Here is a 128,390-nt window from a genome sequence, read left to right as displayed (position 1 = left end):
CCCACCCCTTATGTAATGCTGCCTTTGGGCCGTTGAGGTACAGATAAACTGATAAACAACAAAAAGTAGTTTCTGTTCAAACAGTATAATTTGCAGCTTTGGTGGAGGATTTTCTGTGGCCCCTTCAGGGAGTGTTTACCCAGAAATTGTAGTTATTCCTTAATGCCTCTTGGTCCGAAGAACCAAACAGTAATCAATTGCCCTCATGCCTCTTGATGAGGGAATCTGTGAGGTTGAAATGATAATTTACCATAGCTGTAAATAGTAATGGCTGGGTGTATTGCCGGAGAGAACCGAAGTCATCTACTGGACTGAGTGGTAAGAATTTCGGGTTGGTTAAAGCACAGATGGCTTAACATCATATCGCCAGATCTTGCACTGTTGGCGTGTGTGATTGTTGCGGTATATGTGGCTGGAGAGCTGTCAACTTGGGTGTGACAAAAGTTGTAAGCTCAGCCAGACATGCCTGTGCTGTTTGAGCTCTGGGCAAGAGCTTTGAGCGAGGCCACTGCATTGTGTCCCTGTTGTACATTCGGCTTTTGTGGTGCTCCAACTTCCTCCTTCCCCCACCTTTGCTCGGAATGTCGCCATGGGAGTGAGAGAAATTGGTGTGATGTAAATAGAGCAGTGGCATGGCCATAAGATCCATCCGCACAGTACCACTTATAGGTTGTTTGCTGGTTTGGCACCGCGTTCAGAATTGAGGTGAGTTGTGAGTGGGCCACTGTGGAAAATGACATTAGACCAGCAGCAAACATGGCACCAATGGTGGAGAGAAAACTTTGATCTCTGTGTTGCCATTGTTGTCAAAGTTATCTGTGAGGCCATCAAGGGCAGCACCTGTTCTGAATGCATCGCATAGCAGTAGATCAGAACTTCACTTTTACACTTGGGTCATGGGCCTCACTGCAGGAGGTGTATCAGTAAGTTCAGATTTCACATTGAAATGCATCAAATTCAGCAACCTTACTAGTCATAAGTACAGTGAAACCTCATTAAGGTGTACCTCGTAGCACTGCAGAAAAACTATGTGCAAAGCGGCAATATGCCCAAACTGAAAGCGGCCTGAATATATCTACTTACCTGATAAAAAATTATTCCTGATCAATTTTTTAAAATGTGCACACGAAACCTTTTAACTGCATAGCTACCGTTCAGCCTCGAATGTGGCTTGAGCAGGGTATGTAATCCTAAGGCAAAATAGCCGCTGGTCCTTAAAGGTCCTTAAAGAAGGCAAGCATAGCAGGGGGCGGCAGAAAGGTACGTGGGCGGATAAGATTAAGCAGTTTGCCGGGATACGGCCACAGCTGGCAAAGGACAGGGTTAATTGGAGAGACATGGGAGAGGCCTTTGCCCTGCAGTGGGCGTAGGCAGGCTGATGATGATGATGACACTGCCATCCTGCTGCAGAACATCTGCAAAGAGCCCTTCACAGGCAGCGTGGCTGTCAATACTGAGAGCTTCGCCCTGATGTGACACACTGCAGCTTATTTAATTTGGGAAGCACGCTATCCATGACAGCGTTGGTAATATGAGAACGCAATGAGAAGGGGCTGGACCACAGTTGCACAGTGGCGCAGATCAGCCGGCAACGCAGCAATGATAGGTGCAGCGCATGGAGGAAAACTGAAATCTGCTGCAGAAAGCCCAAGTCATGTGACAGCGATTAGCAGTAGCTATAGCAGTGGCACATCTGCATGGCTAGGGTCGTGGCTGCTCGTACACCAGCACCTGCAAACAGGTTATTGACGAGCCTCGGGTGTGGTGGGGACAGGCTGGCACCCCCCTTTCCTTACAGTGGGAGGGAAGAGTTCTCTCTTTCCAGATGCGTCAAGCAGCTGCAAGTAGGCTAGGCATGTCAGCAACATGTCTTATTATGTCAGTGTGGCGTATGCATTAAAGCACTCATGAACTTTCCTTTTAAATAATATGCATTTTAAAAAACTGTGCAGCCAGTAGTTTTTTAAACTTTGGCATATCCGTATCTTTACCTTCTCTCAGTATTGGTCACTGGCTACAAAACTGGAAAACTGCTCCTATGGAATTTTGGCTTGCGACAAAGACTGCTCCAAAATGCTCGTGGCCATTCCCTCCTATGCACATGCTGTGTGGTGTGTAATATTCATTTTTCCCATGGGCATTGTCACATATGGCAAGCTGGGTGGTGTGTATCGTTTGCGTAAGGACTTAAGGGCACTGAGAAATTCCCTAGGGAGCCGCTTGGCCACCCACTGATTTCAAGGTGATTGCACTCTGCTTTTCAATGAATGCTAAATCCTGACGTGATGGTGTCTGCAAATTTTTTTTCCACCTTCCCCCTCTCCCCCCCCCTTTTTTGTCTCCTTTTATTATTTTTTTCTTGGATGTTGCAAGTGCTGTTTCATGCAAGAAGCTTGAATTAGGAGCTTCGAAAAATTTGATTGCTGGTCTGCACGTGATTGTCTCCATGTCCAGGTTTTGCGCCATTTCCTAATCCCTGGCATTTATTGGCACTTTCACTTCATTAAAAGTTTTGTGTGTGTGTGTGTGTGCTGGCACAAATTTTGGAAAGCTCTTTTTCTAGCGCTTGCAAGTTCTTTCCATATTTTCGTTTTTCATGGGGCTGGAGCTTCATGGCACATCCAGTCCATCAACTATTCCTTTGCATTTTCAGATACTTTGTCCCATTGCATTTGTGTAGTGTGGAGGAGCCGCCGCTGCTCTTAGGATGCTTTGTCTCCTTGCTTTTTTTCATAGCCTTCTCCGCAGTACTCAGGTGCATTTGGGCAAAGTATCGAGAAATGATGACTAGCTTGGCTGGCATTTCCTCTTAGTCAATGAATGCACCATGCCGTCAGAATTTGACGAAATTATGGACATGTACACCGGGGAATCGTTTCAGAAAGTTATCCAGGATTTATATTGTGAAGAAATATAGTGTAACTTGCATAATTTTTGGGTTTGTTATACGGCAGATTACACGAACCAAGAACAGAATAGCAAGGTTCTACTATATTTCTCTGAAGGGCTGTGATGGCATTACAGGGTGTGTAGCAACCTTGAACCATCAGGGGAATTTTCTTTACCTGTAAAAATGAGTGAATTGGGAGGAATACGATCAAGAAAGTGGCCAAGTTGGAAAAAAGGACTGACTGAAATTAACGCAGTGGTCTGCCGCAAGTTTCAACGGTACTGTGAGTGCCCAGCACACGGTCTGTTCACATTGGCGTGGCATATTTTTGCTTCTAACATGTATGAGGCATGGCAGCCTGTCTGTTTTGGGTGCCTTTTTCTTGTCATCCATGATGTGAGCATTGTATATACTGGTTCATTCTGTACAGGTTCCCGGACTCGAGAGTAAATTTGGGCTGGTGCATATGGATAGACATAGCTGCATTCAAAAGTATTTTCTGTGGAATGAGCCGTAGTCGTAGTAATGTGCAGAGTTCATGCACTTTCAGTGTACTCATGCGAGGAGCCACGCCACCCTAGCGTGGCATCAAAATCAATCTGAAAAATCTTGCTCTCAGGCCTCATCAATCTTGTGGGCCATTGCAGAAACAAACAAATAGAGGCTAGTTTCTCTGCAGTTCGAGCTGTGATACGGTCATAGGACGCTGATATTTTTTATGGAAATCTCTTGGTGCTTGTCCCATGGCATTGCTGCTGTCGAAAGGGATGCCAGTGTGAGCACAGGGTGCCTTCATTGGAAAGGCAGGAAACGGCAGTACTTTTCACTGATTTAAAAACCAACCTTTGAAAGCCTGAAATAATCTCTGGCAGTACAATGAGAAGTTTATGAATCCCCTGAAAGCATGCGGAGTGTTTCGTTTAGATAATTTTCCAGCATTTTCTCAAAGTGGTGCTCTTTGTTTCTTCTGTGAAAGCACATATGGCCACCACTCTTATGAACCATTAAAAGAGAGCAGAAACTTGTGAGCATAATTTTAAGAAACTTCCAAATCTAAGAGCCCAGATCACTGAGGCACTTTTCGTCAGGTGAGAAGGAAAACAGCTGCCAAAATTGCTGTACAGATTCCAAATTGAAATCTGCCAGCATCTGTGGGCCCGTTATGGCTAGGGATTCAAGTGTGGTGAAACCCATACACAAAAGTTAAGCGGGCCATGTCCCGTCAAGAATGGTGCATCTGGGACAGCATTTCACGGTTGGATCTGTTTCTAGGTGTCACGAGGCAGCATGGAAGACGTAGTCTTGTTAAAGCTCTCAATCGCGTTGTGGCTTGAGCTGCTGTTCATTGATTTTTCGTGGAATCTTTTGTTTCTCAGCAGTGTGCCACATCACGTCATGCGCCTTTTCAGTGTGAACTGTGACAAGAGCATCTCCACTTGCCACCTTACAAATTCAAGCTGTCAGGTTTTTCCCTGCACACAGTTATGCTTTAGGCAAATTTTACCATTCTACATGATTTCCTCTCATTCACTGAGATGCTTAGTAAGCATTAGGATGTGATAAATTATGAGAAGTAAAATATTGGTGTAGAATATTCCGTTTCATTGCTGCATTTTGAGGAAACATGTTTTTATTGTAATTTTAACTATCTGTATTGATATCTGAACTACTCTAGAATATTCAGTTGCATTTGCTGTGAATTTTATTGCTGTTATCTGCTTCAAAATGAAAAAAATGATGTTGCCACGCACTTGGTAGAGAACATCAAATGCTGGGAAGAATAAAGAAAAGGGTAGCCACCTATAATAAAGAGATGGACTTCGTAAAAGGAGCTTTCTCGAACAGGGGAAGCAAATCTCTCTTCAATGCAGCTTTTGCAGCTTCATTAATTTTTTTCTGTCAATTGATCATGTATACTGTCCATTATTATCGCCACTATGTTTCTCGCTTCGGCCGTCGGGAATTCATAATGAGTAGCTTGCTGGACACCCAGTTTTAATTTTCTTTCTTGAATCCTTCAGCTCGCCTAGATAACATATTTAACTCAGGAATGCATTTAACGGCTACATTTTAGTCTTTTTGTCCGCAGATTTTTGTTATTCTGTGCACACCGCAAGAAAACTAGACTATGTAAACCATGCGCAAAGATATTTGTTTGAGTGGGATTAGATTCTTATTTTTTGTGCAATGTGGATAGCAGCAATGCACTGCACTGGGTGCATTTCATCCAATGCAAGCAGATGCTGCTTTCAGTTGGCATCTAGATCACAAGGGCTTATCCAAGCTGCAACGGGATCAGGAGCATTGCTGAGAACTAGGTCTAATTTCATACATAGCAAAGCGCAAGGAAAGCAAATATTTATTTTAAAAATGCATTGTACAAAACAAATTTTATCTGCTTGTGAATGCGCAATATACTCGCAAGATCACCAAAAAGACTCCCAGAAATTGTTGCACCCTTTTATCCTTTTGGAATGGGCAGAGTGTTCCAAAGCGGCCGCCGCGGTGGCTCAGTGGCTATGGTGCTCGGCTGCTGGCCCGAAAGAGGCGGGTTCGATCCCGGCCGCGGCGGCTGAATTTCTTTGGAGGAGAAATTCGAGGCCCGTGTACTGTGCGATGTCAGTGCACGTTAAAGAACCCCAGGTGGTCGAAATTTCCGGAGCCCTCCACTACGGCGTCTCTCATAGCCTTAGTCGCTTTGGGACGTTAAATCGCATAAACCAAACCAGAGTTTTCCAAAGCTAAATACAATGCTGAAATCACGTATTCGGACTGAGATCGTCCCAAGTGAGCTGCTTGGTTTCAGAACTCGACGTTGCTCCTCACCCGCTTGGCTTTGCTAAGCATATTGTAGTACCGGCCGGCAATTAGAAAAGCCCTGCTATGCACAGCATGTGTACGAGAGCAGACGACGCAGCAGTCCCTTTGTCTACTTTTGGAGCCCGCGTGACCAGGGTTGATGCTCTTGGGAGTGATGTCATAACACACCCCGGCACTCAGAAAGCGAAACCGCTCAGTATAAGTAGCACGGTAATAAATTATTTATAGTGCATATATGAATCGTGCAGCATGTGTCATGTATATGTGCCCTGGGGCAATGCAATATTTGAAACAAAGACGCCAACCAAAAATTTGTTGTCCCCCATTTTAAGATTTTGGGTTTAGTATATGGAGCTTTTCACCTCCTGTGTGCCAGCGTCGGAAGCTGCAAAGGAAATGCGGCAGTGTTGTGGGTTGGCCAAGCTTAACTGCCAAGACTTGAAACCTGATAATTTCATTCTCTTAATTAGTACTGGTCTGACCCAGTGAAAACCTTCCGTTGTTTGTCTTGACTATTTTCATTCTCTCTTGGGCTCTGTGCACACTTCTTTTTGTGTGTGGTTCTTCCAGCACATCTTCAACTATGTTGCTTTTATCCTTTTTTTTTAAGGTCTTTCAAATGTCCATGCACAAGGCCACTACAGGAGTGCGTAGGCTGCTGCGATAGTCTGTTGGGCGATGTTTAACAGTACCTTTTCCTGGGGCTAGTTGGTGTGACATTGTGTTCACGAAAGTAAAAACAGCGCTAAATTCTACACAAACCACGCAGACTGCAGCGCCCGTCTTGTCCGTCTCTCTGCGTGGTTTGTGTAGAATTTAGCACTGTTTTTACTTTCCTGAACACAATTGGGAGATGTTCTTATCTTTTTCTCTCTTGCATGCATTCCATTTTTTGTGTGTGTGCATTTGTTTGTGGGTTTCTCCTGGTGGTTTATTAGTTGCATTTTATTTTTCTGAGCTTGCCCACTTTTGTTTTCTCTTTTCATGGCATCCAACCCTGCATATGGCTGACACTAGGGGAGGGACTGCAGCAACCGACCTTGCATGACGCAGCATTCTCTGGTCCAAGGCACCTATTCATCGTTCCAGGCTACTGGCTCAAGAACATGCTCACAAGTCTGCACCTTGGCCTACAAGCAGAATGACAATATACCCATTGCTGCCAGAACTGCTGTGCCAAATAAAGTATTCCTACCAACGTGCCTTGTCGGTGATTAATGAAGCATATGAATAGATTACTAACAACTTGGTTGGCCCTATAGAAAAATCATGTTACAAAACAGTCGGTTGAGACCGTACCCAGCCTCCACATTGTTTCCTCTGCAGAGCCGCATATTGCCTTTCTGTTTATGCCCCTGCAGCAGAAAATGCTGCACAAAGTTAATGAGGAAAAGAAATTTCACTGACAAGCTGCTCTGAGACTACTGCTAGAAGGGTACTGAAGCCCCGTGAAAATGTAGATCAGGTAATGAATGTTCGTGGGTGCTGCACGTGTACTTTCGATGCATAGGAGGGGCCAGTTTCAACTTTCTTTTACAGGTAGGTAGCACCTTTTCTGATTGCACCATCCCTTGATGTGGGATGCTTCTGCCTATACCACCACCTCATTCAGCACTGACAGTGCTAGGAAAGCTCTTGCTGAATATTGTAATCTGGGTGCTTTTAACTGAATGGTCTTTGTAGGTATTTCAAAAAGGCTAGGCAACCGTCCTAGCACTACTGGGGTTCCAACCCACTGCAAACTAGGCAGATTCTGTAGCGCTTGGCTCTCGCTGGCAGTTAGTGAAATTGGTATCTCCCTAAACTGCACTCTGAAAGAGCATAAAGAAAACTCTTCCACGGTAATTCATGCCATGCAACATGACATGGAAAACATCACGTGGCTAGTTCATCCATTGTTTTCAGGTTCAAGACATCTGCCAATTTCTATACGGTAGCTTCAGTCTGTTGCAAACTACATTTCTCTTGAAGGCAATTTTTGAGCAGGAATTGGGTTTCACCCAGTTTTCATGGTGATGCTTTGGGTGCACAAACTGGGTAATGTTGGTCTTTACCTGTTAACAACGGGCCCTAAAAGTTTAAAATGATATTTGGTAAATTTGATTTACAGTCTTCTCTTACCGTTTCTGACCTATCTTTCCTCAAACAGAACAGTGGCTGATTGAATTCGCATCACTTGTTAATGTCAGATTTAATTTTTTTCTTGCTCTAACCCTTCTTAGCTGCTAAGGGCCATTATTGCCCGAGAGGTATGTAGGGTGTGTACTGTACACACACGGAAATCGCTTCATTCAAATCTGCGGTATTTACGAAAAGGTACTTCGGTCCCGTCAAAATCTCGCATTTCAGTGCGACAAAACTGCCGGCAGTACACGCTTATTCAACGGCCGTCCAGTTTACCTGTCCTGGCCGATGATGAAGCATGGCAGTGCAGCGTGCTGCACGCGGCCATCGTGTTTTCGACAACCCCCGGACCGATAGTCCATGAAAGGCCATTACATGCACTATGCGCGCGTTGCTTGGTGTGGGTTGTGGTCTTTGCGACTGCTTCACTGCAGTTCTTTTTTTTTTCCCTGCGCTCCTGTCACGACGTGGGACCAGTTTATTTTAGAACGTGCGAGGCCGATCGAGTGGCATCTATGAGGCGGCGCTAATGCTGCCAGTGCTGATGAGCGGTCGCGTAAGAATGACAAGACCAGTGAATGAATTAAACTCTCTGGTCGGGCTTTCTTTCTTCCGAACTCTGTGTGAAGAACTATTTTCGGTCCCCTTACCCTTAATTTCAAATCGGCATGATTTGAACAAATTTTCAGACCCTTAACAGTTTATGCCCGACCATTGGCGCTTGGCGTTGCAACGATATATATCATTTTCATGGCGCGCACACAATTTGGCTCTAAACGTGATGGTCCTTGCCTTCATCTTCAAAAGTCATGGCGCAAATCTCAAAAGTTTACTCGCAACAAACATAAATATAAGACTGCTCAAAGAGAGCAGCACGCGGCTACAAAACCACCGTGCCGCACACACGTGTCCACTCTTGGCACCATAGAGTTTCTTACTATTACCTAGAGGGAAAGCTGGCGGCGCTGCACTTCAGCCACCATGGACACTCAAAGCATCATGGGGCGGTGAGCTACTTGTGGCGGAACAGTCGTAGTTTTTTGGGAACATGGAGTGTCATTACTAAGACGTTTCATTCCAAAAACGCTGTTCGTGTGTGCGCAGACGACTTTCGCGCGAACGCAGTGTGCAAAACCCATAGTAGTGAAAACGCGACGACACACGACGCCAATAAAAGGTTTCACTTTTCTGAAATGCCATTAAAAACCTCTTATAGTGTTTAAGCAACAACATTTTTTTTAAACACATATTTACTTTTAAAAGTGCGCCTGTTAATTACGACATATTAGTTTTTATAGTGTACTTTACTTGGCCAATAGGAGAGCGAGTCGTCTCTTATTTTGGGCAAACTTTGCACTTAAATGCTTTTCTGCTCGTTTGTTGCAATCATTAGAAAAGATATTGAATGTTAGGACGTTTGTAGTTATCAAACAGCTTTATTTTTCTATTATTTTTTGGCCAAAAGTTGCAGTTCCGCAACAAGTAGCTCACCGCCCCATGATGCTTTGAGCGCCCATGGTGGCTGAAGTGGTCTCGAGGGGTCGCCATGCAAACTCCCATAGACGGGCTGCCAGCTTTCCCTCTAGGTAATAGTAAGAAACTCTATGCTTGGCACCCTCAGTTCGAATAGAATTTGACCAAAAGTTTGAGCTAAGAAAGCGAGCACGAAACAACGAGAGTTCACCGTGTGCGTGTGTTTGAGGAAAGGTCGAGCACAATAGGTTTTGCCACTAAAAGCACTGATCGTGGTGCTTGCGTGCGGTACAGAGAAACGGTGATATCGATACGAGATGGAAGTACGCGTGATATGTTGTTCCGCAGCTGGTGCTTCTATAGTCCTCACAATGAAAAGTGGAAGGATTGATTTTTTTTCTGCAAAACAAACCTCGAGTAGAACCCCGCTGTTACGTTCGCGGTTGCTGAATTTTACCAGTGCTACATTTTCATGAGCCAGTCCAGCTGCCATAGATCGAAACCCATGTATACGTAATTGAAACTCGATCGCCTGTATCCGTTACATAATGCAATTGTTGCATCATTTCCGCATCGCATGCCGCGGAAGTCGCCTCGCGGTGATAGTTTACACCGTTCCGGCATCGACTTCGGCTTAATGCTGCATATACAAACGGTTTACGATACCGTTTTAGACAAATGGACAGTCCGCACTGTGACAACTGTGCCGCGATAGAAACTGTGGAGCATATCTTGCTTGAGTGCCCTGCATATGCTAACGGGCGTGCGTACTATGAACATTGCATGCAGAAGCTCTGCTCAGTGCCCCTTACAATGGACAAAGTTTTAGGTCCCTTAGCCTGCCTTAGGCAACAGAGGCTTGCAATGACTTTTCTATTCACATATTTAAAAGACATTGGACATCTCGATAAGCTTTAAATTCACTAGCACGTCACCTTCATGCATTCTTCATGCAGTGAACTTCGTCAGCCCATTTGACGGACTATGCACTCCATCACTCCATAGGTTACATCAAAACTCGCCATTGCATCCTTAGTACCCATTTCATGGCCGCATTTTATCTTCGTTTTTTTTTTTACCTCTTCCACTCTGCTCTCCTTCTGTCTTTATCTCCCAAATTCCCCTCCCTATGCAGAGTAGCATGCCAGCGATTTTTAAACGCCGGCTAAATTCTCTGCTCTTCATTAAAGAGTCTCTCTCTCTCTCTCCGGGTAGAAAAAGCGAAACTATACACTCTATCGGCGCTTGTCCGCCGCTGTGTTAGGCGACTTCTAGCGGGAAGCCCCCACGCCAAAGTGAGCGCGCTTACTGAATAGGTGATTTTTGGTGCGGCTGTTGGCACAGTTACATCGCCGCTGTGAGGCCAGCGCGAACGACCCTAACGCGCGAAAACGAAACTATGCCGCGGCAGACGGCACACGAGATGCAGTTGCGCGCGTTGGCTCCGGCGGTTTTGTTTCTGCCATCCGCTTTATTCTTGTCACCTGCACCTTAAGATACACAATTTCGAGATTTCAATAGGCGATGATCCTATGGGATTAATGTGGCCACCGCGATAACAGCGAAGAGGAGCGCGTGTACCGCACCTTCGAACGCTCCAGGCATGCTCCCTCTTAGCTGCTAAAACCCTTCCACAGACAGCTGCTCAGAAGCGGAATCAAAATTTGAGCTATATATATAGTTGGCACAGCATCATGGAAAAAATGGCACACTCATCACTTGTGTTGTTTGGTCTTCATTGCTCATCCAGAACGATCCTGAGAACCACACAGCCTTGCTAATTCCAGAAAAGGATATGGCGCACAATTCATAATAATAAAAAAAACTGCAGGCAACAGTGCACAATTTTTTTTCACTCAAAACATTCATCTGCGACGTTTCCTGGCTGTTACTTTTTTTTGCGGTCCTATGAAAAACTCTGCAGCAATGTGTTTTGTTGCATTTGATGCTCTGGTGCATTTAACAACTATATGTGGACACTTGAGTGCACTCTCAACTCTCACTTTAGGTCGTACACACATGTGTGTAGCCCCAAAAAATTTAGCTTCATATTGTCTCTCCAAGATGCACACAAATCACGTACATCACCACCTGGACAACATGACCACAGATGTCATGCATATTCAAGAATGCTGATTCCATGGCTGCAATTGAGGTTTTCGGCCAGAAGCATGGGTAGCGGGGCGAGCTGGCACAGGTTGATCGCTTGCAACAGAGAAGTAATCACTAGCGAAATGCGTCGTAGTATGTGCACCGACATTTGCAGCTGAACTGGTTTTAACTGAAATGTGAAGTTTTTAGTAGTCACTGAAGAAGAAAATAAGTAAAGCGTGTATTGCAGAAACAAAAAAATTAAAATAAAATAAAATAAATTCACTCGGTGAATGTGAGAGTTTTCAATTGCAAAGTATATACGCCAATCCTAATTTATCTTCGAGAAAGTACTCTACAAGCTATAATTAGTCCAAAAAGTGATGGCCTACAGAGTGTTTCACTGAATGTGGCAATTTTTTAAATAGATTAAATACAGCTACGATATTTATTTAACCCGCAGGCTTGTAAATTAATATATAATATTTAACTTTTTACCAGTTACAGTAATGCCTCTTATTATAGCTGACCATAATATCCGCATCAGTTTTTAGATTCCTCAAATTGTGATTCTCTCGGCTGCAGTGCACTGAGTTTGGGGTGCCCAAATGGGCGAAACTGCACGGGCCAGGAGCGCTCGCAGCCACGCCTACGAGTGCATACCCAGCTCTTTCCTCGAGCAGTTCCCACTGCGGTCACTAAAGTATATACACACTTCATTCCGCCCCGCCGCGGTGGCTGAATGGTTACGGCGCTCGACTGCTGGCCCGAAAGACGCGGGTTCGATCCCGGCCGCGGCGGCTGAATTTCGATGGAGGCGAAATTCTAGAGGCCCGTGTACTGTGCGATGTCAGTGCACGTTAAAGAACCCCAGGTGGTCCAAATTTCCGGAGACCTTCACTACGGCGTCCCTCATAGCCTAAGTTGCTTTGGGACGTTAAACCCCAATAAACCAAACCAAACCAAACACTTCATTCCCTACTACTGTTTTTCAAGCTCAGCCAGTGTAAAAGCAGATCCCTTTAAGAGCTGTTAATTCCTTATAAAAGAACTAATCCTAGCTGGGACACACCTTGCACAGAAAGATTACAGCAGAAGCCTTAACACAGCTGCAATACCTGCAGTTTTTTGGCTGGTATCAACTGAAAATGTAGACAGTTTAGTCTGGCAAATCCCAACTGACCCCTGCTGAGATCACACACAACCCTGTGGTTTCCATAGCTGGTGACCACTCGAAATCTACCATTCTTGTGAAGTTGACCTGCTATTGACTAGGACAAACATTTGGCTTTTATTATGTCATTAACTAGAACAATTTGCAATGATATTTCAGCCACACTTCAGTTTTGATTACACAGTTGCACTTGGTTCCAGCTCGAACAGTGAAGCTGCTTTGCAAGAGAAGGTGTGGCATCATATATTAGCAAACAGCTATGATTCTTAATTTGAAACTGTGGCCAACAGATTTCTGCTTGAGACTGAGTGATATTAGTTCATATCAGCTGCAACTAAGTCAAATTCTCAGTTTAGGATGTTTCCCTTGCACGTATGTAAATCCAGATAGCAATTGCCCAGTGAAAGCAAATTATATTCACCTGAACTATAGCTAATCTACTGCCTTCATGACTGTAGCAAAAAAAGGTTTAAAGCTCCTTCAAGTAAGTGCAATATTAGTACAAGACGCACTTAATTTTCATTGAAAGGTATGATGGCATTTTCATCAAGCAGAGAGATACAGTAGGGATTAGAACTTCAATGTGGGACATGGGTCATATGGTTACTTGGTCATCACAAAGCTGAACTTTTCTTATTAAATAGCAGTAGAAATAATTTGCTTATTGCTAAGATGTCAGGTTGAAAGCTCTTGACTTTAGTTGTTATCAAAGCTGCTGAGGCAAGAAAATTGTGTAAAGCACACATTTTACCCCATTAAAGGTGAAGCATAGAAGAACATACCATCAGATGAACCTGTGCTCACTGAAAAAATAATGCAGACAGTACAATAAGAGCCAACAGCCCCTGTAAAAGAATTTAAAGGCCCAGATTGCAGTATAAATCACTCAATCATTCATAAATCAATATGTTCAGAATAATCCTTGCAAAGTTTCAAATCAGGTTATTTACTGAGCAGAACAAATAAAATGTACTGCACTCATTCTGCCCACACATTTTTGAAAAGGCATGAATGAATGCCTGACAGTGTAACAGACCTCTTAGCTGTTTTTCTTCCATTCACACAATATTAAATTAAAGATTACAAACAGCCTGACAATTGTAGATACATAAGGGCAAACTGTGCAATTACTCCTACCGGAAGCAAAATAATCAAAACAAGCAAAAGCTACAAGAAACAATTATTACAGGTACAACAAATACAGATTAATTTTTTCCTTTTTGAAATGTTAGTCATACTGATCCTAGTGTATCAATAATGAGGGTGTGATTTTGCAAGAAGTGTGCTATAAAGTAGAATTGCTTTTCATGACATAGGTTCTATTGTGCCGTGATTATACATTGTCAGCCTCACCTTATTTATGTTCTTTCCCAAGATGCCATCTTGGAAAGGCACTTTCATTTAACTTGCACGCACACACACACACATCTTTTTCACTGCCAGAAAACTGCGCATGGTAATGTAGCAAAACACTGAAGAATAATACAGCAGCTTCAGCTGCCCCTTAGGTTGTGCACAGATGGTACAGTAAAGAGCTCTTTGTGTGATCCACCAAAGCTGTCATATATGCCAGTGTGCTGCCTTCCTGTACCTAGCAAAAATTTTGTGGTTCCGCAACTTTCGATGGGAAGTGAATTTTGTTGAAAAGTTTCATATCTAAAAATGGTGATGAGTAATGTCTGTTTGTAAAAAAGACTGGAAAGACCTAGGAACAGGAATATGCGAACACTTGGTGACATAAGACAGCTATTCAAAACACATTTGAAACATTCTTCAAGCTATATTGCCCACATGGAAAACATGTATCATATCTGAGTTCTAATATCGTTTTTTTTCTCATGGATACTAGAGTCAAGGATTTCACATTAAAGAGCAACCACAGAATCTTCCGTAATGTGACACAAACATACCATAATAAGCTAAGCTACCACTATAGTATAAGAGAATATGCTAGAATATTTGATTCAGTACACATATTCCATTGAATTTCAGCTGCAGGAGAGAGAACCACGGTTAAGTAAAATACCACTCTATATGTTGACCTTTGAAATATTCCCGAAAAAGATCATTTTTTTGTGCGTTAACTGAAATTCCATTGTCAGAAAATGATTTAAGCATATAATTTGTTTTCCTGCAACTAATGCATTGCTGACTCAAAGTGTACTTGATCTGTGAGCAAAACTGTGCTGTCCATGCACTGGAAGACCAAGCACCTGAAGTTATCGAGCTGAAGCCATTAGTGATTAAATTTTTTTAAAGAGTATGGAAGATAAAATACAATCCAGCAGTTTACCAGCCTCTATATATTGGCAGTTTACCACCAGGTTCAATTTGGTTATTTAATTTAATAATGAACGACTATACAAAAAATTCTTAAGGATAGCGAAAAAGGGAGCTCAAAAGCCAAGCAGTTTCACACATTCGACCCTCTTAACCTCGTTGATTTCTAAAACCTATGCAGTTTCCATTTAAAGAGCAGCGGTTATCTTGCCTTCGCATACATGCCCTGCCCAGGCCCATTTCTTCCTCTTGATTTCGACTAGGATGTCATTAACCCATGTTTGTAACCTCACCCACTCTGCCCTCTTCCGATTCCTTCATGTTACATCTATCATTTTTTTCCATAGCTCGCTGCGCTGCCCTTAACTTAAGCTGAACCCCATTGACTTTCAATTACAGCATTACCCATAGCATCGGACAAGCTGATATGGACCAGATGGCTTTGGTGACCCTGGCACAAGATATCCACGGCGCTTCATGTTGCATCATAATAAATCTGTTTCTATCTCAGACACACATACAGCTGCTGCAGCATCCATGTATGCGTGTGTTCCTTAATTTGAATGTGGGTGTTTGCGCTGCAGTTACATCTGAAGTGTCAAACTTGCCTGAAACCTCGTTTTCCTCTTAATATATTTTCTTTACTGGTGATCATGTTGGAGTGCCTGTATATCCTTTAGCTTGGTGGGTGCCATATATCAACTTTCTTCCTTTTGTGCAAATTAAATGGATGATTTGTTGCTTCACCCCACGTCTTTAAATAATGCTGCTCATTCACCTACTTCTTTTTGTATCGTATATAGGACATTTGATCACATGCTTTTGTTCTGCTGTTCAGTATGCTGTAATGAGTATGTGTGTGCAGTTTATGACCACGCAGAGTGAGCCCATGCTTGTCTATGGTTTGGTTTTATGCGGTTTATTGTACGTCCCAAAGTGACTCAGACTATGAGGGACGCCGTAGTGGTGGGCTGTGGATAATTTCGACCACCTGGGGTTCTTTAACGTGCACCGCCATCGCACAGTACAAAAGGCCTCTAGCATTGCGCCTTCATTGAAATGAGGCCAACAAGACCGGGACCAGGCCCGCATCTTTCAGGTCAGCAGCTGAGCACCACAACTACTAAGCCACCATGGCGGCTTGCCCATGCCTTTCATTCAGTGTTTCGGTATATACACTGCATTTGTCATCACCTGTTGGGTCACTTTGTCAAGCCACTGACAGCATCAGCTTTTTGTGGCTGCTCCCTCTTTGCACGAAAAGAAAATTCAATTTGAATTTAAAGAAATTATGCGTTAAAATATTTATTCCATCACCTTACTATTCACTCTCAAGGCTCAAGGGCATTATTTAGAGAAATGGGTGAACAGAACAAATCAGTTGCAGCTTTCTTGAAGGCGATGTTATTGGCGATCACAGTGACAAAGGTAAAAAAGTAGTTCCAGTCGTTATTGGTGTGTGGATAAAATGAACATATGACATGCGAGAACACAGGCTTTAAACATGTGGTCATTAAGTGATGAAATATAGGGCTCATTGTAGTTCTCGTGAAAAGCTGAAAATCAGTGCACCAGAGGAAAGAAATAGAAGTTGTAAAACAGAAAACAAGACTGTCTGTAGTGTTGAAACTGAATGATAAAAAGAAAGAAAAATTTATAGTAAAGCAAAAGAAATATCAAAATTGTTTTGACAAATTTGGCGTCAAAAAAAGGGCATTTGAAATGTTAAAAACATCTTGGCATCCTAACATCACTCCCAAATTTTAACAAGAATTGCAGACAATTTTAGAATGTGTGGTAAAATAACTATTTTGATTCAAACTTAATACCCGCCTTTGCTGCTCTGCCAATGCCAAAACTGGTAAAAAATTTTCTCGAAACATGTAATACCTAGGAGCACAATTTGAAACACTTTTTGTATAACGTGTCCATACCTCTGGATTGTAAATTTGAGATTTCGGGGCATGGTCAAAGGTGTCTACCACTCATATTAATAAGACAGCAAGAGCAGAATTACAACTATCCAACATTAAAATGATCATTACACTGCAAGATCAAATAGCCCCAGTTGAAGGACTCATTGTGCTTCTGCAAGTTCCAGTGGTTCTCGCTAAGCTGATCCCAACAATACATGATCGCAGCTCTTTGAAGAACACTTCAAAAAACCTTGCTAGCAGAAGCACGAAGTTGGCAGTGCACAAAGTGCCATGAAATTGCGGCCGACCATGCTCACGTCGAGAACCTCATTTCAACAGCAACTAACATACACAAATATCTACACAGTAGCAAGATTTATTACAATGAAAGAAAGGTTTTCCTTGCTGTTAACCAATACCAAGTTACTAATTTTGAGTATTTGTGACACTTACGGACAAGTGAAATGTGCCTTGTGAATTACTTCTGCTTATATGCATTGCTTACAAGGTGAGTTATTATTGAGAAAGTTGGCTTAGAATTGAAGAAAGCATATCATATCAGTTTGAGTAGTTTAAGCACATAAACAAGGAATGAAAACATGGGAAATGAGCTGCAACCAATCAATTTATTTCCTGGCTGAAGCACTGTACACAGGAAGAAATGAATCATTATTAGTATGGCTTCAATGGAAAGCAATACTGCAGTTAAATAAAAAATTCAAAAGACAAGCCAGTTATGAAAGCTGTTCATGTGCCATCATGTCTATGCTATTATAACCAGTACCCTAATCTCTTAAAAGACGTTCAATCTCATAGGTAAATGAATGTTTTAAAGGGGGGGTACACTCCATTACCACGCCATCTAGCATGACCTACTGACAGAATTAAGTATTCCCACAGAACACCAATGCAGAATACCAATTGTTTTAATGTCTTTTTTTGCCACCCATGCTTTCTAACACAAAATGTGCGTGGATTCAGACAAGAAGTGGTACAAAACAATTAAAGGGTCCCTGAAACGGTGTCCATGTAGGCAAAGAGAAGTCGAAGTATTGATAGACATTGAACGATCCATCATCCTACCGCAAAAATTTTTGATCTACCTTGTGCGGAACCAGAGATAATGGCTATTAAAGATGACCACCAGCCTTTTCCCTCTCAACTCGTACACCGGAGCGAACCATAAAAAAATAAAGATTACAGGCCGGGACCATGCTCCGCCCACAAATACGTCATCGACGAGATCGGTTTGTTTACTTCCGGTTGACGCGCTCTTTCGCTCGATCGCTCGCTCGCTCGCTTTGCCGCTGTCTGCTATGTTCACCTGTGTCTCCCAACCGTCGTTGCGGCTTCTCTCGTACTATAGACCCCGAGCTGAAGGAACGACTTTTGCGGATGAGTGCCGAAATGGGATTTCAGCCTTAAGGCGGGGACACATGTGCGAAAAGTGTGTGCGATTCGCTGCGGCGCGCCGTTGTGAACGACGTCGTAACAACCGATCGCAGCTCGTCGCCTGCGTCCAACCTGCTGGATGTCTACGACAAGCCGCGCGCGGAAAACGCAACGACGGGAAGCGGGAGCCAATACGAGTGCGGAGAGCGGCAGCGTCATGATGCCGTACAGCGCGCTGCTCAGGGCGCTCGGGGCCGAGCCACGCCGGACCGGCCTGCCAGCCTTGATGCCGGCCACCGGCGACTGAAAAACGCGCTAGTATTGTTTGTTCTCGTCCATAGCAAGCCCTTGGATAGATGCATGTCAAAAATGCATAATTTCTGACGATCGTTGGCCAATACCGAGTTGCTGGTAAAAGTGATGACTGCGATACAAGCAAATTTCATCCAACAGCCGATTTGGTGCTGCTGCTACTTGGTGCGGTTCGCCTACCGTCTGCTAGCTCCGTTGCTGAAGGCATCGTGGAAATCGAACATATCTTTTATTATGGGACGAGTTCGCAGTAAAGCGATGTGAATAGTAGGCCTTTTATTATAGCGCAGGCAACTTCCGAAGCGCCGTCAGCTGCGGTTTCAGTGCGAAACCAGATAGGCCTAGCGACGACTAGGGCAGCCTGGGACCAGCGCGCAGTTCGTCGCGCGGCGTTGCCGCAGGCGGTGTCGTTGCCGAAAGATCCACTTTTGCACAGACATATTTTCGTTGCTCGAATCTAGGAAGCATCCTCGCTGGTATCATGGCTGTTTTGCATTTTCTTGTGCGAACGTGATGTACGCCGAGCATGCCGGCCGGCCGGCCAGCCTGGATCCCGTCTGCCGGCGACATAAAAACGAGCTAAAGTATGTTCTTGACGTAAATAATAAACCCTGGGATAAGAAATGTGAAAAATGTGTCATTTTTGAGGATCGCTGACCAATACTGAGCTGCTGGTAAAGGTAACGACTGTGATACGAGCAAATTTCTTGCCACAACCATCTCGCAGCTGCCGCTGGCCCGACGTGGGGTCCGGCTCGCCTGGCGCCCGCTCGCTTCGCTGCAGAAGGAGTCGCGGAAAGTGACCATACTATTATTTTATTGTGAGATGATGCTGTTGACTGCAAAGCGATGTGTAGAGTAAGCCTTGTATTATAGCTCAGGCGACTTCCGAAGCGCCGGCCGCTGCAGCTTCGATGCCAAAGAGGCAATAGGCCTAGCGACGACCACGGCAGCCAGGCAGCAGCAGAGCTCGTCGCCCTGAGCGCCCGCGAGCGGTGCCGTTGCCGAAAGCTCGCAACATAAGCAGGCGTGCTTTGTCGCTGCTCGAGAAGTATTTCTGATAACAAGGCGATCTTGCCTTGTGATATTTGCACACCATCCCAAGCAGCGCTCAGGCATTGCTGCACGGCGGCGAAGTGCGACACCGGTTGTGAGCGGAGCTTGGGTAGGGCGGCGCAGCGATGCTCACCGCTCCGTGTCTCCCTGCTTGTAGTGGGGCGGCAGTTCGCAAGCGACGATCGGTGCAGTGCGTCGGCCAAGCTTTTAAGGACACGCCGTTCAGAAATCGAGCGCTGAATCCTGACGACGACGACGGCTCGCTCACTTTCATCTTTCGGCAGACAGTGCCGAAGGGCAACACCTTGCCGAACCCTGGCTTTGCAACCAACGACACAGCACGGCCGGTCCATTTGGATTGCGCATGCGACGGAGGTCGCGACAGAAATCAGTAGTGCGGTGACTCCAAATCGCACCTCGATTCTCGATTCGGTTCGACGGCGGCGCCGGCGGAGTGACACAAGCGGCACGAGCAGACGAAAACATTGTAAACCGGAAGTGCAGTACTAATTTCTGACACCGAACACACAATAACTGCGTAAACATGCATATAAACGACAACTCTGCTTGTTGAAATGCGAAATGTTTCCGAAAAGAGTAAGAGTGTGAAGTATCTAGAGCTTCTAGTTTGTTAAATGCGTGATTTCACGTTGGCACCGCGAACCAATCATAGCCCAGCACTTGTGACGTAAAGAGTACAAACTGACGTAATGAGTACGGATTCGGGCGGAAGTTAACCGCCGCTGGTCGCCGCGAGGCTCGGGAGAGGTAGTTTTTGAAAATGTATTGTAAATTATCTACTCGCCTTTGATGTATTGTACGCGGCATGAACGTTCAGTGGCCTACGCTCTACATAATGCAAGTATTTGTTTGCCAACCTCAGACACCCCTTTCAGATTCTGAGCCTGCTGGCCACCTTTTTGATGTTAATTGTGAAATATATTGTGGGCTTAGGGCACAACTGCTGTTAGCTTCGGTGCATAGGGCACACTTTGTCGTGAAGTTTCCATTTTGCCTTAATAGTAGAATGAAACGTTGGTCACTGACCATGTTGAACACACTGACATTTCAGAACCTAACAGGTTGCTCGTTCAAAATGAAGGACCGGTCATGAAAAAGCAGCTCCTTAACTAATCAGGGCAATGACTTTGCATAAGCCTGGTGAAGGTTTCCCTTTGTTCTGATGACTGTCTTCAGCATCATTTATATTATAAAGGATTCCAGGTGCAGCCACACTTACAAATTTCTTTCAGTGGCAAAGATTTCCACATTCTCCCAAGCAATTTCACGCCCTGGTTGTGCATGTTCTGCCACAGCAGCTGTTCGATTCCAGCCGACATCACTGCGATGCTCTTTCAGCCGCCTGGGTACGTTTCTAGCTGTCTCCCCCTATGTAGACCGAATTAATCGTCGCAAAGTAAACGATTCCAGGGAACTTCGAACGAGGCAGAGCATCTTCAACATTTGAGAAATCCCCGCGCAATTTACTATAGTTAGCACGTGGGCAATATTCACCTGGTGCGTTTTGAAAACTCCTGCCCTTCGTCTAGAATGTACAGGGTCGTCCACTCTTAGTACGAACACGCTAGTGTGTGGCCTCACTCTGGAGGGCCACTGCGCACGACACGGCCGCGCATCGAAGCGAAGTGGTCGATCACGTGAAACACCACGTCCAGGTCCAACTTCTCCTGCGCCACTTGACTGCGATGAGCGGCCGTGCCGGACGCAGTGGCCCTCCAGAGTGAGGCCACGCACTCGCGTGTTAAGGGTGGACGACCTTGTACATACGGAACCACTGCTCGCTTCAAGTGACGAATGCCTCGGAGACTGCAAAACCACGGTGCCTGGATCGTATTTATGACCCTGGCCCCACGTTGTAATGAATTCACATTATTAACTTGCATATCCTCCGCGCAAATCAGGTTGAATGCTCGAAACGAATGAGCGCACATATTCATGTCGAACAAGATTTTCCGGAGAAAGCTGGAGCGTCTTCGAAGGCACTGCACAAGCGCGAGCACCCAAACAACGCAAGCACACAAGAGTCCTTTCACAACGAATCAAGCGATCACAACGCGTCACGCAAAAGCCAAGGGCACATATACACGGTGAGAATGATGCAAAACGCCTGCATGACCATAGGAAGCTTTACCACACCGCCTAAAATCGAAGTGCGACCCCGCAATCACAAGCAAACGATGCAAAAACGGCGGCTCAAATCCCGTCCGACAACAATAAACGAAGCCAAGGCAATCCATGGGTGAAAATAACGCTTTGGGCCGGCTTTTCGTTATTTCCACCGGGTCGCAATAACGCTTTGGCTTGGATTTCCGTTATTCTCACCCGGTCGCAATAACGCCGGCCGCCGCGGCCCCTGGTAGGAGTTTATTCGGGTTTGTTTTCATGGAAGGCAGCATGCATGGCTACATGCCTTGGTTACCTCGAAGGAGTGCTGAAGGATAAAAGGGCGTTAATTATGAGCACTGGCGCCAGAAAGCCAAGCAATTAGTTCAAGTCTCGTCCTTTTACCTCAACACCATAGTTTAGTGATCTTAATCAATCTGAATATTAAACTAGTTGATGGTAGAAATGTGATTGTGTGAATTTTGTCATTTGCAAAATAGAATTTGTGTTAAAATCTTTGAGGGAAAACAAAATATATATGCCATGTAAGATCACATCCCAAGAGGGATGTTTACGGATACTCCTCGGACATCCGCCGGCGGATGTCTGCCAGCCATCCGATAACGAACGTCCCTTGGACATACACAGAATCTCCGATGCGTATATCCGAATATGGACATACGTAGGCATGCCCTACGGACATCCCAGCCTGGCACTGGAGATTCGGACCTTACTCAGACCTACCACGGATATCCGTGGTTGACTGGTAGGTGCATCAACAAACACCTTGGGGAACATGACAAAAAGGTAGTGAATAATAAAGATAAATACGCCAATTTCGTTAGCCATGATAAGACATGCAAGTGTGCACCTCGATTGAAAAAGGCGAGGATTCTACGCAGAAGCAGGATAAAATAGGCGAGGCTCTTATTGGAAGCCTTCACAAAAGAAAACAGCTGCCTTGTGCGTGAGTGATACGTTAAGCTGTATGCGGCGGAGTACGACTTTCTGTGCAATAATGCTTGTGCGAAGCGATAAGTCACGGCTGCAATAAGGCACTTGGTGTGAAAATGTGGGCGTTGCCTGAGGCTATAAATGTGTATTTTTCTAGCAATGAACAGTTGGGAGTTGGCGCCTGTCCGTTGCCTCGTCCCTTTTGTCCCTGTGAAATTATTTGCGCCTAGGTGGTTTTTATTTGAAGTCTCAAGAAACAACACTGCCTCCCATTCATGGAGGAAGGAAAAAAAGAGGAGAGGCCCTTTCCACACAACACCCTGGGAGAAAAGTGTAGAGGAAATCACTTGGTTTTTCCACGATCGGGAGGTCATCTTGTCAATTGACCTTGGTTTTCAATTGACCTTGGTTCGGGTGCCGCGAGCGACGTAGCCATGGCTATGGCTCCGTTGCCCTAGCCGTGTTTTCATGTGCAGTTTGCGCAGTTTGGATGGCAGTGTCTATGACGACGTAGCCATGAAGTAGTGTCTTTAAACAAGGCGCTTCGAATTTCTCAGTTAATTGGTCGACCACCCGTACAAGCTCCTGATGAAACTAACCGCTTCGAGACAAAAACGGAAACCAAGCAAGCCAAGCAGCGCAGCAGCGCTGTGCAGGAAAAAGAGAGGAGAGGCCCTTTCCACACAACACCATGGGAGAAAAGTGTGGAGGAAATCACGTGGTTTTTTCGCGATTGGGAGGCCACCTAGTCCGGGCAGCTTAGCAACGGCGTCGTAGTTGCTGCTTGCAAACTGGGTGGTAGCAGACGACCGCGGCGTAGGCGTACTTTTCTCAACTGCTCGAGTTTATTTTTGATCGTGCTCACAAGCTGACGTTGGCGCCGTTCACTCATATCTCAGGTGGAATTCGCAGCAAAACTCTCGTTGTTGCGTGCAAATTGATTTCAACGTTCTCGGCAACCACGATCGCACTGGCATTTCGTCTACTGCGTCACTGCTCGGAGCCGTCGGGAGACCACTGCTGCTCACTGAGGAGCACTCGCGCTGTTCGTTCATCAGTGATTCAATACGCCGTGCGCTAGAGAGGTCGTCGGCATATTGTGCGGACGTTTCGCGCCTGTGCGCGCAGTGTGCATGTGCCATTCGCGCTCCCATTTCCATCGGCAGTGAAACCTCGTTAATGGAGGGCATATGCATGTTTAACTGTACCACCTAGGGATACCTCACGACAGCATGCCAGCTGCCTTCAGTATGGTAAAAACTGACTATAGCAATAGAGTTCCCCACTGTTAACTTGAGAAACCCTGATTTTATTTTCTTGGTCTGATTTCGAACCTAATTCTGTTTTGATCTAAAGAAATCACATGACTGTGCAAGATGGAGACACTGCAAGAGAAAAGACATCTCGCATTCTGCGAAGTATTCTAACATCTGAACTGGCTCTGGTATGGCGCCAAGGGAAGAACAGGCTCTGTGAGCTGAATATATGCAAAATCATGTGCAGTAAGTATTATATGGAGGAAGCTATTTCAAATCTTAAAGGAGCTCAGATATAAAATTTTAAACTCAAGTAAGTGACCCGATCTGTGTCCTGGGCACAAAGGGTTTTACTATTCCAAATTCTCTGATTTCACTGATTTCACATGCCAAAAATCATTGACAGAGCAGCTGTTAGCCAATGCTGACATCGATCATCTATATATGGACTGGTTGGCAGAGTCACTAGCAAAACATGGGGCAAGTCTTAACCTCTTAACCATGCCATTACATGATGCCATAATGGATTCCAGCACTGGCACTGACCTGACAGAGACCAAAAAGTACTCATATAAAACAGTTTAACTGTTCACGCTGTGGACTAGATATTTAAGCTCATTTCCATGATTAATAGGCTTTTACGTCTCATAAAAGCAGAAAAATGAACACCCCAAAACACTGTGTCTGTATCCCTTTAAGACTTCGAATATAAATCAGATCACAGAATCAATATCTACATTAAGTGTTTATAATTGAATTTGTAGGTCTTGGTAGGATTGCGTCAAGACCAGCGATACTGCTTCGAAAAAAAATTGCCAAATTTTCATTGTTCATTTTCAGTTTGCACATTCACGCAATTCACAACTAGCCACGTGGATTTTTGTTGTCATCTGGTTCATTGGCTCATTGCTGCAGTGCCATGAATGTTACCACAGGTTAGAACAAGCTAGAATTACAGCTTTCATAGTGTGCATTTGGGATTGTTTTCATACTGCCTGCACAGAAGGCATGGTCCAGCAATGGAATTGGTAATAAGATGTGTTGAAATATGCCATCCTTTGTTGCTCAAGCCGATGCCCTTTGCCTGCTGGTTCAAAATTAAGGAAATGCAGTAAAGTTTGGCTACAAAAATTTTTAGAGGTGAGATATATTTTTTTATAAAAAATACATAACATATACCCTCTCATTTGTATATAGGTTGCCTAACCGACCAGCAGACCTCAACTTGGGCACAGCAAACTGCGCTGAAAGAAATTGAAAAGGTAGCCATGTCACGGTTCCGGCATGCAACTGAACGGGTAATGCGCAAGAAAACTGGCGAACAAAGCTGTGCTCCTGGACAAAACTGAATAGTGAGTGTGTTGCTAGTGTGCTACATTTTTTTGTTGATATTAACATCTTGGGTCGAGGATTTTTCATTCGAAACTGTTGATATTTTTCCTGTGACACTGTGCTGAGAGGTGATTGATTTTGAGAGAGCACAGAATTCAGTAGATTATTTCAATAGATACTGTGAAAACTTCTGCATATCAGCCTGTGTGGTTAGGTAGAATCATGAAATGTATCTTTAAGTTAACTTGGGTATTCTTAGCCTGCCAAGTCCTCACGCACCTCTCTTTACTTGGCTGTCTGTTTGTGGTGGTTTTACTCCTGGAATTATGTACATTTACTTGTGCAAGGATTAATTCCTTGCCGCAAGTACCATTTGGTGCCAACACCATGTGAAGCTGCTGCAATTTGTATATTGTGCTGCAAGTTTTTTTTTTCAAATGCGGTTAGTGATTGAAAAAAAAGGTGAACTGTAAGAAGTGTCTATATGTATTGGGTCTTTTTTTGTCTTCCTTCCAGCAAGGTAGCCTATTTCAGCACTGGCCCAGGTGGCAGGATTTCTGCTTTACATGTATACATGACTCTTCTTTTCGATGACACTATAACAGAACCGAAAAGAAGACTGCCTAGAATGAGAAGCCAAGCAATATCTTGAAAACGTGTCACTTTATTGATACCTAGCAGTTGTAGTATACTTCAGTGTCTAGAAATGCGATGCTTTGTGCATGATCATTTTTTTTTTACTCTGACCAAGCTGGGCATTTTGTTGCCCATCTGAAATTTGCTTGTATCGAGCTATACTTGCTGTTTTGGTCTCTAGTCCCACTATGCTTGTGTAAATTTGTTCCTGACTGCTACTACTAGAGTTATTTTTCACCCCCATACACTCTTAGAACTAAAGGAGTGCAGAGGAGTGCCCAGAACACACTTTGAAGGAGTATTCGCTTGTCCCATATTCCACTCCTTTTTCCAGAATAAAATTACTCCCTCTGGACAAAGAGTGATCCAACACCTACTCAAGGAGTACTGTACTACTCCTGCAATAGAGTACAGGCACTCCTCCGAGGGAGTAAAGCTACCACATTGAAACAGCATCCTACTACTCTTTCAGGTAGAGTTCCAGGACTCCGTTTGTTAGAGTGACTATAAACCTTCAAGGAGTATCAGCCCAGATCTTATTTTACTCCTTCAAAAGGAGTTTCACGTGTTTTCAATGTATCATACTAATTTTCTTATTTCACATATTCTTCAGAGCAAGTTGGTCATATGTTTTGCAGGATCCACCTGCGCTACATCTACAAAAGAGTAATGAGCAAAAGGGATTATAATCTTTGAGTAGAATAATTTTTGCTCATACAACTACTTTATGGCTACACTACAGTTTGCACATTAGTATGGTGCTCTGTCTGCGTTGGGAATAACAATGGTTCAAGAAATAATGACACAAATGTACAACACTGATAACTTTTATTTCTCAAGTCATTGCTGTGATTGCTGTGGCTGCCCAAAACACGCTCGGGAGGCGCTCGCTAGGATCAAGCCCCATTAGTGTCTCAAGCAGCAGACAAGCCCGCTTTGTTTTTGGGGTGTACTTGACATTAAATGCCAAGAACACTGCCAAAAGCAAAGTAAACCCATCTACCAAATCCACCGCAGTGAGCTGTAAGCGCTCAAAAGAAACTAAGATGCTGGATGATGCCGTAGCTTGCTCGGCTGAGTGAAGGAGCTTTGGCTATGAGTGCATTTCACCGGGTGCCTGCAAACATGAATGAAAATAATGCAAGTAAGAGTCAATTCCAATGCCCTTTTCATACTATCCTGCATATAACCCCATGAAAAAAAAGAAAGAATACAACTAGAATGTACTGATCGTGTGTGTCACGTCGCCACTAGTGTGTACCTATATTGTGACCAAGTGCAGACACCTTTCATTGCAAACCTTCATTCAGAGCTACAATTTTATGAAGCCCAATACAATTATCACTATGCTAGTCCTTTCAAAAGCTGTGTGCATGTAAAACAAGCACATATTTACCAAATGAAAATTTTAACATGAGCAAGCTCTTCTGCAAGTATCATGATCAGCCTGACTACGCCCACTGCAAGGCAAAGGCCTCTCCCATGTTCTCCAATTAACCCTGTCCTTCGCCAGCTATGTCCACCGTGTTCCTGCAAACCTTCGCCCATGGAACATTTTGCTGCTTCCTGCTACGCCTGCCTTCTCTTGGAATCCACTCCGTTAGCCTTAAGGACCAGCGATTATCTTGCCTTCGTCTTACATGCCCTGCCCAAGCACCCTTCTTTCTCCTGATTTCGACTAGGATGTCTTCAACCCGCGTTTGTTCCCTCACCCACTCCGCCCGCTTCCGATCTCTTAACGTTACGCCTATCATTTCTATTTCCATAGCTCGTTGCGTTGTCCTTAACTTAAGCTGAACCCTCTTCGTTAGCCTCCACGTTTCTGCCCCATAGGTGAATACCGGTAGGATACAGCTGTCGTATACTTTTCTCTTGAGGGGTATTGAAAAACTGCCATTCATGATCTGAGAGAACCTGCCATATGCACTCCACCCCATTCATATTCCTCTAGTTATTATTCTTCATGATCCGGATCAGCGGTCACTACCTGCTCTAAGTAAATGTATTCCCTTATCACTTGCAGTCATTTCTAAAACCACACCTATTGTGTTTGACGATTTCTTGTCACATAATACATTGTGCAGTTTAAAATATAGGGTAACCTTGAATCGGGAAAACACTTAAACCAATGACAGTTTTCTTGCTGAAGAGAAATGGCTGTTGCAATTCCTGTTTCTCAGATACCATTAACTGAATTTCATGCTCTAAAATAGTGAAGGAAAAATTCAAAATTTTTCATCTCAAAGAGGCAGACAACAAATTTCAGTTTGGTTTGGGTTGGTTTTTGGGGTTTAACGTCCCAAAGCGACCCAGGCTATGAGAGACGCCGTAGTGAAGGGCTCCGGAAATTTCGACCACCTGGGGTTCTTTAACGTGCACTGACATCGCACAGTACACGGGCCTCTAGAATTTCTCCTCCAAAGAAATTCCAGCCGCCGCGGCCAGGATCGAACCCGCGTCTTTTGGGTCAGCAGCCGAGCAAATTTCAGTTGCACATTTTTTTTTTGTTTTTAATGATGCATAAGGCATTACTATGCACGGATAACCACACAGTATTCGCCTATGACTGCTAAATAATTTGTAATTAAATATCTTCTCTCTCCTGCTTCACTTTTAAAAACTGAGCAATGGCAATGGCATCAAAGGTCAGTATAAGCCAGGGGAGGCATGAGGAAAACTGCAATATAATTGCGGCTTCGTCATTCATTGTGATTCCGACTCTTAAGGCAGGCTGGCTTTAGCATTGTAACTAATTAAAACGATGAAGTAGCGATATCGTAGCTTTTTTGTGCCTTCCATAACCTATACTGAACATTGATGTCATAGCAATTGCTATGCTATTGAAACAGGGAAGAAAAGAAATCTGGTTGTAATTATTTAGCGATTGGAGACGAATACTATGCAACAATTCTATGTATACGAATGCCCAGCACGTCACTACAAAGAACACACATAACCAAAAATTTGGTGTTTACACTCATTTAAGGTAATACTACTTCCCACGCAAGAACACGACAGCCATGTGTAAACTTTTTGCTTTCATAGTAATAAAATCTATCCAACGACAAGTTAGGCGCAGCATGCCTGCTCTTTATAAATATGCAATACTGACAATGTTTGACACTAGCATTTGGCATGAACGAGATAACTGTGATTACTTCGCACATTACGTGCCAGTCCATACTATTATGCACAATTTAGATTTGCAAATGTAATGTGTAATTCTCTATGACTGCCACGTTAGTGCACTGCAAACCAATGAAGTTGTCTTGCATTTGCAATGTTCTCACTACTTTTATGCAACACTGATCACTTCAGTATATCTGCATCGTTCTGTTAGACGGCCACGGGATAGCTAGAATTAAGGCTATTTTATGTGATGGAAACCATTGACTAGACAACAAAGAAGAAAAGCCTCAACTACTGTCCTGATGCTGGGACGTCTAATAAGAGCTCAGAAAGACTCGGTTTCGATACGCCAAACCCTCCGCATAACATTACCCTGTGCGAAAATACCCCACCCCACCCTAGCTTAATTTCTGTCCACATGCACCAAGGCTCACTGCACCTGTTATAAATATTGCCCTAAATATTGCAATCAAGCTGCCCGTGTATGCATAGGCTATCTGTGCATCGAGAAAGAAAGAAGTTGTTAGGAATGTTTCACACCAAAAACAGAAAAAAAGGCAGCCTGTTTCTCAGAAACAGCTAAGAGCATGAAATGGTGTGTCCAAAAAGATTAGGCTGCTTTGTACTTATTTATGACAACGAGAACTGTCAGAGCTGCGCTTTCAAAAATTCAGGAGCTTTGTGCACAAACGTAGCTTCCGTATGCACGTCTTGCAGCACCAACGCTTCCGAATTGAAACGACCGATGAATATGCACAGGAAAAAGCAAATAGAGAGCGCTTGAATTTAAAAGAAAAGCTACCTTGCACAATCAGAAATTTCACGACAGAACCTTCCAAACAGTGACGTGTACTGGTTGCGGTATACCGAATATATACCTAGCAAATAAGTGTGCGCTTTGTTAACGAGCGGGATTCTGTGGCGGCAATGCTACAGCTCCAATTCCGAAAACCTAATGCTGCAAAAATTGAGTTTTCAAAATACGTGCGAATGCACGATACACTTTTGCACGCATTTAGAACTTTCAGTTGTGAAACACAGACAACAAATCTTGTGTATGCGTCTTCCTTGGCTGGTAAAAAAATTCTATAAGTCTCCAGTTTGCCTGTGTACTCCACAAATTCTAGGATCCCTGTCCGCTACATGTCAAATTTCACTGAAGCGAAAGTAATACATCCGACAGCTGATGATCTGCTAGGGCAACAGGATTTCAAAAGTTTGAGAAGGGCAGTGGGAGTCCAATCCAGGTGGAGTAGTGAAATTTGACTAGTAACAGACAGGGATCCTCCAATCTGTGGAGGACACCGGCAAATTGGAGACTTACGGAGAAATTTTTTTACCCGCCAAGGAACACGCATACACAAGAGAACTACAGAGGACTACGGCTTTTACCAGCCCTTCTCCTGTGCGGTTCTCTCTTGTGTATGCGTCTTTTTTGGCTGGTAAAAAAATTCTTCCATAAGTCTCCAATTTGCCTGTGTACTCAACAAACCGCAGGATCCCTGTCCACTACAAGTCAAATATTTCAACTCCACCTGGCTTGGACTCCCACCGCCCTTCTCTGTGGAGAAAGGGTGACAGCAGCTGGCAAAGGTCAAGGTTAACTGCAGATCAACTGGGGAAGCATTATCCTGCACTGATTTTGACGGCAGGTTCACAAGACAAACAAAATCAACTCGAGGAGCGGGGTGCACATCATGCGACTGAATGTCAATGGCCAGTGAAAATGGCACCAGCACTGTGGAATGCACATGCAGAAAACGAGACGCATTTTTTTGTCAACTTTGAGTAGCAGTCTACTGCAATTTTAAAGAGCAAAGCTCTCAAGTATGGCAACACTGGCACTTTTTGTTTTACTGAAAATAGGAAATCAGGAAAATAGGAAAGGCAGGAGTCCAGTGGATGATGGAGGTAAATAAGAAAGATAGGAATGCTGCAAAGAGGTTTTGGGAGCACATAAGGCTACAAGGGAAGAGAACAGAGGGCATCCAACACACTCTGACCACACAGGATGGAAAAAGGGTAGAGGGAGAGGAAGCACAGGAATTTATCAGACAAACAATTGAAGCAGCATTTGCAGAGCCTGTGGCGGATGGTCTAGGGGAGAGCAGGGACAGCAATGGGGCAGAGGAGGAAGAGCCTCAGAAGAGAACAGCAGGGGACTGGGACAGAATAGAAGGCAAGGTTCCCATCGGAACAGCGACAGGACCAGACGGCATACCTATGAGATTAATTACCATACTAGGCAAAAAAAGCTAACTGAAATTACGACAGATCATTGAAAAAGTGGTAGAGGGAGGAGACGTTCCAAAAGACTGGAAAGTGAGCAGGATGAGACTAATATACAAAGGCAAGGGAAACAGGGACAACATTAAATCCTACCGGCCAATTACGGTCACATCAGTTATTTACAGGCTAGCAATGCAGATGGTGAAAATGAGAATGGAAGAATGGGCAGAGCGTGAGGAGATCTTGGGAGAGTTGCAGAACGGTTTCCGAAGGGACAGACGGTTGGAGGACAATCTATTTGTCATAACGCAGTGTATAGAGATAGCTGAGGCAAGTCGGAGGCCTCTATGGATGGCATTTTTAGACATTAAGGGGGCATATGACAATGTGAATCAGGAAAAACTTTGGGACCAATTGAAGGGATATGGCGCTGATAGAAATCTGGTTGAATATCTACAACGTATATATTCAGACAATGAGGTCGTGGTAACCTGGGAGGGAGAAACCACAAAACCAGCTAAAATTAAGAGAGGGTTAAGGCAGGGCTGCCCACTGTCACCTCTACGTTTCATGGTATATGTGAGCCAAATGGAAAAGATGTTGGAAGAGTGTAGGGTAGGAGTTGACGTGAGTTATATGCAGGATGGTCAGAGGGTAAACCAAGTGTTGGCTGGACTAATGTATGCGGATGACATTGTTCTACTAGCAGACAAGCGAGATAAGCTGCAGGAACTAGTTAAAATCTGTGGTGAGGAGGGCAACAAGCTAGGACTCCAGTTCAGTAGAGAGAAGTCAGGGATAATGGTCTATAATGATGAGAAGGGAGACCCACTAGAAATACAAGACACTATGATAGACCATGTGAGTACGTATAAGTATCTAGGTGTATGGCTAAGTGAAGGAAAAAAATATCTGGAAGAGCATGAGAGGATTCTGAAGGATAAAGGAAAAAGGAATTCAGACATTATGAAGCATAGAGCACTATGGAACTATAATAGGTATGAGGTGGTTAGAGGGGTATGGAAGGGAATCATGGTACCGGGCCTCACATTTGGAAATGCAGTCCTGTGCATGAAATCAGAAGTACAGTCAGGGCTAGAGGTCAGACAAAGAAGTGTAGGAAGGCTAGCCTTGGGAGCCCATGGGAACACTCCGAATGAGGGAGTCCAGGGAGATATGGGTTGGGCGTCGTTCGAGGTTCGGGAGGCCATCAGCAAACTGAAATATGATCAGAGACTAACTCAAATGGAGGAAACAAGGTGGGCAAAAAAGGTGTACAAGTATCTGTACATGAAAAGTATTAACACGAAATGGACTAATAGAACCCGAAAGCTAAGAACGAAGTATTTACGGGTGAGGGATGGGACGCAACAAAAGACTAACGTGAAAGTGGAGGTAAAGGAGTCGGAAAGAAAGATGTGGAAAGACAGAATGCAGGAAAAATCGGCGCTAGGCATATATAGAACACGAAAACAGGACATCAAAAAAGAGCAATTATTCGATAATTCGCGGGGCAGTTCACTGCTTTTTGAGGCTAGGACAGGGACTCTGAGAACAAAAACGTATAGGTCCAAATTTGAAGAAGTGGATATTTTGTGCTCTGCATGTAAAACGGAAACGGAGACCATAGAACACTTGGTTCTGAGGTGCGCAGAACTCCGCCCAGCCCTCCCAGAGGGGACAGCAACGACCATAGAGATAGCGCTAGGATTTACTGGGGAGGACGGGCGAGTGGATGGGAAAAGCGTGACATTGACGAAGGGGAGGTTGGAGGATTGGTGGCGGAAATGAAGGGAGGCGTGAATTTCGAGGGTAAAAGGATAGACAGATTAGATATTGTAAGAGCAAAAGGGAAAAGAAAATTAAATTAACAATGGGGGAAGTATAGGCTAGGTGGCGAAAGCTACCGCCCGGTACAAAGGGTAAAGCCATTATCATCCATCCACTGGGGTGAGGGTCGTCGTGAGGGTTGAAGTCCATATTTCTTTTCCATCCACTGTGTTAATTGCGAGCTATGTTTACCTAATAGGGGCTGGGCATCTAACATCACCGTTATTTCTTTGCAGCAGTTAAAACAATGCAGCATACATTTTATAACATGCTTAACGAATTTTTGGGAGCAGCATGCTTTTACCCTTCTACTATTTGTTGCTACTGAATCAGTTTGGCGTTGACAAAAGATCTGTAATAAGGAGTAATTACTCATTGACATCCACTCGAGCACAGCCAAATGGCTACAAAGGAAAGCTATACAGCTTTCACAGAAACTTCGTAGTTAAAGAAAGATTCGTCCTGGTCCGGTGTTCGAACTCAGAACCACCACTTCACTGGAGCAGTCGCTCGATCAATTTGTCCAACCTGGACGGCAAGCTTATGGTAGGGCGAGAGCGAAGTGATCAATAACTCGAGTGGGAACTGTGTTGGTCCAATGTTTTAGGACCCCTAAAACATTGGACAAACTGAGTTCCCGCTTCATGTTACAATACTGAGTGACATTTTGGTCTATACACCAGAAATACCGGTAAAGCATCATGATAGAACACAATGTTTTTTAAAGGGATAAAGGAATATGTTCGCCCTTTCAGAGGGCACATATGCATAAGAGGCAACATGTGTGAAATAGTCTCTGCACCTGAAGCAGTGTAAATTCCATTATGTTAACAGCAGCAGTCAAAAGCTTCATGAGCGACTATTTCATACAGATCATGTAATTACATTCATGTAATTCAGGGTCAGATTCATGTGATTATACAGGGAGGTACTGCTGCTAAGTGCACGTAGAGCTCTGCATGCATTTCTAAACCCGGCTGTGAGCCTATGTCTACAAAATTTTTCTAATTAGGCAGGTAAGGTATGCATCACTGGAAAACAATACCTACCACAAACAGCTGAGGAGAGATAGCACAGCCAAAAGCTGGAAGCACGAATGGCCCAGTAGATACTGGCAGCTGGCAACTGCAAATAAATATGTCAGAGCAACTGTTGTCAGTGGCCGTAACAATGTCATGAATGACAAGAGAAGAAATTGTCTACTGCTTCATAAATTAGAATAAGGTAGTAACATAGGAACACAAAAAGGAATGAGAGGGCCCATGACAAAAGAAATGAACAGATTGTATGTGATGCACCGATATACATTTTTTCAGTAGATTTACATGACTGTCACACCCGCATAGAAAGATGAGCAGGCTGGAATACCACTATTTTTATGCATGATGAAAAGAGTGTAACTATTCGAATATAGCATGCACAGGATTTTATTACTACTAGGGTGCTTTGCAGCAGCACCGAAGGTATTTTTAAATTGAACGTAGCGACCAGTAGACCCGTCTGCTTTGCACAAATGATGAGAGGATGGAAAAGGCATGCATTCATTAGCAAGAAGCACGATATCTCACATCACAGCATGAAACGAAAATTGGTATTGCATTTAATAAATCTGCACAGAAATAAGAACTGCCTAGTGGCAATGCAAGTAAGAGCAAGGGAAAAAAATACCGAAGAAAACTGGTGAGTGTGGTGCAGGGAGGTCTGTGGGTAGGGTCTCGTGCCTGGGAATAGTTCCGAGCGCGGAGAATCGCCGGCAGCACAGCTGGTGGCAGTCAACCAAGAATAAATAAGAGAAAGTGAAAATCAATAACAAACCATCACCGATATAGCGAACGACTTGAAAGCGGGCCGCAGAAACGAGGGATATAGCAAAAAGCTTGAAATCCTAAATAAGTGCGCAGCTGCATCCCAAACAGTTCTCAAAATCTGAAGGCGAGGAAGCATCGACACCTACACCTCAGGGCAGACGCAAGAACGATCTAACTTTGACATAATACTGTGTCAAATTCTGTTCCATGGGGAAGCACAGATAAAAATTTACAAATGACTAGGCAAGGGATATGCCCCAGCCTTTTACACGCGATCATTGTCCCCGAAAAAATTGTATGACAAATATTAAGGCGTAAGCACTAATCCCACGAGTACACACACTGAGCACTGTCTGTTGGCAGCTGGCCTAGCGCGAGTGCTCTGTCGCGCGGCACTGCCGCTAATCGTCATCTTCTAAGTAGCACAAATCAATCCGACGGGCACCAGCCGCGAGGCAACTCGACCGTTGTCAGTTCCCTTGTCTGTCCGCAGCTGGCCTAGCAAGAGCGCTCTCTAACGTGGCACTGCACGCTCATCATCCTCTCCTATGTAGCACAAATCTATGCTATTCGAATGTAGTAAACATTGTCTGTTGTTTTTCGCAGCGCTAGCAAGCGACCGCATAACTCTGTTGTGATAACTGGTGGCATTTTTATTTACCGCGGCACCCGAGTACTAAACGCAGATAGAGACTATGGAGCAACAGTTGTCATGCGGCCTATACGCCCGTTCTTTTCTGGTAAAGGCCGATTCACACGATTTTCCGTTCGCCCGCTGCCGCGGCCGACAGCGCGCCTCTCAATGTGGTGACGCATGAATACGTAGTGCGCGGGCCGCGGGCGAACGGACCGTCGTGTGAATCGGCGTTAACGCATTATAGCTGAGGCAACCGCACGCAGACTGCCTGCACTGCCATCCCTATATAGGCGCACACTAATAACGCGTGCGAATAGAGATCAGAAGTAAAGAAACGTACACGGGACTCACCGTTCAGACGGCTCATCAAGGCTTAGCAAAACCGCACATTCTTCTTCGTTGCCTCTCCAGATGACAAGAAGTCGTAGCGCTACCTTTCTTCAGGGCTTTACCCGTTCAAAATCACCAGTGTTGACAGGGCGTAATTCTCGTCGTTGGTTTCCAAAACACACTTGTGTTCTTCATACACGTCCACCGCACGAGCACTCAAACAATGCTACGAAAACTCAAATAACACAAAACGTGACGACGGCTGCAGTTTTGCTTCGTTGAAAAAACCTACAAATGCGCTTTTTTTATTACTAATATTTGAATTGTGTTCGCAACAAAAACAAATTATATTTTTTCATTTTATTTCTTTATTAAATGCGAATACCAAAGCGCTTTTAGATACTTTTGCTGACATGTCGTTTGTAGAAGCTGCGATCCTGTGATCCCATCCCCGGGTGTCCTAGCAGACGACGGCGCAGACGACGCTGTTGACGGAATGCAATTTCGATTGACGGCAGCGAAAATCCCTTAAATGCGACAAAAAAGGCAAAGAAACGCACCGTATCGCAAACTGGTCCATATCAAGGATATGTTCGACGCGAGCGGTAGGACAAAGAGCAGCTGCGATGCATTACTCTACGCGACACTGGCATGGTCGACGGAGATCTACATGAAACAGAGCTTAAATGTGACCCGTACAAGCGGATTACTGTGATATCAACTGCGTTACGGAACTACGACGATACTTGCTTCACACTTTAGCTTATATGCTACAGCGGCCCGCACTCGCCGCATCCTGTTCGAGTGTACTTTCACTAGCAAGAGCCCACATGCATGGAAGCCGACAGAAGCAACTGTCTTTTCGAGTTCAGATTGTTCCGAGAAATACGAGCAGCTTACTTTAGCACGTACTCGAATTCAAGTTATCAGCCTGTGTGTCACGTACGGTGACGATGGCGTCGAGGACGAGCTTAAGAATCGCCTTAACGTGGCCGCAACGCAGCCGGTATCCCAAGCATTCGTGCGCTAATTGTTGTTCACCTGTACTGCGAACGTGCGCTCAGTCGCAGGCCAGCCGCTAGCTGCTCGATTTGCCAGCCTTGCGAGTACAATTCGCAAGTTTCTGAGCCAATCTTTGAGCGAGCCGAGCTTTCAGCTATGACGCTGCTCGCGAGCGCGCCGCGCGACGAGCTTCGGCCTGCTCCCTGGCTGCCGTATTCGTAGCTAAGCCTAGGAGGTTTCACTTCGATGCCAGAGCTGAGAGCGCTTTGAAACTGGCTAGCGCTGAGGTGCTACTCTTTGCATTGTAAGTACATTTTATTGTGAACTATGTCTCGTAGTGAAATAAAGATATGTTCGGGTCCACCCGAACGGTGATGATGGCGTCGAGGACGAGCTTAAGAATCGCCGCAACGCCGCCGATATTCCATGCATACATGTGTGCTAAATTTGTTCACCTGCATGTGCTGCAAACGTGGGCATAAAGGCTCGCTCAATCGCAGGCCAGTCGCTGCTCGATTTTCCAGCCTTGCGTGCGCGATTCGCAAGCTACGGAGCGAATCATTGAGCGAGCCGAGCTTTCGGCAACGACGGCGATCGCGCCGGGCGACGAACTGTGCGCTGCTCGCTGGCTGCCCTTGTCGTCGCTAAACCTAGCCGATTTCACATAGATGCTGTAGCTGAATGCGCTTCGAAACTGGCCAGCACTTAGGTGCTACCCTCGGCACCGTTTTACTCTGAACCCCGCGTCATAGGGAAATAAATATATGCTCGGTTTCCGCGACCCCTTCAGGAGCGGAGCTATAGCAGAGGCCAGGCGAACTCCAGAGCAGCAGCAAAGCGGCTATGGGAGGAAATTTGTATGGCTGTTATCGCTTCTACCAACAACTCGACATTGGCTAATGATACTCTATCCCAGAGCTTTGGTCGTGAACAAACAATACCAGTGCATTTTTCTGACGCCGGCATCCAGGCTGGCAGGCCGGCCCCGAGAAGCTAGCGCGCCCTTACGATTGTATGGCCGTAAGGGCGGAGGAGTAAAACAAGCACTGAACTCCCTTAAGGTATGCAGGAGTGGAAATGCCATTTTACTCTTTTGTCAAGAGGAGTGAACAGGACCTTTCACTCTTTCTCGTTTGTAGAGAGAGTAGATTGAGACCTGCAGGAGTAGCGAGGCTCTTTTACTCTTAATGCAGGAGTAGCAGTTCTTAGAGTGTAGTGCGTTTGTATTGCTGTTCCAGCAAAAAAAAAAAGAGGATATGTGGATTTTAATGACTTTTATTGTCTATGTAAGAGACGACCATAGTTCCTGTGGCTTGTAGCAGTCTTATAACTTGTTAATGTTAATATCATACTATATGCAGCGTGTTTTAGATTTTTTTTCTTCTGGCCGTGCTAGTTGCATCTACTCCTTATGCACACTTATACGTGCTTTTTATTTCTAGTCCTGTGCTTGCTGTAATGTGATTCTGAATGGTAGTGCTTGTGTCAATATTTTAACCTCTGATCTTGTGCATGTATTGCTGTTATAGCAAAAAAAAGGGCTCATTTGTGATTTAATAATCTTTATTGTTTTCAGTGAGACAAGCATAGTTCCTGTACCTTGTAGCAGTCAGACAACCTGTCTTATTTTAGTCATTCCACATGCAGCTGGACTGAAATGTTTATCTTCTGATTATGCTAATTGCCTTGAAGGCCACCTACTACTTATGCGCAGCTATATACCTGTTTTTATCTCTAGTTGCATGCTTGCTGAAATTTGATCCTGACATATAGTGCTTATGTTATTATTTTAATCTCTAATCTGTGTAGTTGGGTTGTATTACTGTTATAGCAAGAAAGGGTCATTTGTGTTTTAAGAACATTGATTATTATAAATAAGACAATAGTTCCTATGCCTTATTGCAGTCACATAATTTGCCTCATTTTAGCTATGCTACGTGTGTAGTTGGGTGTATTACTGTTATAGCAAGAAAGGGTCATTTGTGTTTTAAGAACATTGATTATTATAAATAAGACAATAGTTCCTATGCCTTATTGCAGTCACATAATTTGCCTCATTTTAGCTATGCTACGTGTGTAGTTGGGTGTATTACTGTTATAGCAAGAAAGGGTCATTTGTGTTTTAAGAACATTGATTATTATAAATAAGACAATAGTTCCTATGCCTTATTGCAGTCACATAATTTGCCTCATTTTAGCTATGCTACGTGCAGTGTGATCGAGATTTTTTCACCTCTGCTGCGTATGCTTGTATTGTTGTTTCAGTAAAAAAAAGTTGCATTTGTGTTTTTAGGTTGGTTTTTGGTGTTTTACATCCCAAAGCGACCCAGGCTATAAGGGATGCCATAGTGGAGGGCTCCAGATAATTTCGACTACCTGGGGTCCTCTAGCGTGCACTGACATCGCACAGTACACTGGCCTCTCAACTTCTCGCCTCCTTCGAAATGGGACTGCCATGGCTGGGATAGAACCCGCGTCTTTTGGGTCAGCAGCCGAGCACCATATGACCAATGAGGCACAGAGTGGCATATTTGTGTTTTGTTGCGTTCATTATTTATAAGACAGTCATATAATATTTATGCCTTACAGTATGCCGCTACTGTTTATTTTAATGTCATGCCCTTTGCAGTGCAATTAATATTTTTTGTTCTGACCAAGATAATCATCCCGAAGCCTGTTTAGATGTTACATGACTTATATACCTGCTGTTTTAGCCGTATAGTTATTTTGCATCTCTCTATTTTGCAAGTCTGCAACTGGGGTTGGTTTGGCTACTTATTGTATTGAAATCCTACTGCTTCAAGTTTGAAAACGTGATAATTTTGGCTCATACTAACCAGACAAGCTAAACAAAATTAATGAAGCCTATTACACTCATTGCGAAGGAAGGTCTATGTGCACACCATCCATGACCTTGCCCTCAATAACGAGAAATGCCTGAGAGGAGCTGTTAAAGCTGTGTTAGTGCTTCCTTCATGTGAGTTGTTCTGTTTCATGTGCTGTTATTAAAAAATAAAATTCAGCTGTGAATCAGCATTCGGCCTGATCATCAGCATGCCCCATATATTTGAATAAAACTATTTTAGCCAAAGCTTTGTGTTTTAAATCACTGTGCTGCATAATCCAGGCTTGTGTTCTAACTTTGTGTCGTTTTTACTATAGCATCGCTCTTGGCCATATGCAATTGGCCGAAATGCCAGAAGCGGAAGCTGGTTCTGTAGCGGCTATGAGGCACTGCTTCTGCTTCTGGTATTTAGGTCAGTCATGTGTGACCAGTAGCGACACTTTTGAAAAGGACACGAGGTTATATTGGGTCCTGGCCAAGGAAAAAATCAAAATAGTAACGCCCTATTGTAGTCCTGTGAAGGTCCTAAAAATGTACTCGTCAGACATCCGAAGGACTTCTTTCGGCGTTTCACTTCGGATGTTTTCAGGATTTTTTCGGGACATCCGCGGGATGTGCGTAAAGTCCTGCCGCGGACTTCCCAAGGAAGTCCTTAGGATGTAGGTGTGTTGTCTGGGTTAGCCCTCCTTTATCGACAGTAGATTCGACCTGCAGGGTGACAAGCAACGCGCACTGTCGACGGATCGCAGTGATACCGGCTTGTAGCTTCGCTGAGAGGTGCGGCCGGACGATAGGAGTCAAAACCCTTTCCGAAAATCCGCCCGGAATGACAGTCAGGTCCCTCGACCACTGCAAATTTTCCGCCTGTCAACGGATCGCCGTAATACCGGCTTGTAGCTTCGCTGAGAGGTGCGGCCGGACAATAGGAGTCCAAAAGCCTTTCCGAAAATCCGCCCGGGATGACAGTCAGGTCCCTCGACCACTGCAAATTTTCCGCCATCGATTTCACAAACGCAACCAGACATGCCACAAGGTGGAAACTAGTGCAAAGGCTGTGCAGAGCGCTATAGCTGCGCGTCTTCCAGCCAAAGGTGCCCAAAATATGGCGCCCGGCGCCGACGAAAGTTGCTGATGATGATGCCTGCCGAGTTGCCAGACTGAATTTTCTAAAGGGTCTATTGTCCAGCTTTTATTCTTGAATAAGGTGTGTACCGGCCAACCAACCAGAAACGTCCTACATCTAGTGCCAATAAAATGGTGCAAAGAGTGCGAAGGAAACAAACAAGCACTACTGGCAGCACCATGTCCTGTTGCGTTCATCCGTTTTACCTAATGATTAAAATTAATATTCAATATCATTAAGATTACTTTGAAGGCTCAAAGACACTTCACCTTTGAAAGTTAGAATGTCAAAAGAGAGTCCCAATGGTGTAATTTCTCAGCACTGGTGCTGACATTGCATGTAGCTGAACTAGTTGGTAAACTTGTTCCATTGCAGACTAATGTGCTGAATACTGGGGGTACAATCGATGAAAGAAGCGAACAGGACACAGAAGTTTGGGAACAGGAAGTGGAGTGAACAATAAATGTACCTCTGGCTTCTGGATTATAATTTCAAACTCCTGGGTACTTTTAACATGCTCTGAAATAAATAAAAACTTTTTCGCATTCCACCTCCCATAAAATGTGGCTGCTTGCATAGTCTGTCAAAACCAGTGAGCCACTTCATAAAATTAAGCGCTAAGTTCATATAAAGAATATATTCTGTGGCTTGAGAGATATACACAAAAGGACAGAGTGGACAGTCTGCATGTTGCAGATCCCAGCTTCTTCATTCGCCATGACAGGTGCTTTGCGCAAAAAAAAGACGACACATAGACAAGATGACAGGATGAGCACAAATCCTTCAAAAGAGAAGTTTCACTACATTTGAAGAGCAAAGAGGTTGCATGCATTACATTGTCTCAGCATGTTAATGTAAACATTTGTGGTTGTTCACTGCAAATACTTAAAACAAAAGCAGCTCAAAGACAGCAGGATGACAAAATAAATGCATGGTACTGTACAGTATAATGCTTCTATTTTCTAACCAACCTTAGTTTTCTTTTCTCTTGCAGCTACTTTCACCTTAAATTTCAAATAAACAGTTCATTATAAGCAGATAGAGTACAGTCCTCCCTTACATCAGCTCATAACTACCAAAAGTGTCCGCGGTTATGTCCCCCAAAAAATGCATGTTTTCTGTTTTAACTTGGCACCATTGGCGAGTCACAAAGAGCATGCAGATACACAATGTCACACATAATGACTGATGAAATCTGTCTCTGCTTCATGAAGTGAGGTGTCTAAGGCTAATAAAAATGATTAGATGCTTCACAGTGTTTCATTCTGGGTGGCAATTTCTTCTTCCTGTGAGCTGTTTTTAGAGTCCCAGAACTTCTTGAGCTTGTGAGGTGGTGGTTCACGGTCACCTCCAGTGGCTAACATCTGTTTGCTGACCTTGGCGATTGTCGTGTAGCTGCACCCAGTCACCTGCACCAAATGAGGGAGGAAAGAGGTCCTTATACCACCTGAAAAAATCAATTACCGTATCAGTGCATCAAAATATACAACATGTTAAGCCAACTGCACCAAATGATTTGCAGTGCAAGGTATTCAAAATTTTCAAGAAACTTACAAAACAAAGCAGTGCCCTTAAAGAAAAAAACAAACAAAACTACTTAAACGTGTACCAGGACTACACATAGCCACATACTTGAAAAAACAGCTAAGTACATACAAAGTTACACACCTTTCAAACAACTTTACATTGCTGGCAATGTTTGCTGCTGCAAAGCTGATGTAAACAAGAAGTAAAATAATTCACCTGTACTTTCATGCAATGGTACTGCTGGGTGAGGAATCTAATACTCAGTGACAGCATTTTTTGGCAATGAAGCAAAAGATACAGAGGCAGAGTGTCTTTATCTGTGCCCATCCACCAATAGGTCACCCGCAAAACGATCTGACAAGTTGATCGATGCGCAGTTGCTTTACTCCATTGCAATAAAAAAAGTGTTTTTGCCATGACTCTGTAATGTTGAAAATGTCCATTTATGAGAATGTGCCTTAAGTAATGAGTGTTACCAGTAGACTACATTTTAAAAGGACACTCTTGACTGCAACCAGGGACTATATATTCAGCAGTGTAGAATGAAAGAGTGTGCGCTGGCTCTCTAGCCTTCGCCCCATTTGCAAGAAACGTCACGGAGTACAGTGGAAACATGTACAAGTTATAAACCCAAGCAACTTATGAAAATAAGTAAGAACTGCATTGTAACCAAAACAAACAAGATGTAATTCAATCAAATTATGCTAATGTTTAATTGGCAGCAGCACAGTTAAGGTACAGTCTTTAGGGAGAGCATATCCAATTACCAACAGAAAATTCAGGCCTACTATTAGAAATTAGCAGTAACTTGTCTTCGTTACCTTATTACAGCGGTACCCCTTATCGGGCAGCAGTTAAGTTTGATTTCTGACGTCAAATTTTTCCGCAACTACATAGAAAATATGAAAGCCTACACAGCTTACAAATTCTCCAATAGGGTAGTGCTCTAGTAGACATTTATTATGAATACTTTTCATTAGTACACCGATATACAACTAGCATGGGAACAATCTAAGTGCAATCGGCTCTCAAGACTGGAGAAAGCAACCAGCACAAACTGAACACCCTTGAAGTCTATGAAGACAGAAAGTGGATGCTGTGCAGTAGCACATATAGCCAAAAGTTTCTTGAATGCAATATTAGTGGAAAAATTTCGTTTCATTGCTGTCGCTCCTTCCACCCTACAATAAAATTATATATAGAGACTAAACATGAGAGTTCAAATAACATAGTGCTTCTTTAAAACTTAAACAATGCATCCTAAGAGCAAATAAGTTAAATTTATTCGCCATAGCTGTGTTTTGTAAACTTATCATAGCAGCTGTACATGTCTGTGGGGTGAACAGAGTACGACGTCATCTGATTCTAGGCTACAGGTGAAATCAAAGAGAGGATTTAGTTACTTTTTTCCCCTTAATGGCTCCTACGCTCTGCACCTTCACAGCTCATTGTCCCCATTCATGGACACACACCCAGGAGATGAATTTGTAGCAGTTTGTTGAATTTGGTCCACTGGGGTGAGCATCTCGGCAGTACACGGCGGTTCTCGGTCTGGCCCAGCTATGACCGCTCCCGCCACTGGCTGACGAGTGTAGCGTAGCGCCGCGCCAGTCCTGCACACCTCTGCTGGCAGCACCTATCCTCGGCCAGTTCATCCAGGCTCCTCAGCTTCCCCAGTGCAGCCTTTCCCTTGGTCCGTTGAATGCGTCGCCCTTTCTGCAGTGTACATGTACATCTTCATCATCATCAGCCGTATGTCGTCCATTGCACGTCAAAGGCCTCTCCCATGTCTCTCTACTTAATCCTCTCCTGCGCCAGATGCGGCCACCTTATCCCCACAAACTTCTTAATCCCATCCATCCACCTGACTCTGACATACCTCGCTGTGCTTGCTATCTCCTGGAATCCACTCCGTTACCCTCAAGGATCATCGTTTACCCTGACTTCGCATTACACGCCCTGTCCATTTCTTCTTCTTGATTCAGATTAGGATATAAACTCGCATTTGTTCCCTAACCCACTCTGCTCTATTCCTATCTCTTAACACTACACTCATCGTTTTCCTAACTTTATACCATTATTAGTATATATTAAGTAGATATAATTTTTAAGGCGGAAGCCTTTAATGCCTCATCGTTGTAAGCAGGAGCTGTCGACAAGAAATGTCACGCTTTTCAGTTGGTCGAAACGGTCGTAACGTCACAGTGCGCGAATTTCAAACGGGGCCAATTGTACTTTGGCTACTAACCATGCAACCAATTAAAGGGATCGTATAGTGATGCTCCAAGTATGTTTGAGTTTAGTTAATTGCTTACTATACGATCCTTTCCTTACTTTCCTTACGATTTACTTTCCTTAAAAGGCGTTGCGTTCAAAGGGCAAGGCATCGCGCCGAACGGGTGGTAGCGTTCAATGGACTCCGTGGCAGCGCTACAACACGCTGTCGCGTTCTATTCCTGAAGGCGAAGCTTAAGCGTCATAATTGGCAGTAAATTAATGCAGCAACAAAATGTGCAGTGAACAATCGCGTAGCAAAATGCAGCACTCAGGCTTTCGCCTTTCACCACTTTAGCCACTAAAGTTCCTCGTAATTTTTGGTGCATATATTACACCCACAGAGAAAATGCGATCAGCAGATGTGCCATCAACAGTGACAACTGTGGAAGCTGCCCATACTCTGCCAAGAGCCCCAAACATATCTAAAGTGCTACCTATCATCACACCACACGCTCACTATAAAATCGAGCTCTGTGGGTTCCTGGTACCTAAAAGGTAACAAAACAAGGTCATGAACCCCCTCAGTGGAGCACCTTTCCCATTATACAAATGCAGCAGCTTTTGCATCTAAACAAAGCAATACAAAGCAAATTTTTGAGAAACTTACAACTTTTAAACTTTACTGACAAGTCAATTCTAGATACTGCATATTACAAAGCACCAAGAGAGTCTCGTCTGTTGGTTTTCCTTTTTAGTATGTTGCTTTATCACCGCACAAAATATAGTTTGACTTGAAAAATTTACAGCTGCTATTGCTTTGTGAGGATCTGCTCTTGCTTGTCTCTAAACTTTAGCACAATACACATGCATTTTGTGCAACATTGTTGACACACTAAAATTTATGCTTTCACGTGCATCATCTATTGCAGTTATGTTAATAGCAGGTCAATACTGACCAAGCACACACACTGAAGGTGTGGGTGGATATTACACGTGCTCTTGATGAGAAATAAACACCAATCCAATAAATGCGAGTTAAGCAGAGCCCACAAATAATTAGCTTAGCAGATAAATCGATGAATAACAGAAATCATTCCTGATGAGCTGAATAAAGCACATCGTGCAAGTTTTCTTATCTTTTAAAGGTTCAAAATCCTCCGTCTCTTACGCTTGGCTCCGTCTTGAGGTACCGGTGCAGAAAGTTGTTGGAGTAGAAGAGAATCTTCTGCGTTGCTCGCTCACACATCTTCAACTCTCTCAAGCGAGGCCGATGCTCGTTCACAAACTGCTCGAAAGATTCGCTGTGCTTCTGGCCGTTGCCCATGTCCACAGCGTGGCTTTTGCCACCACGTTTGACCTGCAAAGCACGTGGATACGCATATCACCTCATCATGCATGTGTGGTCCTGGTTTTGGTGGCTGCACGACAACCGAAGCAAAATTTTAGTGCTGGTATAGTGGTGAACTGATTTTCCACAAGAATATATTTAAGAAAGGCACAACGCATAGCAAAACCAGCGAACTTTCGAGCTCCTTCATGAGCCCACACATTCTGGCAAAACATTTATAAAATACAATGAGACAATTTGCCACACTCGAACAAAAAGCGAGAATCACACAGAGTAACAAGGCGGACATATTCGTTGCCTTGAACCACTGTTTAAATTAAATTTAATTGCTAATGAAAACATAAATATAAATGGTAGGGTTTAACGTATGAAAGCAACACATGGTCTATGAAGGATGCAGTAGTATAGAGCTCTGGATTTATTTAGATCGCCTCAGGTTCTTTAACATGCAATGACATCTCGCAACAGACGGGTGTTTTTGTATTTCGTCTCCATCAAAATACGGCCACCAGGATTGACCCCACAACCTTGGGGACCATCAGCCCAATGCCAAAGCCACTGAGCCACCTCATAGGCCCTCTGTTAACGTTAACAGTAAGGTCTTTCTCTAGAGCGACTGCTGGCACACACTAGCAGTTGTTTAAGCAACGCGCAGAAGGTGGGATCGAAAATGTGAGGTAAGCTCTACTGTTAATTCTATACGGACTTAGACCAATTTTTTTGTGCACTATCTCCCGAAGCATTCACACCAAACTGCCATTCGGAAAAATGTTCACACGAACACCTATTTACCTCATGAGTTTGCAATACGATAGCATTAAAAGCTGCTGATGCCTTCACCGGAATAGATGTCACTTCCCTCTAGCCAAGGGGTGAAGTTTATGACCAATGATACATCTTTTCCCGACGAGGCTAGTAACACTGTGGCATTAAGGAAACAAAAAAAGAAGGAAAAAAGAAATGTGGCATCACGCTCACTTCCTCCCAGTTGTAGCATTTTTGCTGCGACAGTTTCTTGGCTTCCTGGAGCAGCTGCAGCAAACTGCGTACTTTCTGATCCGAGCCATCACCTGCAGCAAGCAGCATTTAGTTCATACTTCTGTCAATGCAAAACCCTCAGAGAAAACGCGGCAACATATACAATTGAATCTCGTTATAACGAGGTTGAAGGGGTCCGGACCAGCTTCCAAGGAGAATCGGCATTCCTACGTTATATCCATTATTTCGTTATAATGGGGTTCGACGACGAGGTACTCACCGGTAAGATACTTTTGGATACATTCACAAGGTCCACGCGGCAGTCGGAACTCCGGGCAATAAAGGCGTTCGGCGTTGGGGTCGTCGTACCCGTTGGCTAGGTTCGCAGCGAATGCCTTCGCGTCGTCCAGGTATTTAGCCTTCTCCTCCTCAAACGCTTGGTTGTTTTGCTGTAGAAAAAGCAGGAAACTGATCACGGCTGTCGTAACCTTGACTACATCAAGCTGATCAGGGGTGGAGAAGCTGGGAAATGCTGTTAAAAATTTGGCGGTCACGCAAAAATACCGCGCAAGGGCTTTACTGACCGCACAGGGCCATCGTACCTGGATTAACTTACCGCCTCCTTGTACCCGACGTCTAGAGCGCAAAGAAGTCTACTCGCACCCCTGGGTGACAGACGTGAGGGATGTTCTACAAACGAGTGACAGTGGATCGGAGAGTTGAAAATGCGGAGAGAGCACGAGAAAGCGTAGCATGTCAAGGAGTTACTTGCCTAATGGGAATGCCGCATTTCTTACAAGTGTTTGGCTCTTTGCGAGCCGCTTTCTTCTTCGTTCTCGCGGGCAATCTCACGTCTGGGGAAAATGAGATCGTAGCCCGAACCGTTCTACCGGTTCTACTTTTCACCTCTAAAGGGCTTGCAGCATGCTTTGCCGGTTCGGGCAAGGTAGATGTACTATGGTAGCGTAGGCTCCATAGAAGCCCATACGTTCAAAACATGGCGGCTTGTGGTGCGCAGCCAGCGCCGTCTTCGAAATGCGTGGACAACTAAAAAGTGACGTCATAATTAAAACAAAAACGCGACGTCAAAGTCACGTGTTTTAGTGACGTCATATTTGTGACGTCGGCGTCACGTGCTGCTTGGCGGGAAAAATAAACTGCTGAACGCCGTGGCTTCAGCGCGACACCCGACACGAGAACGAAGAAAGAAGACACGACGAGTGCCGACCACCAACGCTATCTTTAGGTAGTCAGTTCTCGTTGTACCTTTTTCCTTCGTCCTCGCCTCAGGTGTCGCGCTCACGTCCTTGGGAAAGCGATGGAATGTGACGCCGCCAGACAGGTTATACATAGCTTGCACCGACGTCACATCCGGTGGCCGTCGATAGCGAGTCGGCCATGCTGCCGAACCACTGCCAGACCGCCTCTAGCTTTCCGCTGCCTATGTTAGCTCGCAACGTGTCGGTTCTCGTCCATCCGTAGATTCGGTATGGCCTTGTGTGCCACCCTTGGCTGCTACGACCGTAGCGGCAGCTCCAGGCGAAAGAAGAAGCCGTTTAACACGAACTTCATTTGCATTCGTAAGATAATCGTAGGCATGCAAGTGCGAGCGCTCCATGACTCAGTACGAATCTGCGCGAGCTGTGGCTGGCTCGCATTAAGCGCGATGATTTGGACCCCGACAACCGAAATTTAATTGTGTGCGGAGTGCACTTTGTGACAGGTAAGAGGCTTGTGTCGTCAACTTAATGTTTACGATGTAGCGAACCACGACGGCCGCGCCTGACGCCGCCTAGGCCGATCGCTGCCGGAGCGCCGACGAAGCGTCGCTGAAAGACGAAGTGGCGCCGCTCTGCACGAGATCGCTTGGGTTGGACTGGCCGTCTACTGCGCTGCCCGCCGTTCTGCTCGCCGTTTTGTGTCGCCCGCTGTCAGCACCACGCCTTGTACCATTTGTGCAGAAACCCCCTTTCAACGAAAACGTGGGAAGCAATGGCTACACTCTTGAATGTTGCTGTTTTGATTAACGCCATCCAATTTGTCTGAAAACACAAACCCAGACTGGGTCCCGTGTCGCTGTATCCTAGCTACAGCACTAGGCAAGCCTTTTCGGATCGCGACGACCGCAGCGAGCAATGACTGCAGAGAAAGCGGCGTGCCGACCGAGGCCGAGCTTTTCGTCTCGTTGCTTGCGCATCGCAGACAGGCTTCACACCCACCTGCTGTAGAAATCATTGTGTGGCCCCATTGATTCGAAGGCTTTCATTTCTTCCAACTTCACAAAGCTGGAAGGAGTACACGATATCCCCCGTGGGCCACTTCGAGGAACACATCAACGCCCATCGTCGCGTCGACTCCCGGTCGCAGCGTGTACGGATCTGTATCGTCGCAAATTTTCACTTTGTCTGCGTAGCGTACACGCGCCGATCGAATAAATTCAGACCAGTAGCCTGCACTGAATGGTTCATTCGTCTCTGGAGTAGGCATCGCACTCTAAAGATAAGAAAATAATCCAAAGTGTCCGAGGAGTGGTCCGGCATCGCGGGGCAGACGGGCGGGGACGGCCGAATGGTTCGGCAGCATGGCCGCAAGCGTTTGATGGAGGCGGAAGTGACGACACGTGCAACCTATGCTCGCACATCGTGCAACCGCACACCTCTTTTTTGCGTACGGGGCCCCATGGCCACAGACGATGCCCTTTTGGGGCAAACGCGACAGAACCGCACCCAACCGAACGAAACTACAAAGAAGCGCTGGCAAAAGGGAAAAGGGAAACTGTACACGAACGATGCACACCAAGAACTCGGGCAACAAGCAACGAGGAAAAAGTAGGGCTAGCAGAATCGAGTTTCAAACAAAAGCAAGTAGAATGGTCAGAAGATATGACAAGGGTATGACATCAGAGCACCGTCAACCTTTTGCATCGTCCTGCTGCCATTGCCGCTGCTCTGAGCGAACGCTGTCATAAAATTTTTACAAAGCAAGCGCTATACTTTCTAACAAAACGCACACAACTAAAACATTTTAAAAAGGAATCACTGCAATTGTTTTTGAATGCTTTTGAAACACAAAATATGTCCTAATTATTTTCCTCTTCTAGTCGTGTTTGTCCACTCATTTCATTTTGGCGCTTTAGTTCCACCCCTAATTTGATGTCGCTAGCATTTAGTTCTGGACCGCATTCGAGCTCCGGCTTCGCAACCTATTTCAATTGACCTTGGTTCGGGTGCCGCGAGCGACGTAGCCATGGCTATGGCTCCGTTGCCCCAGCCATGTTTTCATGTGCAGTTTGCGCAGTTTGGATGGCAGTGTCTATGACGACGTAGCCATGAAGTAGTGCCTTTAAACAAGGCGCTTCGAATTTCTCAGTCAATTGGTCGACCACCCGTACAAGCTCCTGATGAAACTAACCGCTTCGAGACAAAAACGGAAACCAAGCAAGCCAAGCAGCGCAGCAGCGCTGTGCACATGGAGGAAGGAAAAAGAGAGGAGAGGCCCTTTCCACACAACACCAAGGGAGAAAAGTGTGGAGGAAATCACGTGGTTTTTTCGCTATCGGGAGGCCATCTAGTCCGGGCCGCTTAGCAACGGCGTCGTAGTTGCTGCTTGCAAACCGGGCGGTAGCAGACGGCCGCGGCGTAGCATTTGCGGTGCGGCGTAGGCGTACTTTTCTCAACTGCTCGAGTTTATTTTTGATCGTGCTCACAAGCTGACGTTGGCGCCGTTCACTCATATCTCAGGTGGAATTCACTGCAAAACTCTCGTTGTTGCGTGCAAATTGATTTCAACGTGCTCGGCGACCACGATCGCACGGGCATTTCGTCTACTGCGTCACTGCTCGGAGCCGTCGGGAGACCACTGCTGCTCACTGAGGAGCACTCGCGCTGTTCGTTCATCAGTGATTCAATACGCCGTGCGCTAGAGAGGTCGTCGGCATATTGTGCGGACGTTTCACGTCCTGTGCGTGCAGTGTGCGTGTACCATTCGCGCTCCCGTTTTCATCGGCAGTGAATCCTCGTTGCTATTAGGCGTGTTCTTGCAACGCTCCAGTGCGTTTTTCGCGATTGCGCTTGTGTGAGCGGCGGGGGCCATGATATGGGCGGAGGGCGATATTTGAAAGGAAGCAGCTGCGCTCAATTTGCCCTTAGTATACTGCAGAAACTTTATTACCCGCCCGTTTCAAGCGTGTAACGTTTGAAGCGTCTAGCGAGCTCTAGCTTCTGGGACGTGCCGGGCTGAAGTGTATTCGTTCATATCGTGGCCAAGTCTGTGTTTCTGGTCGCGCGCTATGCTTAGACCGGTTTCCTGTTGCAGGTTTGCAATTGCTTTTCTATCTGATGTCATAGTCAAGAAGTGCGAAAAAGGCGAAGCTCTAACTGAATTAGGAGGCCTTTTCTCACGTGTTTATTGTGCCCATGTCCTGTGATTGTGTTTTTTGGGGTAAAAAGTACTTAGTGAAATGAGGACCCACATGTGCGCTGAATTTCATTGATGTCTGTGGTTATGTTGAAGAAAAATAATTTGATGCATTCAATCATTACGTACAATAGATCAACTTTCATTTTAAGGCGGAAGCCTTTAATGTCTCATCGTTGTAAGCAGCAGTTGTCGACAGAAAATGTCACGCTTTTCAATTGGTGGAAACGGTCGTGACGTCACAGTGCGCGAATTTCAAACGGGGCCAATTGGTTGGTTTGGTTTATGGGGTTTAACGTCCCAAAGCGACTAAGGCTATGAGAGACGCCGTAGTGGAGGGCTCCGGAAATTTCGACCACCTGGGGTTCTTTAACGTGCACTGACATCGCACAGTACACGGGCCTCTAGAATTTCTCCTCCAAAGAAATTCTAGCCGCCGCGGCCGGGATCGAACCCGCGTCTTTTGGGTCAGCAGCCGAGCACCATAACCGCTGAGCCACCGCGGCGGCAAACGGGGCCAATTGCACTTTGGCTAGTAACCATGCAACCAAATGAAGGGATCGTATAGTGATGCTCCAAGTAAGTGGGACTGACCTTAGTTAATTGCTTAATTACCCAATTAGCCTAATTAGCTTTACTAGTCAGGCCATATAAATAAATAAAACCGATTAAGAAATTGGTCGAGCTCAGGAATCGAACCCCGGTCTTCGGCGTGAGAGACGAGCATGCTATCCACTCCGCCATGCCAGCTTTTTTTTTTTTCCTTATTGCCTGTTTTTGGCTCATGACATTGCACAACAAAAATACACACAACGCTATATACATACGACACTGTCGTGGTCAGCCAGCACGAGACTGGCTTCGTCAGCTTAAAATTCCCGCAACATACACAACGGCTCTAGTCTTGAGAGCCATTCGGGAGGCTCCGCAGCTGCTTTTTGGATTGCAAGAAACCAGTCCACGCTTTCCCGAAAATAAATTCGGGCCGGTCGTGCGTCTTTGTCACAATGGTAGCCTGCCATTCTGGAGCGCCATATACAGTGGAGGCCCAAGAGCATTATGAGATCAAAAGGTGCCCCATCCTCATTATCAGTGCTTAAATAGCGAATTCCGTGCGCGTCAAGTGGTAGCTCTTTCTTTATGGTCCTTTGTAACACGTCCCAAAAATAAACCCTTTCCCAGCAATGCAAAAAAACATGGTCTATTGTTTCAGGCTGTTTACAAATTAAGCAGTTCGATCCCCACGGTAAAAAGAAATCCTTTCCCTCTAGAAACTTTTTAACTGGTAACGTCCCGGTGTGTAACTTAAAAAAGAAAGTCTTTACTCCTGGTGGCACCTGCATTTTCTTCACCCTTTTTAAAACATCCCCTCCCAGGCCTCCACTGTACAAGGCCCTATACATGGGCTCTGGGAAAACAATATCACAAAGATCATTGTACAACTTTTTCCTTTTGCTTTTCCACAAATAATCGGTGGAAAAACGTGCCGAAAGAAACCGAACGCTTGCTACAATCTCTTTGTAGTAACCAAAAGTTCCACCAGAGAGCTCTTCTGTGGATACCACAAACTCCGGCAGCAATCGCCGCAGCTTCACTGGGCACACGGTGCGCAAGAACGGGTTTGTGACGTCGCGAAAAAACAAAAAACGGTTCACCAGCTGCCTTAAAAAGAGGTGCCCTAGCCCTAGCCCCCCGTCTTTTACCCGCCGGAACAGGTTCGTTCTGCTACAACGTTCCCATTCGGACGCCCATATGAAAACTGCAAAAATCCTGTGTAGCTTCTGAACGTTCACACGCGAGCAATGCAAAACCTGCATCACATACCAGAGTTTGCTAATAAAAAAAAAGATTGCAGACTGTAGCTCTGGCGAAAATTGAAAGGTTGGTGCCTTTCCATTTCCCAGCTCGGTCACGTGCGTCTTTAGTTTGCTCTTTCCAATAGTCCTCGCTATCGCGATAAGCATCGAGCGGAATGCCCAAATACTTGCCCGGGGTCGTCGCCCACGGTACGTTGGCGAAATGGTCCGGGTGGGATGGCCACCATCCATGCCAGAGCCCAAGGCACTTGGACCAGTTAACCCCGCTACCTGTGACTTCGCTGAACGCGCGTACACACCCGACAGCTTCACTTATGCTCCCCTGATCAACCGTAAATACTGCAACGTCATCTGCATAGGCCAGCAGCTTAACTTCAGCTGCTTGTAACCTAAAGCCATTAATACTATTGTTTTCTATGATTTTCATGCACAGCGTTTCGATGTAAATACAAAACAAGAGAGGGCTGAGGGGGCAGCCCTGACGCACCGAACGCTGCACGCTAATGGGGGCCCCCAGACTCTTGTTAACAATCAGCCTCGTCGTGCAGTTTCGATACGCCAGGGCTACACCCTTACGGATAACTGAACCGACGTTCACATGGTCTAAAACGGCAAACAAAATTTCATGAGAAACACAATCAAATGCCTTTTCAAGATCAATCTGAAGCATCGCTACTCGCCCATTGATGTCATCACAGCTTTCAAGCCTACTGCGCGCTTTGTGAATGTTGGAAAAAATTGAGCGCCCTTTGATTCCACATGTCTGGTGGGGTCCAACAATATCCGATATCACTGTCTGCAGTCTACGCGCCAATACCTTCATAAAAATTTTGTAGTCCACATTAGTGAGTGCTATGGGTCGATACGCTGTAACCAATTGTAATTTCTCTATATCATCCGTTTTAGGTATGAGCACTGTATGGGAGGTCCCAAAACACGGAGGCAATACGTTTATTTTATAGGCTTCGTTGAAAATTGTACACAGCACTGGGGCAATTTCGTGCTTAAATTCTTTATAAAATGCCGCACTGAATCCATCTGGTCCTGGTGATTTTCCTAGGTTTAACTGATCTATCGCGTGCTCTACCTCGCTGTGAGTTATTGTTAGTTCCATTTTCTTTTTGCTTTCTTCGTCAAGCCGTGGCATTGCACCAAGAAACTGATGCGTAAAGGCTACTGCGTCTACAGGAGTCGATGAAAAAAGCCTCTGGTAGTATTCATTAAAGGCTTCTTTGATGTGGTCAGTGTCTGCCGATAAGATACCCCCCCATTCTATTTTATCGATGTGATTTCTTTCAGCGCGCGCTTTTTCTAGACCAAGAGCCATGCCAAGCTCGATGGTTTGGAATGAACAAAGGCGCGTCTAGTGAATACGGTGTCTTCACTCACTCTCATCCTCATCCATTCCCTTCCGGTGAGGTTTAGGTGTCCACCGACAAATGAGAGACAGATACATTTCCTTTCCTCAAAAACCAATTTACCGACGAGCGAGGCGTAGAGCCGAATGCGCGATGGCGTTCTATGGATTCCTTCGCAGCGTTGCAAGACGCTGTCGCGTTCCACTCTTAGGGGCGAAGCTTAACATCTTAACCACACATCAGGGACCACACTTTAGGTCAAAAAAGTGCCCCCCTGAATTTTTACGGGTGCCCACCGAGATATGTGAGACAGTTACTGCGTAATTTCCTTTCCTCAAATACAATTTTCATTTTCTTCATTACGGCTCCTCTTTATCTATCTTCTTTCACTCCCACTTCCTCCCTTCCTCTACGGTGCGGTTCAGGTGTCCAGCGAGATGATAGAGAATTACTGCGCCATTTCCTTTCCTCAAAAAGCGTTGCGTTCAAAGGGCAAGGCATCGCGCCGAACGGGTGGTGGCGTTCCGTGGACTCCCTGGCAGCGCTACAACTCGCTGTCGCGTTCCACTCCTAAAGGCGGAGCTTATAAGCGTCATTAATTAGCAGTTAATTAGTATTCAGGCATTAATCAGTAATTAACAATTAATTAGTGATTTGCCATCACTTAGTAATTAGTACTCAATTATATGTGACGCCACCAGTGCCACAGAAACAGCGAAGGTGGTGCGGAAAACGCTTCCGCCTCTACCCACTTTAGACAGTCAGAGTGCCGCCTGAATTTTTGTGTTGTCATCACGAGTAAAGTGTGCTACTATGCAGTGACATTAGAAGCTAGTATTTCATCAAGTAGCGAAAAGCGGTGCGTACAGCTGCAGCTCTGCACATTAAACATGAAACACGGCATTGAAATGATGCACAACACCGGGAAACTTATACTGCAGCCACTGGGTACTCATAAACTTCTCGAAGTCTGAAAAGCTACGGTAATATATATTATGAACAATACTAGATCTGTGGATATGTGAAACATGCTATGTTGCCATGCTACAAAGGATGGATTTATGGAGAGGGGCAGTCACATTTTAAACATTTATTTCTTGGACTTTTTTCATTGAGAAAAAGATGTTCAGAATGGTTATCCTGTGTAAAATTTCAGATAAACCCTCCCCTGCTGTCTACTATATGCACTTTGGCCCTCTCCGTTTCTGTCACCTGCGTGAGTGGCTCTTGGAGTTGTGAATCAAAAGTCATTGCTGGCACGGCCACCAATACAACACGTTATGATATTACATTTTACATGATTATTACACTACCTTAGAGATTTTTCTTCTTTAATAAAGGCGAAGGGTTAGTTTTGTTCACTGCAATATCTATATAAAGATACGTATGCACACAGGATCCCGAGAACTTCATTCATAAAACTCATTTATTTTCTCACAAAAAAAAACAACTCATACGGAAAAACGTGGCTATTTACAATATTTTCACATCATATACAACAACACAAAAGCTTCTGCTCTACAACAAAGTCATCAGCTGCAAACAAATGGCATTTGTCCAAACTTCTACCCCGTACATGCAAACCTGCGGGGGCCTGTGCCCATGCGGTAGCACGCTCCTTCGTTGGCTTTGAAACGCGCGCGCAATCGGCGCGGCGGCGAAACGTCAGCATGACGTCAGCCCGGACAAGATGGCGCCGAGCTTGTTTCCGGCTTCACAAAATGTCACGTGACGGCCTCTCTAATTTTTCTTCCTCCATGTACAGTGAACTATATATATTCTAGGTCACTCTACTCCAAGGCTGTGCAGTATCCTCGAGCAGCTGAATCAGCCACGAGACACTTTCGTATTTCAGCGCTTAAAAAATAGTGCTGATTCACCTACAATGGCTACAGCCCACTGATCTCCACTAGGGGAGCTGGATGCCGCATCGGGCGCCCGAAAGTGGGCTTCTTCGATTAACCGCGCTCGGGCAGCCCGCTGGCGGCCCGCAAGTTCGTCTCTGACAGGAAAACGCATCATGGTCACGTGGGCTGGCGCCCACCGGAACCAGCCCGCCGGCAATCACGGCGGCAAGCAAGTCGCGGATCCATGGAGTTTCTTACTATTACCTAGAGGGAAAGCTGGCGGCGCTGCACTTCAGCCACCATGGACGCCCAAAGCATCATGGGGCGGTGAGCTACTTGTTGCGGCACAGTCATAATTTTTCGGAAACATGGAGTGGCACTACTAAAACGTTTCATTCCGAAAACTCTGTTCGTGTGTGCGCAGACGACTTTCCCGCGAACGCAGTGGGCAAAACCCATAGTAGTGAAAACGCTACGACACACGACGCCAATAAAAGGTTTCACTTTTCCGAAATGCCATTAAAAAATCTTATAGTATTTAAGCAACAACATCTTTTTTGAAAACATATTTACTTTTAAAAGTGCGCCTGTTAATTACGAAATATTAGTTTTGATAGTGTTCACTACTTGGCCAATAGGAGAGCGAGTCGCATCTTATTTTGGGCAAACTTTGCACTTAAATGCTTTTCTGCTCGTTTGTTGCAATCATTAGACAAGATATTGAATGTTAGGACGTTTGTAGTTATCAAACAGCTTTATTTTTCTATTATTTTTTGGCCAAAAGTTGCAGTTCCGCAACAAGTAGCTCACCGCCCCATGATGCTTTGAGCGCCCATGGTGGCTGAAGTGATCTCGAGGGGTCGCCATGCAAACTCCCATAGACGGGCTGCCAGCTTTCCCTTTAGGTAATAGTGAGAAACTCTAAGCGCGGATCACGGAGGGCAGATGCTCTCTCTAGCTTCGCGTTCTGCGTCTCATTGCTACGCACGCGTACGGTAGAAATAGGCTGCTTGGTATCGAAAACAACGACTTGCAGTTATTGAGGGCTGCGTGCCGCAGACTGCAGAACATGCAGCTGATCAAGCTCGCACTCGTATACATCGGCAACGACAACGCGAGCGTGTGCCTTCGGTGCACTGTGTAAGCTTCAAAAAATCCTCAAAAGCATGCGATGAGCAATCGCAATCTAACGTGTTTCAGTCGACACCACATAGGACGGAAAAACTGCCCGTGCGTTGTTTATCAAAAGACATGCTGTACTCTCGGATTATTGCGTGTTTGCTTACTACGCAGTAAGTATATGACCGCCGACGATCGACCCTGGTGGACTCTGCTGCGGTCGTTGCGATTTCTACGCTCGTAACCTGCTTCCTGTAAGCTGTAAGCAGAAAAGAATCTGGGTACGTTCGTGCAACTGTAGTCTGTCGGCCGCCGGCTTTTGCTGCGGGCAAGGAACGCATAATCTCGGCAAAAGCGCATATCAGCTTGTTGAACGTCCACCTAGAACAAGCGGGTGCACTGTATAAAGTTAGCTGCGTATCGTTTCTGTAATAATACAGCTTTATAGCAGAGAACTGGCACTGGAATGAAAGGCGCTACAATAAAGCCCTCACAATAAAACCCTGCGTGTCGGCGCCTCACGTTCCGCGTGTGTTTGCATGACGATCAGCGCTAGAGCTCATTTTTATCTATTTTTTTAAATGAGCCAAACGCGAGGAGGTGCATGCCTGCGGTACTTCTCAGATATTTTGAGTGTACGTGGCAGAAGGCCCGAGCATGAAGCTGTACAACAGTTGGCGACGACAGAATCAGCAGTCGGCGCGACAATTCTGTGTGGCCACATATATGCCCGCAGAGATGTCTCGAGCAATGTGCTCGTGAGGGCTTTTAATAAAGGACATGTTTCAGTCAAGCGTTTTTCAAAGCGTATCCACTTTTGCACTGCGCCAAACGCAATGAAGACCATACGCTCTCGTATCGCGCTCAACCAACACTTCGTAAAACACGTTCAGCACATGCATATATGCGCGCGTCTGAACGTGTACTCGGAACTGGAATCCGGCTGCTCTCGTGAAAGGCCTCGAACACAATCGCAATATCCGCCGGGCGCACGAAATTAACAGCCGAAATATTTTGTGAATCAGAAGTATGCGATCGTAATATGAAGCGAGCAATTGGGCTTGCGAGGTGGTGAGACGATCGAAATATGATCGCGCATACGCACGCAAAACATATCAATAAACAGCGAGAACTACAGCAAAAGGTGCCATTGCAGGCGACACAGTCGATATGCACCGTGGCCTAACGAAACAAGCGCCTGCATCGCGCAAAACATCGCATGAAGAACCACGGTCCTTCTAGTCCTTATAACCCAGGTGAAAATATTTCCCAGCTCAACTGGTTTATGGAACAATTTCCAGTTGGTTCCAGTTAGAACCAAGTGGGACCCTTTGGTTCCAACTGGAACCAACTGGAAATTGTTCCATAAACTATTTTGGCTGGGAAAGATTTTCGCCAGGGAAAAATGGCCGCGCAAGCTTCCCGCTACCATACACCTCTCTGTCGTCTGCTAGCTGCCCGAGCGCTGCCAGCACAAAATCGTCCTGGCGAGTCTGGCCGCCGGCTGGCAGCCCGAAACCGCCCAGCCAGAGAAAAACGAACGCGTTCCGGGCAGCCACCGGAAGTGGGCGGAACAACCCGAGAAAATCGAGCGCGCTCGGGCAGCCCGCAAGCAACCCGAGGGCTGCCAGACATGGAGGAAAAAAACTGAGGAGGGAGCGTCCGGCGACAACCTTGAAGCCTCGTCTTAACAAGTAAAGATATAGCAAAAAAAAAAGAGAGTGTGTCCCCCCCGTGCATAGAGTTTCTTACTATTACCTAGAGGGAAAGCTGGCGGCGCTGCCCTTCAGCCACTATGGACGCTCAAAGCATCATGGGGCGGTAAGCTACTTGTTGCGAGACAGTCGTAGTTTTTCGGGAACACGGAGTGGCACTACTGAGATGTTTCATTCCGAAAACGCTGTTCTTGTGTGCGCAGACGACTTTCGCGCGAGCGCAGTGTGCAAAAACCATAGTAGTAAAAACGCATAGGCACACGACGCCAATAAAAGGTTTTACTTTTCCGAAATGCCATTAAAAAACTTCTTAAAGTATCTAAGCAACAAAATATTTTTAAAAACATATTTACTTTCAAAAATGCGCCAGTTAATTACGAAATATTAGTTTTTATAGTGTTCTTTACTTGGCCAATAGGAGAGCGAGTCGCTTCTTTTTTTGGGCAAACTTTGCACTTAAAGGCTTTTCTGCTCGTCTGTTGCAATCATTAGACAAAATATTGAATGTTAGGACGTTTGTAGTTATCAAACAGCTTAATTTTTCTATTATTTTTTGGCCAAAAGTTGCAGTTCCGCAACAAGTAGCTCACCGCCCCATGATGCTTTGAGCGCCCATGGTGGCTGAAGGGGTCTCGAGGGGTCGCCATGCAAACTCCCATAGACGGGCTGCCAGCTTTCCCTCTAGGTAATAGTAAGAAACTCTATGCCCCCGTGATCGCACCACGTGATAGCGTGCGGTAAAGTCTAGCCCCGCTGCGCGCGCGCATGCGCCGATTAGCGCGGCAGACTAACTGTAGATCAACTTCCTTGCTGTAGACGCCCGCGCCGCGGGTCGCGCATACGCGCGCACTGAATTATACCGGAATCAAAACATAAAGGACCGGCTCGGAGAGCGAAAAACTGAGGGAGAAAACGACTTCAAAACACTCGGCTTGCGAACGCTGGCCGCGTGACGTCATGCTCCCTCCTTAGTTTTTTTTCCTCCATGCTGCCAGAGGTGGATAATCGAAGAAGCCCAGTGAAGCCACCGGAAGTAAGCGGCCTTGTCCCGGAAGTAAGCCTTTGGCAGTGCATGAAATCGGACCTCAGCACGGTTTTTCAGTTCCAGTTTTGTTTTCCCACTTAGCATTTCGTCTTTCCGCTGTTCTCGTCTTTTTCCATGACAATGCCTACCTTTTGCGCCGCCAACTGAGCGAGGAGACCAGCGAAGTCTTCGGGAAGGACGTTTCAAAAATAAGGGCCCATTACATTTCAATGGGGCGACACTAGCAGACGACAGGACGTCGCTACACACAGCAAGTATGGAGCCTCGTCTACTCGGCTCGGTGTCGTCTCGTTTGCCTAGCTTCACCACCTCTGCTCTTTATTGCGATGCTCAAGCCCAAGTTATGCTATCAATGGGGGATAAATATAAGAAAGAATAGGTTGAAACATTCACCAGGCAGCTTACTTTGCAGCGACCATTTTACCGAATTATATTTAGACCGAACCGGAGCGAGGGCTAGGTGTCGACGGTGTTCGGTTGGTTCACATTAGCGCCTCCAAAAGGTATGGTACTGCTTCTTCGACGGAGCATGTTTCGTGTTGTTGCAAGTTAAGCCTGAATGGTTTTTAATTCGTGGTGCTTGGTGCAGTTGACTTCTAACAGCGCTTCTCACGCGCACTGCACCATTCGCCTTTCTTGTCAGTCGTTCCTCTCGCGCTGTGCCTTTTCTTTACTGCACGAAAATTCGGTTTTAAGGTGACCTAGCCTCATCGTCATTCCACTACTTCTCCTTTACGCTCGGAATACAAGAACCAGTCAAGAACATAGTGTTTAATGCACGTACCCCTTTGCCGAGGCAGGGTGAGACCTGCATGCCTGTTTTCTTCGCTTTCGCTGAAATTACAGCGTTCTGCACACAATGCTCACATTTCTCGCGTTCAGCTTGCTTGTTCCTTTCATATAACAGCAGACATCACACGAAAACAGCGCAAAAAACTGAGAACGAAAGGGCGAAAGACATGACTGTTTGCATTGAAATACACAGCAGACACCCGACTTCCGGGACAAGCGGTCCAACTTCCGGTGGCTTCACTCGCGCTCGTCTCGGAAAGCGGGAATGCGGCATCCAGCCACCTAGTGGAGATCAGTGCTACAGCCGCGGCAAGGGAGTGACACTCTCATAGAACCATAGAGTTTCTTACTATTACCTAGAGGGAAAGCTGGCGGCGCTGCACTTCAGCCACCATGGACGCCCAAAGCATCATGGGGCGGTGAGCTACTTGTTGCGGCACAGTCGTAATTTTTTGGGAGCTTGGAGTGGCACTACTATGATGTTTCATTCCGAAAACGCTGTTCGTGTGTGCGCAGACGACTTTCGCGCGAGCGCAGTGTGCAAAAACCATAGTAGTAAAAACGCATAGGCACACGACGCCAATAAAAGGTTTTACTTTTCCGAAATGCCATTAAAAAACTTCTTAAAGTATCTAAGCAACAAAATATTTTTAAAAACATATTTACTTTCAAAAATGCGCCAGTTAATTACGAAATATTAGTTTTTATAGTGTTCTTTACTTGGCCAATAGGAGAGCGAGTCGCCTCTTTTTTTGGGCAAACTTTGCACTTAAAGGCTTTTCTGCTCGTCTGTTGCAATCATTAGACAAAATATTGAATGTTAGGACGTTTGTAGTTATCAAACAGCTTAATTTTTCTATTATTTTTTGGCCAAAAGTTGCAGTTCCGCAACAAGTAGCTCACCGCCCCATGATGCTTTGAGCGCCCATGGTGGCTGAAGGGGTCTCGAGGGGTCGCCATGCAAACTCCCATAGACGGGCTGCCAGCTTTCCCTCTAGGTAATAGCATAGTCCTTCAATGCTTTTATGGTCATGAAACTTCTCCGTAACGCTATGGGCGAGCTTCATATGTTGACCGCGCCTTCCACGAGGCGGCGCTGAGAGTCCTGTGGGGGCAACGACGCGAGGAAGCGAGCGTCTCTACGGCCGCGAGTCTGTGGGCGGAATGGGACGCCGGCGGTGCGGCTGCAACTATTTTCTTTTTCACTTTGCCTTCGTTTGCAAAATAAGTACAGTGCACGTTTGCAAAATAAGTACAGTGCCGAACACTTGCTGCGTGACGGGTTGCCGCTCCGCCTACGGAGGTACGCAGGAAAAGGCCTCGCTGTTCTGTCTGCCGAGCGACGCCGAGCACCGTAAAATATGGAAGCGGGCGATACCCTGACAGGAAAGCGGTGGATTTAGCTTCGACTCCAAGCATGTCCGTGTCTGCGAGAGGTATTTTGCTCCACGGATTCGGTCTCATGAGTTTGTGATTAACGGCGAAGCAGTGTCGCTGCAATGAGAGAAGCTGAAACTCAGGCCCGTGGGACGGCGCCGTCCCACGGATATTCGAAGGCCTACCAGCGTACTTGGGCACGAATCTGTGACGATGTTGCATTTCAGACAGCTGTGCTCTTCAATGTGCTGATGGCTTTTGGTGCGAAAGCACTACTTTATGGGATCAAACCCGACCAAGAATCTTGTGGCGTCCCTGAATTTAAGGGTGCAGAAATAAAATGAATATTGCCGCGACTGGAAATTTCGAACCCCCGGCGGCGCGAACAGATCAGCTCTGCTGGCCTGTGCACGAGAGCAGTGTGCTATCGCAGCAGCCGATCACGCCTCGTGTTGTTGTTGCCTCAAAAACGATGGCATATACCCAAGGTGGGAGATTGGCCGGGGTTTCGTGCAGACCCAAACAGGGAAAAACTAAACTGCAACACACTCTCGCGCTGCGCGCATTGTACACCGTCGTCTTCATCAACGTCCACCTTCGGAACCGGCTTAAGCTTAACTTCAGTCTAATATCGTCGCCAGACGTGCCAACAACGCAGCAAAGCAAAACCATGAGCCAAACAGGCTAAACGCATGCGTTCGCACGTCTGCTCAGTTTAACCACGTTGAATCCCTAGCGGTTTTTATTTTTTGTACATGTTTCTCCGCGATTTCTATAAGTGCTCATTTTTGGTTTATTGCGTGGCCGCTCACACCTTGTCTCTCATTTTTGTAGCGCGAAGCCAGCACATGAGCAATGAACAACAAATATTCACAATTTCCTTGCACTCGTCAGCGCCTCCGTAGTCACAGCGCGACAAAGTGTAAACAATGGCTTATGTAGCAAGAGTCTTCAGCAGCTGGCTTTGCCACCTTCGAAAGTGTCAGCAAAAAAAAAAAAAAAACTTGAGATAGCACCATCAAACTACTGGTCCATTCGTCATGTGATCGCTTTTGTAGCGCGCACTCCAGTTCTTAAAATGCCGCCATAACGTCTTGCTTACAGCATTATTGAGATTGCAGTATTTCTCACAAGGTAAACGCCAGCCTTAAAGGGGCCCTGCACCATAATCTGAGTGCATTGTTTTGCTTCCTTGTTGTAATTGTTGAGTTATGGCGACGCTATTACCACCGGTCATAACACGCATATTTCTGTATTTAATATTTTAAGTTGCTCGAGAATCAAAATCATGGCACTGACGGCGTCGGCACACTGCGGTGATATTTTGCATTTTTGCAGCGGATATGACTTCAGCTGGCGGGCGATTATGATTGGATGAACAACTAATAACAAGCTGTGTTCGTGAGCAAAAATATGTTATGTTTTGTTGTGTCCTTTTATATTAAATTGAAAAAACTAGCATCTTTTCTTACGCAAAAGCATTTCAAAGCTTGTTAGAAAAAAAAGCCCCAGCAGAGGCGCTGGCTATTACTTTGCAGCAAAGAACTACGTGGCCTCCTGCTGCGCCGCTCTGCCCAAGCTCCGCCCACCATAGAGTTAAAAGAAACTCTATGCCGCCCACAACCGGTGTCGCACTTCGCCGCCGTGCAGCAGTGCCCGAGCGCTGCTTGGCTTGGTATACAAATATCGCAAGGAAAGACAAGATCGCCTTGTTATCAGAAAGACTGCCAGCTATACTCGAGCAGCGACAAAGCATGCCTGCTTATGTTGCGAGCTTACGGCAACGGCACCGCTCGCGGGCGCTCCGGGCGACGAGCTCTGCTGCTGCATGGCTGCCGTGGTCGTCGCTAGGCCTATAGCTCGTTTGCGTCGAAGTCGCAGCGGCCGGCACTTCGGAAGGCGCCTGCGCTATAATAAAAGGCCTACTCTTCACACCGCTTTTCTGTGAACAGCATTATCTCGCAATAAAATAATAGCGTGGTCAATTTCCGCTACGCCCTCAGCAGCGGAGCTAGCGGGCGGCAGTCGAGCCGGACCCCGTCGGGCCAGAGGCAGCTGCGAGGCGGTTCTCGCAACAAATTCGCTCGTGCCACAGTTGTCCCTTTTACCAGCAACTCGGTATTGGCCAGTGACCCAGAAAAATTATATATTTCTCATTTTCCTATCCCAGGCTTTATTACTTACGTCAAGAACACTCTTTAGCTCGTTTTTATGACGCCGGCAGACGGGATCCCGTCTGCCGGCATCCAGGCTGGCCGGCCGGCAGGCTCGGCTTACTTCACGTTCGCACAAGAAAATGCAAAAACAGCCATGCTACCTGAAAGGATGCTTTCTAGATTCGAGCAACGACAGCATGCCTGTGCTAGAGTGGAGCTTTCGGCTCCTTCGCTCCGTCTGTCTAGCGCCCACGTGCTTGTAACCATGGAAACGACGCCGTCAGCGTCAGCGGAAACGTGCGACCAGGAAACCATGAGAAGCTATCTTCCGGGACGTTGTGGTGACGTGCTCGTGCACGCTGTTTCGATTGGTCTCGCCGCGTATCGTCATTGGGTGAGTGAAACGGCAAAGAGAAGACCGGGAAAATTTGAGTAGAGGGCAATTTTTTGTTTGCTTCTATTTTGAAAATTCATTCCTTAATAACTCCCGTTCTAGTGCACCGATTCCAGTAATTCTTTTTGATTCGGTATCTGCGTGTCATGAAGAAATCATCTAAAGCATATGAAAAAAGCGTTGCTGGGCCCCTTTAAGCAGCCTTGTGCACTTAGATGAAAGCGAGGACTTGGCCGAAACAGGCGCAGCCCAGACACATATCGATAAGTTACTGACCACTACGCTAGATATTCCAGAGTGATATTGCAGGCAAGTTGCGGTAAAAATGAATGCGAAGGATGGGCCAATGTAAAAATATCGCTTTTTTGTAAAAAGCAACGAGAGAAAGTAAGCGCTTTAATTGTTTGCCAGGAAACAGCCGCCAACAAGGTTTACTAGCGGCCGTCGTCGATCGCACAGGCTTTTTAGTGTCTCGATGTTGCAGCCAAGCTTTCAGGTGATAACCAGTAAAGTAGCGTCCATCCTAAGCCTAAATACCGATCCCCAGAAAGCACAACTATCAAGCGAATATAAGCCTGTTGGACCGAAAACAACCGCTGCGAGCAGGGCTCGCGCAGCGACTCGTGCCCTCTCGCCGACAGCCGCGCCACCAGCGGCGCGCGCTGTCCCTATATGAAACTTTGGCCGGAGTTTCATGACCAGAAAAAACATTGAAGGACTATGGTAATAGTAAGAAACTCTATGCATAGAACCAATGGGGACGTTTTTTTTTTCGAAGACGATGGTGGCGGCACCTGGGAGAGGCGGTAAACGCATAAAAAATCCAATATGGCGGCGCGTTTAGGCGGCTGGTGCTGGCGGCCGCTAGCTTGATCCAAGCTTTGTAAATACTGGTGATTAACTGATCCCGCGCTGCATTCACGCTTGATTTCCTAAGTACTTACGGAATATGCTCACTCGCTTTTGTATTTAGATGTGTCTGTTGATGTAGCATGGTGCATGGTGGCGAGCGGCGCGACTGCTTAGCAGCTGCGCTCACTCGAGAACGAAAAGCGTAAATGGTTTTGTACAAAGAACAATTTATTAAAACAACATCAGCAGAGACAAACTATGTTCAAAAAGTGATTTTAGGCATCAGTGGCACTGCAGTATCAGTAACAGGCATCCTAAAAATCAAAATAAAAAAACGCCATTATGTAAACTTAGAAGACATGAACGCACAGAGAATATATAGGGGATAAAAAAAAGGTATCAAGGTAGGTACAGTGTACATAATAAAATGATACATGAGTGAATATAGGTTTGTACGCGACTTTGTGAGAAATTTAGGTAGATAGCAAGGAAGTAAAACATCTGACATGTATTGAAACGCATCAGTCTGTGACTATGAATAAACACACGCAGAGAAAGGCAGCGAAAAATTTCAACCTTTGACTCGTGTAGACGAAATCACAGTGCGTTGGGCTAGGGACAACATAATATGCTGCAGTGCTAGTTCTTAGTATAAAGACTCCAAGAAAAGCTCACTGTGTGACTCGACATGACGCCAATGCCGCTGCTGCAGGGCGAATGCCGCCGACGTCGCCGTTTTCGCCTGCGCGGCTGACCGGGCGTCGTCTGCTTGCCGTCTGCTGCCGCGTTACCCGCGTCGTCATCTTCGCAACTAATTTCTTTGATATCTTATTTTTAACACCTATGGCTGGTTATAAATTAGTTCATAAGAATGTTTTTATTATCGATAGTGGTCGATTGATTGATTGTAAAACATTTTATTCGCCGGGAAGAGCTTGGCAAGAGGTCGCGTTAAGTGGTCGAAAAATTTCACTTTTATTAGGCTTAACTGCAGCCGCGTTTACCGCCAATACCAGGATCGCTGCAATCGTTTAGACCACGGCGCCACCCTCGGCGCAGACGCGCAACTTGCTACATGCTACAGCCCTGGCCGCGGTCTCGCACAACATAACGGCGGCTTTGTTTTTGGCTGACGCGCCTCGTTCGAAAGTTCACGTTTGCGTTGTTAAAAAGTGAGATGAAGCTTGCCACCTATGAGGCGATCGTGCGAAAGCTGGCATGCCTGAACTTACGCAATTGTTTAGACGAAGTGCGGTACTGTTTTCCTGACGTGGACGTAGTCACTCTTCGCAGCATCATCTCATCCGAAGCCCAGCGAAACATCAAAAAGACGTACCACGTTTTAACGTCTCCGCCAGCCGCGGACGAGCATTACTACTACTTCAAGGCGTGCGTCAAGGCACGCGAACCGCCCGGTTTTCTTTTGGGCTACGCCGACAAGATCCGTATTTCGCCAGCCCTCATGGCGCGCCTGATCGTCGAGAAGCACTACGAGCGAGAAGAGGAACCCCCATCAAAACAGGACATTAGTCAGATGCTCAGAAACAGCGCCATCATCGAGGACGGCCCGCTGGCGGCCGAGGTGTTCATATGCGTCGTGAACGACAACACCTACGGTCCTCTGTGCGACGCGATGAAAAATTCCATTGGCCTGGAGTACGAAATTCACCTGAAAACACAGCTCAGACTCCTGGGACTGACCTTTGTGGACGAGGACGCGCTCAGAGAACGCGGCTACGACAAGACTCCCGACACCAAATTGGAACTGCCGATCATGGTGGACGGAACCATCGTGAATTGGATAGAGAGCAAAGCGCAGTTTGGCGATCCCGACTTGCACAGGACTTACTCGCGCGACCAGTACCAAAGCTACTGGAATCGCTTCGGGCGCGGCCTGGTCATCTACTGGTTCGGTTTTGTCGAGGAGATCGTCGGGAGCCGTGACGGATTTATAATCCGTGACTACATGCCTAGGAACGTTGTGCGAATGGAAGATGTTATGGGCATATAGCTTGAAGCTGATCCTGTGAACAATGGCGCGCCTAACATAACACTGCATGTATTGGCTTGCGGTCATCGAGCAGTTTTGTTCACGTGGTTTTGTTCATGGGCTTGCACGTGAATCCACGGGCGCCATTATGGCGTACAGCATGCAGCTTGAAGCAATGCTTCATTGGTGCAGAATAAACATGCGCTGCCTAAACGATCACTGTGCCTGTGCATTCTTGCTAAAAGAGACATTACGGTTTACCGGCCGCCGGCTGCGCTTGGCCCCGCCCCTACTACTGCGCATGCGCTACGGAGGCGCCCGGTAATCCGGCATAGTCTACGCTATGCTGGATGCTTCTATTGACTGTTATTATAGGTCAAGTGTGCGGTTCTATCGTTCTTAGACGTTCAGAAAGTTGTCAGGTTCGCGAATTTCGCTGGTGCTGTAATCCGCTCATTCTACGAGTTGTTTGCATTTTTGCAAACAAAGCATAGGCCATTAATGGCGAAGTGCTAGAAGAAGCTAGAACTTCAAATAATTTTTAGGTGCCGTGCAAATATTTGTGATCAGCAGCAGGGTTACAGTTCTGCTCTTTCAAATGTTGTTCTGAAATTGAAGAGGATGAATTGGCAGTGTAGTTAAATTCATGCCACACAAATTTAATGCCAGTAAGTTCTTACTGCCTTGAGTTTTAATGGCATTCGCTCAATGCCACATGTATAAATCTAATGGCATTAGCTTTACTGCCATTCGCGACCTAATGAGTTCACCATATCTCATTTGCCTGAGCAATGGGTACTGTCGACCCTGTTCCACATGCAAAAAAGCATGCAGTTTTGCTCGGAGCAACTTCCTATCCAGATAAGGCATTTCTTCTGTACTTTCGGTGCAAAAGGCACCATTTTTACTAGCACTTTTGACAAATACTCTCAGCTTGTATGCTGACATGAGAGTTTATGGTTACTTTTTCAACTTGTCAAGCAATAACAGCAGCCTTTTCTGCAAAATGACTTTTATGTTACATGTAAAAGACTCAGCCAAAATATTGTGCTCATTAGCACTGTTTATATTCAGGCAAAATTTTTGACTGCCTTGCAGGCATTATTGTGACTTTTGTACAATGACATTCAACATGGACGTGTAGCACTGAATTTAAAAATAATGGCGTTAACATAAGGCCTTCAGCATTTACTGCTATTTCTTATGCGCATGTGGCACAGGTATGCAGTTAGTCTTGTTTGTTAGAAGGCAAATTTTTTTACTTACTGCTTTACACACACTGCTAAGAAAAATTAGCACACAGACGATAAAATGATTGGACATGTGCTACTTGCAACTCTCCTCATAGTTTTCTCATCTGTGTGCCATGCAGTCCCAAAGCTATTAACCTACTTGCCCCACAGCACTTATTTTACCCATTTTCATCTTTTTACCTGTTTCTAGACTCTTTTAACAGTGTATATATATGTACTGCTTTCAAAAAACATTTTGTCAACAGTAGCAGTGCGTTTTCTTGCTCTTATTGCTGACCTAGTGAATTTACAACATGTATGGCCGGTACCAACCCTTAAAATTTTTCTGAAATAAGCTTGGTCTTAAGCAGCATAGTGAAAGTCTCGAAGAACTGACCTTACTTTGATAAGATGCAGATTAGTGATGGTGCTCTGCATCACTAGGCTCTTCCTAGCAGGCAACCAGAGTCCAAGATCAGGCCAAAAATAAAAAAGGGGAAGGGGGTACTCTTTATCACAGGCCACATCATCTCGAGGTGATCAACACTCTTGAAAGTGCTACCAGTGGTAGAGCTGCCATTCCATTATTACGGTAGTGAGTAGACTACTGCCCAGTGGCAGTAGTATGAGGCCTGAACGGGTTGAAATGCAGGGTTGTCAGCCCAAGCAAGGCTACAAACCCATGGTGCAGGCTATTCAAACTCCACACACCACACAAACATGCATATGGCTTTTATTTAAAAGGTATACATATCTACATAAAATGCAAGGGAATGTTAAAAGAATCAACTTCAACACGAAACGCAGCTGTCCCACCGCGTGGATCACAATGGGAACAAGAAGAGAGATAACATAGCACCAGGCCAATCAACAGACACACGGAGAGCGTACTCTCTTCTCAAGCGCGCCATCACGGATGAATATGTTGTCAAGCTGGCAAGAATTGGCCTTGACATTCGAGACAAGTGCTACAGCTGCTGAAGGAAATACGACCGTGACTTAGCTCTGAGGCGAGAGAAGTGCTCACACTACTTTTTAACCATTTACTTCAATTCAAACACAGACGTGCACATAGGCCTACACCACAACTTGCTTTCAAGAACACTGGATCCACTTGTCTAAAGGTGCGCAACACATGTATGCTTATTACTACTCACTACGGTTCACGGGCAGTTTTGCAAGTATTGTGAAGGCAGCTATTGCCCGTGCACTCATCACATATATATGGCTGTGCAGAGTCTCAAAACAAGTGCCACTTGCAATACGCAGAAATACACAATGCATTTCGTGGTGGCGCATGGCCATGCGAGTTGTCCCAAGACTGCTCTCCCGCGAGGTGCTGGTGGCAAGCAGAAACAATGTGTCCCCACCAACTGTTGAAAGCAGACAGCAGTAACCAAAGGCCTGCGGTGCTTAAGTCTCAGAAAAACACAAACAAGCTAAGTAGACTAGGCAAAGACATGACCTGCACTTGTTACCTGGGAAGACATCTTGATGTGTAACAGCCATAAGCTGAAAGTTGCGTCACAGTTATGTACACAAGATCGTGAGATGTGTTCACGCACATCTTAAAGGAGTATAGACACCTAACTTTTTGGGCGAGTTTTTTTAGTTCTTTGAAATGATGCATAAGGCATCATACAAGGGTTACCGCATAGTATTATCCTATGACCGCTAAATAATTTATATTCAATTTCTATCTCGTGCTGCTTCGGTTTCAACAGCCGAACGTCGGAGACGGTATACGTCGTGAGCCATGAAAAAACAGATATAATTGCTGCTTTGTTGTTTAATACATAACAATGCTAAAGACAGCCTGCCTCAACAGATAGAATGAAAATGAATGTAGAAGCAGCAATATCGCAGTTTTTTCATGCCCCACGTGACCTATAAGCACATGTTGACGTCAGTCATAGTTCCGCTGTTGAAACCGAAACCTAAGCCGAAACAGCATGGCAGAAAAATTCTATTATAAATTATTTGGTGTTCATAGGTGAATACCATGTGATGAGTTATGCACAGTAGTGTCTTCTGCATCATTGTAGAGAATAAAAGATGACACCAAAATTAGGTGTCTGCACTCCTTTAATAATGCAACTTAAGTAATAATAATGATGAAAAAACAAAACAATGAAGTGAGCTCCAAAAACATCTTTACCTCTATGTACACCCGTCCTTCACTGTTACACATCCTAACCAAACACTCAAAAATTGTACAGACTAGCCAAACTATTCAACAACGCACCACACCCGTGAAAGGAATGAATAATTTACATGGCTGACCACCTTGTGCAGGGCTGCTGACCCAGTGACATGTCTGTTCCCAGCATTCCGAAACTATCAGTGCCATCATCATAGATGGAACCACATGACTGACCAAAGTGCTGGCTACTCCTCAGACTACGATATCAATTGCCGACACTGAACCGTGTCGGTTGTGTAGCTCATGTGGATGAGCTGAACACAGTAAGTCTAAAGTCCCCACAGCCACGTGATGTGCAGTCTCCTGGCTAAAACAGCGCTTCCGCCAGTCAAGCGGATCCATCTCGTGAAGTTAGCCGAGGCAAGTACGGTACACTCCCTAGTGGCAAGAACATCGAGAGGCAAGCTTGCATACAGATGTCTTTAGCTAACATGCATGTGTTCCTACTGCTGCTACAAACACGGATGCTGCAATGTCAAGACAGGCAGCTAGCAAATGTGCACTTCGAACCAGCATTAGCCGTCAGCAGCCAAACAAGGACCGCCAACAGTAGAAAGCATACTTAAAGCCACAACACTTAGCAAGTCTTCAGTAGCATGACAGGTGGCCAAATGCAGGAACTGATGAGCTAGCAACAAGAGTGCTATCAACAGGCTGTACAAGAAGAAAAATGCTCTTCAACAGTGTCAAAAGACTATTGCAGCCCATGATCCACTACTGTAAGATTGCTCTGGAAGGCATTCACACAAGCACATGTGCTGGAAAGCTATATAAAGTGACAAAAAGTTGAGTCGGTATGGCACGCAGAAAAACAAAATTATGAATTGGCTGCACTGTATTGAACACATAAACAGCAGCTTTACCCCCCCTCTCTGAAGCTTTACAAGTGGTGTATAGTTGAACAGGCATTCTCTGCACGAAAAGTTCACTCAAATGTACCACCAAATGGGCCAGAGAGATTATCCAGAGAAAAATTATCCAATAATACTTGCATTGCGCCCGATTTTAATTATATTACTCACGCAGCAAGCCGACTCTGCAAATTGCACAGCCCTTGGGTCAATTGGCAATCCCTGCAGTGATGTTTCTCGAGGATTGTGAATTTTAAATGTGCGCTGAAAATCGCAGCTTATGTGGTACTCCTGCTCATGAAAGCACAGCTTGATGTCCACTGCTGCAAGCCAGCCCATGCACTTGATACCATTCAGTCCATGAAGCACACATCAGCACAAGAGTGGTGCCATAATAGACAGTGGCCCGTGCAGAAGTGCAAAGCATTAGCTCGAGTGGTTAACAAGATATGCAAACCCATGTTTATGTCCTCCCAGAAGAAGCATTAGAGCTCCCAGGTTTACTTATGCAAAAATTTGGCAGTAGCCCCACCTATCCCGATGTTGAAGCTTTGGTAGTGTCAGCTCTCCTCCTGATGTTTCTAAACACAAAAGTGAAACAAGCCAAGCTCATAACAACCCGCCAGGAACCTGGCTAACAGAGGATGGCTACCAATTTTGTTCACACGTAACGCACTGCTTATGGCTGTGTCCACTTGCGGAGTGCGAGAGATTCAATACTACACCTTCGTTCCACAAAAAAGTCACACTTGAGCTGCGGAGAACAAGCGAACAGAAAGCAGCAGTCAGCAGTCAATGATACTGCACTCAAACATCCTGCACTGTAGGCATGGCTATAGATGAATTCTCTGAACCAACATTTCAACTTTTACTGCTCAGCAGGCCGCACGAAGGCAGTGGACTGCCGCTGCTGCCGTCCGATGTCACGAATGAACCGCATTCCAGATATTCGGGGACCAGCCGTCAATACCGCACATTCAGCTCGGCGCTTTCAATGCAATTTAGGACACCTTGAAAGTACAAATATAAATCGAGATGCAGGCAGTCTCCACCCGTAAGACCGCATAACTCCCCAAAAGAACAAACCTCAACAGCCAGCTAGTCCAATCCGCAGCCCAAGCTGAAAGACAGAACGGCAACACATAAATAGTGCAGCAACGCGTGCGGCAAGAGTGGCGGAGGGTAGAAAATAAAGGTGTGTGTGTGAACGGCCGTAAAAGAGGCATGGTATCGTGACCCGTAGACTCTCTGTGCGCATCTTCTCAGCAGTTCCCAAAGTCCGCAAAGTTCGCAAACGACTCCGTGGTGGAACCACCTGCCGTGCTGGCGAAAGGGTCGTCGTCCGGCAGCACGGGCGGAGCGGGAGTAGCGCGTGTGGGTCCGCTCGCAGACGATGAACCGCCTCCCCGCGAGCTCGCGAGGTGCTTGGGGGGTGCTGGTCTTGGCGGCGGTTGTTTGCCCTTTTTCGGCGGCAATGCAGGTGTCGGACTCTCGGCGCGTGCGGGCTGCACCGGCGCGAATGGGTCGGTACCAAATGGGTCTGCACTGGCAGCGGCAGGAGCGGCCTGCAATAATTGTGTTCCCAGTAAAAATGTGTGAATGGTACAGCTGGTACAGTGCATGCCACGAGTATGGTCAATATAAACAAGACGGTGCCACTGCTTAACATCCGTATGTACGTGCATTTCTGCCAGAATTAAGATCAGATTAGCACTGGGCTCGGAACATCTTCATACACTCGTCTACAATAATTGCACTGATGGCCCAATAGGGGATATTCAAAATTCCGCAAGTGCGCTTTCCCACATAACTGTGTTGCCGCAAACAAGATGGCCGACTTCGCTATAAAGGAACCACACGGGCTACAGGACAGGCGCTAAAAGTGTATCCAGGATAGAATGTAAGAAACGTATTTTGGAAGAATCAAACAAAATACCAGTCTTTCTTGCTTTGTTTCAGCTGCAACCGCATTGTCAGCCATCTTGTTTTGGGCAATATTGTTATGCGGGAAAGCGCACTTGCGGAATTTTGAATATCCCCTATAGGAGCGGTAAATGGGAAGAACTGCAGAATGCATCAAGGCTCAGGGCCATTGAGTGAAACTCTACTAGGACCAAAGTACAACAAGAAATATAAGACACAGACATCACCCCCATATCTCCACATCACAAAACAAGAAAATCACTGAACCTTTTTTTATCGGATAAGAAGCACAAAGCCCAGAACACAGTAGAATCTGGACGATAAGATTACGGTTGACATGAGTTTGGTGATATGAATTTCATAAATGTCTCCGAAACCCGAACTGCATACAATAAGCTGCTGTTCTGGATGATAAGAACGATTTCTTAGCCATGGCAGATAATATGAACAAGCAAACCACTGGACGCTTTCCAGCGGGCGCCCAGTGACGGTGATGCTGCTGAAAAGAGACCATTTGGCGACAGCAAGAGAAAATAGGTGCAAATGAACATTACAGACTTTTTCAGCTGAAAATTAACAGAGCCAAACAATGGATATATCAAACCACCCAGCGCCAGGTGGTACCCGCTCCGATTGCAGCTGGCAGGCTTCACCGCACTACATGTGTGGTTGGCGGTGGTGCAGCAAGCATTTACGCTTTCATGTTGCATTAAAGTATCACTGCTATTTGGCCAGGAAGGCCCTTTCTTTAAACGGTGTGAAAGACCTAGGTCTAGCACTGTCACTGCTCTGTACTGGCAGTGGGACAGAGTCATGCAAAATGCACCATTTTGTGTGGTTTGTTGCACTTTATTTGGAGACATGAGGGAAAAAATTGGTCCAAATGCCCAATAAGGCCTTTTCTGGTTTAATATAAATGCGCCAAATAAGGGAGGAGGCACTATCTTGCAGTGGCTTAGGTCAGTTTCAATTTGGACGCTATTTCACTACGCTGGCTTGACCTCGCGATGCCCAGGACGATTGCACCTCCCATGGTATCGGGACCACAAAAACAGTACACGGCTGCTTTTAAAAAGAAAGTTGCTGGAAACATTGGTACCACGTCAAGCACTGCTACATGATTTGGATGAGATGTGGAGAACCTGCAGTTACTGTCACCAGACATGGGCCTCTCCAGCCACGCTGTGCATCTGGATTACGGAAGCTTGGGCCAGCATTCCCAAGAAGCTTGCCGGTTGTGATTTCAAGAAGCGCAAAATATCGAATGCATTTGATGGTACTGAAGACGTGTTTCTATGGAAAGATCTCTGACAAGAGCCTCTTGGGAGACAGTGCATCCAACAACGATGATCGACAAAGCTCCGACTACAGACACTTGCCAAGCGTGCGCGCCCATGCAAACGCCGGAACTGGTCTGCAAATGCTCGTGGTGTAGGACATGAGTAGGTGCGAGCACCTACTCATGTCCTACCAGATATTTGGCGCTTGTGCTACACGCACCGCGTGCTAGCGTACACAAATAATCTAAGGACGCTTGGCTTCTGTGACTTCCGAAATGTCGAGCGGACTGCTTTTCTTTACTTTTATCATACAAAGGTTTTTACGGTAGATATAAAGCTGCCTAAACTGCCTTTCAATCACATCAACATGGTTCACAGTCCACAATGATAAGGAAATAAAAATAAGACACACAACTGAGGAAAGTTGTGCAACGCCCCTAACAAGCAACACTGTGTATCCTACTCACCTCATCGGGCCCAGGATTGGCTGCACCAAAAGCTGCTTTCCCTGTTCCGAATGGATCGAAAGGGTCTTTTGTGTCAGCTGCACAGCAAAAACAAATCCAAAGTTTCACTCAGCGCACCAATTCAAAAAGTGAAACGACAACTCTCACAGTTAAAATAAAAGCGGCTCAGCAAAGACAAACTTTGCCATAACGAAAGGAAACAAGTTCCTGCTATCAACTGATGACGAATTACACATTCTACTGGTTTTCTCATCAACCTTCGTGCAAGTCACAGCTTTCATTCGTTTGTTTGATAAGCAATTTATATGAAGTAATCATTTTATCGGCTAATGCAATAGGAAAGTAACCTCCAATGCTTACACTGACCCAATCACTTCGCAGTAAGGAATTGCAGCTTACCGACAGGAACCTCTGGGGCATCCTGAAAGCTGGCAGCAAAATAGTCCTCGTCCTGCAAAAGAACATTCCTTGGGTTGCAGACCTTTTCAAAAAGAGGTTTATGTGCTCCGAACACAAAAAAGCAGGAAAAAGTTAAAAATTAAGCTCCCCCATTCTTTCCCCACAGCCCAAAAAAACCGGTTGATCCAAAGGTAAGGACTGCTTGTGAAAAAAAATTAGTTGTTACAATGCTTCTCTCTGTACTTGCTAGCTAAACTAAAGGCTGTGAGCTAAAAGTATGTCCCTCCATACAAATACCACGTGTTGGTGCCCATAATGGTACAAGGTTAAGGTACAGCTGTAGAAAGCCAAACTTACGAAAAAATTGTCATTTCAAGCACTGTTCACCATAATTACTAAACTGGTCAAAGAGAACTGCCTGCCTTGGTAGAAACTTTACCCAAGTAGACACATTCTTGAAGTAGATGAAAAGCAGTGATAAGTCCAGGACAATATCAAAACAAATAATTTTACAGGATTAGAAATGAATGCCTTTTGATTTAGTACTGCTTTAGAGGAATTGAGAGAAAAAGAAACAGAATTCCACTTTACTGAATCGACAGCCCCGGACAGTAACCTGCACTTCCAATTGAGCTATGATGAACACACTTAGTGGTATTTCACAACTTAGGCGCAGAAAGGGGATAAGGTATGTCTGGAGCATAAGGCCTACGGACTCCACCCTTATGACATGTCATCTATACCGCGTGTTCCATATTTATCTGTCCCTGTTACGAAAAATTCTCCTGCGCAATCTACTGAACTATATGGGCTCCAACGCTGACTACAAGACAGCATATGAAGGTCTTCGTCTTTCGATAAGTAATTTAACATCTAAACTTGCCTGCATTTTCAGGAATCGGCGAAAAACTCCATTCGGCTGCGGCAGAACTTTTTGTCCACACGAGCAAAGAAGCCAGTCTGACAGGCTGCGCCGTCTGGCGAGCTTATTAATTTCAAGGAGCAGCCGACACGCACCTCTCGCATTCAGCATTGCTGTGGGGAATGGAGAGGATGCCCAGCATAACCACTGAAATTCTGTTCAATCTGAGCAACCCGTCGATATCTTTAACATTTCCCAATTGTGACCACTGCATGTCGCACCTTGGCTCATTCAATATGTCTGCTGGAACCTTGTATGCCTGCAAGTTGGCAAACTCCACTTCAAGTGCGTCGACTGCCTCTTCTCTTGATTCGCCACTCCGCTGGGGCAGAATAGCAGGGAACGTCATAATAAAATGACGTACGCTACTGAATGAAGCAGTTTCTAGACTCTGCACTTGAGCAACTTCAGCCATTTTGAGGTTGACGTCTTCTAGAGGAAACTTGTGGCGAATATAATCACATGCTACTGTGAAGTAGAGACGTACGGCAGAGAAGAACTGCTCTCTCTCATTTGTGCTCAGCGTCTCAACTACAGAGTAGGTTGTGCTGCCAATGACTATGTCTTCATCATCTTTTTGGTTCTCCTCAGCTCCATAGGCAACTTCCAGCAATGAATGACATCCCTGGGTGCACAAATCTAGTCAGGAGGCCCTCGAAAAGGTGGTTTAAGAGGGCCCTCAGTACATGAATCTGAGGAGCCTGTGCCTGAAGAAGGCAGTTTGTCTTCTCAAAAAGTGGTATTACAGTTTGGAGAAAAAGACAGCATGCCCTGCTTAGCTCCGATGACAAAAAAAGAAACAGGCGCTCTTCACGGGTCACGTGGGTGGCTTCTCCAGATTCCTCGGCATCAAGTTTCAGTTTCTTTGCTCGAGGTCCAGAGTGAGCTCCTTTTCTCTTTAGAGAGAGTCCATCACCGTCGGCATGTTTCTTTCCCGAGGTCTGCAGCAGTCTTGGGAAGGTGTGCAGCAAGACTTTGGTGTTGGTGCAGAGTTCTTGGGGGTTTGTGAAAAAGTCTTTGGAATCTGGTAAGACTCTAAATACAAGCTCTGCTTGTTGCACTGCTTTGTTTCTGATAAAAAAAAGCTAAGAAGTGGTTTCCACTGGTCGAGCAGCCTCTTCAAACACTTCCCCAAAGACAGCCAACGTGTCGGCGAATGCTTCAAAACCTTCCTGATCTCGACATCATGCATCTTTTGGAACTCTAAGTCGATCTTTCCTTTTCGAGCTTTTCTCCAGATAAAAAAAAATATCAAAGCCTCATCAACCTTTACAGGAAGACATGAAGCTCCTTTTTGGGCGGCCAAGTTGATGAGATGGCACGGGCAACCAACCCCAATCAAAGCTGGTTGAGCCTCTCTCAATACTGTAGAGACGCTGTTTTTTTTGCCAACCATGACAATGGCATTGTCCGAAGACGGAGCCAGCAGGTTTTCAAGAGGCAAATTCCGGGACTTGATCTCGGCCAGAATCAGCTTTCCAATCTTGTGGCTGGTCGCTTCCCCTTGGATTGTCCCGAGGCAAAGAAGGCGGCTTTCAATTCTCCTAGTCTCTTTAACGAAATATGTCGCAACAATAGGGTAAAGCTGTGTATCCCTATTGTTACTGCCATCCACAGCGATCGAAAATACCTCTTCTTTTAAGGCATCCAGAAAAGGAGTCTCCGCGCTGGCAGCCATTTCCCGAACAATTGCAGTTGTCTTTGTTCGTCCACAGGCGTAGCGTTTGGCTTCTTCGCACTTCGGGAACATCTTCCGGAAAAGCGGTCCAGCATGATCGCTGACACTCAGCGGGATGTTGTGCTCTACTAAAAACGCCGTGAAGAGGCATTCTGCGCAAATCACACCGAGGTCGCTGTCGCTGCGTACAAAACTTGTCAGGCTTGGCTGGCTGTCCGCGGCTCGCACGTATCCCTGGTGCTTTTTCGAAGCGATGTGGACCCTGATGTCAGACTTGCCACCATGTGAAATGTTCACGTCACACGCACACGTGGTGCAAAATCCAAATTTCTGACCTTTCTTCGACGGCACGAAGCACGGAAATTCCGAAGTGTACGACTTCAAAAACACTTGAAAGTACTGTCGCGGCTTCGAGCCCGCCATTGTAATGCGACGCCGCTACAGAAAACACAGGAGTCGCACTGTGTCGGACGCGATAGCTGATGGCACGAAAGGCGAGGCCAACACAAGAAGTCCAAACCGCTCTGCACGCGTGCACAAAGGCAACAGGTCGGCGAAGGCCTAACAGAGGCGCTACCGAGTTTTGGATATTCAATTCAATTCAATTCTTTTTATTATCATTTCTTCAGCACAGTACATAACATCACTGTCTGGATCCTTAGCCAAAGGCTAGTTATGGATCCATGCAATAAAAGCAAAGATATTAGTGAGGACAAATGCTTTCTACATGCATGCCAAAATAATACACATAAGAATGGTGGAAAAATGCAAAGCGTACAAGCAAGAGGGTTCAAATTACAGAAATACAAGAGGGCTCACTACAAAAAAAATAGAAGAGTGTGCAAAAAAACATGAAGGCAGGAACAGCATTCTTTATACAAAATAAACGCAGTTGCCTTAGAAGTGATTATTCAATGACATATAAATGACAAACCCAACATAGACACTAGAGAGAGTAATAAGAAACAATCACAAAGCGATTTGCATTGTAAATGAGGTAATTATTTATGACAGAAAAAAGGTCTTCAGTGAAATATAAGGATTAGACGTTGCAACGACTGCACAGGGGATTTTATTCCAAGTTTTTACCCCTTGATACTCGAAGCGGCGCTGGCCATAGTCATTGCGATATGTAGGAACCAGAAATCTTCCCTGTGCTGCTGAACGGCTGTTAGTTGGGGCTCTATGGAATGTGTTCAAAGGAAAGGGGGAGGTGCCGGAGAGGACTCTTAGTACGAGTAGTGCAACGCAAAAATCTCTAAGCTGCAATGCCGGCATTATTTGGAGTCTAAAAAACAAAGGGCGAGAAGGCGTATACGGTGTTGTGCAAGTCATTATTCTCAGTGCCCGCTTCTGCAGGCGTAAAACAGGTTCAATGTAAGTGATGTAAGTGAACCCCCATGATTCTATACAGTAAGTTAATTGGGATTGGAAAAAGTAAAAGTATATTGTTTTTAGTGTGTGTATTTCGAAATGTCGCCGAGCTTTGGCCAGAACGAAACATGCATAAGATAGTTTGCTGCGCAATTTTTCGATATGCGGTTTCCAGTTTAATGCAGCGTCTAAGGTTACACCCAAGTACTGAATAGTTTTAACTTCTTCGATTTCATTATCTCCTATCGATATTGCGGAGCAGGTATTCTGGTATTTTTTATAAGGGGATGCAAATATACCATATTTAGTCTTGCCTATGTTTAAAGTGAGTCTATTTGTTAAAACCATTTATTGACTCTCTGAAGTTCTGAGTTTAAAATATGCTTGGCTGTTTCAACGGAGTTAGCGGTCACCAACAATGAGGTATCGTCGGCGTACATAATGGCACGGGTATTTATTAGGCAATCGGGTAAGTTGTTTGTGTAGAGTGTAGAAAGTATAGGCCCCAGTACTGAGCCCTGCGGAACACCTACGGAAATAGAACGCGAACTTGACGCGTGTTCGTCAATAATAACACACTGCCGTCGCCCAGTTAAATAGCTTCTAAAGAAATCGAGTGATACACCTCTGAACCCATATCGTTCTAGTTTCTTGCATAAAATATCGAGATCCACAGTGTCGAATGCCTTCTTAATATCCAGGAATACACCAACAGAAATATTGTTATTATTGAGTGCTTTATTGATTGAGTCAGTTATAGAAAGCACAGCCGTGGTGGTCGATCTAAATTTCTGAAAACCATGTTGGGACATTGACAGAATTGCATTTTTAGTCAGGAATTGCGTAATTCTTTTAGCCAATAGTTTTTCGAAGAGTGCTGATACAGCTAAGGATTGAGATCGGCCTATAGTTTCCGAGTTCATTAGGATTGCCACTTTTGTAGATAGGGACTACCTTGGCGAGCTTCAAAATATCAGGATAGATGCCGGACAGAAACGCTGTATTAAATAAAGAGGCTAAGGTGGCAGCTAGGACGCCACTGCTGTTTTTAATTATGGAAACCGGAATACCATCGAGACCCGTGGCCTTAGTGGCATCCATTGAATTAAGGGCCCTCATTACTTCGTCACTGCTTACTTCTATAAAACCGAAGGTCTTTTCAAGATACTCAGGTAGAGAAGGTTCGTCTGTGAGACCCATACTTAAATGTAAATCAGCACCCACTGAGCAGAAATGATCGTTAAACTGATCTGATAGCAGGCGTTTATCTGCGGAAAGGGCCAGGTCAGGAAGGATTCGGTTTGATGAAGTAGGCTGAATTATCGAGTTCACTGTAGCCCAGAGTTTCTTAGAATTGCCGGCGCATGCGTTTATTTGGTTACTAAAATATACCTTCTTCTGTACACGCATGGTAGCAACAGCTTTATTTCTATGAATCTTATACTGAGCACTATAATATGCGTTCCCTCTGTTTTGTTTCATTTTGGTGTGCCAGTGATCGCGCGTTTTTATCATGTTTAGCACAGCTGCTGTCATCCAAGGGCACACTGGATGTGTATAGTACGTTTTTTTCTGCGTAAAACTACAATCATTGATCATAGCTTTAATTCTATCGACAAGGCTGCAGCAGTGTTCATTGGCATTCATATCGGCGAGGTCTGCGAAGCTCATTTCAGAGAGCCTGAGTGCGCATTTTTGATAGTCAATTTTCTTCCTATGTTCGCACGTGCTGTCAGAAGTTCTACGGCTATCTCTATCGTCTACGCGGTATAAGAAGGCAATCGCGAAGTGATCTGCCACTGCTGTATCATATGCCCCAGCCAAATAACTAGGTGGCACGAAATTGCATAGAACATGGTCGAGGCATGTCGAGCTGGAACCTGCGATTCGGGTCAGAGTAGAGATAAGATTCGTAAATCCATATGAAAATAACAGGTCAGTGTATTCACTCTGGTTGGCACCTAAAGTATCAATATTAGTATCGCCGACGATGATTGCTTTTTTGTTCATATCGGTTACGTGTATAAAAACAGATTCAAGATCATTCACAAACTTACTGTGATCTGCGTAGGGGGCTCTATAAACAACACCAACCATGACACCTTCAAGTTCAACAAATAGAAATTCCGAACTGCTACTGACGGATGCGTTAAGAAACGGACATTCGCAGTGTACAAGAGCCTTTTTAATGTACAAACCTACCCCTCCTCCTCGATTGTTCGAAATGCAGGGACGGGATAGAAATACATAATTGGGAATGTTATAGCTTTCACCGGGCATCAGCCAGGTTTCCGTAATGGCTATAACATCGTAAAGAAAGCTGTGCTCTGCTAGAAACGTACAAAGGCCGTCAAAATTTCTAGCTATGCTCCTTACATTGCAATGCAGTATGGTGCGTGATTCATTTGACGTGAAAAATTTATGAGTGGTTCGTACAGTCAGCATTTTGATGGTTGGTTGGTTTATGGGGTTTAACGTCCCAAAGCGACTAAGGCTATGAGAGACGCCGTAGTGGAGGGCTCCGGAAATTTCGACCACCTGGGGTTCTTTAACGTGCACTGACATCGCACAGTACACGGGCCTCGAATTTCTCCTCCAAAGAAATTCAGCCGCCGCGGCTGGAATCGAACCCGCGTCTTTCGGGCCAGCAGCCGAGCACCATAGCCACTGAGCCACCGCGGCGGCTCAGCATTTTGAGTGAACTAGACTATAAGGCCGAGGTCGGCCTCTGTAGAAATTCGGATCACGTCCGAGTTGTCTGCTTTTCGCGCCAAGATCTGGCCACGAGATACCCATGCATACTTCCAGTTGCGAAGTTTCTTCGCCGCTATAGCCCTAGCAAGCAACACTTTATACTCTGGGCAAAGATGTTCGTTTACGAACACGGATGTTGATCCAGAAATGCCAAGGTCCGATGTGATTAAGCGAGTTTTTTTTGCCGATTCGAGCAGTTTATCACGGGCATCACTTGACCTGAACTTAACGATGATATTCGATTTGTTCCTGTCTTTTGTTGGCACTCGATGGACGAGGTCAATATCGTTCACCGTTATTTCTGCTCCAACCTTCGTGGCAAGAGCGGAGACAATGCCTGTCAGTGACTCGCTGTCAGTAGTAGGGATGCTTTTTAACTCAAGGTTATTTCTCCGACTGTACTGCTGAAGTTCAGTTAGCTCTGCTCTAGTACGCTGCAGCTGTTTCGAAAGTTCACTGTTTTCATGCTTTAGATAATTCTGCTCTTCCTTAAGCTCGCTTATCTCCCGACGAGACTCGGCCAGTTCTTTCTAAAATTCTTCAAAACTTTCATTCATAAATTCGACTGATCCCCGCAGGGTGCCAAGCTCATGGTTCAGGTTCTTTCCCAAGGCTTCTAACTTGCTATTAAGCTTCACAAGAAAACTTCCAACTTCTTTCACAGTAGTTGGAGCCTTGTCGAATAGCTTTTCACTCTTTTCTTTTGTGTTAGACGGGGTACCGGACCCTTCATCATCACTCATTGCTTTAGGACGACCCAGGCACAAACTACAAAATGTGTGTACAAGTAAAGAGTATTACAGACCTGTAATACGAAAAGTAGGATGAGCGTCGGGCCGATGCATTCGTGCCTGAATCGTCCTCAGCAATGGTTCGTCCAGGGCCAAGAGTTCAGCTTTTATAAGCCCCGCTGCATCAGTGCGCACACAGTCGGAGAGCTGGAGTATGCACACATGCGCCGACGCAGTAACCACTGGGCCCGGTGTGACGAAGTTAGTAGAAGCCAGCAAGTTGCGTTGGCAATCGTTGGCACGTGTTGGCGAACCGGGAAGCCGCGACGGTGATCCAGACAGCCGGGCCAACTGTAATACGAAAAGTAGGATGAGCGTCGGGCCGATGCGTTCGTGCCTGAATCGTCCTCAGCTTATTTGCTTTCTTCGTACGGATTCGTGGCCCCAATAGTAGACGATAGAAGTCACTACAACGTTCCAGCTGCTGATGGTGATGATGATCGCGCGAGGGCAAACAAACACGTATTGCCCTCCAGTGGCAGCGCACGGTACCAGAGTGTAGTTTTAATACATTGTCACGTTTTTTTCTTTCGCAAATAATATATTTTTCGTAAAATTTCAAGTAAGATTCGTAAAAATCAAAAGACTGGTCGAAATTCGTACATTTTACGGGAAATTCAGAAGAGTTGGCAGGTATGCATATAGCGCTCCGAAGCAACACGTGGGCAATGAAGCCGTGGTGAAGGGATCTGGATTAACATAGGTTATGTGGGGGATATTTATTGCGCTGGCAACGCACGTAACAGGATATTTTTGCACTTCACCTCCATCAAAACACAGCCGCAGCAGCCGGAATTTGATTCTGTGATCCTGGGATTAACAGCCGAATGTCACAGCAACCTAGCCACCAAAATGGGCAACTACGAGTAGTCTAGGTGTGACCACACCAGTGCCGAATAGCACTTGACTAGTATACTGACCGGAAAGCAAGACAGGCTGGCTTCAAGCCAAGCAGTACACTATATGCAAGCCAACAGGCCCCTATTAGCTTCCACGAACTGATCAAAAAATTATGAAAGCCACAAAGGCACACAGAACACTCCAAGCTTTCGTTTACGCTGTATATTATGTATCTTTTTCGCCTTCAGATACACAATCCACAGAGCCCAGACAGCAACAAAAAAAGAAATCACTTCCTGTACTGATATCAACAGCCTGCCACAATGAACCACTGCATGACCAAGACTAAACTCGCCCCTATCCGCCAACTGCAGATAAGCAAGCAAAGAGGAAATAAAATGAAAAAAAAAACGCCCCGAAAAGGTTTTGACAAATAAGATATGTCGTATGCAGTACGTGAAAACTTGACATTGGCCGCAGTCAGAAGGACCGTATGCGAGCGCATCTCAAGTCGGCGTGTTTTGCGCCGTCATTCAACGATGCATTCAATTCAGAACTTTCAAGCCTCTGCAAGAGCGCACGCAAGCGTGTCAAGTAAGCTGAACAAAATTTTCGAAATCACTGTGACGCCACGAATCGAACGGTCCCCGACAGCGACTGCTCAGAAAGACGCAAACAGCTCAATTTTACTTCAGTGCAAAAACCTCGTGTGGACGCTTACCGTCGAGCCGGCGCAAAAGAATCCCCAACTTCTCACTCGTAAGAATGGACCGAAGAATGGTCCCCACTTCTTCATTGAGGGAATCATTCCCCATTGGCGCCGTGCATGCTGCCAAAAGATAAGAACACAAAAACCAAGACGGTATTAAAGACGAGGAAAAGCAGTAAGAGAATATAAAAGCAATTAGAACACTATTCGAACACACGTGCAAATTAGTTACCCAGCACACTACCCGAGACAATACATCAGCTTTCCGGTGCCCACAAAAATGGTGACACTAGGCCGCAAAAGCCATACTTTACCCATAAAAAACAACTTTTGAACCAACGCAGTGGCTCAGTGGTTACGGCGCTCAGCTGCTGACATGAAACATGTGGGTTATTCTGCAGGGCCGTGTACTGTGCGATGTCAGTGCACATTAACAGCCCCAGATATTCGAAATTGCCAGAGGCCTTCACTACGGCATCCCTCATAGCCTGCATCGCTTTGGGACATTAAACCAGCATAAACAATCAATTATTTTTGAAAAGTTTTAGAAGTCTTCCCTGAAACTCTTAGCATATAACTATGGATGCGTACAAATGCAGTTTGAATTAAATGTCACCTGCAGCCTTCTAAAAAAATGCTTTGATGGATACTCACCCCTGAAGTTCAGACCGAGCACGTCGACAAATCCTCAATTTCAGGGGAGCTGAAAAGGAAGAAACCCAGACGTGCAAGTTTGAACGCAGCTTTTAATCTATCTTTTATCTGAGGACCATGGTAGAGAGAGGGTGCGGTAGATGGTCCTTGGCGATCACAAAATGAACAAGGGAGGGGAAAACCTCAGTTTGCTAGAGCCAACGTTTCGACAAGGGGACTTGTCTTCGTCTGGGCAAAGCGTTCATCATCGGCAGGGATTATATAGGGCCTTCGCTCCGAGGAGGAAGGCCCCGGGGGTGGGGAAGGAAAGTGGTGTGGGAGGGGATGCGTGTCAGGAAGGGGAGGGAGGTGAATCATCATTCGCTAGGCTACAATAGTGCAACAACCTATATCCGGGTGGTATGCAATGAACAAAAGGCTTTGAAGGGGCTGCGACGGGAGGGGGGGGGGAAGCGCTGGGTGAACCTGCAAAACTCAGATAAAAGGATTAGTCAGTGTGGTACAGGGACATGATAACAAGGGAAAAAAAAAAAAAAAAAAAGGGGGGGGGGGGCTGGCACTGGAAGGAGAAAGGAAGGGGGGCATTTCCCAGGAAGGACTAGGCAGGGAGGGGGGGGGGAATGGCTCGTGTTCAGAGAAAGCCAAAAAGTGGGGGCAGAGGGGGTAACAGGAGTGTCTTGGTTTCCGAGAACTGGTAGCAGGGGATTAGGAGAAAAAAAAAAAAAAGGTGAACAAAGGAAGAGGGTGACAAGGCCGGAAATGGGGTGGAAGATATGACTTGGGAAGGGTGCAAGGAGCGACAATATACTTATGTGAGGTTCTAGGAAATAGTCTGACCACGTGCAAGACATTTGTTAATTTAAAATTATGCTGAACCTGGAATGTACCTGAGAGATTCCAGGTTTCCTCTGGACATGTTGATCCCTGTTGGTTGCAGTGTTTTAAATTTGTGGATTAGGAATGCTTCTCTGTATTTTCTGTCCCTAGTCGATTTGAAGCCTGACTGAAGAATGAACAATTTGAGTTCGTCGAATTTGTGATGGCGTTGATTAAAATGGGTCGACACTGCCTTCTGTTCATTCCGTGTTGTGTCAGCCCGGTGCCCGTTTAATCTGGCACTCATTGTTTGTCCGGTTTCTCCGATATATTGTTTCTGGCAGTAGGAGCACTGGAGCATGTAGATAATATTGGACGATGTGCAGTCAAAACTGGTCTTTATATCGAAACTGAAATCGCTTGCCGTACTTTTAATCGTAGTGTCCCTTTGTAAATGTTTGCATGTCTTGCATCTGGGTCGAGAGCATGAAGTTACTGTCGGTTGCTTAGAATGTGCTTAGAATGTAAAAAAATCTAGTTAATAAAGAATTAAACCATAAAAAGCCATTAAGCCAGTGAAGAGGGCCATTTCTGAAACTGTGAAGTTGTAACATACTCGACGATATACTGATAGGCCAGGAGAAAATAACCATGAATTAGCTTCTCTGCACGGTCAAGCAAAAAATATGATTTCTGTGTGATTATGGCAATGAAAAGACATTACTTATCAAGTCAGGCACAGATATCCTATAAAAGTTTTAAACAATGAATAGGCACAGCCTTTCCTTGACCTTTTTGGCTGTTTTCATCTTTAGTACTGGCAGTGAACTTAAATATATGCAGCACAGGTTCCCATGTCTTCCTCATCACATCTAATATCACTTGTAGGCACTCACATCGGTGGGCATTGTGCCTCTTCCGGTCTCCCCTGGACGCGACGATGGCATTTCACACGAGGCCTGCGCAAAATTTAGAACACGACCCTTAATTTTTGGCTCAACAGACTGTGACACACAGATGCACAACAGTCATCCCCCTAGAACAAAATTTCTAAAAAGACTACATACAATTCTTTTGAGTCTCCACACATACCGTTTACTAGAGATCAAATTTGAGCGCACACATATCGAGGGCCACTATTAGCAAAGAAGCTGGACATTTCGCATGAGCTATGGCCCATATATCACTAATGGCAGGAGATTTATTTAATATCTGGCAGCTGTAAGGCATGCTAACAGGAATGCACCCTTAAGAAAAATGTCATGTAGTCTGTTCGGCTAGTGCAAGAGCTCCGTCCCGTGGCACTGCCCGATCATCGTCGTCTTCTACGTGGCACAAATTTGTGCTGTCTCCCTGATTCGAATCTAGTAAGCATTCGCTGTAGTTTTATTGCAAGAGCAGTAGAGCTAGCAGTGATTGCTTTGTTACAGGTGAATTTTGCACCATCCATATCACAAATATATAGCGTCCTTTTATTGTGAAAAACCAGCAAACGCAGTAAATGACATTTCCCCAAAGACAGCATGAAGTGACACAAAATGTGCTGCCATGCTCTGACAGATTTTGCCACCGTAATAACATCAGTATTTTTTCTCAGTTTCTAGACTAACACTCACCATCGAGATGGCAATTCAACCCCTATCTCTCAGGTGTTTAATAAATGCTGGTATTTTAATGTTACAAATTTCAAGCCCTTTTCCAATGCAAAAGAGCAACAGTGAACTTTTGACAGATGGAGCACGTTGTCTAGCATATAGCCGTTTGGCTCTGCTAGCTTGCCTGTGAGTGTCCACAGCCACATGCAGGCTGTTTCTGCTCCAACTGGTGCATTTCAGCAAGGTAAGAGCTAGGTATGCACAATATTAAATTAAATAAATTGATTAAATATTAGGCCAGAGGACAGCTCATTCCATTGAGAATTTCATCGACGCTGCATAGTGCATGAAATTTCCACGAGCGAGTATGCATGCAATCAGCTAGCTATACTACTTGTTCAAACGGTGCTGGATTCGTAAGCCCAGTGCTAGACGACAGTGTAAATTTTGTTCCATATTTTCCAGTCTACAAGTCGCACCCTCCTGCAAATGACAGTTTTTCTGAACAAAAAAAGTGGCATACAAGCCAAGCTGGTGTACAAGACACCTTTTCAATCAGTATCCACTGTAATGACAAGGTGAGGATGCTTTTTCCAGAAAGTGCAAGAAAATTTGAGGAACCTTTAACCTACGCCTTTTTAAGGATATGATGCCATAGCGTTAATGGGTACCGCCAGACTCTACTTGATCTCATTAGCATATCATCCAATCACGTGCTGTGCTAATACTACCAGATCACATGAAACACTTTGTCATGCGACACAAGCATAGAGTCTATCGCGTACTCGTTCCTCAGCGCCATGCACTTTGCTTCTCATTTAATCATTGCTCCCCTTAAGGAGTGCCCCTCTTATCTCAATACACGCAGTTGTAAGCTACCACAATATGTGGAAGACTACACAAAACACATATAAAAGCCTGCTTTAACCAAGCTGTAAAAAATAAAAAAATGTGTCTGCATGCCTAGGGGTGCCATGTCTGACTCGCAATCCAAGGGTCAAGGGTTCGATTCCCCACTAATTAGTACTCCAATTTTCTTTTCAGTACAGGTCATTTACTTTATACACTCACATTATGTTATGACATTTCCGTCATGGTACCACCTTCTAATCACCAGTTTTCTTATATATAATAACTTTTCAAATCCGCCTCAAGTATGAGGTGGCTTGCTCTGTCAGCCGCCTGTTGGCTGACCTGCAATCACATGGGCAGTCTAAATGCGGTTATGCATAATCGCAGATACCAAACTTACCTGCAAAACGAACTACAAAAAGTTAATTTTTTCAACATGCCATTTCTCACTGGGACAAGCTGCTGGTTGAAGTTGTGGTGCTCATCGAGATGTATTTTTATAGCTAATCAATGATTTCTGATTTAACTGTTCTTTCAGACCATAGTTTGACCAAATGCACTGCTTGAGCCACCTTTGTGAATCGGGACTACGTTGGCTACTTTCCACTCATCAGGAACAACGCTGGTCTTTAGTGATTTATTAAACAAAATAACCAAATAGCGGGCAGTCATATCGAAGCATGCCCGCAGGACATAGGAAGAAATACATTAATAATAATTCATTAGCAGTAACAGCCCCTACCAGGACAGTGTAGATGGCGTTGATGATGATGCTGCGATTGGACTTGGCCGTGGGTTTGACAGAGAGCTTGGGCCTCGCATAGTCTGCCGGCGGCAGCAGCAGCGAGTGGGTGGAGGCACCGTCGCTTGCCGAGGCATGCCACTCCATCCCAGAGGTGGGTGGCAGGCTGGCTGCACGCTGCCGCCCACGCTCTGCACAGCAAAAATGATGGCCACGCTCAAGAAAAAAAATTCTGACCCTGGAGCAGGCAATCTCCATTAGGTGGCTGAATGCTGCATTCCCACTTTCAGAGGCGAGCGTGAGTGAAGCCATTGCAAGCTGAACAGCTTGTCCTAGAAGTGGGGTGTCTGTTGTGTATTTCAATGCAAAAAAAATCGTTTTTTCTCTTTTCATTCAGTTTTTTGCGCACTTATCATGTAATTGCTGCTGTTAAAGCAAAGGGATAAGCAAGCTGAACGCGATAAATGTGAACACCATTTGGAAAACCCTGTAATTTCTGAGAAACTGAGGTTAAAACAGGCATGCAGCTTTCACTCTGCTATGAAGAGCATGCAGTGATGGTCCCAGTGATTGGTTCTGGGGGGGGGGACTTCCGTATATCAAAAAAGAAAAAAATATAAACGATTTTTTATTTACACTATTTGTGCAACAATTTTTGGTTTGGTTTATGCGGTTTAACGTCCCAAAGCGACTAAGGCTATGAGAGACGCCGTAGTGGAGGGATCCGGAAATTTCGACCACCTGGGGTTCTTTAACGCGCACTGACATCGCACAGCACACGGGCCTCTAGAATCTCCTCCAAAGAAATTCAACGTCACGGCCGGGATCGAACCCGCGTCTTGCGGGTCAGCAGCCGAGCACCATAACCACTGAGCCACTGCGGCAGCGCAACAATTTTTGTGCAATTTGTTGCTGAAAAATAAATGGCGATTGATAAGATGACAGTTACGTCAATAATATTCATATGTGCCCCGCCGCAGTGGCTCAGTGGTTACGGCGCTCGGCTGCTGACCCGAAGGACGTGGGTTCGATCCCGGCCACGGCGGCTGAATTTCGATGGAGGCGAAATTCTAGAGGCAGGTGTGCTGTGCGACGTCAGTGCCCTGCATGGAGATATTATATATATAAGTATCGTGTGCTGAGGTTGTCCACACGACTTCGCACCTACTACTAACCACAAAAGGCCATCATGCAAATTTAGCGTGTCCAGTTATAGCCTTTATTCGTAGAGAGTCGGTCGGTGAGTGGGAGCTCAATACACCACTTTAGCAGCGGTCCAGGAGCACTGAATTTGTCCTCCCTTACCCTTGAGACAAGCGGATTCAGTACATGCTGATGCGATGTGTCATACCTTGACATGCACAAAGAACTCATTAATTTATACTTTACTTGCCGCTTTTTCAGCCTTTCGCGCTCGAGGAGCTCTCTGTAATAACGTTGTCTTTCTTGTTTCGTCGTCCCGACCAGACTTCGAAAGTATGCCATCACGGAAGGGACATAACCGGGGCAGCCAGGGGTGATGTCTGCATAGAAACCATAAAAAGTGCTTTTTGCAGCGCCAAAAAGCGAAACCTTAAGCACATTTAAAAGGTGTCATTCTGACTTTAAGCGGCGATTTTTTGCGCCCCAAATGAAGTGCTTATCTACAAAGTGTTGGAAATTCAAATTTTATTTGGATTAACTTATGGAGTTCCGACGTCATTCTGGCTGCCTTTTTTTTTTCGCGGCAGTGAATATTTCTGAAGTGTGCTCTATACTCTCCCAAGTCCACTCTCCATGCATTTCCTAACTTTTTTCTTTTTAAAATTTAGCGAGGGGCTAGATTCTTCTCCTCCAAGTAGTCAAGCTATAACAGAGGTTAGGCACCTGAAATGAATTGTACCTCACTATTGTCCCCACTCTGGTTCAGATGCTTTCCACACCAAGTGATCCTGGTCACTTTGCATGCTTCCGAAAATCCACCCCCTCCCGCCCCGCATTCTTATCCAACCCTTATTCCTTTCCCTACTCGTACTGCAACTGGCACCTGGAGCAACCTTGCACTTCCCTCTGCTAAATAACAAGCACAGGATGTCTGCCGGATCTTAGCTACTAACATCTGCCAACGACGTGCCCAGAACCACTGCATTTTTTAAGAATGCTCGAATCAATTACTGTGTATTGTATCCGGGAGCACCCTTTCATTCATGAGAGAGCATTTCTCATAACATTTTCATTAATTTTTCTGGCCGGCGTCACAGTCAGTTACTCCACGATTTGTGCATAGGCTTACATACTTGTATATCTCGCGTCTAAATACCTTCCAATCCCGATATATAATCATTGGGGCCACCATTAAAAACAGTATGAAATGATGTCTGCAAGCATGGTTAGAGTCCTAAAACCTCCGCCTTCATTGAACGCATCTTCGCCAATGTCACCTCTTTTCACCATTATGCTTCCTCCCACCCTTAGAGAGTGTGGAGATAGTGGTCTCAGTCTCAATGGCATACCTGCCAGCCTGACCATTTGGAAGTTAGTAAAACCGTCGCGGCGGCGGGGGGCGGGGGGGGGGGGGTGCAGCACGTTTTTTTTTGAAGTTTCTAGCATTTAGTTTTTGGGGCAAGCTTACTCACATTTCACATCCGCAAGTGAAATCAGTGTTTTGGAGAGAGAGTAATGAGCGAAAACTCCATCGGACCATTGGATTACAATTTATTTTTGCAATGATTTTGCTGTTGCAGACTTTGCCTGCTTGAGAAACTTCTCTGTGTAAGTTTGCTCAAAGCATGTTCCACTCTGGTGCCCTTTCACCATCAGCAGGCTTTCGAGTGTTTTCTCACACACAGATGAGCGAAACTCCGTTCGAGTTTTCTTGACAGTGCTGAATATCCTCTTGCATTCAGCATTGCTGTGGGGAATGGAGAGGATGCCCAGCATAACAACTGAAATTCTGTTGAATCTGAGCGATCCGTCGATATCTTTAACATTTCCCAATTGTGACCACTGCACTTCGCACCTTGGCTCATTCAATATGTCTGCTGGAACCTTGTTGCTTGCAAGTTGGCAAACTCCACTTCAAGTGCGTCGACTGCCTCTTCTCTTGATTTGCCACTCCACTGGGGCAGAATAGCAGGGAACATCATAATAAAATGACGTACGCTACTGAATGAAGCAGTTTCTAGACTCTGCACTTGAGCAACATAGCCATTTTGAGGTTGACGTCTTCTAGAGGAAACTTGTGGCGAATATAATCACATGCTACTGTGAAGTAGAGACGTACGGCAGAGAAGAACTGCTCTCTCTCATTTGTGCTCAGCGTCTCAACTACAGAGTAGGTTGTGCTGCCAATGACTATGTCTTCATCATGTTTTTGGTTCTCAGCTCCATAGGCAACTTCCTGCAATGAATGACATCCCTGGGTGCACAAATCTAGTCAGGAGGTCCTCGAAAAGGTGGTTTAAGAGGGCCCTCAGTACATGAATCTGAGGAGCCTGTGCCTGAAGAAGGCAGTTTGTCTTCTCAAAAAGTGGTATTACAGTTTGGAGAAAAAGACAGCATGCCCTGCTTAGCTCCGATGACAAAAAAAGAAACAGGCGCTCTTCACGGGTCACGTGGGTGGCTTCTCCAGATTCCTCGGCATCAAGTTTCAGTTTCTTTGCTTGAGGTCCAGAGTGAGCTCCTTTTCTCTTTAGAGAGAGTCCATCACCGTCGGCATGTTTCTTTCCCGAGGTCTGCAGCAGTCTTGGGAAGGTGTGCAGCAAAACTTTGGTGTTGGTGCAGAATTCTTGGGGGTTTGTGAAAGTCTTTGGAATCTGGTAAGACTCTAAAAACAAGCTCTGCTTGTTGCACTGCTTTGTTTCTGATAAAAAAAAGCTAAGAAGTGGTTTCCACTGGTCGAGCAGCCTCTTCAAACACTTCCCCAAAGACAGCCAACGTGTCGGCGAATGCTTCAAAACCTTCCTGATCTCGACATCATGCATCTTTTGGAACTCTAAGTCGATCTTTCCTTTTCGAGCTTTTCTCCAGATAAAAAAAAATATCAAAGCCTCATCAACCTTTACAGGAAGACATGAAGCTCCTTTTTGGGCGGCCAAGTTCATGAGATGGCACGGGCAACCAACCCCAATCAAAGCTGGCTGAGCCTCTCTCAATACTGTAGAGACGCTGTTTTTTTTGCCGACCATGACAATGGCATTGTCCGAAGACGGAGCCAGCAGGTTTTCAAGAGGCAAATTCCGGGACTTGATCTCGGCCAGAATCAGCTTTCCAATCTTGTGGCCGGTCGCTTCCCCTTGGATTGTCCCGAGGCAAAGAAGGCGGCTTTTAATTCTCCTAGTCTCTTTAACGAAATATGTCGCAACAATAGGGTAAAGCTGTGTATCCCTATTGTTACTGCCATCCACAGCGATCGAAAATACCTCTTCTTTTAAGGCATCCAGAAAAGGAGTCTCCGCGCTGGCGGCCATTTCCCGAACAATTGCAGTTGTCTTTGTTCGTCCACAGGCATAGCGTTTGGCTTCTTCGCACTTCGGGAACATCTTCCGGAAAAGCGGTCCAGCATGATCGCTGACACTCAGCGGGATGTTGTGCTCTACTAAAAACGCCGTGAAGAGGTATTCTGCGCAAATCACACCGAGGTCGCTGTCGCTGCGTACAAAACTTGTCAGGCTTGGCTGGCTGTCCGCGGCTCGCACGTATCCCTGGTGCTTTTTCGAAGCGATGTGGACCTTGATGTCAGACTTGCCACCATATTAAATGTTCACGTCACACGCACACGTGGTGCAAAATCCAAATTTCTCACCTTTCTTCGACGGCACGAAGCACGGAAATTCCGATGTGTACGACTTCAAAAACACTTGAAAGTACTGTCGCGGCTTCGAGCCCGCCATTGTAATGCGACGCCGCTACAGAAAACACAGGAGTCACACTGTGTCGGACGCGGTAGCTGATGGCACGAAAGGCGAGGCCAACACAAGAAGTCCAAACCGCACTGCCCGCGCGCACAAAGGCAACAGGTCGGCGAAGGCCTAGCGGAACCGCTACCGAGTTTTGGATATGGATTCGTGGCCCCAATAGTAGACGATAGAAGTCACTACAACATTCCAGCTGCTGATGGTGATGATGATCGCACGAGGGCAAACAAACACGTATTGCCCTCTCGTGGCAGCGCACGGTACCAGAGTGTAGATTTAATACATTGTCACGTTCTTTATTTTCGCAAATAATATATTTTTCTAAAATTTCAAGTAAGATTCGTAAAATCGTAAGACTGGTCGAAATTCGTACATTTTACGGGAAATTTGGAAGAGTTGGCAGGTATGCATATAACGCTCCGAAGCAACACGTGGGCAATGAAGCCGTGGTGGAGGGATCTGGATTAGCATAGGTTATGTGGGGGATATTTATTGCGCTGGCAACGCACGTAACAGGATATTTTTGCACTTCACCTCCATCAAAACACAGCCGCAGCAGCCGGAATTCGATTCTGTGATCCTGGGATTAACAGCCGAATGTCACAGCAACCTAGCCACCAAAACGGGCAACTACGAGTAGTCTAGGTGCGACCACACCAGTGCCGAATAGCACTTGACTAGTATACTGACCGGAAAGCAAGACAGGCTGGCTTCAAGCCAAGCAGTACACTATATGCAAGCCAACAGGCCCCTATTAGCTTCCACGAACTGATCAAAAAATTATGAAAGCCGCAAAGGCACACAGAACACTGCAAGCTTTCGTTTACGCTGTATATTATGTATCTTTTTCGCCTTCAGATACACAATTCACAGAGCCCAGACAGCAACAAAAAAAGAAATCACTTCCTGTACTGATATCAACAGCCTGCCACAATGAACCACTGCATGACCGAGACTAAACTCGCCCCTATCCGCCAGCTGCAGATAAGCAAGCAAAGAGGAACTAAAATGAAAAAAAAAAACGCCCCGAAAAGGTTTTGACAAATAAGATATGTCGTATGCAGTACGTGAAAACTTGACATTGGCCGCAGTCAGAAGGACCGTACGCGAGCGTCTCAAGTCGGTGTCTTTTGCGCCGTCATTCAACGATGCATTCAATTCAGAACTTTCAAGCCTCTGCAAGAGCGCACGCAAGCGTGTCAAGTAAGCTGAATAAAATTTTAGAAATCACCGCGACGCCATGAATCGAACGGTCCCCGACAGCGACTGCTCAGAAAGACGCAAACGGCTCAATTTTACTTCAGTGCAAAAACCTCGTGTGGACGCTTACCGTCGAGCCGGCGCAAAAGAATCCCCAACTTCTCACTCGTAAGAATGGACCGAAGAATGGTCCCCACTTCTTCATTGAGGGAATCATTCCCCATTGCCGCCGTGCTTTCAGCGTCCCACGCTGCGAAGACATAAGAACACAAAAACCAAGACGGTATTAAAGACGAGGAAAAGCAGTAAGAGAATATAAAAGCAATTAGAACAGTATTCGAACACACGTGCATGTGTGTATTCGAACACACGTGCAAATTAGTTACCAGCACACTACCCAAGACAATACATCAGCTTTTTGGTGCCCGCCAACAATGGTGACACTAGGCCGCAAAAGCCATACGTTTACCCCTAAAACACTTTTTGAACCACCGCGGTGGCTCAGTGGTTACGGCGCTCAGCTGCTGACATGAAACATGCGGGTTATTCTGCAGGGCCGTGTACTGTGCGATGTCAGTGCACATTAACAGCCCCAGATATTCGAAATTGCCAGAGGCCTTCACTACGGCATCCCTCATAGCCTGCGTCGCTTTGGGACATTAAACCAGCATAAACAATCAATTATTTTTGAAAAGTTTTGGAAGTCTTCCCTGAAACTCTTAGCATATAACTATGGATGCGTACAAATGCAGTTTTAATTAAATGTCACCTGCAGCCTTCTAAAAAAATGCTTTGATGGATACTCACCCCTGAAGTTCAGACCGAGCACGTCGACAAATCCTCAATTTCAGGGGAGCTGAAAAGGAAGAAACCCAGACGTGCAAGTTTGAACGCAGCTTTTAATCTATCTTGTGTCTGAGGAGTTCAATAAAAAGCTTAAAGTGCTTAGAATGTAAAAAAATCTAGTTAATAAAGAATGAAACCATAAAAAGCCATTAAGAGGGGACACTGGTCTTGAAAAAAAAATTTTTATTAATGAAGTCACAGTTACGAAATCTTCAGGGCATATGTATTTTTGTGTGCTGATTCTAAATATATCATTTAATTTCATGTAAAACAATTTCTTGAGCACTTATGCACTTTTTATGCCAGTATTTTGCGGAGAGTTTTGAAGAAAATTTGCTGCGGGAAACTCTCTGAAATTATGCCATTGGGTTCTCTTGACACCAAGGAATGCAATAAGGGTGAAATTGTCTTCCTGCCTATCATAAAACTCAAGTTATAGGGTTTTGAAGTTGTCGCTTCAGAAATAAGAAGGAAAGTGTGTATTCCTGTTTCTGAAGTGGCAGCTTCAGTACCCTATAACTTGAGTTTTATGATAGGCAGGAAGACAATTTCACCCTTATTGCATTCCTTGGTGTCAAGAGAACCCAATGGCATATATTTCAGCGAGTTTCCTGCAGCAAATTTTCTTCAAAACTCTCCGCAAAATACTTGCATAAAAAGTGCACAAGGAATTGTTTTACATGAAATTTAATGACATATCTAGAATCAGCGCACAAAAATACATGTGCCCTGAAAATTTCATAGCTATGACTAAATTAGTAAAATTTTCTTTTCAAGACCAGTGTCCCCCCTTAAGCCAGTGAAGAGGGCCATTTCTGAAACTGTGAAGTTGTAACATACTCGACGATATACTGATAGGCCAGGAGAAAATAACCATGAATTAGCTTCTCTGCACGCTCAAGCAAAAAATGTGATTTCTGTGTGACTATGGCAATAAAAAGACATTACTTATAAATTCAGGCATAGATATCCTTTAAAAGTTTTAAACAATGAATAGGCACAGCCTTTCCTTGACCTTTTTGGCTATTTTCATCATTAGTACTGGCAGTGAACTTAAATATATGCAGCACAGCTTCCCATGTCTTCCTCATCACATCTAATATCACTTGTAGGCACTCACATCGGTGAGCATTGTGCCTCTTCTGGTCTCCCCTGGACGCGACGATGGCATTTCACACGAGGCCTGCGCAAAATTTAGAACACGACCCTTAAATTTTTGGCTCAGCAGAATGTGACACACAGATGAACAAAAGTCATCCTCCTAGAACAAAACTTCTAAAAAGACTACATACAATTCTTTTGAGTCTCCACACATACCGTTTACTAGAGATCAAATTTGAGCACACACATATCGAGGGCCACTATTAACAAAGAAGACTGACATTTCGCATGAGCGATGGCCCATATATCACTTATGGCAGGAGATTTATTTAATATGTGGCTAATATCTGGCAGCTCTAAGGCATGTTTGCAGGAATGCACTCAAGAAAGATGTGTCTGAAGGTTCTCTGGTAGAGCAGTAACAGACAACGAAAATGGAAGTCTTTGCATGATTTTTCACCGGTATACCCACCACTCAATGTTTTGGCTAGCAAGTCAAGCAAATGACGATTCAAGGTCTTATTTCTGATCATCCTCATTTTTCCCTTTTTTGGCGGCACGAACTTGCGACAGAGGTCTATGCCATGCATCCGAAAAGAATGCATCAGCCGCTGTAACCTGAACTAAATGTGACCGGTCCAAATGGCGAATGTGCAGAAAGTACAGTGAAAAACGAGGAGAGGATAGGATGAATTTTATTGCAGAAATATCCAGAGGGAGGAATGTCTAGAGCTATTTATGTGACGCTGCAAATGTGTACTTTCTGTCCTGGTAATTCATGGTAGGTACATCGCGATCAAAGAACAGGCTCCATCGGTTTTCTGTTTCTTTGCTTGCTTGCTTGTTCGGGGGGGGGGGGGGGGGTAATAAAATTAGCAGAGAGCCAAAGCTGCTGAAAATTACGAAATGTTCAATGTGAACAAGTCCGGACAAACCATCCCTGAAAATACTGGCTAAACAAAACAGAACTGATGAGCTCTAGCATTGGTCTTTGCTTTCCCGGTCGGCATTCACATCAAAATCCCGTACAAATCACAGCCCTGGGCTGGAATGTGTGGTAACCTAAGCTTTGAAGAAACAATTCTGCTTAAGATGTTGGTGCAAATGAATAAGGAAATTTCCAAATACATAAGTTCGGGCCCAAATAACGAGGCTGGTGCTGCGGCAGCTTTGGACGCCTGCCAAGAGTCTGCATGAAATGAGGAGACCTCCATGAGCTGAAGAGGAGGCTCCTGTGTATAAACTTGGAAACTGTGCAAAGAACGAGACACAAAAAGAAAAAAACACACTGCCACAAATGCATTCACCTAGTTGCGCCGAGAAATTTCACTTCCTTACTGTACGGTTTGATGGAAATATGACTCACACATTTGTCAGGGCCAAGCCTCACTATGTGTGTTTTTGTGCGTGTGTTTCCTGCGCTTTGCGCAGTTTTTATGTTTACAGAATGTCATACCAAGTAGCCCTTCATCGCAGCAGCTTCAGCAGTTTCAGAGATTTCATAGCACGAGTGATAGGCCTCCCCTGAGGCTTCTGTCAGTCGGGAATTTCTCTTACCAGAGTACTTTCGCGGGTGCTGTCTTGACCACCGCATGCAAAAACCACCTTATTGCACTCTACTGAGTAAGGAAGCTGTCCAGTATGAGCAATTACAGACACCATTCCGTCCCCCCAAGACTGACTTCCAGTCATCCCACCAGCACATCTCCAGCACATCTTTTTCGTAGCCCCCGCCTTCCGCCCTCTACCACATGGTATGAAGTGGGAGCACCCGCTCAGAGCAGCCCCACCCAAAAAGAGCCTTGTAGGAACTTTCGCTCTCCCTAATAACCAAGAGCTTACCAAAGATTTCCAGCAAACCATCTGTTCTATATCGCCTTTGCAATTTGTTTTATATATCCTGAGCCACTACAGCTCAAGTACACAGCTAATTGTGGCTTCTTGCAAGGTTTTGGCCTATGCTGATGATGTCACTCTCTTTTTTCTACTGATAAAAAGAGTATGAGGAAAAATTCAGGCTTGCATGTCACGGCAGCACTTTGTGTCTGCACAGGCACGAATTTGAAACATCTTTTTTGCGACGCTGTTGCATGTGCTGCATTGTAAGAGAGAGACGGTACATGCACTGCGTAGAGTTTTTGTGCCTTCTCTCTGGTGCTCTGTTAGGGAGCCTATGCTTAGACGGTTTTTTTTTGTTTTTTTGCTCCCTTGATAGAGTGGGAAATATGCTGTGTACTTTTGTCATGTACCTACATGTTTCAGGGTTTTTATTGTTTTAATATTAGCTGTGTGCTTAATAGGCAACTAAGTGCCCAACTGGCTCTTCTGGACATAGCCGTGAGAGTTTTGGCTGATACACTCAGTTTCCCCACTCTTTGCTGCAGCCCTACCTAGCCTTTCTCGACACTAGTGTATTAAAGCCAGTTCAGCGAATGTGGATTCAAATGGCCCCAAAAGCCTTTTTTTAGACTCCAGAGGTGAGCTTTAGGTACTAAGACATGCCTTAACCCCATGGGGACGACTGCACCGTGGTCAGCGAATTGCTACCAGAACAAGCAAGTAGAAACTTTGAGAATGTTTTATATTTTGTCTTGATGCTGTCTTTTTGGAACATACTTCAGTAAACTCTTAAAAAGGACATTCAGGTCACACCTTACATTTTCACATTTCTTCCTGTAATCAAACACTATGGGATTCTATGTGAACTTTTCATGTTCATTAGACTGTTAGTGCGTGGAAAAGCAGCACGATGTATAAATATCCAGAATCACTGCATTCAACTAGGCTGGCATTCAGAGAACAGTTCATTTTAGTGCGGGAGGAGTATCCTGTGCAAGTTCAATCTCCTGAATGGCTGCCCTCTCTTGGCCTCGCAGAATATTGATATGCGGGCGAAGTAATAGACTGATGTTGGTGTGAAGCCGTATGCCGGTATCGGTGAATTCGATCCACTCGAGTAAGCCACTAGGAGGGTCAATGAGGTACCTGTTGTTCAATTAAACAACAATAAAAAATACTAGGAGATGGCCGAGTAGCCCGAGGCATCAGCAAACAAAGCTTTGCTATTTGTGCTGGCAATGACTTGAATCCTAGTGTATCCCAGGCAGTAGTCTTCCTTCTGCATGTGCGTACTGCCGCCTCCAGCTTCAGAATGCCTCAATGCATCATCAGCCTCCAGAAGCAGCCTCCAATTGGTCCCCTTCCGGGCATACAAAGTTAAAAAAATTAGGCAGTGGCTTAGCTCTGGTTAAGCCTTGATATACAAGCGAAAACTGCAGTTGTGCTTGGTTTGACGTCATGGCTGTAGCAGTTGGCGCACCATGCACTGGGAGCACCACGATAACGGTGGAGGCGTTCAGCCGTCCACACACTGCCTGTGCGGAGGCGGAGGACACGCGCATATAATGAATATGGTGCTGTCTTAGAAGGTTGCTTTAGAGATACGCACTGTGGTGTCCAATCCTTTCGGGTGTATACCAAGATATGAGAGACAGGCATTTCCTTTCCTTAAAAGCAATTTTCATTTCATTTCATTTTCCTTAAGGCCCTTTTGTGAAACCTGCCATATTGGCTGTTTACATTTCTCGAGTTGCAGTTTGACATCAGTTTGAAAGGCACCAATCTGAATAGCATGAATGGCACCAGTTCTGTCTGAAACAATCAGAGAATCCTTCTAATATAATACCTACACTTTACATCAAGCTGGCAGACAAGACACAAACCTCAAGTATGCAATGCAAGCAAATTTTGAGACCAGAGGCAGAAACTTAGCAAAAGGTGCGTGAAGTATACGGCAGGTAGCGCTGGAGCCATGGCTTGCTGTGTGTAAGGAAGACAGCTAAGACCACAGGGCACTGCAGACAGCACTTAACAGCACCCTCTCCAAGCGACTCCATAGAACTGATCGGGCAGACCAACTAGCTCTCGGCTGACTTGTGTATGCACCGCATGCACGCGAAAATTGTTTTGTTTGCCTGCAAGTGCTTGTACACTGTTGTGAAAGAATGGTATTTGGCACTCTCACTAACCCTCTCCAGAAAAGGAAGCTCATGAGCACAGGTTTAAGGAAACCACGCAGAAGCACACTGTTCTTGTCAAGCCTATTTTTGTGCCCACAGTGAATAAGCACATGACACAATAAGGAAAAAATCGCCAAGGAGGGGGGAGGGGGGGGAAGCAACGGCCAATTTAATCCTCAAAACGCACTGCCAGCTCCCAAGTTTGCACACGGCACACCTCTTGCACCATGTGCAAACCAGCATTGTTTCCCCAGGCATGTCCTGCACCACTCAGCTAACTTTTTTATGAGCTTGCGGATACTGCTGAAAAGAAGGTTGCGTACCAATGCAATTTTCCTCGACTATCACAAAGCATTTGATTCCGTCTCACATAAACTACTAAAGAACAAAATTAGAACACTTGACTTGGATAATAAAGTGATGAAAGTAACTGGAGACTATCTCAGCGACAAAATACAATATGCAGAAACTGTAGGTCAAAAATCTAGTTTTGTTCAAGCCACTTCGGGAGTGCCACAAGGCTCGATGCTGGGGCCACTACTCTTCTTAATCTATATAAATGATATCACTTCAAACATTTCTTTCCAAATAAGACACGACTGTGTTGTTTAGATCAATCTGTAACCAACATGATGTATACGCCCTAGAGCTTGACCTTAACAGCATAACCTCCTGGTGCCAAACCTGACTACTTGGCCTGAACACTAATAAATGTTACCGAATAACATTTACTAAGTTTAAGATTCGCAATGAAGCTATCTACAAACCACAGTGGTGGCCTAGTGGTCTGAGCATCCTCCATGCAAGCGGGAGGTGCGGGGTTCGATCCCCAGTGCCGTCGGGTACCCAGCGGTGATACAATGGGTAGAAGCTTACCCCTAGTCTGGTGCTTGCCTTATTTAGCGTAAAATGCTTGGGAAATGGGTCTTTTGACCCCACCTTGAGTAAAAAAATATATGTACCTTGCGCTATGGCACTCTTTGGCCACAGATGCCCTTGCACCATAAAAATCCATCATCAAACTACCTACAAACTGGGTGATACTATTCTCAGTACGGCAACTGATGTTAAATATCTAGGTGTTCTGCTAACCACTGATCTGTCCTTTGAAAGTCATTAAAATGAGCGTCAAAAAAGCTGGGAAAATGCTCAGCCTCCTAATACGGACCTTTGGGGCTACTCCACAGATTCTCAAATGCACAGCATACAAGTCACAGGCCTCAATTGGAATATGTTTCCACAGTCAGGAATCCACACCGGTGGTACCTGATTAGTAATTTAGAAGCAGTACATCCCGCATAGCCAAAATTATATCAAGGCAGTACTCCAGGCATGTCAACATAACAGAGAGAAAGAGCCATAATGAACTGGAACTACTACAGATAAGGCACCAAAAGCAAAGGCTCAAATTTTTGCACTCAATATACAGCGACACAACAGGCATTGATAAGAAAGAGTACCTCAAAGCACCCCACTATATTTCTAACAAGCCAGACTGCAGATTTAAAATATGGAAAATTACCTGCAAAACGAACTACAAAAAGTATTAATTTTTTCCACATACTATTTCTTACTGGAACAAGCTGCCGGTTGGAGCTGCGAGTGCTCATCGAGATGTATCTTTACAGTTAATGAATAATCTGTAATTTAACTGTTCTTTCAAACCATTATCTCTCCTAATGCACTGCTGTTCCTTCTGTTGTATACCTGTTTATTTTATCTGGATACATTACTCCTTTATTTCCCTTCCTCCCCCTTTTTTGTTCTTTGCCTCACGTGATTTCATTTAACTGCTCGTCACTATTGTACCCACCACCCTGCTATAATGCTTCGGCACTGCAGGGTGTACTGAAAATAAATAATAAAATAAATGGCATGCTTACCGTGCGCAAGCTCAAATCATTAACTTGTGAGTAAGAAACTAACAAGTGTACGAACCGCAGCATAGCAGCGCATGAAATGCGCTCACTGAGCGCTGTTTCAGTTGTCTGCAGAAAACGTGGCAGAGATCGGCTAGTTGTCTACTAGCGCTGCTCCTTGTAATCCCTGAGAGAGAGCCCTTGCAGCATCGCTACTTTTAAAAAGCAGAAGAGCCTTAGTCAAGCCGCCAAACTTCAGTTTGGGTTCCCCATCCTCCCAGCAGTGCAGCCTGCATAGAGGGCCAGCAGCCTATAAGCTAGTATTCCTAATAAGTTGCCGAATTGTCCAGTAGTCATGTCTGCATACGTTATTGAGTAAAGACATAGCTGAAAAGATGTGCCAATCTAATTCAAATGGAAAGTTTCCATATGTTCATTATTCATTACATAAAAAACTCTGCCTTGTAACCGCACACACGAAATGTACCCGGTGTTTCAGGGAACACTTTCAAAAATTTCAAAACATAGGCTTTTGGAGTAAAAATACGGGATTTCAGACACAGTATTACCAGACTTGGCAAACACCAGAAAACTGGTCAACTGTGTTAAGTATCGTGCTGGTTAACTAATTTTTAATAACTCACATTTTAACTAACAGAGTTAGGCACCTAGTTCAAATTAGAGATTTGTAGCTGGCCGTTAGTAACAGCCATATCAACTTGCTTTTAGAATATCGAAACCGCGATTACCCTTGGCACTGTGGCTCGACAAAGTGTGGCTTTTTCAACTAGCTACATGCACTGGAAGGGTTACTATCCTTGCATGCTTTCGAAACCGCATGAATTTTCGCAGGATGCAGCCAAATTTTGTCATGCCTCAGAATCGAGGGTAATTGAGTTTCAAAATTCTAAAAACTGATATGCCTATTACTAACGACCGGCTATAAATCACTAATTACAATCAGTTAGGCTATCCATATAGTTAAAAGGTTAGTTATTTGGTTATAAGAAATTAGTTAATCAGCTTACTACTCAAGACAGTACAACAGTTTCCCGGTGTCAGCCAACACTGGCGGTACTAGGCCGCAAAAGCCATACTTTTGCCCCCAAAACACTATTTTTGAAGCGCTGCAGTGGTTCAGTGGTTACGGCGCTCAGCTGCCGACACGAAAGACGCGGGTTCGATCCCGGCCACGACGGTCGAATTTTGATGGAGGCGAAATTCTGCAGGGCCGTGTACTGTGCGATGTCAGTGCACATTAAGAACCCCAGGTGTTCGAAATTTCCAGAGGACTTCACTATGGCGTCCCTCATAGCCTGAGTTGCTCTTCGACGTTAAACCAGAATAAACCATAAGTTATTCTTGAAAATTTTGTGTGAAGTCTTGAAGGGACTTGTAGGCACTCACACTAACGGGCTTTGGGCCTCTTCCGGTCTCCCCAGGACGCGACGAAGGTGTTTTATGCGAGATCTGCACAAAATGTAGAACATAAGACCGTTAAATTTCTGGCTCAACAGAAAGTGACACTCTGATGCACGAAAATCACGCTCCTAGAATGAAACTGTTCTCCTGCATAAAAGAAAGCATCTAAAAAGACCACGCATAGTTCTTTTCAGTCACCACACATACCAGAGGTCAAATTCGAGCCCAAATATTAACAGAGAAGCTGGAAATGTCGCGTTAGCTATGGGCCATATATCACTTATGGCAGGAGATTTATTTAATATGTGGTGGCTGTAAGGCATGTTTTTAGGAATGCACTCTTAAGAAAAGTGTCTTTAAAGGCTCACTCGTAGCGTAGCAACAGAAATAAAAAATAAAGCCTTTGCATGATTTCTTGCCAGTGTACCCACCACAATGTTTTGGCTAGCAAGTCAACCAAATGACGATTGAAGGTCCCGTTAAACCACCATAAACCCTAACATATTTCTGAACATTTTTTAGTTTTCCCTGAAATACTTGGTATATAACTATGGAGCGCTTGCATTTATGCCGTTCGGCTTAGAAGTGTTGAAGTTCCCTAACAATTACCTCAAAAGGCAACTGCAGCACTTTTTTCAGAATTTCGCGATATTCAAGGATTCAAATCTACATAGGCTGTAGGTAAAGCATGCCAATTGTTTTTGCACTAGCATTTAAAATAGTGACATAATCGACGATTGAATTTTGTGCTCCTCCTCAGTGCACCGAAGAAGTGCAGGGAAACTCAGCGTGATGTCACGGAAGGTATGATTTCAAATTACCGCTGTCGTCAGCCACACCCTGCCCCGACTCGTTAGACGCTGCCAAACAACTCTCGGCAGGGTTTGCCTTCGGTGGCACTGGTTTTTTTCCTTCAAAGCAGGCGTTTGTGCGTTGGAAATGTACCGATACATTTGATGACGTCATCATGCACCCCCCATCTGCGTTGCGCACTGCGGAGAAGCTTGAGGGGCGTCCGGATTTTAACTGGCGATTACTTCACTATTTCAAGTGCTAGCCCAAAAATACTTCGCATGTTTTACCTACAAGTTTCACACATTCGACCCCCTTAAGGTCACTGATATCTAAAACCTATGCAGTTTCCCTTTAAGCTGGAGCCGCCCATTTTAATCCAATTGAAATGCCTCCTGAAGGCATTCGCAATGCAGTGTTTTAATTAAACATAACCTGCATGCTTCTGAAAAAAAAAGAAATCCTTTGATGGATACTCATCCCTGAAGATCAGGACACAGATGTCGACAGAAATCCTCCATTTCTGGGGAGCTAAACAGGAAGAAACCCAGACGTGCAAGTTTGAACACAGCTTTCAATTATCTTGTATCTCGGGGGTTTCATAAAAAGCTTAAAAGTGGTTAGAATATAAAAAAAATCTCCTAGAAAAAGTCTACAACTTAATGAAGTCACGAACGTTTACTCGGCCACTGACGTCCAGAATGAAACCATAAAAAGCCGTTACACCTGTGAAAAGGGCCACTTTTGAAATCGCGAAATTGCAGCATATTCGAGGCTAGACTGAGAGGCCAGCTGAAAATAACCTTAAATTAGGTTCTATGCAGGCTCAAGCCAAGAGATGTGATTTCTTTGTAACTGTGGCATTAAAAAGATATTACTTATCAAGTCAGGCACAGACATCCTATCAAAGTTTTAACCAATGAAGAGCACAGCCTTTCATTGACATTTTTGGCTCTTTTCATCAATAGTACTTGCAGTGACCTTAAATAATTGCGGAGCAACTTGCCATGTTTTTCTCTTCACATCTAAGATCACTTGTAAGCACTCACACCAACGGGCTTTGTACCCTCTTCCGGTCTCCCCAGGATGCGACAAAGGTGTTTTTGTGAGATCTGCACAAAATGTAGAACACAAGACCCTTAAAATTCTGGTTCGACAGAAAGTGACACACAGATGTTCGAAAGTCACGCTCCTATAATGAAACTGTTCTGCTGCACAAAAAAAATCCAAAAATAATACATACAATTCTCTTCCCAAACAACCAATCATTAAAATGCCAGCTGCCGAGGTGAGCAGTTCTCTCTCTATTCAGTGGGCAGGTTGTGATGATGCCACAGAGTCACGTGACCTAGGTGACCTCCTGCCTCTTAGGTTCCTCTCTGGGTGCCATCTGCCTGACTCAAGTTCGTGATTTTTTCTCTCACAACAACGCTGACGCCAGATTTTCTAGGTACAGGGCCTTTAACGCTATCGAGTTCAAATATCATACATGATAGGATTTTTTGTACAACAAACTATATGAAATTTAAAGCAAGGTGGTCACACTGCCAAGGATTACACCAATGAGCCGCTTCCAAGAATACAACAGCAAGCTCACGGAAGCACCGTACGAGACACCCCAGCTGTCAACCGAAAAGGTCATCCTCTTCTCTACGGGCATTAACTTTGGCATGTTTGGGACTACTGCAGTGCAAGTGAGCGCAGAATACATTACGTGGTAGTCCGGCCTTGAAGAGACGGAGCTCTGTGACCTGCTTCTCCAAAACCTCCGACGGGCCAAGCATCAGTCCAGGAGAACGCCGCAATGGTTCTCCTGGGAAGCAGGGACTTCATGCCCTGTGGGCAGTCTTTGTGTCTGGTTAATAAATAAAATCAGCACATTACTAATCAAAGCGAATAATAAGTAGCACAATGTCCTAATAGAGCCTATATTAAGCCCTAAGCCAATACATGCACTTTGGTCATGGTAGTTGTCATACCTAGATAATGAAGCCTGCCCTGCCCCCTTCCTCCCCACAGCGAAGAGGTTTCCATAAGGATTAAATTTTGTCCTTTATTCATTCACGCTACAGACTTGATGTTTGCCCTCTATTATCCGACTGGCTGATGACAAAATAGGTGAAGTTGGCCCCACTGATTGTGGAAAGACAGAAATAAGGAAAAGCTAGATCGACGCACAGAGCGAGGAGAGTTTTCCAGTTTCAGGGCGGCACATGTGGGACAGCTTATGTGAAGCACAAATTTGTCTCACGCAATGGACTGCTCAACTGTATACGCGAAGGATGACCAAAGCCACCAAAGCCAAGGATCATGGGGATGTTTCTTTTTATTATTCTTAAACTGTGGCATTAATCAATAGAATATTAACAGTGTAATTATTTTATCATGTAAAGGTAACCGATTAGAAAGCGGAAGAAAAACCAATCACATGTCTCTGGGATTCAAACACATGACCTCCAGATTTTGCGTACAGTGGACTACCAACTGGCGACAGCTGTCTATTCTGCTTTCGGGGCTATTTATGTGCAGTGTAAACTAACCTACAGAGTGATCACCAATGTCACTCTCGCCCATAGCAGCAGGCGTAGTATGTCCTATATTCCCGTGGTTCCGCCACATGGAACCAGACCGAACATTAGCGTCCAGACTACCAAAGGCTACCTATTGCATACAAAGACAAAACATCACCTATGCTCCTTTCTTTCGGTTATTTTTGGCTTCGTCTATTACGTCATAACGAGCCCCTCTTTTTCCCTTCATGTATGTACTCAACTGCAGAATCACAGCTCACACGTGGAGTAGAAAATGATAGTATCCAGAAAATGATAAAATCGCAGCTTCATTGTGCAGGCCTTCCAAATCTTGTGCACTGTCTCCTGCCCCCTCCGGTGACTTGGCGCATATGGCGTTTTGCAGCAGAGCCCACAGTCGAGCCCACAGTCGCGTCAACAAATCCTAGTCACGGCTGTCGTGTTTTCGGTAGAGACGAAACGCAAAACATCCCCATGAGCCGTGTGATGGCAGCGCATGTTAAAGAACCTTAAGTGGTCGAAATAAATCCCCAGTCGTCAGCTACAGCATCTCTCAAAAGCTACCTGCAGCTGCGGTACATTACACCCTACATACCACTACACACGCTGTCGTTCTGAATATCCACAGTGTGTATGCTAAGCAGTTTGCTCATTATTTTCGAATAAAGTTAAAACACACATTGATATATGTGAAAAACACAGATAGTTCTAGCTGAACTTCTAGTTACAGCAATGGTAACCGTACTACGACTTTATAGCACTTACTTTCATAGCAGTACGCAAACAATCAAAGTGCTGAATGAGTGTGCATATTCCTCCTTTTGGCTGAGTCATGAACAATGCTGCCATCCATGGTCACACCACAGCTTAGTGTTCAAATTGCCTTCCAAAGAGACTATGCAATAAATTAACTGAGATTACGTAAAGCAGTCAAGAGAGAGGCATTCAATCACTCGTCACCCCACCGCAAGAATCTTTGAGCTAGCATGAATAAGAACGAAGTTATAGACGATTAAAAATTACGCTCCTCTCCCCCCTCAACTCGTACATGCAGGGCACCAAAAAAAAAAAAAGAATACAGCTCTGGGACTGGGCCCCGTCCATGAATACGTCATTCGCTGACGTGCAGTTTGCGACTCCGGTTGTCACACCCAGCACTCCAGCAGCAGCATCAGTAGCATCTCTCTGGTCTCTCTCCGCCTTCCTGGATTGTGGCACGTGTCTGATTTCTTTGTTAAGAGGGAACAGCAAAAACACAGGACACAGGAGCGAACAACTTTTTTCTTTGCTTGTCACTGCGGCAAAGGCAGTGCGAGTGGCTTCCGAACTCTCAACAGAAGGAGACGGTAGAGATAAATCGAAAACATATGCGCGAAGGCAATGCCCTGGCTCGCCGTTGCCCCAGGGGGTCACGCAGCGGCATGAGCAGACGATTTTCACGGCTACCAGAAGTGTGCCCATATGTCGTGGCTGCCGTGGCTCCAGTGAATGGCAGCGTGTGGTGGCATGCCGACGTCATGGGACTAGTGACATATATTTTCCAGATTTTACTTTCAAAGTCGGTCACTATGAAGGCAACAATCGGCCTGCGAATTCCAAAAACCCCGGTTTTTAAAAATTCATAGTAAATTGCCGGCTCAGTTTTGAAGACTCATACTTGGAGTGAATGCCTCTGAGCGTCATTTCTAAGCATTGAAAACATTTACAAGCGACTTTTAATTTGTTGCATAGTCCCTTTAGTGCTGCTCTTGATGTTGAATAATGCAATCTGAATAATGCAATGCATATGTTTGGGCACCTGGCTGTGTCAACAGTGCTGGTTTGGTTTGGTTTGGTTTATGGGGTTTAACGTCCCAAAGCGACTCAGGCCATGAGAGACGCCGTAGTGAAGGGCTCCGGAAATTTCGACCACCTGGGGTTCTTTAACGTGCACTGACATCGTACAGTACACGGGCCTCCAGAATTTCTCCTCCAAAGAAATTCTAGCCGCCGCGGCCGGGATCGAACCCGCGTCTTTTGGGTCAGCAGCCGAGCACCATAACCACTGAGCCACCGCGGCGGCTGTGTCAACAGTGCCTTCTGCCGCAGCAGTGAAGACAAGAAAAATCCTACAGTACTTTGGTTTTCATCTTGAATACTACATTTATCTTCATACCATGTTTTTGTGCGGCTGGCCATGCCAGGTAAGCTTTTCTATACAGGAGTAAGGATGGGCAAATATACTAAAAAGTTTAAGTTCTTGACCCTGACTGAAAAATTCACTACCATAACGTGTTCGTAAAGGCGATCAGTCCAACGTCTTTCGATTCACAACTCTATGTGGCACTCATAAAGTGACAGAAACAGAGGGCCTACAGTGCCTATAATAGCACAGCAGGCGAGGATTTATTTGGGGGGGGGGGATGTATCACCCCTGTCCCAAAGCCTGAAATTTTGCATAGGAAAACCATGATGAACCAGTTTTTCTCAACGAAGAAAATCCAAGGTATACATGTTTCAAACGGGACAGCCCCCTTTAAGAATGACCCACAAATCCACTCTTGTAGCATTGCAACAAAGCATTTATCACATCCGCAGCTCTAGTTTGGTACAGAATAATCAACATACATGACCGTACCTTTTTCAGACTGTTTCTAGAAAGGTAGGAGTACCTAATGGCTGCAGTATAGGTTTCACAGCATTGTACATTATTTCAATGCTGTTTTTGATGTTTAACATGCAGAGCTGCTGTTTAACATGCATAGCTACTGCTGTATGCAACAATTTTCTCTACTTGGTGAAATACTAGCTTACAATGTCACTGCATAGTTGCACACTACTTTTGATCCGCTATACAGACAATGAAGGTCAATTATTGCGCGTAATGAACGCATTGAATTATTTTTCTTGAACATAACCACAGGCACCATTGAAATTCAATGCACATGTAGATTTTGATTTCACTAAGTACCTGTTACCATAAATAACACTATCACAGGTCATGGGCACAACACGTGAGAAAAGGCCTCCAAATTCAGTCAAGGCTTCATTACACTGTGAAAGCTCAGAGCAATAACGTTCAGACAACAATAGACGACGGGTGGCAAACAAAATACAGAAACTATTTGGACAGTTAAAAAATTTTCGCTCTTATAAAGTGCGAAAATGCTTTGCCTCTTTCGACATCCTTTACCATGAATTCGGCGAGAAAAGCAATTGCACAACCCAGCTGCTACAGGAAACGAATCTAAAGTCAGTGCGCAACCAAAAATACAGACTTGACCTCGATAAGAATAAATACACTTCAGTCTAGCACGTCCCAGAGGCGAATAGCTGGCTAGACGCTTCAAACACCACACGTTTCAAGCGGGCATGCAACAAAGTTTCAATATACCAAGAACAAAGCAGGCGCATATGCTTCCTTTAAAATATCGCACTCCGCCCATGTCATAACCCCCGCCACTCACCCAGTCGCAGCCGCCGAAGAACAAACATGGCAACAATCACTGGAGCGTTGCAAGAACACGCATTAGTAGCAACGAGGTTTCACTACCGATGGAAACGGGAGCGCGAATGGCACACGCACACTGCACGCACAAGACACAAAACGTTTTCACAATACGCCGACAACCGCTCTGCAGCGCACGCCGCATTGAATCACTGATGAACGAACAGCGCAAATACCCCTCGGTTATAGTGCCTAGAATACCTCGGTGAACACCGGCGGTCTCCCGACGGCTTCGAGCAGTGTCTCAGTAGACGAAATCCCCGTGCTACCGTTGATGCCGAGCGTGTTCAAATCCGTGCACGCATTCCAACTTGATATGAGTGAACGCCGTCAAAGAAGCCCATAGAGAAAGATATTGGTAAAGAGCGGACACTCCCATAGGGCCCAGCGGCCCATTTGACTGCAGCGCACCAAGCGGGCGGAGTCTCATAACGTCCGGTTTCGGTTTCAGGCACGCGCAGTTTGAATGTCTGCATGCGCTGCGCCTCGCTGCCTGGGGCGACTTTCGGTTCCAGTTTGAGGGGCGCGCGGTTTGAATGTTAGCATACGCCGCGCCCCGCTGCGCCGTTGGCAGCGTATAATTAAATAGATTTCGAGTGCTTTTGACCAGCCATGAACGCAGCTGCATCACAGCCTTTGCCAAATATTAGCACTCCACAAAAGACACCAGGTGTTGTGTGAAATGAGAACATTTATTTTGTGCAACATAAACAAAGCCGTGGGATGCGGAAGAAGATGGTTCCTGGCCTCCTGCTCAAGGTGCTCCTGTTGCGGCACGACGGCACACAGCAGGTGTTGCCGACGGGTGGCATCACCTGCAAAATTCGAAAGTATGGTCATTGTCAGTCTCCTTATATTGTAACTCTGTAAACAGTGAAAAGGTGCGAAAGCGGCGAAGGAATGAAATTACGAGCGAAGTCAACATGTTTCTGCGAACCTCGCGTGCTGAACGTCGTTGCGCAAATTACAATACACATACCCTACTACACGGCAGATACCAATCAACTTTTTGCAAGCATTTCTACATTCCCCGACGTTATTGTCTACCTTCTAAAACCTAGGTGGACAGCAGAGTACACAGTTTGTTCGAGAATATTTCGCACAAAGACGGCCACAACACGGACTACGAACCAGAAGTACACAATGTGTTAGGAGCACTGAGAAATACACGGCTGCAACGTATGTTTTAAGAAGCATAGAAAATTAAACTATCGGCGCAACAGTTTAGAAAGCCCGACACGTTGCCTTTTTGTGCCGGCTTTCAAAAGCGCATTCCTGTGTTGTCAATGCACGGGTGAAATGTGCGTTTCCACGAGCGGAGATAACGGAGGATAACGGAACTACAACAAATATCTACTTATAACTTGTGAGAAAAAAGAGAAGGAAGAAAAGAGAAGGAAAAACATAGAAGGAACACAAACAACGCCTCGTCCTTGTCTTTCCATGTGTTCTTCAAATATGGGAACTACTCCCTCGTTCAGCGACCTGTCCTACCTACATTCGTCTGTGGCTTCTCGCCTCTCGCCACTGCTTGTCTCTAGGGGCCCAAGCGTTCCCGGTTACACAGCAGGAAGCCCACTTTCAAAATTATAATTTGCTAGATCCGTGACAGCCTAGTTGCTTTGTTCACTATACAGGCAGGCTTCGTTCACTTGGGGTCTGCAGGTGAAAGCCATCTTAAAAGTGAATGTTTCCAAGTTTTCTTTTTGTTTCTTCTTTCCATGTGATGCCTAGGGCGAAAAACTACCGCCCACCCGATGCAAGGCAAATAGCCACGTAATCATCATTACCACAATGACCTGTCACACACTGCAACAGTGCCTTGCGAGCTTCATGCACCTCACAAGCTTCCAAATATCAAAGGACATCAAGCGCCTTGTCCACAATGTTCACCTCCTTCAGGCGTCTCTGCAGCATCACCTGTAAAACGGCTTTAAGCTTAGAAGCCTTAAAAGAAAGCTTGCTTAAACAGTTGCCTCATGCACTCCATGCTAGTTAGCTACCTGATTCCAAGCACCTCCCCATGTAAAGCCAATGCTCAGTGCAGGTAGCCCAACACTCCTTTTAAAATTTACAGGAGGTGGAGAGCTCACCCTGTGGCGCCTTAAAGCTTTTGCTGCTTCCGCATTTTATCGTCTCATTTGTTCAGCCTCTGCGCCAGCAAGCGAACACCGGACTCGAAGCAGGAATCGGGAAGGTCCGTGCATACGAGTAAATTGCATTTCGGTTTTTCAAGTGCTGTCTTCTGAAATGAAAATAAATTTAAAAGAAGAACATGTTTACGCGCCCAGACACCAAAGCGTAATCGCTTATCTCGCCGCAATTAGTGCACCTGTTTCGGAAAGCAGCTCGTATGGATTCACAGCAACACAACTGTAAAATGAACCATTAAGTCAGTATTCGACACATTTTCCTAGCAGCGGGGTCACAAAAAGTCGGACCACGTACAAAACTCATCACATAAACGGTTAGCTCAACTGGGCTGTTGTCAAAAGTTTCCCGCCCTTTTTTTGGGGGGCGTACGCTAAAGCTGGTAATCATGCGTGTTTTACATGACCAAGAGTTACGTTGGGACGGCCTGAAAAAAGGTACAAAAACATACTCGGCGCATATTCTTTTTTGTCGAACTGCACTGAGCTTTTGAGCAGAGCTCAGGATAAAACAGACGAGTTTCACCTTTAGGGCCTTTGTGTCTTCTGCCGGGCAAGCGGGCTCAGTGCTAGTCCTGGGTGATCTGCAAACACAAAGTACTTGAACGCAAAGAAGTTGACAATTGAATGCCGAATGTCAGATAACGGGCAATCACTCAATACTTGCATACCAGAGACAGAAAGAACAGAGAGATTGCTCACGGGCAACACGAGTCAAAACAAGATTACGTTTACTGCTTGTGGCGGGAGCAGCGCAGCACGAGACAAAGAAGAGAGGGGCGGGACCCGACGCTGACGCCACAAGATCATGCAACAACCAGCCCAACTTTCCCCCTTGTTAAATTACGTTTGCTTCTTCACATGCCTTCTATACGTCTGGCTGGGTTCAGAATTTTCCTGCACTTCAAGAGTATTTCTTGGCAGCTTGCCTTGAAATCAGATTCAATGAAACGCTTACCTCAATCTTTCCCATAGTTTGGATGAAATATAGCTCCTTTAACTGAATTTAGGCGAAAGTTGACTCTGTGCTCCTGGTACTCCAAAATGAGCGCCAAAATGAGCTCCAATGATAACTCCAGCCCGTGAGAAATTTGATGGAAGTAAGGGATCACCTCAGTGTTTTTTCTCGCTTCTTTTGCGCTCGCGGAATTGGCTCGAGACCTTCATTTTTTTGCCAAACTGTCACCCACGGCCAACAACAAAAATGATGGGAAACCGGAAGCTTTTAGCTCGACCAACTGCTCGGAAAGGCTCTGCTTCATAACTTGTGGGCACCTTTTTTTTTCAACGCATTCAAAAAAGCAGATTCGCAATGCTGCGTTTAACAGACTTCGGTTGTGCAGATCCATGCCTTTTGAGACCTAGGAACGTACTTCCAAGGCACGTGTCCCTCAGATAAAAACTTTAGTTTTAAATCTTGGAACCTAATCGTCTTCTCAGATGGTAAGTATTTGGTAACAGCCATGTTTTTAGAACAGGCGCTGAAAAGCTTTCAAATGTTCTCCACAACAGGAGTTAGCTGGTCAGTTGGTAATCGGCGGTCGTATAAAAATCATTAGAAGACAATAAATAAAGAAAATGATAAGTGAACAATACTAACGATAGCTAAACAATAAAATAACAAGATTCAAATTAGGGAGCGGTTATTATTTGTATTTGATGGCTTTAGCGAGGCCAGGATAGATTAGAAAAATATAGGACTTAAATTGATAATGAACATTATTAAAGCTCGTTTGCAAGGAAAACAATGCTTACGAGGTATTTTCTGAGATGATGCCTATACGATAGCCAAAATAAAACATTATGCACTCATTGCTAAGTTGAATTAGTAAATATTACTATTTTTAACGAGCAATTTTCAGTAACTATAACTGAACGAAATCTGGTCAGTGTTAGACCTATAATTTTAGAGTTGAAAATATTATAATGCAACACTTTTTTTCTTGGTGTCAAACTTATAGCAACTTAAGGTCTTTGAGGGAAATTTTAAAGGTAATCTGAGAGTTCGTTTTTTATTAAATCACCGTCCAAGTTCGCCTTTTTCCGAGTTTCCCGAATTCTTGACAATTTCAACGCTTAGTAGGCAACCCAAGCTGAAGTTTGCCGCGTCGATTGCAGCGCCGTAACACACAGCATAGCGAGAGGAGCAAGCAGTTTTGGGGGCGCTCTTGGGGCTATTCCACGCCACCTTCCTGAGCTTATAGGCATGAGCTTCTGCGCTCTGTCGAAGCCACACGTGGTGTCTGTCAGCTATCTGGGTTATGTCTACAGAAGCGAGGCAAACAGTGCTATGAATCAAACGCGGGCTTCTAATCGTTCAGAATGCGCTCTCGCGTTTGTAGCGGATGACTGTGTATATAAGCCATCGATCGCTTTATCATCAAAGGAACTGAAATATTTGCGTTGCCATTGACTAGTTCACCTGCTGCGCTTGCGTGATGTCCGGCGACGATTCGCTTGTATTCCGATTTTGGTTCGTAATAAACTTGTTGCAAGTTAGCGCTCGTGTGTGGAATGTCTTCTTTCTGCGTCTTGTCTGTTCGCGCGCTTCAAGTTTATTAGAATGTCTCACCAACACGCCCAAACAATCACTTTGTTGCTGATATAAAGAAAGCCCGCGAAATATATGTATGTATATATATATATATATATATATATATATATTAATAACATGCGACTGTCCTCATGCGCTGCCGCATTCCAGCGTTCCCAACCGCGTTTTGAATGAACGCAACATGCGCGTTGACCGTGCCCGAGTGAGCACCCGCCGCTTAGTTATACTGGCTGCAAAATTATGAAAAAAATGAAGGATACCTTGAAACATGCTGCTTGATTGCTTTTACTTCCATTTTTTTGTTCTCTGTATGCGCTGTCTCAATAAAAAGGCCCTCTGAGGTGGCTGTTGGTGGCCTCCCTATCACTTAAGAATGTGCTGACGCACTCTCAGGACTATGACTGCCATTCAGAATTTCGGAAGAGGCAGGATCTCGCCGGAAGCGGCCAAGATCCTTAGCCTACAACAGCTGGATAGGAAAATTCAGTTAATTTGGACACCCTCACACGCCGCCGCCCCCGGTAACGAGGCGGCTCACGAGCGAGCCCGAGTTCTCTAATTCCAGTTAGTCCTTTAGCCCCCGAGAAACGGAGGAAAGAGGAGCGCCTGCAAAATTACGGGGAAGTTATTGACCATTACAAATTGGAGCGTAGGCTGGTACCTCCACGAGACCCAACATCAAACAATAGAGAAGCTGTCGCGTGGAGGCGGCTACAAACTAATATATTTATGAACCCGGTATGGGCGTACCACGTGTACCCACAGCTGAGGTCGCATGAAAGATGCACAACCAGTGGGACGAGAGGGAACCTCGACCACGTAATTTGCGAGCGACCAAATTCTCCCGGGGCAGGCAAAAATATCGATAGTAGAGAAGCCTGGGAGAACTTGCTAAGATGCCCGGACCCTGAGCAGCAGCGCACCACAATTCATCTGGCGGAAGGGGCCGCTAGGAGTCAGGGACTGCCAGCCAGCCTCTAACTGCGGGCGCGCAACTCCACGTCTCCCAGGCTTGGGTGCCGAGGGCGGGGAGCAACGGCTTTTCTGATGGAATTAAAAGTTTTTCAGTCAATAAATCAAATGCTGGGAGCAGCGTCGGCATCTTGCTTCTAGTTGGTGAGCGCGCACGCTTCGTGCGATGAGAACGCGCTTGTTATTGCTGCACTACAGTAGCGCGAGAGCGCAACCGTGTGTGTTTTCTTTTCATTATTCGAGGGCTTTCTTTAAATGCTGGAAAAGGGACCACGTCTTTGATGCATTGCCGCAAAAAACTGGATCGCTTTTTCGTATGTCCCTATACAAATTAACCAAACGCAGGTCAACCTACAGTAATTATTAAAAAATTGCATAATGAATTGTTGTGTCCCCTTGTTGCTTTTGTGTGTGTGCGCCCCCGCGTCCTCCTCCTAACGACCACTCGCATCCATCCTCCTCCTAACGACCAGTCGCACGCTGTCGCCGGATGCCCCCCCATGGTGCGCCCCCGCACCCTCCTCCTGTTCTGCGAAGCCACTCCCTCCCGTGGACGCTTCTCCACTCCCTCCTTTCTTCGGGCGGCCAGTTCGGCTCCTGCCTCGGTCGACGCTGGTCGCACCCTCATCGGCTTTAAATAAACGAAGTCTTAAAGTACCGTGTGCGTCTTCGCTGCATTCAACCCAGCGACCGGACACGACAGTGGCGACGAGAAAGTGGATTCGACCCGCGCTACGCAACGCTATTGACAAGCCATGGCTACGCGAGGGTTTCCCAATCAGATACCAGAGTTCAACGGCTCATCGTGGTCATCGTGGGTTGGACGCCTTCAGTTCTACTTTGAAGCTAACAACATCACAGACCCAGCCTTGAAGAGGGCCAACCTGCTGACGCTGTGCGGGGAGCAGACCTACGATACTGTCTGCGCCCTTATTCAGCCAAGCACACCAGCGGCAGTGTCTTACGACGACATCGTAAAAGCGCTGCAAAAGCACTACGACCCAAGGCCATCCGAGGTCTACAGCCGGGCTCGCTTCCAACGACGAGATCAACTGGGAGGAGAAACTGTGAGCGCCTACGTAGCCGCGCTCAAGAAGCTCGCTGCCGACTGCAATTTTGGAACGCTGTCGACAACAGCTACCGGGCAGGAGGGAGACGCAGCTTCTTCTGCTAACACCACCATGCTTCCCTTGGACGTGATGTTACGCGACAGATTTGTGTGCGGACTGAGTGACGAGTCACTGCAGCAGCGCCTGTTCGCTGAGAAGGACCTCACATTCAGCAAAGCTTACGACATCGCCGTTCGAGCGGAGAGCGCCGGTCACCAGCAGAGAGGGATTCGCCGGAACACCGAGCCGGTACACCAGACAAGCAACCAGGTGCGCAAGCCTTCTGTTGTTGTAAAATCGGTCAAAAAGGCACAACGCTGCTGGCGGTGTGACGACCAACACAACCCCCAGGGATGTCGATTCCAGTCAGCCACGTGTAATTTTTGCCACAAGCGAGGGCATATCGAAAGAGCATGCATTACGAAACGGAGACTTGCCAAGACAAAGTCACCTTCCCAGCCTAATCACAGCGTCAACGCCTCAGAGAATACGCCGCTATCTGATCTCCATGGAACAACATCAGCAACACCATCTGTGTTGTACGACCTGAACACCATGAATCTCGGCACGCGACCGAAGATTTTTACAGAAGTAAGCGTACATCACCAGCTGATTAAGTTCGAGGTGGACTCCGGCGCAGCCTGTACTCTGATCAGTGAGGACACGTTCCGAACTTCATGGCCATCTGACGCACCCGCCCTGCAACAAGACGACACGCACCTGCGAACGTGGTCAGGACAGAATCTGCCACTATTGGGCTCTGCCAACGTGCAGGTTAACTACAACGGCCAGACCCATACGCTACCTCTGCTTGTTGTGAAGGGCACAGGATCAAGCCTTCTAGGGAGAAATTGGTTTTCTCCACTAGGCGTGATGAAATGGAGTAAACATCAAAACGCCGATGCGCTAAGCCGTCTGCCACTAGACGCAACTGTTGACGAACCATTTCCACCAGGAGACGTTCTGATGTTCGAAGCACTGCCAGAACCTCCGCTTACAGCAGGCACAGTTGCAGCATCTACGCAGAAGTGCGCAGCTCTCCGGCTAGTTTACACAGCTGTTCAACAAGGCAACGTGCATAAACTCAAAGGGGACAACTTCGACGCTTACCGCAGGCGAGCTACAGAGTTGAGCACCCATCGCGGCTGCATCATATTTGGGTCCCGAGTTGTGATGCCGAGAGAACTACGCGCACAAGCTATGTCTCTCATCCACGCCGGACATCGGGGCATCGTTGCAATGAAAAAGTGTGCCAGAAGCTACATGTGGTGGCCTGGCATTGACAACGACATCGAAACAGTGGTGCGAGAATGCAAGCCTTGCCAGAGCAGCCGGAGCGCCCCGCCGAAAGCTCCTGTCCCAGAATGGGAAAAGCCAGACACACCATGGCACACACTGCACATTGATTTTGCAGGACCAATTGAGGGCTGCACTTTCCTTGTGGTCGTAGATGCCTACACAAAGTGGCTTGAGATAAGGCAAATGGGACAGACGACTTCGGCAGCAGTCATTGACAACCTCCGATCACTATTTGCAACGTTCGGCCTGCCGCGCAAGGTAGTGTCGGACAACGGAACACCGTTTGTGTCTGCGGAGATCCTCAAGTTTTATCGCGACAACGGGATCTCATCAGTTACATCGGCCCCCTACCACCCAGCGACAAACGGACAAGCCGAGCGCTACGTAGCCGAGCTAAAACGCGCCCTTGAAAGAGATCAGACAGGCTCGCTGCAGCGCCGCCTTGCGCGCTTTCTCTTCAAGCAGCACACGACGGTTCAGAGCACAACAGGCGAGACCCCCTCGAAAATGATGTTCGAGCGTGAAATGCGAACCCAGCTCACAGCCATCCTCCCCGAGCCAAAGGCAGAGACGTTCCGGGAAGAAAAAGCAATTCCGCGCTGCGGCACGCTTAATGAGGGGCAGCGCGTCCTCGCCCGACAGTTTCTGAAAAAGCCACGCTGGGAGGAAGCTACAATTGTCAGACGCATAGGCCTGCGCTCTTGGCTCGTCAACATACATGGCACAGTAGCACGCCGACATCTCAACCAGCTGCGTAGATTTACGACGCCGTCTGAGAGCTGTCCGCCAGCGGAGAGAACACGTGCACCATTTTCCCACATAGCCTGGCACCTCTTCCCGGAAGAAGAGACTTCGCCCAGGACAGACCCAGGAGACACAGCGAACAACAGCCAGCCTACAAGTGTTTCTCCCCCGAGCGCACAAAGCCAGCGCGCCTCCACGCGTGAGCGCCGACCCCCTGCACGATACCAGGCAACTTTCTAAGGGGGAAGGAAGTGTTGTGTCCCCTTGTTGCTTTTGTGTGTGTGCGCCCCCGCGTCCTCCTCCTAACGACCACTCGCATCCATCCTCCTCCTAACGACCAGTCGCACGCTGTCGCCGGATGCCCCCCCATGGTGCGCCCCCGCACCCTCCTCCTGTTCTGGGAAGCCACTCCCTCCCGTGGACGCTTCTCCACTCCCTCCTTTCTTCGGGCGGCCAGTTCGGCTCCTGCCTCGGTCGACGCTGGTCGCACCCTCATCGGCTTTAAATAAACGAAGTCTTAAAGTACCGTGTGCGTCTTCGCTGCATTCAACACAGCGACCGGACACGACATGAATTTAAGCTAATTTGCTAATTAAGTGAAATTTTAACATATTCTCAGGAGTGCCACGCGTAAAGCCGTAATGCTGGAGTGCTTTCTCAATTTTCATAATGGTCTGTGCTAAAGTAGTTTGTACCGTCAGACACATTCTACAACCCATATTTTGGTGAATTCACGCACCTGAAAAATATAAATATTTCTGCCGACACATAAACTATATATTTGTACATATATTAGATCGATCGGATCAAGAAGCGCCGCAAACTTGGTAATTATTTGGCCGCTGCAAGCAGAAAGCTGGTTTCTATACAGTGCAACCAGCTTAGAGCGCCAGTATTGCTAAGAGCTTCTTTCGAAACTGGCTGGATGGGGCATAGTGAGTATTCTCTGACTTGCAATGTCACTTATGCTGCAGAATTGAATGGACACAAAGTACGGCATAATAATGTACAGTCTTTGCCAAAAGTAACCTGGCTGCATGGTTTGCTTCACAGCCGTATAGTGAAGCCCTTACAGCTTCCCTAAAGATTGAAAAGCTCTTCGAAAGTGAGGACAGGGGTTCTCCTTACCATACAGAGATTTAGAGCTTGAGGGCTGGCATAATAGCTTTATTATACAACTGAGAAGCAAACCGTACAGCCTGTTTACTTTTGGCGAAGACTGTACGTGTAACATGACGAAGATATTGCCACCTAGTGGGGACCGTAGTCCAGGCAGTGAGGAAGGCAGAGAAAAGCTCTTCGAAACAGAAAACTGTTTATTGGGCTGACCTGCGCCCAGAACGGAATGAATGACTCAGCAGCGCCGAAAACAACAAGCCTGCTCGGCGGTCGTCGAACAGAATGCCCGCCATTCTCGGCCGTGCTCAGTTTAAATGCGATCGCGAACTTTCGAGATAAGGAAGCAAAAGCAGCTACAACTATCTACAAAATGTGGCAGCAGTTGTTGGCCACGATCAATCGAGCTAAGTCTGGTCGTATGACGCGTCACAAACAAGGTTATAAAGTTGCCTGCCGGCGGCTTTGAGCGTTAACGAAAAAAACTGGCAAAAACTTGTATATCCTGGCTGAGCCAGGATATACAAGCGAAAAGCTTCAGTTATGCTTTGTTTGACGTCATGGCTGTCGCAGTTCGCGCACAATGCACTGGGAGCACCACGATAACGGTGTAGGCAAGCGCGTTATATAGCCTTCCTCGCGCATGCGTAGTAACTGTTGTAAACACGCGGCTGCAACGAAAGGTCAAACGCTAGCGAGGAGGCGGCGCACATGCGCAGTAGCGCGCGGCTGCGCCGAAAGGTCAGGCAGCGCAGTCGGCGCGGCTGTGGCTGCGGCCACCTGCACCGCGCGTGACGTCGCTCGGTGTCGCGCATGCGCAGCTGTGGCAAATCTTGGCTCCGACGGCTCACGCGAAGCGCGACTGTGGTGCTGGTAGTGATGCTTTTCGCTTCAAAACTACAAAGGTGCGAGGCAGTATTTAACGTCTACAGTGATAAGCTGTACCGCGCAATTTTGCGCATCGACTGGAACTGTTTTGTCCCTGGAGCCGCAGAAGTTGCTTTTTAAGCGACTCCGACTCCGAGAGGTATCTTCCCTCTGAGAAACCTGAGGGACTTAGAAATGCTGCCGAATTAGTGAAGACCTGATAGGTGCATGCCATTGCGCCTCCTTATTAGTACACGCTGCGCTAGGTATGTTCCAGCTTCGAGAAATGTATGCGCCAGTGCAGAAACATATAGACCTGAAATAGCAGCGCAGAAATGTAGTTCGCACCACACGCTCAATAAACGTATCCGCACCCTCTGTTTGTCGAACGTAATGGAGCACAGGGAGTTTCCACGCTGTTTGGCTTGTTATACCAGGTGTTTCAGGGAAGGTGATCCGTAATTTAAAAAAAGGTTCTTTGAGGTAAAAAAAAGCTTTTGGCAGCATAGTAATATCAGTGTTGGTGGACGTCAAAAACGCGCGAATCATGTTAACTAGTAAAGTTTTGAATTAAATTCTGATAGTTAACTTTTTAACTATTGCCTATAGGAGCCCGCTTGCAATTGATTTGTAGATGGCCGTTAGTAATAACCATATCGGCTTTTAGAATTTCGAAAACGCGGTTACCCTCGCAGCTATTGCTCAACTATTTTGAGCCATTTCTGGCACCATTATTAAACCGCGGACCGGTGGCACGGCTAAAAGCGACGTCAAACAAATCGTGTCACTTTGTCACGTGGTCTGCACTGTACCGCCCAGGCTTAGAACACCGTGACAATGCGCGCGTCTGCTGGCGCTACACCGATGAAAAGTGATAAGGTGCTCTGGCGGCGCCCGCGGCGAGCATATGCTTTGCAGATGCATGGCGAGAGTGATAACCTAGGAGCGCCGACAGCACATAAAAGGCAGCATAAAGCGGCGCAAAGTATTCAGAAATAAAACAAGAACGAAAGCAGCGGAGACAGCTTAGGAAATGTCTTGGAGTGGTCATCTTGTAAGCAAACTGTCTTCGCGTCATTTGAACGCTGACATGGCCGCAACTGTTGGAGGCCACTTTTCGACCACTGAAATTGTTGACATTGTCATCACGTGCGTGCGCGCGCAGAAGAATGCCACTTTAGCGGCACGGTTGTACGAAGATGCGCATCCTGGTTGCCGTGTGCCCTCTCGCGGCACTTCCACAATATTCTTTGGTCGTTTTGCGAGAACAGGGTCGGTGCACCCTCAACGCCAAAGTGGCTCAGTTTTGAGCGAAGAGCTTGAAACTGCCGTCTTGGCCTATGTGAACATAAACCCACAGGCCAGCGTGAGAGAAATTGGCGATGAATTGGGATGCAGTTTTTTTTCTGTTTGGAGAGTTCTCAAAAAGCACAAAATGTATCAGTACAAAATAAGCCTTCAACACGCACTGGGAGGGTCTCATTTTCAGCACCGGCTCGATTTCTGTAACTGGTGCTTAATCAAATGCCAGGAGAGCCCTGAATTTTATTGCGAAAGCAATACTACGCTCATGAACGGCCTTTCGCGTAGCGGCGGCCGGTAGCACCGTTTGACGTTTAGAATGACCTCTGACGTCATACTAGGGTGAGAGATGGGCTACCAAGTCGAGTCGTCGCGCAGCGGCGGCCGGTAGCCACGCGTGACTTTTAGAATGACCTATGACGTCATGCCATGCCTGTGTGACGTCATGGCGTGACGTCATACCAGGAGCGAGAGATGGGCTACCTAAAGCCCCTAGATCAGCTTTGCTTTTTTTTTTAGAAAAGCTTATAAAGGGACTTTAGGGCTACCAAGTCGAGTCGTCGCGCAGCGGCGGCCGGTAGCCACGCGTGACATTTAGAATGACCTCTGACGTCATGTCATGCCTAATGACGCCATAGCGTGACGTCATACCAGGGTGAGAGATGGGCTACCAAGCCGAGTCGTCGCTCAGCGGTGGCCGGTAGCCACGCGTCACCTGTACACGCGGCGCACTGCGTTCCTTCTTTAGAGGCGGCGCGCCGCGTTCCTTCCGTTAGAGGCGCTGCGCTCGCTTTCGCAACCTACCAGGCTTAACCAAAGCTAAGCCCCCGCCAATTTTTTAGACAACGTGATGTGGACCGATGAAACGCACTTCTTCAGAGATTCCCCGGCAAATCTGCACAACGCCCATTATTGGTCGGCCGCCAACCCTCATTGGGTACGAGGACAAAGACATCAGGTTCGGTGGTCCGCAAATGTATGGTGAGGGATATTTCAAGGACGCATTGTAGGCCTACTTTATTGACAAAAACCTCATCGGCAGGAATTACATCGAGATCATCCTAAATGATGTTGTTAAGAACTTGGCCCCAAAACTTCCATTTAACGTGCTGAAATTGATGCGGTGTCAGCATTACGGGGCTCCACCACTCATTCTCTCGTGCTGTGGACTTTTTGGACATGAACTTTCCCAGCCAGTGGACTAGGGCGCGGTGGACTGACTGCTTGGCCTCCGAGGTCTCCACACTTATCTCCCCTAGAGTTTTTTCTCTGGGGATACGTGAAGAATAAGGTTTATACGACGCAGCCCTCCAGTCTTGATGACATGAAGCCTAGAATTACCGTGGCTTTGGCAAGCATTACGCAGGACATGATTGAGCGCTCTGTCCGAGCAATGAAAGATCGTTTTGAAGCGAAAAGCTTCACTAGGCTCGTCAACACCGCGCTTCGCGTGAGCCACCCCTCGGCGCCGCCGCGGCGCGCGCTACGTCGCCACTTCTCCTCCTCGCCACCGGTTTACCCCTCGCCGCTGCCGCGCGGTCGCCGCCGCCGTCCCTAGAGGAGAAGGCAGTGGTGACAGGCAGTGAAACATGCGGCGTTGATGCTTTGTTAGAGCAGTTTCATAATTTAGTACATAGCGCCCGCCGCTTGGCTCAGTGGTTACGGCGCTCGCCTGCTGACCCGAAAGATGCGGGTTCGATCTCGGCCGCGGCGGCCGAATTTCGATGAAGGCGAAATTCTAGACGCCCGTGGACTGTGCGATATCAGTGCACGTTAAAGAACCCCAGGTGGTCTAAATTTTCGGAGCCCTTCAATACGGCGTCCCTCATAGCCTAAGTTGCTTCGGGTCTTTAAACCCCACTAAACCAAATTTAGTACATAGCTGTGTGCTTCAGTTCGTCCCCACAAAATGTGTGAAATATAAACCGAAGCATCCATGGTACACAAGAGACATAAATAATTTGATAAGACGCATCAAGCGCATGCGCAAGCGAGTGGTCACGAAACGAAAGCCGCGATTCAGTACTTCTTTCACTCAAGTCCGAGCTAAAGAAAAAAAAGACAGAAGCTAAACACTTTTACTTCAGCACAACACTGTCAACATTCATGAAAGGGAACCCATCAAAATTTTGGAAAACAATATTACCCTCTTCCCATAACTCTGTATACTTTATTATCAGCCATAAGCCTTGCGCTGATCGCGTAACCATTTATGAAGCCTTTAATAGCTACTTTCACTCTGTCTTTCATCTTGTTGATGGTACCAATCTTCCTTTCATTCATAGCTCGGAACACCAGTTACCCAACCTCGAAGTAATTTAGGCTGGAGCTCACATTCTGTTATTAACAAATGACACAACTAAAAGTGCGGGACCAGACGCCATACCTAACATGTCCTTAAAGAGGTACTCGGAATAGAGTGCCCGTTATCTTAGTCATTTTCAATAAATCACTGGACACATACTCTGTTCCCCAGGCTTGGAAAATTGCCAGTGTCATCCCGGTATTTAAATCTGGCGATAAACTATAAATTAGTAATTACCAACCGATCTCCCTAATTTCCACTTGCTGCAAGCTTCTTGAGCACATTACTGACAAGCACATTGTTCAGCGCTTAACTTGTCATAATCTGCTGTCACACTGTCAGCACGGTTTTCGAAGTGGTTTTTCCACTGACAGTCAGCTCACTGAATTTACTCACGACATAGCTTCCGGTTTAAATAACCGCCATCGAAGCGATGCAATATTTATAGATTATTTCAAAGCATTTAACATGGTCTGCCATAATAAGCTTCTTCGTAAACTACTTGCCATATTTAACGGCAATAAGTTACTCGAATGGATAACCGACTACTTATACTTAAGAGCCAAGTTCGTCACTTTCAACCATGCACATTCATCTTCAGACACTGTAACTTCACGTGTGCCCCAAATATCGGTGCTTGGGCCTCTGTTCTTTGTCATTTTCATTAATGATGTAGCAAATGCATTTAATGACACCGCAGTGAAGTTACGCCTATATGCCGATGACTGCGTGCTTTATCGCAATGTTGCTAATGCCCATGATCAACAGGAACTAAACAAAGTGTGTTCATTGTTCTGTGAACAGAGTCCGCTGGAAAAAAAAATCCGGTGCATTTCTTCTACAGTAATAACGGCAACTGCTTCACCCATCTCCGCGAGTTGAGATCCCTGGGTGTTATTTTTTCGCATAACTTAAAATGAAATGCTCATATTAATCACATTTCTAGAAAAGCAGTTCGCTAGTTTGGCTACCTCAAACGAATCTGAAAAAATACCACAAACGAATGTAAATTAAATGCTTACAAATCGCTAGTTCGACTGATCCTGGAGTACGCCTCAACTGTTTGTTCCCCTCATCACCTGCGCGACATTGACCGTTTAGAATCAGTTAAAAAAAAAGCAATACAATTCATCTTCAGCCGGTACGACCGCAACTTTTCACCTTCTTCACAAGTGAACACTTTATCTTTGCAAACGTGGAACACAGACGCACACGTTAACGCATCATTATGCTAAACAAGATCGTTCACACACCATCTGACATTCAGGCACCCTGGTCATTTGTGTCCTCAAGCGCACGTGCCACCCGACGGAACCACCCATTACACATTGCTCCTTTCAAACCTCATATAGATTGCTTTAATTTTTTTCCCTCTAACTGTTGAAATTTGGAATCGATTGGACGGCTGACTTCGCTCATTGCCAATTGAAGAGTTCGTTCTTCAGTTGCCTACAATTTTGACCCGTTGATCTGTTTTTAATACTTACATGTTATCTATTTCTATGCTACCCATGTTATTTGTTTTTACTAATGTATGTACCCACTCCTGCTATGTCTCTCCTTTGAGACAGCAGTATTTGTAAATATCCCGTGTACTGTGCGATGTCAGTGCACGTTAAAGAACCCCAGGTGGTCGAAATTTCCGGAGCCCTCCACTACGGCGTCTCTCATAGCCTTAGTCGCTTTGGGACGTTAAACCTCATAAACCAAACCAAACCAGTATTTGTAAATAAAAAAAAAAGCCGCAAGCTGCGCATTCAGGCCAAGAAACTCGTTCGCCAAGTTCGCCAGCCAGTCACTTAGCTTCGCTTAGAAAGCAAGGCAGCAGCAGACGGACGGTACACAGTAAGCCACGTGACTGCCCCCATGAGTGATGCGAGCTTGTAGGTGTGGCTGTATGGCGCATCGGCCACGCGGCTTCGATTTCAGGCGCCGCGAAGGCCCAGAATATCTTGCCGCGTAGCTAAAAGCAGAGATTCGCATTTTCCAAATTCTAAAAACGAATAGGGTGATTACTAACGGCCGGC

General features: G+C 45.7%; 1 protein-coding gene, 2 long non-coding RNA genes and 2 pseudogenes across 8 annotated transcripts; 1 reads left to right on the top strand and 4 right to left on the bottom strand.

The window, feature by feature from the left end:
• Positions 1-26,661: 26,661 nt before the first annotated feature.
• Positions 26,662-36,273, bottom strand: LOC149355405 (uncharacterized). Of its 2 annotated transcripts, none has more exons than XR_016289717.1 (4): positions 35,815-36,273; positions 34,687-34,780; positions 34,068-34,143; positions 26,662-26,947 (listed from the first exon to the last, which is right to left on the bottom strand). It is a non-coding gene; the product is annotated as an uncharacterized LOC149355405 (long non-coding RNA). The 2 variants fall into 2 exon arrangements; XR_016289716.1 differs by lacking the exon at positions 26,662-26,947 and adding an exon at positions 31,803-32,406.
• Positions 36,274-41,858: 5,585 nt separating this feature from the next.
• On the bottom strand, positions 41,859-46,427 carry LOC149355404 (uncharacterized; annotated as a pseudogene). The gene is made up of 4 exons (XR_016289349.1): positions 46,359-46,427; positions 45,676-45,864; positions 43,763-44,006; positions 41,859-42,172 (listed from the first exon to the last, which is right to left on the bottom strand). The product of XR_016289349.1 is annotated as an uncharacterized LOC149355404 (transcript).
• A 20,329-nt stretch (positions 46,428-66,756) lies between these two features.
• Positions 66,757-67,927, top strand: LOC149355403 (CDAN1-interacting nuclease 1 pseudogene; annotated as a pseudogene).
• A 1,733-nt stretch (positions 67,928-69,660) lies between these two features.
• On the bottom strand, positions 69,661-91,218 carry LOC149355402 (uncharacterized). The gene is made up of 9 exons (XR_016291498.1): positions 91,183-91,218; positions 89,794-89,984; positions 87,501-87,563; positions 85,789-85,837; positions 85,147-85,254; positions 83,600-83,876; positions 76,067-76,118; positions 75,668-75,744; positions 69,661-73,562 (listed from the first exon to the last, which is right to left on the bottom strand). It is a non-coding gene; the product is annotated as an uncharacterized LOC149355402 (long non-coding RNA).
• A 4,800-nt stretch (positions 91,219-96,018) lies between these two features.
• On the bottom strand, positions 96,019-112,332 carry LOC149355401 (uncharacterized). 4 transcript variants are annotated; one of them, XM_089583778.1, is made up of 8 exons: positions 111,905-112,332; positions 107,642-107,782; positions 106,977-107,039; positions 106,409-106,458; positions 105,121-105,184; positions 97,855-97,917; positions 96,696-96,744; positions 96,019-96,138 (listed from the first exon to the last, which is right to left on the bottom strand). In XM_089583778.1, exons 2-7 carry the CDS (start codon positions 107,758-107,760, stop codon positions 96,705-96,707), a joined length of 399 nt encoding a protein of 132 aa, XP_089439904.1. In that variant the 5' UTR covers positions 107,761-107,782; positions 111,905-112,332; the 3' UTR covers positions 96,019-96,138; positions 96,696-96,704. The 4 variants fall into 4 exon arrangements, with proteins under 4 accessions (XP_089439904.1, XP_089439905.1, XP_089439906.1 ...); XM_089583779.1 differs by having other exon boundaries at positions 112,147-112,332; XM_089583780.1 differs by lacking the exon at positions 111,905-112,332 and adding an exon at positions 108,719-109,776.
• Between the last annotated feature and the right edge of the window lie 16,058 nt (positions 112,333-128,390).

Source organism: Amblyomma mixtum, chromosome 3 (assembly GCF_055824585.1).
Source record: "Amblyomma mixtum isolate Tamu chromosome 3, ASM5582458v1, whole genome shotgun sequence".
In the NCBI taxonomy this organism is placed as follows: Eukaryota; Metazoa; Arthropoda; class Arachnida; order Ixodida; family Ixodidae; genus Amblyomma; species Amblyomma mixtum.
The sequence above is the reverse complement of the archived record's forward strand: the minus strand, read 5'-3'. Positions and strand labels throughout refer to the sequence as shown.

What these genes read in the sequence shown, in the direction of transcription:
- LOC149355401 (XM_089583778.1), bottom strand. Translation starts at nt 107,760, where the DNA reads ATGAAGTCCCTGCTTCCCAGGAGAACCATTGCGGCGTTCTCCTGGACT. An exon ending in AGGGTACAAAGCCCGTTGGT is followed by an intron (nt 106,459 to 106,976) that starts GTGAGTGCTTAC and finishes CTTCCTGTTTAG; the next exon opens with CTCCCCAGAAATGGAGGATT. An exon ending in TCTGTGTCCTGATCTTCAGG is followed by an intron (nt 105,185 to 106,408) that starts GATGAGTATCCA and finishes ACATTTTGTGCA; the next exon opens with GATCTCGCATAAAACACCTT.